This window comes from Phyllobates terribilis, unplaced genomic scaffold, assembly GCF_046119375.1.
Source record: "Phyllobates terribilis strain yellow unplaced genomic scaffold, ASM4611937v1 Scaffold_3__8_contigs__length_932513732, whole genome shotgun sequence".
NCBI classification, from domain to species: domain Eukaryota; kingdom Metazoa; phylum Chordata; class Amphibia; order Anura; family Dendrobatidae; genus Phyllobates; species Phyllobates terribilis.
This window is the reverse complement of record NW_027362763.1, coordinates 12,920,444-13,064,622: the sequence shown is the minus strand read 5'-3', so window position 1 is coordinate 13,064,622 and position 144,179 is coordinate 12,920,444. Positions and strand designations below refer to the sequence as shown.

Below are 144,179 nucleotides of genomic sequence, written 5' to 3'. Positions count from 1 at the left end.
CTCACCTCCTCCTCCTCCTGTACAATGACTGATAACACCTCTATATACAGTACATAACACAGGATTCACCATTCACAATAGGTGATATCACAGCTCACCTCCTCCTCCTCCTGTACAATGACTGATAACACCTCTATATACAGTAGATTACCAGGATCCACCATTCACAATAGGTGAAGTCACAGCTCACCTCCTCCTCCTGTACAATGACTGATAACATCTCTATGTACAGTACATAACACAGGATCCACCATTCACAATAGGTGATGTCACAGCTCACCTCCTTCTACTCCTGTACAATGACTGATAACACCTCTATATACAGTAGATAACACAGAATCTTCCATTCACAATAGGTGATGTCACATCTCACCTCCTCCTCCTCCTGTACAATGACAGATAACACCTCTATATACAGTAGATAACACAGGATCCACTATTCACAATAGGTGATGTCACAGCTCACCTCCCCCTCCTGTACAATGACTGATAAAAACTCTATATACAGTAGATAACAGGATCCACCATTCACAATAGGTGATGTCACAGCTCACCTCCTCCTCCTGTACAATGTCTGATAACACCTCTATATTCAGTAGATAACACAGGATCCACCATTCATAATAGGTGATATCACAGCTCACTTGCTCCCCCTCCTGTACAATGACTGATAACACCTCTATATACAGTAGATCAGGGTTCCCCAACTCCAGTCCTCAAGGCCCACCAACAGGTCATGTTTTCAGGATTTCCTTAGTATTGCACAGGTGATAATTACATCACCTGTGCAATACTAAGGAAATCCTGAAAACATGACCTGTTGGTGGGCCTTGAGGACTGGAGTTGGGGAACCCTGCAGTAGATAACACAGGTTCCACCACTCACAATAGGTGATGTCACAGCTCACCTCCTCCTCCTGTACAATCACTAATAACACCTCTATATACAGTAGATAACACAGGATCCACCATTCACAATAGGTGATATCACAGCTCACCTCCTCTTCCTGTACAATGACTGATAACACCTCTATATACAGTAGATAACACAGGATCCACTGATCACAATAGGTGATGTCACAGCTCACCTCCTCCCCCTCCTGTACAATGACTGAAAAAAACTCTATATACAGTAGATAACACAGGATCCACTATTCACAATAGGTGATGTCACAGCTCACCTCCTCCTGGACAATGACAGATAACACCTCTATATACAGTAGATAACACAGGATACACTATTCACAATAGGTGACGTCACAGCTCACCTCCCCCTCCTACTGTACAATGACTGATAACACCTCTATATACAGTAGATAACAGAGGATCCACCATTCACAAGAGCTGATGTCACAGCTCACCTCCTCCTCCTGTATAATGACTGCTAACACCTCTATATACAGTAGATAACCTAGGATCCACCATTCTCAATAGGTGATGTCACAGCTCACCTCCTCCTGTACAATGACTGATAGCACCTCTATATAGAGTAGATAACACAGGATCCACCATTCACAATAGGTGATGTCACAGCTCACCTCCTGTACAATGACTGATAACACCTCTATATACAGTAGATAACACAGAATCCACTATTCACAATAGGTGATGTCACAGCTCACCTCCTCTTCCTGTACAATGACAGATAACACCTCTATATACAGTAGAAAACACAGGATCCACTATTCACAATAGGTGATGTCACAGCTCACCTCCTCCTCCTGTACAATGACAGATAATACCTCTATATACAGTAGGTAACACAGGATCCACTATTCACAATAGGTGACGTCACAGCTCAACTCCCCCTCCTCCTGTACAATGACTGATAACACCTCTATATACAGTAGATAACAGGATCCACCATTCACAATAGATGATGTCACCGCTCACCTCCTCCTCCTCCTGTACAATGACTGATAACACCTCTATATACAGTAGATAACACAGGATCCACCATTCACAATAGCTGATATCACAGCTCACCTCTTCCTCCTCCTGTATAATGACTGATAACACCTCTATATACAGTACATAACACAGGATCCACCATTCACAATAGCTGATATCACAGCTCACCTCCTCCTCCTCCTGTACAATGACTGATAACACCTCTATATACAGTACATAACACAGAATCTTCCATTCACAATAGGTGATGTCACATCTCACCTCCTCCTCCTCCTGTACAATGACAGATAACACCTCTATATACAGGAGATAACACAGGATCCACTATTCACAATAGGTGATGTCACAGCTCACCTCCTCCTCCTGTACAATGACAGATAATACCTCTATATACAGTAGATAACACAGGATCCACTATTCACAATAGGTGACGTCACAGCTCACCTCCTCCTCCTCCTGTACAATGACTGATAACACCTCTATATACAGTAGATAACAGGATCCACCATTCACAATAGATGATGTCACAGCTCACCTCCTCCTCCTCCAGTACAATGACTGATAACACCTCTATATACAGTAGATAACACAGGATCCACCATTCACAATAGCTGAAATCACAGCTCACCTCTTCCTCCTCCTGTATAATGACTGATAACACCTCTATATACAGTACATAACACAGGATCCACCATTCACAATAGCTGATATCACAGCTCACCTCCTCCTCCTCCAGTACAATGACTGACAACACCTCTATATACAGTACATAACACAGGATCCACCATTCACAATAGGTGATATCACAGCTCACCTCCTCCTCCTCCTGTACAATGACTGATAACACCTCTATATACAGTAGATTACCCAGGATCCACCATTCACAATAGGTGAAGTCACAGCTCACCTCCTCCTCCTGTACAATGACTGATAACATCTCTATGTACAGTACATAACACAGGAACCACCATTCACAATAGGTGATGTCACAGCTCACCTCCTCCTACTCCTGTACAATGACTGATAACACCTCTATATACAGTAGATAACACAGAATCTTCCATTCACAATAGGTGATGTCACATCTCACCTCCTCCTCCTCCTGTACAATGACAGATAACACCTCTATATACAGTAGATAACACAGGATCCACTATTCACAATAGGTGATGTCACAGCTCACCTCCCCTCCTGTACAATGACAGATAACACCTCTATATTAAGTAGATAACACAGGATCCACCATTCATAATAGGTGATATCACAGCTCACTTGCTCCCCCTCCTGTACAATGACTGATAACACCTCTATATACAGTAGATAACACAGGATCCACCATTCACAATAGCTGATATCACAGCTCACCTCTTCCTTCTCCTGTATAATGACTGATAACACCTCTATATACAGTACATAACACAGGATCCACGATTCACAATAGCTGATATCACAGCTCACCTCCTCCTCCTCCTGTACAATGACTGATAACACCTCTATATACAGTACATAACACAGGATTCACCATTCACAATAGGTGATATCACAGCTCACCTCCTCCTCCTCCTGTACAATGACTGATAACACCTCTATATACAGTAGATTACCAGGATCCACCATTCACAATAGGTGAAGTCACAGCTCACCTCCTCCTCCTGTACAATGACTGATAACATCTCTATGTACAGTACATAACACAGGATCCACCATTCACAATAGGTGATGTCACAGCTCACCTCCTCCTACTCCTGTACAATGACTGATAACACCTCTATATACAGTAGATAACACAGAATCTTCCATTCACAATAGGTGATGTCACATCTCACCTCCTCCTCCTCCTGTACAATGACAGATAACACCTCTATATACAGTAGATAACACAGGATCCACTATTCACAATAGGTGATGTCACAGCTCACCTCCCCCTCCTGTACAATGACTGATAAAAACTCTATATACAGTAGATAACAGGATCCACCATTCACAATAGGTGATGTCACAGCTCACCTCCTCCTCCTGTACAATGTCTGATAACACCTCTATATTCAGTAGATAACACAGGATCCACCATTCATAATAGGTGATATCACAGCTCACTTGCTCCCCCTCCTGTACAATGACTGATAACACCTCTATATACAGTAGATAACACAGGATCCACCATTCACAATAGCTGATATCACAGCTCACCTCTTCCTCCTCCTGTATAATGACTGATAACACCTCTATGTACAGTACATAACACAGGATCCACCATTCACAATAGCTGATATCACAGCTCACCTCCTCCTCCTCCTCCTGTACAATGACTGATAACACCTCTATATACAGTACATAACACAGGATCCACCATTCACAATAGGTGATGTCACAGCTCACCTCCTCCTCTTGTACAAAGTCTGATAACACCTCTATATTCAGTAGATAACACAGGATCCACCACTCATAATAGGTGATATCACAGCTCACTTGCTCCCCCTCCTGTACAATGACTGATAACACCTCTATATACAGTAGATAACACAGGTTCCACCACTCACAATAGGTGATGTCACAGCTCACCTCCTCCTCCTGTACAATCACTAATAACACCTCTATATACAGTAGATAACACAGGATCCACCATTCACAATAGGTGATATCACAGCTCACCTCCGCATCCTGTACAATGACTGATAACACCTCTATATACAGTAGATAACACAGGATCAACCATTCACAATAGGTGATGTCACAGCTCACCTCCTCCCCCTCCTGTACAATGACTGATAAAAACTCTATATACAGTAGATAACACAGGATCCACTATGCACAATAGGTGATGTCACAGCTCACCTCCTCCTGGACAATGACAGATAACACCTCTATATACAGTAGATAACACAGGATCCACTATTCACAATAGGTGACGTCACAGCTCACCTCCCCCTCCTCCTGTACAATGACTGATAACACCTCTATATACAGTAGATAACACAGGATCAACCATTCACAATAGCTGATGTCACAGCTCACCTCCTCCTCCTGTATAATGACTGACAACACCTCTATATACAGTAGATAACCTAGGATCCACCATTCACAATAGGTGATGTCACAGCTCACCTCCTCCTGTACAATGACTGATAACACCTCTATATACAGTAGATAACACAGGATCCACCATTCACAATAGGTGATGTCACAGCTCACCTCCTCCTGTAAAATGACTGATAGCACCTCTATATACAGTAGATAACACAGGATCCACCATTCACAATAGGTGATGTCACAGCTCACCTCCTCCTCCTCATGTACAATGACTGATAACACTTCTATATACAGTAGGTAACACAGGATCCACCATTCACAATAGGTGATGTCACAGCTCACCTCCTGTACAATGACTGATAACACCTCTATATACAGTAGATAACACAGAATCCACTGTTCACAATAGGTGATGTCACAGCTCACCTCCTCTTCCTGTACAATGACTGATAACACCTCTATATACAGTAGATAGCACAGGATCCACTATTCACAATAGGTGATGTCACAGCTCACCTCCTCCCCCTCCTGTGCAATGACTGATAACACCTCTATATACAGTAGATAACACAGGATCCACTATTCACAATAGGTGATGTCACAGCTCACCTCCTCCTCCTGTACAATGACAGATAATACCTCTATATAAAGTAGATAACACAGGATCCACTATTCACAATAGGTGACGTCACAGCTCACCTCCCCCTCCTCCTGTACAATGACTGATAACACCTCTATATACAGTAGATGACAGGATCCTCCATTCACAATAGATGATGTCACAGCTCAACTCCTCCTCCTCCAGTACAATGACTGATAACACCTCTATATACAGTATATAACACAGGATCCACCATTCACAATAGCTGATATCACAGCTCACCTCTTCTTCCTCCTGTATAATGACTGATAACACCTCTATATACAGTACACAACACAGGATCCACCATTCACAATAGCTGATGTCACAGCTCACTTCCTCCTTCTGTAAAATGACTGATAACACTTCTATATATAGTAGATAACACAGGATCCACCATTCACAATAGCTGATATCACAGCTCACCTCCTCCTCCTTCTGTACAATGACTGATAACACCTCTATATACAGTAGTTTACCCAGGATCCACCATTCACAATAGGTGATGTCACAGCTCACCTCCTCCTCCTGTACAATGACTGATAACATCTCTATATACAGTAGATAACACAGGATCCACCATTCACAATAGGTGATGTCACAGCTCACCTCCTCCTACTCCTGTACAATGACTGATAACACCTCTATATACAGCAAATAACACAGAATCCACCATTCACAATAGGTGATGTCACATCTCACCTCCTCCTCCTCCTGTACAATGACAGATAACACCTCTATATACAGTAGATAACACAGGATCCACTTTTCACAATAGGTGATGTCACAGCTCACCTCCTCCTCCTGTACAATGACAGATAATACCTCTATATAAAGTAGATAACACAGGATCCACTATTCACAATAGGTGACGTCACAGCTCACCTCCCCCTCCTCCTGTACAATGACTGATAACACCTCTATATACAGTAGATGACAGGATCCACCATTCACAATAGATGATGTCACAGCTCAACTCCTCCTCCTCCAGTACAATGACTGATAACACCTCTATATACAGTATATAACACAGGATCCACCATTCACAATAGCTGATATCACAGCTCACCTCTTCTTCCTCCTGTATAATGACTGATAACACCTCTATATACAGTACACAACACAGGATCCACCATTCACAATAGCTGATATCACAGCTCACCTCCTCCTCCTCCTGTACAATGACTGATAACACCTCTATATACAGTACATAACACAGGATCCACCATTCACAATAGGTGATATCACAGCTCACCTCCTCCTCCTCCTGTACAATGACTGATAACACATCTATATACAGTAGATTACCCAGGATCCACCATTCACAATAGGTGAAGTCACAGCTCACCTCCTCCTCCTGTACAATGACTGATAACATCTCTATGTACAGTACATAACACAGGATCCACCATTCACAATAGGTGATGTCACAGCTCACCTCCTCCTACTCCTGTACAATGACTGATAACACCTCTATATACAGTAGATAACACAGAATATTCCATTCACAATAGGTGATGTCACATCTCACCTCCTCCTCCTCCTGTACAATGACAGATAACACCTCTATATACAGTAGATAACACAGGATCCACTATTCACAATAGGTGATGTCACAGGTCACCTCCCCCTCCTGTACAATGACTGATAAAAACTCTATATACAGTAGATAACAGGATCCACCATTCACAATAGGTGATGTCACAGCTCACCTCCTCCTCCTGTACAATGTCTGATAACACCTCTATATTCAGTAGATAACACAGGATCCACCATTCATAATAGGTGATATCACAGCTCACTTGCTCCCCCTCCTGTACAATGACTGATAACACCTCTATATACAGTAGATAACACAGGTTCCACCACTCACAATAGGTGATGTCACAGCTCACCTCCTCTTCCTGTACAATGACTGATAACACCTATATATACAGTAGATAACACAGGATCCACTGTTCACAATAGGTGATGTCACAGCTCACCTCCTCCCCCTCCTGTACAATGACTGATAAAAACTCTATATACAGTAGATAACACAGGATCCACTATTCACAATAGGTGATCTCACAGCTCACCTCCTCCTGGACACTGACAGATAACACCTCTATATACAGTAGATAACACAGGATCCACTATTCACAATAGGTGACGTCACAGCTCACCTCCCCCTCCTCCTGTACAATGACTGATAACACCTCTATATACAGTAGATAACACAGGATCCACCATTCACAATAGCTGATGTCACAGCTCACCTCCTCCTCCTGTATAATGACTTATAACACCTCTATATACAGTAGATAACCTAGGATCCACCACTCACAATAGGTGATGTCACAGCTCACCTCCTCCTCCTCCTGTACAATGACTGATAACACCTCTATATACAGTAGATAACACAGGATCCACCATTCACAATAGGTGATGTCACAGCTCACCTCCTCCTGTACAATGACTGATAACACCTCTATATACAGTAGATAACACAGGATCCACTATTCACAATAGGTGATGTCACAGCTCACCTCCTCTTCCTGTACAATGACTGATAACACCTCTATATACAGTAGATAACACAGGATCCACTATTCACAATAGGTGATGTCACAGCTCACCTCCTCCCCCTCCTGTACAATGACTGATAACACTTCTATATACAGTAGATAACACAGGATCCACCATTCACAATAGCTGATGTCACAGCTCACTTCCTCCTTCTGTACAATGACTGATAACACCTCTTTATACAGCAGATAACACAGGATCCACCATTCATAATAGGTGATGTCACAGCTTACCTCCTCCTGGACACTGACAGATAACACCTCTATATACAGTAGATAACACAGGATCCACTATTCACAATAGGTGACGTCACAGCTCACCTCCCCCTCCTCCTGTACAATGACTGATAACACCTCTATATACAGTAGATAACACAGGATCCACCATTCACAATAGCTGATGTCACAGCTCACCTCCTCCTCCTGTATAATGACTGATAACACCTCTATATACAGTAGATAACCTAGGATCCACCATTCATAATAGGTGATGTCACAGCTCACCTCCTCCTCCTCCTGTACAATGACTGATAACACCTCTATATACAGTAGATAACACAGGATCCACCATTCACAATAGGTGATGTCACAGCTCACCTCCTCCTGTACAATGACTGATAGCACCTCTATATACAGTAGATAACACAGGATCCACCATTCACAATAGGCGATGTCACAGCTCACCTCCTCCTCCTCCTGTACAATGACTGATAACACTTCTATATACAGTAGATAACACAGGATCCACCATTCACAATAGCTGATGTCACAGCTCACTTCCTCCTCCTGTACAATGACTGATAACACCTCTATATACAGTAGATAACACAGGATCCACCATTCACAATAGCTGATGTCACAGCTCACCTCCTCCTCCTCCTGTACAATGACTAATAACACTTCTATATATAGTAGATAACACAGGATCCACCATTCACAATAGCTGATATCACAGCTCATCTCCTCCTCCTCCTGTACAATGACTGATAACACCTCTATTTACAGTAGATTACCCAGGATCCACCATTCACAATAGGTGATGTCACAGCTCACCTCCTCCTCCTGTACAATGACTGATAACATCTCTATATACAGTAGATAACACAGGATCCACCATTCACAATAGGTGATGTCACAGCTCACCTCCTCCTCCTGTATAATAACTGATAACACCTCTATATACAGTAGATAACCTAGGATCCACCACTCACAATAGGTGATGGCACAGCTCACCTCCTCCTCCTCCTGTACAATGACTGATAACACCTTTATATACAGTAGATAACACAGGATCCACCATTCACAATAGGTGATGTCACAGCTCACCTCCTCCCCCTCCTGTACAATGACTGATAACACTTCTATGTACAGTAGATAACACAGGATCCACCATTCACAATAGCTGATGTCACAGCTCACTTCCACCTTCTGTACAATGACTGATAACACCTCTATATACAGGAGATAACACAGGATCCACCATTCATAATAGGTGATGTCACAGCTTACCTCCTCCTCCTGTACAATGACTGATAACACCTCTATATACAGTAGATAACACAGGATCCACCATTCACAATAGCTGATGTCACAGCTCACCTCCTCCTCCTCCTGTACAATGACTGATAACACCTCTATATACAGTAGATTACCCAGGATCCACCATTCACAATAGGTGATGTCACAGCTCACCTCCTCCTCCTGTACAATGACTGATAACATCTCTATATACAGTAGAAAACACAGGATCCACCATTCACAATAGGTGATGTCACAGCTCACCTCCTCCCCTTCCTGTACAATGACTGATAACACCTCTATATACAGTAGATAACACAGGATCCACCATTCACAATAGGTGATGTCACAGCTCACCTCCTCCTACTCCTGTACAATGACTGATAACACCTCTATATACAGTAGATAACACAGAATCCACCATTCACAATAGGTGATGTCACAGCTCACCTCCTCCTCCTGTACAATGACAGATAATACCTCTATATACAGTAGATAACACAGGATCCACTATTCACAATAGGTGACGTCACAGCTCACCTCCCCCTCCTCCTGTACAATGACTGATAACACCTCTATGTACAGTAGATAACTGTCACGGGTGTGTCACCACGAAGATCGTCACGATTACACAGCCTGACTTCTCGCAGCTGAGTTTTTGGTGCTTTGTGTTTTTCGGCAGTGAGGGAGTTAATTCTCTCTCTCTCTGTGCTAGACGAGGTCCAGCCTCGCCCAGCTGCAATCAATGCTGCTCTAGTGAGACTCCTTCAAATGCCTGCTGGTCTGTTAGGGAAGTGTCGGTGAAAGCATTTCATGCAGACTAACAGAGCGGATCGTGGTATTTGGAGTTTCAGAGATAAGTGTATTCGGAGTGTTTTTTCCCTTCCTCGCTTTATCATTTATCTCCTTTCCCGTTGGTGTTCCCTCTGTTGTAGTTGTGTAGTTTTTGTATGCAAGGTGGTTTTGGTTTTACCCTTGTACTGTCTCGTTCGTCTAAGTACTGTGTGTGGGCATATTATTACTTGTCCCCTTTTGTTGTGATCGGGGTCCTTCTCAGGACTAGATTACTTAGGTGCAGGGATCCTCAGGAGGTAGGGGTTACGCTGGCGGCCTGGACCTCTGTACCTTTAACAGTACCTCCAGGTAGAGGGATTAGTCAGGGCCCCAGCTTAGGGTCAGCTTAGGCCCCCTACCTCCAGTACACAGAGACAGCGTGACAATAACAGGATCCACCATTCACAATAGATGATGTCACAGCTCACCTCCTCCTCCTCCAGTACAATGACTGATAACACCTCTATATACAGTAGATAACACAGGATCCACCATCCACAATAGCTGATATCACAGCTCACCTCTTCCTCCTCCTGTATAATGACTGATAACACCTCTATATACAGTACACAACACAGGATCCACCATTCACAATAGCTGATATCACAGCTCACCTCCTCCTCCTCCTGTACAATGACTGATAACACCTCTATATACAGTACATAACACAGGATCCACCATTCACAATAGGTGATATCACAGCTCACCTCCTCCTCCTCCTGTACAATGACTGATAACACCTCTATATACAGTAGATTACCCAGGATCCACCATTCACAATAGGTGAAGTCACAGCTCACCTCCTCCTCCTGTACAATGACTGATAACATCTCTATGTACAGTACATAACACAGGATCCACCATTCACAATAGGTGATGTCACAGCTCACCTCCTCCTACTCCTGTACAATGACTGATAACACCTCTATATACAGTAGATAACACAGAATCTTCCATTCACAATAGGTGATGTCACATCTCACCTCTTCCTCCTCCTGTACAATGACAGATAACACCTCTATATACAGTAGATAACACAGGATCCACTATTCACAATAGGTGATGTCACAGCTCACCTCCCCCTCCTGTACAAAGACTGATAAAAACTCTATATACAGTAGATAACAGGATCCACCATTCACAATAGGTGATGTCACAGCTCACCTCCTCCTCCTGTACAATGTCTGATAACACCTCTATATTCAGTAGGTAACACAGGATCCACCATTCATAATAGGTGATATCACAGCTCACTTGCTCCCCCTCCTGTACAATGACTGATAACACCTCTATATACAGTAGATAGCACAGGTTCCACCACTCACAATAGGTGATGTCACAGCTCACCTCCTCTTCCTGTACAATGACTGATAACACCTCTATATACAGTAGATAACACAGGATCCACTGTTCACAATAGGTGATGTCACAGCTCACCTCCTCCCCCTCCTGTACAATGACTGATAAAAACTCTATATACAGTAGATAACACAGGATCCACTATTCACAATAGGTGATGTCACAGCTCACCTCCTCCTGGACACTGACAGATAACACCTCTATATACAGTAGATAACACAGGATCCACTATTCACAATAGGTGACTTCACAGCTCACCTCCCCCTCCTCCTGTACAATGACTGATAACACCTCTATATACAGTAGATAACACAGGATCCACCATTCACAATAGGTGATGTCACAGCTCACCTCCTCCTGTACAATGACTGATAGCACCTCTATATACAGTAGATAACACAGGATCCACCATTCACAATAGGCGATGTCACAGCTCACCTCCTCCTCCTCCTCTACAATGACTGATAACACTTCTATATACAGTAGATAACACAGGATCCACCATTCACAATAGCTGATGTCACAGCTCACTTCCTCCTTCTGTACAATGACTGATAACACCTCTATATACAGCAGATAACACAGGATCCACCATTCACAATAGCTGATGTCACAGCTCACCTCCTCCTCCTGTATAATGACTGATAACACCTCTATATACAGTAGATAACACAGGATCCACCATTCACAATAGGTGATGTCACAGCTCACCTCCTCCTACTCCTGTACAATGACTGATAACACCTCTATATACAGTAGATAACACAGGATCCACCATTCACAATAGGTGATGTCACATCTCACCTCCTCCTCCTGTACAATGACAGATAACACCTCTATATATAGTAGATAACACAAGATCCACTATTCACAATAGGTGATGTCACAGCTCACCTCCTCCTCCTGTACAATGAGAGATAACACCTCTATATACAGTAGAAAACACAGGATCCACTATTCACAATAGGTGATGTCACAGCTCACCTCCCCCTCCTGTACAATGACTGATAAAAACTCTATATACAGTAGATAACAGGATCCACCATTCACAATCGGTGATGTCACAGCTCACCTCCTCCTCCTGTACAATGTCTGATAACACCTCTATATTCAGTAGATAACACAGGTTCCACCATTCATAATAGGTGATATCACAGCTCACCTGCTCCCCCTCCTGTACAATGACTGATAGCACCTCTATATACAGTAGATAACACAGGTTCCACCACTCACAATAGGTGATGTCACAGCTCACCTCCTCCTCCTATACAATCACTGATAACACCTCTATATACAGTAGATAACACAGGATCCACCATTCACTATAGGTGATATCACAGCTCACCTCCTCTTCCTGTACAATGACTGATAACACCTCTATATACAGTAGATAACACAGGATCCATTGTTCACAATAGGTGATGTCACAGCTCACCTCCTCCCGCTCCTGTACAATGACTGATAAAAACTCTATATACAGTATATAACACAGGATCCACTATTCACAATAGGTGATGTCACAGCTCACCTCCTCCTGGACAATGACAGATAACACCTCTATATACAGTAGATAACACAGGATCCACTGTTCACAATAGGTGATGTCACAGCTCACCTCCTCCCCCTCCTGTACAATGACTGATAAAAACTCTATATACAGTAGATAACACAGGATCCACTATTCACAATAGGTGATGTCACAGCTCACCTCCCCCTCCTCCTGTACAATGACTGATAACACCTCTATATACAGTAGATTACACAGGATCCACCATTCACAATAGCTGATGTCACAGCTCACCTCCTCCTCCTGTATAATGACTGATAACACCTCTATATACAGTAGATAACCTAGGATCCACCATTCACAATAGGTGATGTCACAGCTCACCTCCTCCTCCTCCTGTACAATGACTGATAACACCTCTATATACAGTAGATTACACAGGATCCACCATTCACAATAGGTGATGTCACAGCTCATCTCCTCCTCCTGTACAATGACTGATAACATCTCTATATACAGTAGATAACACAGGATCCACCATTCACAATAGGTGATGTCACAGCTCACCTCCTCCTACTCCTGTACAATGACTGATAACACCTCTATATACAGTAGATAACACAGAATCCACCATTCACAATAGGTGATGTCACATCTCATCTCCTCCTCCTGTACAATGACAGATAACACCTCTATATACAGTAGATAACACAGGATCCACTATTCACAATAGGTGATGTCACAGCTCACCTCCCCCTCCTGTACAATGACTGATAAAAACTCTATATACAGTAGATAAAAGGATCCACCATTCACAATAGGTGATGTCACAGCTCACCTCCTCCTCCTGTACAATGTCTGATAACACCTCTATATTCAGTAGATAACACAGGTTCCACCATTCATAATAGGTGATATCACAGCTCACCTGCTCCCCCTCCTGTACAATGACTGATAGCACCTCTATATACAGTAGATAACACAGGTTCCACCACTCACAATAGGTGATGTCACAGCTCACCTCCTCCTCCTGTACAATCGCTGATAACACCTCTATATACAGTAGATAACACAGGATCCACTATTCACTATAGGTGATATCACAGCTCACCTCCTCTTCCTGTACAATGACTGATAACACCTCTATATACAGTAGATAACACAGGATCCATTGTTCACAATAGGTGATGTCACAGCTCACCTCCTCCCGCTCCTGTACAATGACTAATAAAAACTCTATATACAGTATATAACACAGGATCCACTATTCACAATAGGTGATGTCACAGCTCATCTCCTCCTGTACAATGACTGATAACACCTCTATATACAGTAGATAACACAGGATCCACTATTCACAATAGGTGATATCACAGCTCACCTCCTCCTCCTGTACAATGACTGATAACACCTCTATATACAGTAGATAACACAGGATCCACCATTCACAATAGGTGATGTCACAGCTCACCTCCTCCTCCTGTACAATGACTGATAACACCTCTATATACAGTAGATAACACAGGATCCATCATTCACAATAGGTGATGTCACAGCTCACCTCCTCCTCCTCCTGGACAATGACAGATAACACCTCTATATACAGTAGATAACACAGGATCCACTATTCACAATAGGTGATGTCACAGCTCACCTCCTCCTGTACAATGACTGATAGCACCTCTATATACAGTAGATAACACAGGATCCACCATTCACAATAGGTGATGTCACATCTCACCTCCTCCTCCTCCTGTACAATGACTGATAACACCTCTATATACAGTAGATAACACAGGATCCACCATTCACAATAGGTGATGTCACAGCTCACCTCCTGTACAATGACTGATAACACCTCTATATACAGTAGATAACACAGGATCCACTATTCACAATAGGTGATGTCACAGCTCACCTCCTCTTCCTGTACAATGACTGATAACACCTCTATATACAGTAGATAACACAGGATCCACAATTCACAATAGGTGATGTCACAGCTCACCTCCTCCTCCTGTACAATGACTGATAACACCTCTATATACAGTAGATAACACAGGATCCACCATTCATAATAGGTGATGTCACAGCTCACCTCCTGTACAATGACTGATAACACCTCTATATACAGTAGATAACACAGGATCCACCATTCACAATAGCTGATGTCACAGCTCACCTCCTCCTTCTGTACAATGACTGATAACACCTGTATATACAGTAGATAACACAGGATCCACCATTCATAATAGGTGATGTCACAGCTCACCTCCTCCTCCTGTACAATGACTGATAACACCTGTATATACAGGAGATAACACAGGATCCACCATTCATAATAGGTGATGTCACAGCTCACCTCCTCTTGTTCCCTGCCAATCACCTTTGTCAGATTGGGGTATGATCAGATAACACTGTAATGTCCATCTGACCATCAGCGAGTCGGTCTCTAGTGGACAATGTGAAAATAGCAAGATTTTTTATAATTATAGATCTGATTTCTAGAGGAGGTAAAGAAATTTGTAAGAGGTCTGAGGAGTCTGGAGGAGGACAGAGGAGTCTGGAGGAGGACAGAGGAGCCTGGAGGAGGACAGAACAGTCTAGAGAGACATAAGAAACTGCAGGAATACAGAGGAACCAGGAGGAGGACAGACAACTCTGGAGGAGATCAGAGGAGTCTGGAGAGGTCAGAGGAGTTTTGAGGAGGACAGAGGAGTCTGGAGGAGCACAAAGAAGTCTGGAAAAGGAGAGAAGAGTCTGGAGAGACATAAGAGACTGCAGGAATACAGAGGAACCAGGAGGAGGACAGACAACTCTGGAGGAGATCAGAGGAGTCTGGAGGAGGACAGAGGAGCCTGGAGGAGGACAGAGGAGCCTTGAGGAGAACAGAGAAGTCTGGAGGAGGACAGAGAAGTCTGGAGGAGGACAGAGGAGCCTGGAGGAGGACAAAGGAACCTGGAGGAGGACAGAGGAGTCTGGAGAGACATAAGAGACTGCAGGAATACAGAGGAGTATGGAGAGGTCAGAGGAGTCTGGAGGAGCACAAAGGAGTCTGAATGTGGATATTGGAGCCTGGAGGAGGACAGAGGAGCCTGGAGGAGGACAGAGGAGCCTGGAGGAGGACAGAGAAGTCTGCAGGAGGACAGAGGAGTCTGGAGAGACATAAGAGACTGCAGGAATACAGAGGAACCAGGAGGAGGACAGACAACTCTGGAGGAGATCAGAGGAGTCTGGAGAAGTCAGAGGAGTTTCGAGGATGACAGAAGAGCCGGGAAGAGGACAGAGGAGCCGGGAGGAGGACAGAGGAGCCGGGAGGAGCACAGAGGAGCCGGGAGAGACATAAGAGACTGTAGGAATACAGAGGAGTCTGGGGAGCTCAGAGGAGTCTGGAAGAGCACAAAGGAGTCTGAATGTGGATAGTGGAGTCTGGAGGAGGACTGAGGAGCCTAGAGGAGGACTGAGGAGCCTGGAGGTGGACAAAGGGGCCTGAAGGAGGACAGAGGAGCCTGGAGGACAGAGGAGCCTGGAGGAGGACAGAGGAGCCTGGAGGAGGACAGAGGAGCCTTGAGGAGGACAGAGGAGCCTTGAGGAGGACAGAGAAGTCTGGAGGAGGACAGAGGAGCCTTGAGGAGGACAGAGAAGTCTTGAGGAGGACAGAGAAGTCTTGAGGAGGACAAAGGAGTCTGGAGAGACATAAGAGACTGTAGGAATACAGAGGAGTCTGGAGAGGTCAGAGGAGTCTGGAGGAGCACAAAGGAGTCTGAATGTGGATAGAGGAGCCTTGAGGAGGACAGAGAAGTCTGGAGGAGGACAGAGGAGCCTGGAGGAGGACAAAGGAGTCTGGAGAGACATAAGAGACTGTAGGAATACAGAGGAGTCTGGAGAGGTCAGAGGAGTCTGGAGGAGCACAAAGGAGTCTGAATGTGGATAGAGGAGCCTGGAGGAGGACAGAGGAGCCTGGAGGAGGACAGAGGAGTCTGGAGGAGCACAGAGGAGACTGGAGGAGGACAGAGGAGCCTGGAGGAGGACAGAGGAGTCTGGAGGAGGTTAAAGGAGCCTGGAGGAGGACAGAGGAGCCTGGAGGAGGACAGAGGAGTCTGGAGGAGGACAGAGGGGTCTAGAGGACCACAGAGGAGTCTGGAGGAGAACAGAGGAGTCTGGAGGAGGACAGAGGAGCCTGGAGGAGGTTAAAGTAGTTTGGAGTATGATAGAGGAGTATCAGGGGACAGAAAAGTCTGGAGGAGGACAGAGGAGTCTGGAGGAGGAGAGAAGAGTCTGGAGAGACATAAGAGACTGCAGGAATACAGAGGAACAAGGAGGAGGACAGATATCTCTCGAGGAGATCAGAGGAGTCTGGAGAGGTCAGAGGAGTTTCGAGGAGGACAGAGGAGTCTGGAGGAGCACAAAGGAGTCTGAATGTGGATAGAGGAGTCTGGAGGAGCACAGAGGAGTCTGGAGGAGCACAGAGGAGTCTGGAGGAGCACAGACGAGCCTGGAGGAGGACAAAGGAGTCTGCAGGAGGATAGAGGAGCCTGGAGGAGGACAGAGAAGCCTGGAGGAGGAAAGAGGAGTCTGGAGGAGGTTAAAGCAGCCTGGAGGAGGACAGAGGAGCCTGGAGGAGGACAGAGGAGCCTGGAGGAGGACAGAGGAGTCTGGAAGAGGACAGAGGAGCCTTGAGGAGGACAGAGGAATCTGGAGGAGGTTAAAGCAGCCTGGAGGAGGACAGAGGAGCCTTGAGGAGGACAGAGGAGTCTGGAGGAGGTTAAAGCAGCCTGGAGGAGGACAGAGGAGCCTGGAGGAGGACAGAGGAGTCTGGAGAAGTCAGAGGAGTTTCGAGGATGACAGAAGAGCCGGGAAGAGGACAGAGGAGCCGGGAGGACATAAGAGACTGCAGGAATACAGAGGAACCAGGAGGAGGACAGACAACTCTGGAGGAGATCAGAGGAGTCTGGAGAAGTCAGAGGAGTTTCGAGGATGACAGAGGAGCCGGAAAGAGGACAGAGGAGCCGGGAGGAGCACAGAGGAGCCGGGAGAGACATAAGAGACTGCAGGAATACAGAGGAGTCTGGGGAGCTCAGAGAAGTCTGGAGGAGCACAAAGGAGTCTGAATGTGGATAGTGGAGTCTGGAGGAGGACTGAGGAGCCTGGAGGAGGACAGAGGAGCCTGGAGGAGGACAGAGGAGCCTGGAGGAGGACAGAGGAGTCTGGAGGAGGTTAAAGGAGCCTGGAGGAGGACAGAGGAGCCTGGAGGAGGACAGAGGAGTCTGGAGGAGGACAGAGGGGTCTGGAGGAGCACAGAGGAGTCTGGAGGAGAACAGAGGAGTCTGGAGGAGGACAGAGGAGCCTGGAGGAGGTTAAAGTAGTTTGGAGTATGATAGAGGAGTATCAGGGGACAGAAAAGTCTGGAGGAGGACAGAGGAGTCTGGAGGAGGAGAGAAGAGTCTGGAGAGACATAAGAGACTGCAGGAATACAGAGGAACAAGGAGGAGGACAGATAACTCTCGAGGAGATCAGAGGAGTCTGGAGAGGTCAGAGGAGTTTCGAGGAGGACAGAGGAGTCTGGAGGAGCACAAAGGAGTCTGAATGTGGATAGAGGAGTCTGGAGGAGGACAGAGGAGTCTGGAGGAGCACAGAGGAGCCTGGAGGAGGACAGAGGAGTCTGCAGGAGGATAGAGGAGCCTGGAGGAGGACAGAGAAGCCTGGAGGAGGACAGAGGAGTCTGGAGGAGGACAGAGGAGTCTGGAGGAGGTTAAAGCAGCCTGGAGGAGGACAGAGGAGCCTGGAGGAGGACAGAGGAGCCTGGAGGAGGACAGAGGAGTCTGGAAGAGGACAGAGGAGCCTTGAGGAGGACAGAGGAATCTGGAGGAGGTTAAAGCAGCCTGGAGGAGGACAGAGGAGTCTGGAGGAGGACAGAGGAGCCTTGAGGAGGACAGAGGAGTCTGGAAGAGGTTAAAGCAGCCTGGAGGAGGACAGAGGAGCCTGGAGGAGGACAGAGGAGCCTGGAGGAGGACAGAGGAGTCTGGAGGAGGACAGAGGGGTCTGGAGGAGGACAGAGGAGCCTGGAGGAGGACAGAGGGGTCTGGAGGAGGACAGAGGAGCCTGGAGGAGGACAGAGGGGTCTGGAGGAGGACAGAGGAGCCTGGAGGAGGACAGAGGGGTCTGGGGGAGGACAGAGGGGTCTGGAGGAGGACAGAGGAGCCTGTAGGAGGTTAAAGTAGTTTGGAGTATGATAGAGGAGTATCAGGGGACAGAGGAGCCTGGAGGAGGACAGAGGAGTCTGCAAGTGACAGAGGAGTCTGGAGGAGGACAGAGGAGTCTTGAGGGGATGGAGTAGTCTACAGAAAGAGAACAGGGGAATCTGGAGGAGAGATGAACCCCTGGAGACTCCTGATTCTTGTGGAGAAGACTTGGTCTGGGGGGACAGATGTCCACAGAGATACAGAGATGTCACCAGCCATTATTCTCTTACCCGCGGATTGTCAGAGCGGTGGAGCTTATCATCCAGAGCGGACATGGAATGAGACTTCAATTTTCTTCTGCCAGACTGGAAGAAGAAAAAATAAAAGTTTCAGATCATCCCTGCGCAGTGTGTGACGTCTTCTGTTATGTGTCACCTTTGTGTTATTATTACTTATTATACATTGTCTCACCTGGTAGATCATTGATCAGTCTCATTACTATCACATATTACACATATAGTTTATTACAGACTGATTATATATCATTATATATTGTCTTCCTATATATTAGATATCACTTATATTCATTATCAGTCTTATATGGGGCCTCCATGTTTGCCTTTCACCCTCTGTCACTCACCTTCCTTAGTTTTTCCCAGGAGTTTTTATGTTGTTCTTCTATGTGATGGAAACTATCCAAACTTTCAGGTGACTCTTCTTTCAGCAGAGCAGACCCCTCTATCCTGGGCTTGTTGTCCCCCATGTTGCTGCTATAGACTGAGAAGCTACAACCAGCAATAAGGAAAGAGGCAATAAGCTAAGTGACTAGAGGAGGAGGAGGAGGAGGATATTGTGAAATATGAAGCTCAGGGAAGTTCTCTTTAAAGGGAAATTCCACTTTACATCTTCAGCCTCCTGGATATAATCATTGCTAGAAAGGTTCAAAGTTTCCGTCCAGGAAAGAAAACTCTGTGGTCGTGTGATGGACACAGAGGAGCCGGTCACAGTCAGTATATGAGTGCTGCTCCGGGGTTCACTAAATTCATGAACGTGTAAAAGTTCCAGCATGTTTAGCATTTTACTCACTAAAATCCCTGATTTTTGTGTGCACCTGAGTCCAGTGGGTGGTCCTACAAGTGACTGACAGCCTTCCCCGTATGACTGTGCATGCAGAGATAGCTGTCAATCACTAGTAGGACCGCCCACTGGACTCATGTGCAGGAAAGCACCAGCGATGTCAGTGAATAAAATGCCAGATTTACTGAATCTTTTCCCATAAACCTATTGATCGTTCTGCTCAGCTTCTCTATTCCATGCAGACCACAGATCGGACGACATGTACAATGTGACTGGTAAGGTTCCCTTTAAGAAGAAATTCCCAGGTAGCTAATATGGACGCTGTAGGGGCGCTGCAGGCGGAGCTGTTAGACAGTATCCACAGCTCGTGGCTGCACCCTGTACTCACCAGTCCAGATATAAGGCGGGATTCCAGGAAAACCCTATTAGGCCCTGGTCATACTGGCCTGACCCTGGTTTCCCATATCTCCCTCCCTAACAAGGGTAGTCCCCATTCACCCTATAAGGTCCCTGTGCGCCTCCCGACGCATTTCTCACGGATGGATTCTTCAGGGGTAAATTGTCACATGCTTTGTAAAGCTGACACTATACATCGTCTTAGCACTATGTCCTGGTGTTGGACCTGGTAATATACTGGTATGACCCCACACCCTCCTCCAATCGCCGGCATCCAGCAATTTTTTTTTCAAATTGCGCCCGTCTCGGGTAGCCAAGAGGTAGCGCCCTAGGCAGGTGCCTACCCTGTATAACCCTTGTCCCGGCCTTGCAGCAGTGACATCAGCAGCATGATTACGTGGCCTCATCACAGTTGGGGCAGGAAGCTGCTCCTCTGCCCCTGCATTGTTGGCGCTCCTCTGCCCCTGCATCATTGGCGCTCTTCTGCCCCTGCATCATTGGCGCTCCTCTGCATCTGCATCATTGGTGCTCCTCTACCCTGCATCATTGGTGTTCCTCTGCCCCTGCATCATTGGCGCTTCTCTGCCCCTGCATCATTGGCGCTTCTCTGCCCCTGCATCATTGGCGCTTCTCTGCCCCTGCATCATTGGCGCTCCTCTGCCCCTGCATCATTGGCGCTTCTCTGCCCCTGCATCATTGGCGCTCCTCTGCATCTGCATCATTGGTGCTCCTCTACCCCGCATCATTGGCGCTCTCTCTGCCCCTGCATCATTGGCGCTCCTCTGCCCCTGAATCGTTGGAGCTCATCTGCCCCTGCATCGTTGGAGCTCCTCTGCCCCTGCATCGTTGGCGCTCCTCTGCCCCTGCGTCATTGACTCTTCTCTGCCCCCTCATCATTGGCATCTTTGGCGCTCCCCTGCCCCCACATCTTTGGTGGTGCTCCTCTGCCCCCGCATCGTTGGCGCTGTACTGCCCCTGCATCGTTGGTGCTGTACTGCCCCTGCATCGTTGGCGCTCCTCTGCCCCTGCATCGTTGGTGCTGTACTGCCCCTGCATCGTTGGCGCTCCTCTGCCCCTGCATCGTTGGAGCTCCTCTGCCCCTGCATCGTTGGAGCTCCTCTGCCCCTGCATCGTTGGCGCTTCTCTGCCCCTGCGTCATTGACTCTTCTCTGCCCCCTCATCATTGGCATCTTTGGTGGTGCTCCTCTGCCCCTGCATCGTTGGTGCTGTACTGCCCCTGCATCGTTGGCGCTGTACTGCCCCTGCATCGTTCGCGCTCTTCTGTCCTTGCATCACTGGTGTTCATGTCCTCCAGTAAAGACACACAGATTTTAGTGCAGGGAACGACGACAGATCAGCAAGCTGTGTTACTGACTCACTGACACCGCTGACCTGTGTGTCTGCGCTCCTGCAATAACTATACCAAATGTAGCTTAATAGATCATTTTCTTCTTCATCTTGGGCCTCGATAGGCCACCACTGGCAGTCACCTACTTCTGCCTACCCTTCATCCTGACCATGCTTCCCATCATAGCTTCAGTGCAAGACGATGGGTGACTGCAGGAGATTCTCTGCACTGAAGCTATGATGAAGGACAATGAAGATGTCAATCACAGAGTTATGAGCACAAGTCTGCTCTGTGGGCACCGAAGACCCCGAAAGTGTCAGACAGAACACTGGAGTAGCGCACAGGAGAGGAAAAAACATCCTGGAAAAGCGTAATTTATTGTAGAAGTTGAAGTAAATTTGATTTGCTCATCTCTACTCTGTGGTCGACCACGACCTCTGCATATTGTGCACACGGCTGGTATAGGGGGAGATAAAAGCTGTTACCAAAAAAATAAAAGTAATTTAGGTGTAAAAAATAAATGATTGGCATTAAAATCTGTGTAGGCCAGGAAAAAGTGCAACTTGTGTTCTGCGCCCCAAAATGTCTTGTAAGGGTCGTGTTTCAGTTGGAACAGTTGTGGGGTGCAGCACTACCCCGCCCAAAATTATTAAATATAAATAGTTGTGAAATAAAAAGAAAAATCCATGCAGCCGATATCAACGTTTCTTAGACATTTTTCATGTTTTATTACAATTCCTCAAGTATATTACTATATGTGTATACAATCAATATATCTTCCATCAAATTTTTATGTCATTGGTTATTTTATGCTCATGAATATGTTAATGAGATGATGTCATGTCTGGGCGCTTAGCGGGCGGTTTAGCTGTTCAGTTTTTTTTTATTTCCTGTATTCCTCTTGAAGAAGCTTCTGAGAGAGGCGAAACGCGTCACATTGAATGCCGCTGACATTGACTGACACTACTAGAATTCATCAGAAGATGAAGCTTAGGTCTTCTTTACCTTGTAGATAAAAGCCTAAAAGGAATAATGCAAAATCCCTGCACGGTTCAACAATGAGTTTTCCTGAAATCACATCCACTTCAGATGAACTGTTCAGTTATTGTCGGACATCCAGGTTAGTATCATGATCTCGCCGGGAGGATTACACTGGAGCTATTGGCGTAGACCGTTAGAGAAATTTACCAATTCATTACCTCTAGACCACCAGGGTTATTACCTCTAGATCACCAGGGTTATTACCTCTAGACCACAAAGGGTTATTACCTCTAGACCACCAGGGTTATTACCTCTAGACCACCAGGGTTATTACCTCTAGACCACTAAGGGTTATTACCTCTAGACCACCAGGGTTATTACCTCTAGACCACTAAGGGTTATTACCTCTAGATCACCAGGGTTATTACCTCTAGATCACCAGGGTTATTACCTCTAGACCACAAAGGGTTATTACCTCTTGACCACCAGGGTTATTACCTCTAGACCACCAGGGTTATTACCTCTAGACCACCAGGGTTATTACCTCTAGACCACCAGGGTTATTACCTCTAGATCACCAGGGTTATTACCTCTAGATCACCAGGGTTATTACCTCTAGACCACAAAGGGTTATTACCTCTTGACCACCAGGGTTATTACCTCTAGACCACCAGGGTTATTACCTCTAGACCACTAAGGGTTATTACCTCTAGATCACCAGGGTTAAATGAGCCCATTTGATACCAGGAAATAAACCATTGTTTAACCCTTGACCATTAGGGAAATCGTCCCACTTAACAGTAGAGAAATTCACAATTTTTTTTGACTCTTGACAACCAGGATAATAATATCCTTTAACCCCATAGACCACCAGGGAAAACAAATCTTCTTTAATACAAGAGAAATTAAACAATTCATCTCCCCTAGACCACCAGGGGAATAATCCCCTTAATTACAGCCAGAGAGAGGAACCCATTCATTACCCTGGAGCACCGAGCGAAGGATTCCCTGAACCATCATAGACCATGATATTAACCCTTCCCTTTCTTTTTAGACTACTGGGAAAACATTTCCTTTTACCGCTATAGACCTCTAGGATACTATGTACGTCCTTAGACCATCAGGGGATTATTAGAGCATCCATCGTCTTTATTTTATTTTCATAAATCAACAGTTCACATGAGAATAAGTAACTTTGTAATATACACAGTGGCGTACCGCCAATGGCGGCAGACCACGCCACTGCTATGGGGCCCGTGGCCGGAGGGGGCCCGTGAGGGTCCCAAGCAGCGTGGGAACGAGGAGGATACGTGAGTAGGAGGTTGCGGCAGTGCAGGAGCGGGGCACACTACCACGTGTGCCCGCTGCTAAAGGGACATGAATATTCCCTCTGAGGCCACTCCCATGGGCGTGGAGAAGACGGAATATTCATTCTCTTTAGCGGCGGCCACGGAGGAGCGCTGAGCCCCGTCTCCTGCTGTCAGTGCAAAGGAGTGAATGTGCCGGCAGCGCTCACCTCGGCTTCTGAGAGCGCACGCTGCTCAGATGCCGACATGAGCTCCTGCAGACAGGACGCAGCGCTGGAGCAGAGGTGAGGAAGGAAGGTGAGTATAAGTGTTCATTGTTTTATGTGTGCAGTGATTGGGGGAATGAGGAGGCCACACATACCAGGATTGGGGGATTGAGGAGGCCACACATACCAGGATTGGGGGATTGAGGAGGCCACACATACCAGGATTGGGGGATTGAGGAGGCCACACATACCAGGAATGGGGGATTGAGGAGGCCACACATACCAGGGATTAGGGGATTTAGGGGGCCACACATACCAGGAATAGGGGATGAGGAAGCCACACATACCAGGGATTAGGGGATTTAGGGGGCCACACATACCAGGAATAGGGGATTGAGGAGGCCACACATACCAGGATTGGGGGATTGAGGAGGCCACACATGCCAGGATTGGGGGATTGAGGAGGCCACACATGCCAGGATTGGGGGATTGAGGGGGCCACACATACCCGGAATGGGGGATTGAGGAGGCCACACATACCAGGAATGGGGGATTGAGGAGGCCACACATACCAGGATTGGGAGATTGAGGGGGCCACACATACCAGGATTGGGGGATTGAGGAGGCCACACATGCCAGGATTGGGGGATTGAGGAGGCCACACATGCCAGGATTGGGGGATTGAGGGGGCCACACATACCCGGAATGGGGGATTGAGGAGGCCACACATACCAGGAATGGGGGATTGAGGAGGCCACACATACCAGGAATGGGGGATTGAGGAGGCCACACATACCAGGAATGGGGGATTGAGGAGGCCACACATACCAGGAATGGGGGATTGAGGAGGCCACACTTACCAGGAATGGGGGATTGAGGAGGCCACACATACCAGGATTGGGGGATTGAGGAGGCCACACATACCAGGAATGGGGGATTGAGGAGGCCACACTTACCAGGATTGGGGGATTGAGGAGGCCACACTTACCAGGAATGGGGGATTGAGGAGGCCACACTTACCAGGAATGGGGGATTGAGGAGGCCACACATACCAGGATTGGGGGATTGAGGAGGCCACACATACCAGGAATGGGGGATTGAGGAGGCCACACTTGCCAGGATTGGGGGATTGAGGAGGCCACACTTACCAGGATTGGGGGATTGAGGAGGCCACACATACCAGGATTGGGGGATCGAGGAGGCTACACATATCAGGGATTGTGGGATTGAGGAGGCCACACATGCCAGGGGTTGTGGGATTGAGGGGGCCACACATGCCAGGGATTGTGGGATTGAGGGGGCCACACATGCCAGGGATTGTGAGATTGAGGGGGCCACACATACCAGGGATTGGGGGATTGAGGAGGCTACACATACCAGGGATTGTGGGGGCCACACATACCAGGGATTGTGGGATTGAGGGGGCCACACATACGAGGATGGGGAAATTTACCAGTAGGTGCTGCATTTCCCACCCTAGGCTTATACTCAAGTCAATAGGTTTTCCCATTTTTATGTGGTAAAATTAGGGGCCTCGGCTTATACTCGGGTCGGCTTATTTAAAATATACAGTATTTTAAAATCAGTGAGTACGTGGTGCCCATAATACTGCAGGACTGTGGCGTGCATTATACTATATGGGGGGTGCATTATACTATATGGCTGCATTTTACCCTATGGGGTGTGTAATATACTGTATGGAGGACTATGGGGAGTGCATTATATTCTATGGAGGACTATGGGGAGTGCATTATATTCTATGGAGGACCATGGGAAGTTCATTATACTATATGGAGGATTAGGGGGGGCGCATTATACTATATGGAGGTTTATGGGGGGAGCATTATACTATATGGAGGATTATGGGGGCGCATTATACTATATGGAAGATTATTGGTGGTGCATTATACTATATGGAAGGCTATGTGGGGCCATTATAATATTTTGAGGGCTATGTGGGGCCCATTATACTGTATGAAAGCAATTATACAGTGTGAAGGTTAGTGTGGGGTCATTATACTGTTTGGAGGGCTGTGTGGGGGTCATTATACTGTTTGGAGGGCTAGTGTGGGCCATTATACTGTATGTAGGCCCATTATACTGTATGGAGGGCTGTGTGGGGGTCACAGTTGGGGGATTATACTGTGTTGGGGTCATCATACTTTGCCTTGGGAGTTGAAGTGGGGTACAATAGGGTCATTATACTGTGCATGTGGAGGCTAATGTGGAGGAATGCACCATGGGGGTATCATACTGTTTGGGGGGCACTTTTGTTGGCATCATACTTTATGGGGACAATGAAGGAGGAATCTACGACTTCAGAAGGAGGTAAATTACTATGTAAAGGCTGGAAAGTTATGAGGTCTGCTCTTCTGTGACACAGACAAATATTTATTTTTTCTAGGGGGGGGGCCCAATTAGAGCTTCTGCTATGGGGCCCCATGACTTCTATGTACGCCCCTGAATATACAGTCATGGCAGAAAGTATTGGCACCCCTGAAATTGTTCCAGAAAATGAAGTATTTCTCCCAGAACATTATCACAATTCCACACGTTTTATTATACAGGTTTATTTCCTTTGTGTGTATTGGAACAGCACAAAAAAAGGGTAAATTGGATATAATTATATAGGGAAAAAAGGGTAAATTGGATATAATTTCAAACACAACCCAAAAAATGGGCCGGATAAAATTGTTAGCACCTTTCTAAAATTGTGATGCTTGTTCACACTCACCTGTGGCAAGTAACAGGACTGAAAATCACACCTGAAACCAGGTAAAAACGGAAGAAGTTGGGGGGCATGGTAAAGGCCAGACGTGGCTGGAGACCTCTGAGGCCAAAAACGTAAATCTCCATAATCCAGATGGGCAGGGTCCCCATCCTTAACCCCACATACCCTCGTTGACTGTATGTCTTCTGGAAGAATAGTTTGAGCCCACTCTTGAGGAACTGTGACACTGCATCGCGTTAGGGTCTACCGGATGTGCTGAAGCTGCGGCCTCTCCTGCGGACCACTGCTGCCCTGGGATCGGGAGTCGAACCCTGCCTTATGATCCTCTCTAACAGCCTGGTCGGTGGCAGTGGACTCCGGTGACTTGGGGCTCCTTGGCGCTCTCATCAGGGAGACTCCGTGGTCCGGTGGAGCGCTAGCGGACTCCGACATCCACGCAGGGGCCCACGCGGTCGGAGCTGGTCGCATACTGTCAGACGGCGACTTCTTTAAGACGTAAAAGGTCAACGTTGGTGAAGTCCATTTCCATAGATCTGATTGTTCTGCTACAACACTGACAAGACCCGGGTAGACTAGCGTTAAATTTGTCTACCTGATCTTAATCTGACAGTACTCTGCTGCCATCTAGTGTCTTGTTACTACAACTACCCCTTCAATAAAATCTGCTGTATTTTGCACTGACAGTCTGGAGAGGACCAACTCCGGGTGGGCACACGTTGCAATACATACGATTCTCACCAATTATAAATATCTACCACCTCCCCATTATATCTTCGGATTAATATCAGACCCATATTGGAGAAAACTGAGTGTAGGACCTTTTAATCTGGTTAACATGTCTTCCCCCCAGCCTTTTCTCTCTTTTCTCCATTGATTTCCATTACGTCTCACTATAATTGTTGTTTAGATTATGGGTTGAATAATGATCCCGATGTTTAATTAATACTCCACATACCTTCTGGAAATCTTTATGACTGTTGTTTTATTATATTTCTTGTTGCCGATGATTGTAGCACACTCAGTGTCTTTGGTCTATGGTATCTTTTATGTGATTAAATAAAAAGAAAAAGAAATAATAATAAAAAAAAAAAGGTTGTGGTAAGAAAAGAGGGAGAGGGAAGCACTGAGCAGAGCCGGGAGAAGATCAGGTCCAGCGTATTCCTGTCTCCACGTGTAGGAGAGTTAGCAGCTGTGAAAGGTTAAGAGAGGAAGATACAGAAAGAAGAAGAATGGCCGATGCAGAGAGCGGATCACCAATGGGGATGGTAACGTCTCCTATGATAACAGTGGGAATGTCACAGGATAGGAAGTGTGGAAGCCAGGTGGCAAAGTGATCGACGAACTGGTTGGTTTTACCTGGAGGGAGATACACAACTGCCATACGGAGGGAGAAGGGAAAAGTCTAATGGTCTGGACCTCAAAGGAAAGAAACATAAGTGAAGATACCAAAGGGATAACCTGGAAAGCACAATGTGACGACACAGACAAATCTAGTAGGTCCAGAGACAGACTATCATTTGAATGTTTGACTATTGAACTGTTGTTTCTAAATTGATGAATGGCTGCTTTGACTCTTATATTAGCTCCTACAGTTTATTGTACTGTTATCTTTGCAAGACAGAGACGCAGGGTCACTGAACAATGATTTTTACTAATATGTTGACTACACATTATACCAGGCCATGCAGCTTGTTGACTTGCATTGTTTGGGTGGTTATAGTTTATCCTTCAATGTTTGCAAGTCAACATTGGGAGATGAACTGTGGATGCTCAAGCAATGCGAATTAGTATCATCACCCCTTCACCTTGACCTGTGGATGATGGCTTGAAGGACAGTTGTGAACTATATAAAGGGGTATCTGCCTCTGTTACAAGTAACTATACAGGATGTCAGCTTAAAGAACCCCGGCCCCTGCTGGAAGAATACAGATCTGCTCCATTGGCCATGGCTGAACCCTCAGAGACGTTTTGAAGAATACCGGCTGGGACAATGAGGTCACCTGGCCACGTATCTCCATGGACTTTCAGCTTCCTAAGCTTGCCGCTACCTCCTATTTGTGGGTTTCCACCTAAAGCGGGGTGCCACTGGTGGGGGTAGTCGGCCCTGGAAGTCCCAAAGTCGCAGCTGCTCTAATCCCGTCGAGTGAGTGGAAGGGCGAGACTCTGTAATTTGCACCATCTTGTGTATTAGCTGGGACTGTTCTATATGTTATTGTCTGTTTGGTGGTTCATTAAAGTATTGCCACACTGTTTTACCCGCACCCTGTGTTGTCTGAGTAGTATTATGCCCATGGGGAAGGAGAGCGGACTTTCAGTGGGATGAGCCCTTGGACCAGAGGATGGGAGCACTCACTGATCCCCTGTGTCTCCACAAACATTGTGATGAAAGGAGCAGACAACACCCCCATCTTGTCTGCTCTGAGGTCTGGGTGTATGTGAAAAAAGTAGCCCCTCATACGAGAGACCAGCAGCGGCAGTGGTGTCTGACTGCTGGATCCAAAGTTCAGTGACAGCTAGAAGGTTAATGAAATTAGAAAGAAGTCATGGATGCCAGGGAGTTTGCTACACGCTGACTGGGAGTTCCAGAGGGCACATTTAAAAGAGACAGGAGAAGGCGAGCACTGAATCTTAAAGAGATTAGCAGGGTTTCTATGTGCAGAAGTAAGAGACTTATATTTACTAGTTGAAGGAGGGCCAGGGTTAGGGGAGATGTAGCCAGCCACAAGGAGAAGTAGAAAAAAAGAAAAAGAGAAGGTGGTTTTGTGATTTGCATGAACGTTTTGTGCGCTGTATGGTGGTAGTGGTTGGTTTTGAGTATTTTAATAAAGTGAGTAGGGCATGAGAGCTGTAAATGGGAGAGGGGAGGAGAGAGGAGCTGATGTGGAGAGAGTGCACAAAGTGTGTAATAGGGCGACAGATGTGAAAGAAAGCAACAGCTAAAGTATAGATGAGGCAAAAGAGTTTTTAACGGAAAATACATTATGCAGCACAATTGAACAATAAACATGTTTTTGTGAATATCTTGCATTACTTCCCCGACTACTGCCCTGTCCAACTGCTTGCACTTTGATGATGTTGCACTTTGATGATGTTGCATTTTGATGATGTTGCACTTTGATGATGTTGCACATGTTCACCCAGCACAGGATTTAGAATAAAATATTTGGGGTAATTTTCCTACTACAGGTTTTACAGAGTACAAACCTGCGCCCGCCTGTAAACTCAATGTCTGGGACTTGTTGGTCCACGTCACTTTACCTCTTTAGGACAAGCAGAAACTTTCCTTGAGGATAAGGAAATTGAATAATTTACAAAGTTTGATAGCGCAGCGGTCATTACATGGTGAGACATGACTGTCCGAAACTCCATGTAGAGAAAACCATGGAGGAGAAATCCCGAAACAAAGGATTATGATCAGAAGATCCTCCTCATAGAAGGAAGATGGATTCATGGGCTTCAAGGCCAAGAGTGACGCCAATCATTACCACTACCGAGGCACCGCTGATCTCCGCCATGTAACCCTGTGTATGCTGTAATTGAGACAATCAAGTATGTGGCCGCCATGTGACGGGCCGCCGCCATGTCTTCTGGTGTCTTTGGTCATACGCAGGGTGATACACCAGTATACACAGCGTCCGCATATAAAAATATTACATAGTAAAAAAAAACACCATGAATGATAAATTAAAAAATAACTTATTACAAATATATGATCATGACATCACAGGCAGATATAGACATGCACCCCATGGAAAACAAAATCATCTGTAAATTATCTGTACCCTTAAAATACACGACGCATCCTGCAAAAACAAACTACAATAAAGTCCCTGCGTCGTCAAAGCCCAAAATGAGCAGCGCCCTTAAATTAAAGGGATTGTCTATGTATTGTACAGGGGGACATGTGGGCGTGGCCAGATGCAGTTCCCCGCTCTGCGGGGGGGGGGGGGGGCAAGGGGGCGCCACTGTGCAGGGTGAGAGCCCGCTCATTCTCAGGAGGTTGGACCCCCGGATTAGGAAGCGAGGCTAACGATATACAAGAAGGGCGTGGCCCTCTAAGATCCTCCAGGAGGCAAAATAATGGGAGGGGAATGAGTAACATGGCAGAAAGAGAGCGCAGGAGTCTCGTGGTGACGACTGCTCCGATGTACACGAATATCACTGTGGAGGAGGACGCAAGAATGATCCGGGCCCCGGGGCCCTCCATAAGATGCATTAAGCATCTGGACCGGGGCCCCCGAGTATTATCTCATCGGATCTCCCCTCACCTGCAAGAGAGAAATTATGGAAATCATCATATACGATCCATCCATCCATCACATACACCGTATACACCTATGTGCACTACAGCGCAGACTTACAGGGAAAATGGTCTCTGCTGTCCGTAGCATCCAATCACAGAGCAGCTTTCATTTTTCAAGAGTGAAACACAAAATGAAAGCTGCACTGTGATTGGTTGCCATGGAAAATAAACAAGGGCAGTTTTTCTTAAATGCAGTTTCATTCATCTCTCCCATTACATATAGAAGTGGGAAAATAAGTAAGTGCACCCCACCATAACCTTATATACAAGTGACTGGAGGCAGCGCGGCTCCGTATCATGTACTGACTATATAACCACACACAGAACCTGTCACTGCTGGTGATGACGGGAGCAGCGAACGTACCGGCCGCCATCATGCGGAGTCCTGCACACAGATCCACTGCCGGGATGATGAGCACGCTAGCGCCACCAGGTGGGAGTTCAGAAAGGCGCATCTCAGGTGTTGGCTGTCCTGGTTGGCAACACTGGGGATATAAATGTATCACTGGTATATAGATATATATGCCTTAACCCCCTCCGGTGTGTGCGCGAATATATAATATATTATATATATATATACACACACACACCCCTGCCCCGTATATCTACTACCTGCTCTCCTATCCCATATGTCTTCCTGCTCCCCCATAAATATTTATGTATATATCCCTCCTCCATATATCTATTCCAGTCCCCTAAATATCTACACCTTCCTCCATATAAATTCCCCTTCCCCATATATATACTGTATCAACCCCCGCCTTATATACCTACCCTCCTCCCCTATACTGTATAGATGTATATACCACTCCCCTATATATCTAGCCCCTCCTTCATATAAATTCTCCTCCCCATGTATATATCTAGCCCCTACCAATATATCCTCCTTGTCCCCCATAAATATATATACCCTTCCCCCATATATCTACCTGCTCCCTCATATATCTACCCACATCCCCTATACAGTTGAAACCAGAAGTTTCCATCCACTATATATAAAGACACATCTGCAGGTTTTTCTCAATATCTGACATGAAATCACAATAAACCTTTCCCGTTTTAGGACAATTAGGATTATACCATAATGTTTAATATTTGCCAAATGCCAGAATAATGAGAGAGAGAGAAGGTTTTAAGGCATTTTTATTACTTACTGCAAAGTCAAAAGTTTCCATACTCTAAGATTACTATGCCTTTAAACAATTCTAGACCGCCCATATGATGATGTCATGTATTTGGCAACATCTGAGACAATTAGAGACACACCTGTGGATGTATTTTAATGCACACCTGAAACACACTGCTTCTTTGTGTAGTATCATGGGAAAGTCTAAAGAAATCAGCCAAGATATCAGGAAGAGAATTGTGGACTTGCACAAGTCTGGCTCATCCTTGGGTACAATTTCAAGATACCTGAAGGTGCCTTGTTCATCTGTACCAACAATTATATGCAAGTACAAACAAGATGGGAATGTCCAGCCATCATACCGCTCAGGAAGGAGACGGCTTCTGTGGCCCAGAGATGAACGTGGTTTGCTCCGACATGTGCATATCAACCCAAGGACAAAAGCAAAAGACCTTGTGAAGATGATGGCGGAAGCTGGTAAGATTGTGTCAATATCCACAGTGAAACGAGTACTGGATCAACATGAGCTGCAAGGTTACTCTGCCAGGAAGAAGATGTTACAGGTGTGTCAGAAGTGACAGACAGTCGCTCTGCAGTTGCTTGCAAGAGATCTCTTCGTTTCGCATTACAGACACCTTCTTAGAAGTTGTCTCTCTAGAACCCAGTGGCTACCTTCTTGTGGCTAATAAACACCCTGGCCTGGTGTATAAACACCTGCTGTTTGCTGAGGGCGTTGCCGGCAATATTTACATGACCCCTTGTGAAGACTCAGAGCAAGTGCTTTACTTCTTCCTCTCTGGTGCTATGAGAATGGGTGTTCATCTCTCTGAAGTCGACTAAAAGCTAAGCTATCTTCCCTTGCTTGTTCCAACTTTGTTGTCCTTAGTAGTCAGTGGGGATCGACTAGCGCTCATCCCCTTCCAATCCTAGCCAGGGCCAAACGCAGGGAAAGACAGGGCAAGGTTCGCGTGCGGCGATTGGTGAAGAACCAATATAGTTAGTGGAGACAGGGTGATATTAGATCAGCCTAGGAGGTCTGCAATCCCCCCTTTCCCTAGAGTCTGGGCTCCCTTTCCCTCTTCCCTTTATGTTGCACTAAGTCTTTCTGTGGCACCCCAGGGGTCTGGTTGCCACAGTAATAGAAATATTACGTCTGAGAGCAAGTGGGAGGTTTCTCTGGTCAGGAGCCCTTAAGCATGCAACACTTCCTGCCCAGACCTGGGAGGGGAGGAATCTGCCCTTATAAACTGGGTCTGGGGCGGGATTAGTGAGTTGAGTCAGAGCCTGGAGACAGTTCCAGACACAGGGAGAGTTACAGCAGGAGCTCTGTAGGAGCAGTAGCTGAAGACCAGGGGCTGGAGCTGAGCAGAGCTCGCCCTGGCAGAAGAATCTTATAACCGGACACCGGAGTCCGAGGCTGTGGGGACTGATATTCACCCAGCAGCAGAAACCAGCCGGCAGGGGATTCCAGGTCCTCTGGCCATAGAAGCCCAGAGGCTCAGTCATAAGGAAGGGACCAGCACCGCCATCCAGGAGCGGAGGCTAACAGAAGGCCCCAAGTCACCAGCCATACGGGTGAGCACCACACGTTATACTCAGGGACGTGGGCTACTTCTACCCGCTTACAGCAAGGTAGCCAGGAAGAGTGCAGACTGACGGGGAGGCCTACAACTCCACCTGGCCACGGGAACTCCTGTTTGCTCTGAGACTGACCAGGCCCCTTATGTTAGCCAGTACTCCCGGGAGGGTCTGCCTTAATATCACCAGTAAAGACCCTGAACTGCACTGCAAAGACTCTGAGTCGTTCCTGCTTCATCGCCGCACCAGCACTACTAGTGCTGGTACTCCCGTGCACTATCACCCTCACCATCAACTACACTGCCCTGGGGCTCCACTCTTCCCGTGGGGAGTCACACTACCTCAGCTGCACACACCATCAGCCCCAGAGGTCTGCCTTGCAGCGGCGGTCCGCGCTGACCGCAAACCACGGGTGGCGTAGTCGGACAATTAACCTAAAACCCCCACAAAATACCGCCATCGGCCTGACCACCCTGAGCCACGGGACCAGGTCACCGCCACGGATTCTACAACCCCCAGAGACCCGGCTCCGGGTATCCCACACACGTCCACACTAGGCCCAGGGGGCGAGTCATTTCCCACACCTTGCGTGACAGAAGCCATTACTCCAAAAGAAACATAAAAAAGCCAGATTAATGTTTGCAAATGCACACAGGCACACAGACCTTAATTTTTGGAGACATGTCCTGTGATCTGATGAAACTAAAATTGAAATTTTTGGGCATAATGAGGAAAGGAGGAAAAAGGGAGAAGCTTGGAAGCCTAAAAACACCATCCCAACTGTGAAACACGAGGGTGGCAGCATCATGTTGTGGGGTTGTTTTGCTGCAGGAGGGACTGGTGCACTTCACAAAATAAATGGCATCATGAGAAAAGAAGATTATGTGGCAATACTGAAGCAACATCTCAAGATATCAGCCAGGAAGTTACAGCTTGGGCAGAAATGGGTCTTCCAAATGGACAATGACCCGCAGCATACTGCCAAAATGGTAACAAAGTGGCTTTAGGATAACAAAGTTAGTAATGTTTTGGCATGGCTATCACAAAGCCCTGATCTCAATCCTATTGAAAATGTATAAGCAAAGCTGAAAAGGCTGCGAGCGCCGAGCAAGGCGACCTACACACCGGGATCAGTTACACCAGTTTTGTCAGGAGGAATCGGCCAAAATTCCGACCAACTACTGTGAGAAGCTTGTGGAAGGAGATCCCAAACGTGTGACCCAAGTCATTCAGTGTAAGGGCAATGGCACCAAATACTAATGAAATGGATGGAAACTTTTGACTTTGCAGTAAGTAATAAAAATGCCTTAAAACATTCTCTCTCTCTCATTATTCTGGCATTTGGCAAATATTAAACATTATGGTAAAATCCTAATTGTCCTAAAACGGGAAAGGTTTATTCTGATTTCATGTCAGATATTGAGAAGAACCTGCAGATGTGTCTTTATATATAGTGGATGGAAACTTCTGGTATCAACTTTATATCCACAACTTCCTCCATATAAATTCCCTTCCCCATATATACATGTACTCCTCCCCATATATCATTGTCAGGACCCCAGGACAGTGGGTGACCGGCTTGCTGTTGGCGGCAGCCATCCCTACCTGCCATTATACAGGGAACCATCAGTCCACATCCACCGCTCTTTCTGGCCCATGCTGAGTCCAATCCAGTAATTCACATTTTCCCTGTATCGCTGAATAGTTTTCTGGAAGAGGAACAAGATGTTATAAATGTCCAGACCCTGAAACATTGTCCACATCTCAATATCCCCCTCTGATGGCTCTGACCGAGGTGCGGTGTCCTCCACCTGACGTTGGTCCTGCAGCACCTCTTCATCTCCATTGCAGTCTTCACCCCTCCCCCCCAATATAGACTACGAGATGAGCGACTACACTGAGCGAGGACCATTCACCCCACAAGAAAAAGTGGCTAAAGATCTGAATGAAACCTCATCTATATTTATTATCTCTCTTATGGAGATATTAGCTTGTACCGAGGTGTCTCTCAAGAGCCGGCATGTTGACTCCCCCGGAAGTGGGATTCGGCCACTCTTTGAACCAGTTGTTAAACCGACATCCAGCTCGGAGAACATGTAAGACACCAGCTCCCTGCTGTGAATTATACTCGAGCCTTTCAGGTGCAAATACAATTGGAGCTCTAACCGCTGACACTTCTAGGGTCAAGGTGATGTCAGCAATTTTATCAGGTCACCTGATCACGCTGCTGACATCACTACTGTGCCACAGAGGAGGAGGTTGGCAATAATATAAGTGCTCCACTGGAGCCATAAAAATAGAGAAGTTTTATTGGGGGGTAGGAGGGAATGGCCTAAAGGGACAGTATGGGGGAGAATAGTGTGAGGGGACAATATGGGGTAAGGTGTGAGGGGACAATTTGGAGGTGGGAGTCTAATGGTGATTCTGCTGCTATACTCATGTATGGATGGTAGTTTGGTGATGTTCTTATATACTGATAATAGTTCCAGTGATGAATATATGTACCCATGATGGTTCTGGAGATGTATGCTGTTATGCACACGCCCGGGCTAGAGCGGCGTGTGCATGTGATTGGTAGTGATTCCACTGGACCGTGCCGGAGAGTGTATGCCTGGAGGGGCGTGACTAAGTATTCACCCGATCCGACCAGGGTCGCACGACGGCATACGACGCCAGTGCACCAAGGAGGAACCGAGCAGAGGGACCAGGTGCTACTCCAGGACAGACCCCGGACACGGCTGTTGACCCACACAGGGGAATACAGGAACAGGCTGGTAGGCTGGCACACAGACTGGTATGCAGGCAGGCGGGTATGCAGGCAGGGGGGTAAAGGCAAGCACAGCTAGAGTGCAGACGGGGAGGCACTAGCAGGTAGGAACACAGGCGGGATAGAACCCAGTACACACCGGGACTCAGGAACAATACAGGCAGGATAGGGCCCAGTACACACTGGGACTCAGGAACAATACAGGCAGGATAGGGCCCAGTACACACTGGGACTCAGGAACAATACAGGCAGGATAGGACCCAGTACACACTGGGACTCAGGAACAATACAGGCAGGATAGGGTACAGGCAGGGCAGGACAGGACTGCCGGAGCAGCGGGCAGAAGCAGGGCAGGACAGGACTCTGTTCACACGGAACAGACAGGAAGGGAAAGACAGAGCCAGACACCCACAGGGTACTTGCAGTGAAGTAGCGAGTGGACCAAAAACTCACAAACGGGAGTACAGAGACAACAAGCAGGAGTTAGGTACGAGTACAGACTCTGCAGGAAAAGGAAGGGAATGGACATAGACAAAACAGGTAAAGGATAGGAGAGAGTTCAGACTGGAACTGAGTGTACGGAGGAGACCGACACTGCAGCGGGATACAGGAGCGGGTCTGGGAATACTGCCCCCAGAGAGGCGGGACGAACAGGCAAGGAGCGTGTTCAGACAGGACAGACAAGATACAGGACACAGTTCAGACACGGGAGCTGACACCGCAAGGCAGGAGAAATACAGGACTTAGTTCAGACACGGGAACTAATACCGTAAAGCAGGAGACAAACAGGACTTAGTTCAGAAACGGGAACTAATACCGTAAAGCAGGAGACATACAGGACACAGTTCAGACACGGGAGCTGACACCGCAAGGCAGGAGACATACAGGACTTAGTTCAGACACGGGAGCTGACACCGCAAGGCAGGAAACATACAGGACTTAGTTCAGACAGGCCTGGAAACAAGCCTCCAGGAAAGGCGGACAGGGAAACAAAGACGGGACCTGGCAACTTCAGAGTGCAAGCACACACTGAAAGAAACACATATGCTCAGGCAGGGATAGAAGGGAGCTGCTGAGCTAAATACCAAGAGACAGACAGCGATAGGCTGAGGACGCACAAGGGGTGTGACCCACAGCAGGTACAAAAGGCAGGAAGTGATCGGGCGCCGCCCTTAAGCAGCAGAAACAGACACAGACACAAACAAGACAGCATGGAGGGAAGCCAGAGAGACATTCTGGACAGGAGATCAAGTGCGCGCTCCTGCACAGTGGGAGATGGACCACTATGCAAGGACGCCGCCAGGTATGTTACATATGCAAGTACTGATGGCGGTTCTGTTGTTGTTTTCATGTACGAATGACTGTTCAGGAGCTGGAATAATGTATTGATAGTGGTTCTATTGATGTTTTCATATACTGATGGTGGTTCTGGTACTCTTTTCATGTACTGTTGATGGTTCTGGTGAAGTATGCATGTACTGATGGTGGTACTGATTTTTCATGTAGTGATGGGGGTTCAGGTGCTGTATTCATTTATGGATGGTGATTCTGGTGATTTATGCAAATACTGATGATGGTTCTAGTGATGTACAGTATGCATGTAGTGATGTGGTTCTGGTGTTGTATTCATGTAATGATGGTGGTTCTGGTGATGTTTTCATGTACTGTTGGTGGTTCTGGTGATTTGTGTATTGAAAGTGGTTATCTTGATGTATTCATGTACTAATTGTGGTTCTCCTAATGTATGCATGTACTTATGATGGTTTTAGTGTTGTATGCATAAAATGATGATGATTCTGGTGTGTATTTATGTAAATAAAATATTGTTCTGTCTGACAAGAATTACTGTATCTGTATTTGTTAGGAACATTAATTATAAATTTAAGCACTGTAGCCAAATCCTAATAGCATGTAATATACTCATCAACAGGATTCATCTCTGCTTGCCGATTCCAGCGGTAATCATATGATCACTCATATGCGATTATCATTATTACTTGATCACGTGACAACTTTCGTCTCTTCCTGCTTCTCTATATGAAGCAGAGTCTATAGTTTATCACTGAACATTAGGTAAATTAGGAAGAGCACCTCGCTGGCACATTACTAAATGTGCAAATCGCAGTTCCGGGTGTCATCACTATTTAGTCTTTGACCTGTTTTTCATCTTTATGGCATATGGTACCTATCTTTTCATTGTTTGTTTCTTTAATGTATGTATCCTTTTTACTGTGTGAAAGTAAGAACAGGGTGAGGGAGGAGGGAGCTGGAGGTGAAGTTACATTTATCTCCTGGTCCATGAGCACGGCCAGTGAGGAGCCATGTCTGGTGCAGAAGTCCCGGCTGTCGTTCCAACTATTCGTGGTATCTGAGAAGTAATAACAGCGATCCCCAACCCAAATCCATGACTTTTCACATGGGGGTCCATTGGAGCTGGAATCCATCACCGCACCCCGGGATAACAAAGCTGCAATCAGAAAAATCTAGTGAATGAAAGGGACATGAGATATAGAGGTATAGATTGGGGCAGCTCAGGGGTCCTTTAAAATCACCAAGGTTTTGGTGTTTCTGCCTAAATTTGTGCTGGCCAAGAATGTCCTAGGGGGTAATGATCATATCCCTGTAAATCTAGGGAGGACTAATGGTTAATACATATTGTTCCTTAAGTCTTGTGGCAATTATGGGCCAGGTATGTCCCATTATCATATCTGGATGAAGACTGATGAGAAAACATTTCCTAGTATTCACTTGGGTGATGCTGCCGTACCACTGTGCATATTGTGCCATATAATGGCACAAAAGTGCTACACAACCACCACAAAGCCATACAGCTCCACACAACCACCACACAGCGATACAGCTCCACACAACCACCACAAAGCCATACAGCTCCACACAACCACCACAGAGCGATACAGCTCCACACAACCACCACACAGCGATACAGCTCCACACAACCACCACAAAGCCATACAGCTCCACACAACCACCACAGAGCGATACAGCTCCACACAACCACCACACAGCGACACAGCTCCACACAACCACCACAAAGCCATACAGCTCCACACAACCACCACAGAGCGATACAGCTCCACACAACCACCACAAAGCCATACAGCTCCACACAACCACCACACGGCGATACAGCTCCACACAACCACCACAAAGCCATACAGCTCCACACAACCACCACACGGCGATACACCTCCACACAACCACCACAGAGCGATACAGCTCCACACAACCACCACACGGCGATACACCTCCACACAACCACCACAGAGCGATACACCTCCACACAACCACCACAGAGCGATACAGCTCCACACAACCACCACAAAGCCATACAGCTCCACACAACCACCACACGGCGATACACCTCCACACAACCACCACAGAGCGATACACCTCCACACAACCACCACAGAGCGATACAGCTCCACACAACCACCACAGAGCGATACAGCTCCACACAACCACCACAAAGCCATACAGCTCCACACAACCACCACACAGCGATACAGCTCCACACAACCACCACAGAGCGATACAGCTCCACACAACCACCACACAGCGATACAGCTCCACACAACCACCACACGGCGATACACCTCCACACAACCACCACAGAGCGATACACCTCCACACAACCACCACAGAGCGATATAGCTCCACACAACCACCACAGAGCGATACAGCTCCACACAACCACCACAAAGCCATACAGCTCCACACAACCACCACACAGCGATACACCTCCACACAACCACCACAGAGCGATACACCTCCACACAACCACCACAGAGCGATACACCTCCACACAACCACCACAGAGCGATACAGCTCCACACAACCACCACAGAGCGATACAGCTCCACACAACCACCACACAGCGATACAGCTCCACACAACCACCACACAGCGATACAGCTCCACACAACCACCACACGGCGATACACCTCCACACAACCACCACAGAGCGATACAGCTCCACACAACCACCACAGAGCGATACAGCTCCACACAACCACCACAGAGCGATACAGCTCCACACAACCACCACAGAGCGATACAGCTTCACACAAACACCACACGGCGATACAGCTCCACACAACCACCACAGAGCGATACACCTCCACACAACCACCACAGAGCGATACAGCTCCACACAACCACCACAGAGCGATACAGCTCCACACAACCACCACAGAGCGATACAGCTTCACACAAACACCACACGGCGATACAGCTCCACACAACCACCACACGGCGATACACCTCCACACAACCACCACAGAGCGATACACCTCCACACAACCACCACATGGCGATACAGCTCCACACAACCATCACACAGCGATACAGCTCCACACAACCACCACAAAGCCATACAGCTCCACACAACCACCACACAGCGATACAGCTCCACACAACCACCACACGGCGATACACCTCCACACAACCACCACAGAGCGATACACCTCCACACAACCACCACAGAGCGATACAGCTCCACACAACCACCACAGAGCGATACAGCTCCACACAACCACCACAGAGCGATACAGCTTCACACAAACACCACACGGCGATACAGCTCCACACAACCACCACAGAGCGATACACCTCCACACAACCACCACAGAGCGATACAGCTCCACACAACCACCACAGAGCGATACAGCTCCACACAACCACCACAGAGCGATACAGCTTCACACAAACACCACACGGCGATACAGCTCCACACAACCACCACAGAGCGATACACCTCCACACAACCACCACAGAGCGATACACCTCCACACAACCACCACATGGCGATACAGCTCCACACAACCACCACACGGCAATACAGCTCCACACAACCACCACACAGACATACAGCTCCACACAACCACCACACAGCGATACAGCTCCACAAAACCACCACACAGCGATACAGCTCCACACAACCACCACACAACGATACAGCTCCACACAACCACCACACGGCGATACAGCTCCACACAACCACCACACGGCGATACAGCTCCACACAACCACCACACGGCGATATAGCTCCACACAACCACCACACGGCGATACAGCTCCACACAACCACCACACAGTGATATAGCTCCACATAACCACCACACGGCAATACAGCTCCACACAACCACCACACGGCGATATAGCTCCACATATCCACCACAAAGAGATACAGCTCCACATAGCCACCACACAGAGATACAGCTCCACACAACCACCACACAGAGATACAGCTCCACACAACCACCACACGGCGATACAGCTCCACATATCCACTACACAGAGATACAGATCCACACAACCAACACACAGCGATACAGCTCCACACAACCACCACATAGAGATACAGCTCCACATAACAGAGATACAGCTCCACGTAACAACACACAGAGATACAGCTCCACACAACCACCGCACAGAGATACAGCTCCACACAACCACCACACAGAGACACAGCTCCACACAACTACCACACGGCGATACAGCTCCAAACAACCACCACATGGCGATACAGCTCCACACAACCACCACACAGCGATAAAGCTCCACACAACCACCACGCGGCGATATAGCTCCACACAACCACCACACGACGATACAGCTCCACACGGCGATACAGCTCCACACGGCGATACAGCTCAAACAACCACCACACGGCGATACAGCTCCACACGGCGATACAGCTCCACACAACCACCACACGGCGATACAACTTCACACAACCACCACACGGTGATACAGCTCCACACAACAACCACACAGAGAAACAGGTCCACACAACCACCACACAGAGAAACAGCTCCACACACCACCACACAGCGATACAGCTCCACATAACTAACACACAGCGATACAGCGCCACATAACCACCACACAGCGATACAGCTCCACATAACCACCACACAGCGACACAGGTCCACATAACCACCACACAACGATACAGCTCCACATAACCACCACACAGAGACACAGGTCCACATAAGCACACACAGAGATACAGCTCCACATAACCACCACACAGACAAACAGCTCCACACAACCACCACACAGAGAAACAGCTCCACACAACCACCACACGGCGATACAGCTCCACACGGCGATACAGCTAGACACAACCACCTCAAGGTGATATAGCTCCACACAACCACCACACGACGATACAGCTCCACACGACGATACAGCTCCACACAACCACCACACGGCGATACAGCTCCACATATCCACAACACAGAGATACAGCTCCACACAACCACCACAGAGCAATACAGCTTCACACAAACACCACACGGCGATACAGCTCCACACAACCATCACAGAGCGATACACCTCCACACAACCACCACAGAGCGATACACCTCCACACAACCACCACATGGCGATACAGCTCCACACAACCACCACACAGCGATACAGCTCTACACAACCACCACAAAGCCATACAGCTCCACACAACCACCACACAGCGATACAGCTCCACACAACCACCACACGGCGATACACCTCCACACAACCACCACAGAGCGATACACCTCCACACAACCACCACAGAGCGATACAGCTCCACACAACCACCACAGAGCGATACAGCTCCACACAACCACCACAGAGCGATACAGCTTCACACAAACACCACACGGCGATACAGCTCCACACAACCACCAAAGAGCGATACACCTCCACACAACCACCACAGAGCGATACAGCTCCACACAACCATCACAGAGCGATACAGCTCCACACAACCACCACAGAGCGATACAGCTTCACACAAACACCACACGGCGATACAGCTCCACACAACCACCACAGAGCGATACACCTCCACACAACCACCACAGAGCGATACACCTCCACACAACCACCACATGGCGATACAGCTCCACACAACCACCACACGGCAATACAGCTCCACACAACCACCACACAGACATACAGCTCCACACAACCACCACACAGCGATACAGCTCCACAAAACCACCACACAGCGATACAGCTCCACACAACCACCACACAACGATACAGCTCCACACAACCACCACACGGCGATACAGCTCCACACAACCACCACACGGCGATACAGCTCCACACAACCACCACACGGCGATACAGCTCCACACAACCACCACACGGCGATATAGCTCCACACAACCACCACACGGCGATACAGCTCCACACAACCACCACACAGTGATATAGCTCCACATAACCACCACACGGCAATACAGCTCCACACAACCACCACACGGCGATATAGCTCCACATATCCACCACAAAGAGATACAGCTCCACATAGCCACCACACAGAGATACAGCTCCACACAACCACCACACAGAGATACAGCTCCACACAACCACCACACGGCGATACAGCTCCACATATCCACCACACAGAGATACAGATCCACACAACCAACACACAGCGATACAGCTCCACACAACCACCACATAGAGATACAGCTCCACATAACAGACATACAGCTCCACGTAACAACACACAGAGATACAGCTCCACACAACCACCGCACAGAGATACAGCTCCACACAACCACCACACAGAGACACAGCTCCACACAACTACCACACGGCGATACAGCTCCAAACAACCACCAAATGGCGATACAGCTCCACACAACCACCACACGGCGATAAAGCTCCACACAACCACCACGCGGCGATATAGCTCCACACAACCACCACACGACGATACAGCTCCACACGGCAATACAGCTCCACACGGCGATACAGCTCAAACAACCACCACACGGCGACACAGCTCCACACGGCAATACAGCTCCACACAACCACCACACGGCGATACAACTTCACACAACCACCACACGGTGATACAGCTCCACACAACAACCACACAGAGAAACAGGTCCACACAACCACCACACAGAGAAACAGCTCCACACAACCACCACACAGAGAAACAGCCCCACACAACCACCACACAGAGATACAGCTCCACATAACCACCACACAGAGACAGCTCCACACAACCACCACAGAGACACAGCTCCACATAAGCAAACACAGAGACACAGCTCCACATAACCACCACACAGACAAACAGCTCCACACAACCACCACACAGAGAAACAGCTCCACACACCACCACACAGCGATACAGCTACACATAACTAACACACAGCGATACAGCGCCACATAACCACCACACAGCGACACAGCTCCACATAACCACCACACAACGATACAGCTCCACATAACCACCACACAGAGACACAGGTCCACATAAGCACACACAGAGATACAGCTCCACATAACCACCACACATAGAAACAGCTCCACACAACCACCACACAGAGAAACAGCTCCACACAACCACCACACGGCGATACAGCTCCACACGGCGATACAGCTAGACACAACCACCACAAGGTGATATAGCTCCACACAACCACCACACGACGATACAGCTCCACACGACGATACAGCTCCACACAACCACCACACGGCGATACAGCTCCACATATCCACCACACAGAGATACAGATCCACACAACCAACACACAGCGATACAGCTCCAAACAACCACCACATAGAGATACAGCTCCACATAACAGAGATACAGCTCCAAGTAACAACACACAGCGATACAGCTCCACACAACCACCGCACAGAGATACAGCTCCACACAACCACCACAAAGAGACACAGCTCCACACAACTTCCACACAGCGATACAGCTTCACACAACCACCGCATGGCGATACAGCTCCACACAACCACCGCATGGCGATACAGCTCCACACAACCACCACACGGCAATATAGCTCCACACAACCATCACACAGCGATACAGCTCCACACAACCACCACACAGAGAAACAGCTCCACACAAACACCACACAGAGATACAGCTCCACACAACCACCACACGGCGATACAGCTCCACACAACCACCACACGGCGATACAGCTCCACACAACCACCACACAGTGATATAGCTCCACACAACCACCACACGGCAATACAGCTCCACACAACCACCACACGGCGATATAGCTCCACATATCCACCACAAAGAGATACAGCTCCACATAGCCACCACACAGAGATACAGCTCCACACAACCACCACACGGTGATACAGCTCCACATATCCACCACACAGAGATACAGATCCACACAACCAACACACAGCGATACAGCTCCACACAACCACAACATAGAGATACAGCTCCACATAACAGAGATGCAGCTCCACGTAACACACAGAGATACAGCTCCACACAACCACCGCACAGAGATACAGCTCCACACAACCACCGCACAGAGATACAGCTCCATATAACCACCACACAGAGACACAACTCCACACAACCACCACACAGAGACACAGCTCCACACAACTGCCACACAGCGATACAGCTCCAAACAACCACCACATGGCGACACAGCTCCACACAACCACCACACGGCGATAAAGCTCCACACAACCACCACACAACCACCACATGACGATAAAGCTCCACACGGCGATACAGCTCCACACAACCACCACACGGCGATACAACTTCACACAACCACCACACGGTGATACAGCTCCACACAACAACCACACAGAGAAACAGGTCCACACAACCACCACACAGAGAAACAGCTCCACACAAACACCACACAGAGAAACAGCTCCACACAACCACCACACAGAGAAACAGCTCCACACAACCACCACACGGCGATACAGCTCCACACGGCGATACAGCTAGACACAACCACCACAAGGTGATATAGCTCCACACAACCACCACACGACGATACAGCTCCACACGACGATACAGCTCCACACAACCACCACACGGCGATACAGCTCCACATATCCACCACACAGAGATACAGATCCACACAACCAACACACAGCGATACAGCTCCAAACAACCACCACATAGAGATACAGCTCCACATAACAGAGATACAGCTCCAAGTAACAACACACAGCGATACAGCTCCACACAACCACCGCACAGAGATACAGCTCCACACAACCACCACAAAGAGACACAGCTCCACACAACTTCCACACAGCGATACAGCTTCACACAACCACCGCATGGCGATACAGCTCCACACAACCACCGCATGGCGATACAGCTCCACACAACCACCACACGGCAATATAGCTCCACACAACCACCACACGATGATACAGATCCACACGGCGATACAGCTCCACACAACCACCACACAGAGAAACAGCTCCACACAAACACCACACAGAGATACAGCTCCACACAACCACCACACGGCGATACAGCTCCACACAACCACCACACGGCGATACAGCTCCACACAACCACCACACAGTGATATAGCTCCACACAACCACCACACGGCAATACAGCTCCACACAACCACCACACGGCGATATAGCTCCACATATCCACCACAAAGAGATACAGCTCCACATAGCCACCACACAGAGATACAGCTCCACACAACCACCACACGGTGATACAGCTCCACATATCCACCACACAGAGATACAGATCCACACAACCAACACACAGCGATACAGCTCCACACAACCACCACATAGAGATACAGCTCCACATAACAGAGATGCAGCTCCACGTAACACACAGAGATACAGCTCCACACAACCACCGCACAGAGATACAGCTCCACACAACCACCGCACAGAGATACAGCTCCATATAACCACCACACAGAGACACAACTCCACACAACCACCACACAGAGACACAGCTCCACACAACTGCCACACAGCGATACAGCTCCAAACAACCACCACATGGCGATACAGCTCCACACAACCACCACACGGCGATAAAGCTCCACACAACCACCACACAACCACCACACGACGATACAGCTCCACACGGCGATACAGCTCCACACAACCACCACACGGCGATACAACTTCACACAACCACCACACGGTGATACAGCTCCACACAACAACCACACAGAGAAACAGGTCCACACAACCACCACACAGAGAAACAGCTCCACACAAACACCACACAGAGAAACAGCTCCACACAACCACCACACAGAGAAACAGCTCCACACAACCACCACACAGAGATACAGCTCCACATAACCACCACACAGAGATACTGCTCCACACAACCACCACACAGAGATACAGCTCCACATAACCACCACACAGAGATACTGCTCCACACAACCACCACACAGAGATACAGCTCCACACAACCACCACAGAGACACAGCTCCACATAAGCAAACAAAGAGACACAGCTCCACATAACCACCACAAAGAGAAACAGTTCCACAAAACCACCACACAGAGAAACAGCTCCACACACCACCACACAGAGAAACAGCTCCACACACCACCACACAGCGATACAGCTCCACATAACCACCACACAGCGACACAGCTCCACATAACCACCACACAGCGATACAGCTCCACATTACCACCACACAGCAATACAGCTCCACACAACCACCACACAGCGATACAGCTCCACATAACCACCACACAGCGATACAGCTCCACATAGCCATCACACAACGATACAGCTCCACATAACCACCACACAGAGACACAGGTCCACATAACCACCACACATAGAAACAGCTCCACACAACCAACACACAGCGATACAGCTCCAAACAACCACCACATAGAGATACAGCTCCACATAACAGAGATACAGCTCCAAGTAACAACACACAGAGATACAGCTCCACACAACCACCACAAATAGACACAGCTCCACACAACTTCCACACAGCGATAAAGCTCCACACAACCACCACACGGTTATAAAGCTCCACACAACCACCACACGGCGATATAGCTCCACACAACCACCACACGACGATACAGATCCACACGGCGATACTGCTCCACACAGCCACCACACAGAGAAATAGCTCCACACAAACACCACACAGAGAAACAGCTCCACACAACCACCACACAGAGATACAGCTCCACATAACCACCACACAGAGATACAGCTCCACTCCACATAAGCACACACAGAGACACAGCTCCACATAACCACCACACAGACAAACAGCTCCACACAACCACCACAAAGAGAAACAGCTCCACAAAACCACCACACAGAGAAACAGCTCCACAAAACCACCACACAGAGAAACAGCTCCACACAACCACCACACAGAGAAACAGCTCCACACAATCACCACACAGAGATACAGCTCCACATAACCAACACAGCGATACAGCTTCACATAACCAACACACAGCGATACAGCTCCACATAACCACCACACAGCGATACAGCTCCACATAACCACCACACAGACATACAGCTCCACACAACCACCACACAGCGATACAGCTCCACACAACCACCACACATAGAAACAGCTCCGCACAACTGCCACACAGAGAAACAGCTCCACACAACCACCACACAGAGAAACAGCTCCACACAACCACCATACAGAGAAACAGCTCCACACAACCACCACACAGAGATACAGCTCCGCATAACCACCACACACGATACAGCTCCACATAACCACCACACACGATACAGCTCCACATAACCACCACACAGCAATACAGTTCCACATAACCACCATACTGAGATATAGCTCCATATAACCACCACATAGAAATACAGCTCCACATAACCACCACATAGAAATACAGCTCCTCACAACCACCACACAACGATACAGCTTCACACAACCACCACACGGCGATAAAGCTCCACACAACCACCACACGGCTATACAGCTCCACACAACCAGCACACGGCGATACAGCTCGACACGGCGATACAGCTCCACACAACCACCACACGGCGATACAACTTCACACAACCACCACACGGTGATACAGCTCCACACAACAACCACACAGAGAAACAGCTCCACACAAACACCACACAGAGAAACAGCTCCACACAACCACCACACAGAGATACAGCTCCACATAACCACCACACAGAGATACTGCTCCACACAACCACCACACAGAGATACAGCTCCACACAACCACCACAGAGACACAGCTCCACATAAGCACCACACAGCGATACAGCTCCACATAACTAACACACAGCGATACAGCTCCACATAACCAACACACACGATACAGCTCCACATAACTAACACACAGCAATACAGTTCCACATAACCACCATACTGAGATATAGCTCCACATAACCACCACATAGAAATACAGCTCCACATAACCACCACACAGTGATATAGCTCCACATAACCACCACATAGAAATACAGCTCCACACAACCACCACACAACGATACAGCTTCACACAACCACCACACGGCGATAAAGCTCCACACAACCACCACACGGCGATATAGCTCCACACAACCACCACACGACGATACAGCTCCACACGGCGATACAGCTCCACACAACCAGCACACAGAGAAACAGCTCCACACACCACCACACAGCGATACAGCTCCACATAACCAACACACAGCGATACAGCTCCACATAACCAACACACAACGATACAGCTCCACATAGCCATCACACAACGATACAGCTCCACATATCCACCACACAGACACAGGTCCACATAAGCACCACACGGCGATACAGCTCCACACGGCGATACAGCTAGACACAACCACCACAAGGTGATATAGCTCCACACAACCACCACACGACGATACAGCTCCACACGACGATACAGCTCCACACAACCACCACACGGCGATACAGCTCCACATATCCACCACACAGAGATACAGATCCACACAACCAACACACAGCGATACAGCTCCAAACAACCACCACATAGAGATACAGCTCCACATAACAGAGATACAGCTCCAAGTAACAACACACAGAGATACAGCTCCACACAACCACTGCAAAGAGATACAGCTCCACACAACCACCACAAAGAGACACAGCTCCACACAACTTTCACACAGCGATACAGCTCCACACAACCACCGCATGGCGATACAGCTCCACACAACCACCACACGGCGATACAGCTCCACACAACCACCACACGGCGACATAGCTCCACACAACCACCACACGACGATACAGATCCACACGGCGATACAGCTCCACACAACCACCACACAGAGAAACAGCTCCACACAAACACCACACAGAGAAACAGCTCCACACAACCACCACACAGAGATACAGCTCCACATAACCACCACACAGAGATACTGCTCCACACAACCACAACAGAGACACAGCTCAACATAAGCACACACAGAGACACAGCTCCACATAACCACCACACAGACAAACAGCTCCACACAACTACCAAACAGAGACACAGCTTCACACAACCACCACAAAGAGAAACAGCTCCACAAAACCACCACACAGAGAAACAGCTCCACACAACCACCACACAGAGAAACAGCTCCACACAACCACCACACAGAGAAACAGCTCCACACAATCACCACACAGAGATACAGCTCCACATAACCACCACACAGCGATACAGCTCCGCACAACCACCACACAGCGATACAGCTCCACATAACGACCACACACGATACAGCTCCACATAACCACCACATAGAATTACAGCTCCACATAACCACCACATAGAAATACAGCTCCACATAACCACCACACAGTGATATAGCTCCACATAACCACCACATAGAAATACAGCTCCACACAACCACCACACAGCGATACAGCTTCACACAACTACCACACGGCGATACAGCTCCACACAACCACCACACAGCGATATAGCTCCACACAACCACCACACGGCAATACAGCTCCGCACAACCACCACACGGCGATATAGCTCCACACAACAACCACACGGCGATACAGCTCCATACAGCGATACAGTTCCACATATCCACCACACAGAGATACAGATCCACACAACCACCACACAGTGATACAGCTCCACACAAACACCACATAGAGATACAGCTCCGCATAATAGAGATACAGCTCCACATAACCACAGCACAGAGACACAGCTCCACACAACCACCACACAGCGAAACAGCTCCACACAACCACCACACGGCGATACAGCTCCACACAACCACCACACGGCGATACAGCTCCACACAACCATCACACGGCGATACAGCTCCACACAACAACCACACGGCGATACAGCTCCATACAGCGATACAGTTCCACATATCCACCACACAGAGATACAGATCCACACAACCACCACACAGTGATACAGCTCCACACAAACACCACATAGAGATACAGCTCCGCATAATAGAGATACAGCTCCACATAACCACACAGAGAGATACAGCTCCACACAACCACAGCACAGAGACACAGCTCCACACAACCACCACACAGCGAAACAGCTCCACACAACCACCACACGGCGATACAGCTCCACACAACCACCACACGGCGATACAGCTCCACACAACCATCACACGGCGATACAGCTCCACACAACCACCACACGGCGATATAGCTCCACACAACCACCACACGACGATACAGCTCCACACGATGATACAGCTCCACACAACCATCACACAGCGATACAGCTCCACACGGCGATACAGCTCCACACAACCATCACACAGCAATACAGCTCCACACGGCGATACAGTTCCACACAACCACCACAAGGCGATACAGCTCCAAACAACCACCACATGGCGATACAGCTCCACATATCCACCACACAGTGTTACAGCTCCACACAACCACCACACAGCAATACAGCTCCACACAACCACCACACAGCAATACAGCTCCAAACAACCACTACACGGCGATACAGCTCCACATATCCAACACACAGAGATACAGCTCCACACAACCATCACACAGCGATATAGCTCCACACAACCACCACACGGCAATTCAGCTCCACGCAACCACCACACGACGATACAGCTCCACACGACGATACAGTTCCACACAACCACCACACAGAGATACAGCTCCACATAACCACCACACAGAGACACAGCTCTACACAACCACCACATGGCGATACAGCTCCACACAACCACCACACGGCGATACAGCTCCACACAACCATCACACGGCGATATAGCTCCACACAACCACCACATGACGATACAGCTCCACACGACGATACAGCTCCACACAACCATCACACGGCGATACAGCTCCACACGGCGATACAGCTCCACACAACCACCACACGGCCATACAGCTCCAAACAACCACCACATGGCGATACAGCTCCACATATCCACGACACAGAGCTACAGCTCCACACAACCACCACACAACCACCACACAGCAATACAGCTCCACACAACCACTACACAGCGATACAGCTCCACACAACCACCACACAGCGATATAGCTCCCCACAACCACCACACTGAGATACAACTCCACACAACCACCACACAGCGATATAGCTCCACACAACCATGACACGGCAATTCAGCTCCACGCAACCACCACACGACGATACAGCTCCTCACGACGATACAGCTCCACATAACCACCACACAGAGATACAGCTCCACACAACCACCACACAGCGATATAGCTCCACACAAACATCACACGGCGATACAGCTCCATACAGCGATAAAGCTCCACATATCCACCACACAGAGATACAGATCCACATAACCACCACAGAGATACAGATCCACACAAACACCACATAGAGATACAGCTCCACATAACCACACACAGAGATACAGCTTCACACAACCACCACACAGCGATACAGCTCCACACAACCTCCATATACAGCTCCACATAACAGAGATACAGATCCACACAACCACCACACAGAGATACAGCTCCACATAACAACCACACAGAGACACAGCTCCACACAACCACCACACAGCGATACAGCTCCACACAACCACCACATGGCGATACAGCGCCACACAACCACCACACGGCGATACAGCTCCACACAACCACCACACGACGATACAGCTCCAAACAACCACCACACGGCAATACAGCTCCATATGGCGATACAGCTCCACACAACCACCACACAGCGATAAAGCTCCACAAAACCACCACACGACAATACAGCTCCAAACAACCACCACATGGTGATACAGCTCCACATATCCACCACACAGAGATACAGCTCCACATAACCCCCACACAACCACCGCACGACGATACAGTTCCACACAACCACCACACAGAGATACAGCTCCACATAACCACCACACGGCGATACAGCTCCACACAACCACCACACGGCGATACAGCTCGACACAACCATCACACGGCGATACAGCTCCACACAACCACCACACGGCGATATAGCTTCAAACGACGATACAGCTCCACACAACCATCACACGGCGATACAGCTCCACACGGCGATACAGCTCCACACAACCACCACACGGCGATACAGCTCCAAACAGCCACCACATGGCGATACAGCTCCACATATCCACCACACAGTGCTACAGCTCCACACAACCACCACACAACCACCACACAGCAATACAGCTCCACACAACCACTACACGGTGATACAGCTCCACATATCCAACACACAGAGATACAGCTCCACACAACCACCACACAGCGATATAGCTCCACACAACCACCACACGACGACACAGCTCCACACGACGATACAATTCCACACAACCACCACACAGAGATACAGCTCCACATAACCACCACACAGAGACACAGCTCCACACAACCACCACACAGCGATACAGCTCCACACAACCACCACACGGCGATACAGCTCCACACAACCACCACACGGCGATACAGCTCCACACAACCATCACACGGCGATACAGCTCCACACAACCACCACACGGCGATATTGCTCCACACTACCACCACACGACAATACAGCTCCACACGACGATACAGCTCCACACGACGATACAGCTCCACACAACCACCACACGGCGATACAGCTCCAAACAACCACCACATGGCGATACAGCTCCACATATCCACGACACAGAGCTACAGCTCCACACAACCACCACACAGCAATACAGCTCCACACAACCACTACACAGCGATACAGCTCCACACAACCACCACACAGCGATATAGCTCCACACAACCACCACACGGCGATACAGCTCCACATATCCACCACACAGAGATACAGCTCCACACAACCACCACACAGAGATATAGCTCCAAACAACCACCACACGACAATTCAGCTCCACGCAACCACCACACGACGATACAGCTCCACACGACGATACAGTTCCACACAACCACCACACAACCACCACACAGCAATACAGCTCCACACAACCACTACACAGAGATATAGCTCCACACAACCACCACACGGCAATTCAGCTCCACGCAACCACCACACGTCGATACAGCTCCACATGACGATACAGTTGAACACAACCACCACACAGAAATACAGGTCCACATAACCACCACACAGAGACACAGCTCCACACAACCACCACACAGCGAAACAGCTCCACACAACCACCACACGGCGATACAGCTCCACACAACCACCACACGGCGATACAGCTCCACACAACCATCACACGGCGATACAGCTCCACACAACCACCACACGGCGATATAGCTCCACACAACCACCACACGACGATACAGCTCCACACGACGATCACACGGCGTTACAGCTCCACACGGCGATACAACTCCACACAACCACCACACGGCGATACAGCTCCAAACAACCACCACATGGCGATACAGCTCCACATATCCACGACACAGAGCTACAGCTCCACACAACCACCACACAGCGATACAGCTCCACACAACCACTACACGGTGATACAGCTCCACACAACCACCACACGGCGATATAGCTCCACACAACCACCACACGGCGATACAGCTCCACACAACCACCACACGGCGATACAGCTCCACACAACCATCACACGGCGATACAGCTCCACACAACCACCACACGGCGATATAGCTCCACACAACCACCACACGACGATACAGCTCCACACGACGATCACACGGCGTTACAGCTCCACACGGCGATACAACTCCACACAACCACCACACGGCGATACAGCTCCAAACAACCACCACACGGCGATACAGCTCCACATATCCACGACACAGAGCTACAGCTCCACACAACCACCACACGGCGATACAGCTCCACACAACCACCACACGACGATACAGATCCACACGGCGATACTGCTCCACACAGCCACCACACAGAGAAATAGCTCCACACAAACACCACACAGAGAAACAGCTCCACACAACCACCACACAGAGATACAGCTCCACATAACCACCACACAGAGATACAGCTCCACTCCACATAAGCACACACAGAGACACAGCTCCACATAACCACCACACAGACAAACAGCTCCACACAACCACCACAAAGAGAAACAGCTCCACAAAACCACCACACAGAGAAACAGCTCCACAAAACCACCACACAGAGAAACAGCTCCACACAACCACCACACAGAGAAACAGCTCCACACAATCACCACACAGAGATACAGCTCCACATAACCAACACAGCGATACAGCTTCACATAACCAACACACAGCGATACAGCTCCACATAACCACCACACAGCGATACAGCTCCACATAACCACCACACAGACATACAGCTCCACACAACCACCACACAGCGATACAGCTCCACACAACCACCACACATAGAAACAGCTCCGCACAACTGCCACACAGAGAAACAGCTCCACACAACCACCACACAGAGAAACAGCTCCACACAACCACCATACAGAGAAACAGCTCCACACAACCACCACACAGAGATACAGCTCCGCATAACCACCACACACGATACAGCTCCACATAACCACCACACACGATACAGCTCCACATAACCACCACACAGCAATACAGTTCCACATAACCACCATACTGAGATATAGCTCCATATAACCACCACATAGAAATACAGCTCCACATAACCACCACATAGAAATACAGCTCCTCACAACCACCACACAACGATACAGCTTCACACAACCACCACACGGCGATAAAGCTCCACACAACCACCACACGGCTATACAGCTCCACACAACCAGCACACGGCGATACAGCTCGACACGGCGATACAGCTCCACACAACCACCACACGGCGATACAACTTCACACAACCACCACACGGTGATACAGCTCCACACAACAACCACACAGAGAAACAGCTCCACACAAACACCACACAGAGAAACAGCTCCACACAACCACCACACAGAGATACAGCTCCACATAACCACCACACAGAGATACTGCTCCACACAACCACCACACAGAGATACAGCTCCACACAACCACCACAGAGACACAGCTCCACATAAGCACCACACAGCGATACAGCTCCACATAACTAACACACAGCGATACAGCTCCACATAACCAACACACACGATACAGCTCCACATAACTAACACACAGCAATACAGTTCCACATAACCACCATACTGAGATATAGCTCCACATAACCACCACATAGAAATACAGCTCCACATAACCACCACACAGTGATATAGCTCCACATAACCACCACATAGAAATACAGCTCCACACAACCACCACACAACGATACAGCTTCACACAACCACCACACGGCGATAAAGCTCCACACAACCACCACACGGCGATATAGCTCCACACAACCACCACACGACGATACAGCTCCACACGGCGATACAGCTCCACACAACCAGCACACAGAGAAACAGCTCCACACACCACCACACAGCGATACAGCTCCACATAACCAACACACAGCGATACAGCTCCACATAACCAACACACAACGATACAGCTCCACATAGCCATCACACAACGATACAGCTCCACATATCCACCACACAGACACAGGTCCACATAAGCACCACACGGCGATACAGCTCCACACGGCGATACAGCTAGACACAACCACCACAAGGTGATATAGCTCCACACAACCACCACACGACGATACAGCTCCACACGACGATACAGCTCCACACAACCACCACACGGCGATACAGCTCCACATATCCACCACACAGAGATACAGATCCACACAACCAACACACAGCGATACAGCTCCAAACAACCACCACATAGAGATACAGCTCCACATAACAGAGATACAGCTCCAAGTAACAACACACAGAGATACAGCTCCACACAACCACTGCAAAGAGATACAGCTCCACACAACCACCACAAAGAGACACAGCTCCACACAACTTTCACACAGCGATACAGCTCCACACAACCACCGCATGGCGATACAGCTCCACACAACCACCACACGGCGATACAGCTCCACACAACCACCACACGGCGACATAGCTCCACACAACCACCACACGACGATACAGATCCACACGGCGATACAGCTCCACACAACCACCACACAGAGAAACAGCTCCACACAAACACCACACAGAGAAACAGCTCCACACAACCACCACACAGAGATACAGCTCCACATAACCACCACACAGAGATACTGCTCCACACAACCACAACAGAGACACAGCTCAACATAAGCACACACAGAGACACAGCTCCACATAACCACCACACAGACAAACAGCTCCACACAACTACCAAACAGAGACACAGCTTCACACAACCACCACAAAGAGAAACAGCTCCACAAAACCACCACACAGAGAAACAGCTCCACACAACCACCACACAGAGAAACAGCTCCACACAACCACCACACAGAGAAACAGCTCCACACAATCACCACACAGAGATACAGCTCCACATAACCACCACACAGCGATACAGCTCCGCACAACCACCACACAGCGATACAGCTCCACATAACGACCACACACGATACAGCTCCACATAACCACCACATAGAATTACAGCTCCACATAACCACCACATAGAAATACAGCTCCACATAACCACCACACAGTGATATAGCTCCACATAACCACCACATAGAAATACAGCTCCACACAACCACCACACAGCGATACAGCTTCACACAACTACCACACGGCGATACAGCTCCACACAACCACCACACAGCGATATAGCTCCACACAACCACCACACGGCAATACAGCTCCGCACAACCACCACACGGCGATATAGCTCCACACAACAACCACACGGCGATACAGCTCCATACAGCGATACAGTTCCACATATCCACCACACAGAGATACAGATCCACACAACCACCACACAGTGATACAGCTCCACACAAACACCACATAGAGATACAGCTCCGCATAATAGAGATACAGCTCCACATAACCACAGCACAGAGACACAGCTCCACACAACCACCACACAGCGAAACAGCTCCACACAACCACCACACGGCGATACAGCTCCACACAACCACCACACGGCGATACAGCTCCACACAACCATCACACGGCGATACAGCTCCACACAACAACCACACGGCGATACAGCTCCATACAGCGATACAGTTCCACATATCCACCACACAGAGATACAGATCCACACAACCACCACACAGTGATACAGCTCCACACAAACACCACATAGAGATACAGCTCCGCATAATAGAGATACAGCTCCACATAACCACACAGAGAGATACAGCTCCACACAACCACAGCACAGAGACACAGCTCCACACAACCACCACACAGCGAAACAGCTCCACACAACCACCACACGGCGATACAGCTCCACACAACCACCACACGGCGATACAGCTCCACACAACCATCACACGGCGATACAGCTCCACACAACCACCACACGGCGATATAGCTCCACACAACCACCACACGACGATACAGCTCCACACGATGATACAGCTCCACACAACCATCACACAGCGATACAGCTCCACACGGCGATACAGCTCCACACAACCATCACACAGCAATACAGCTCCACACGGCGATACAGTTCCACACAACCACCACAAGGCGATACAGCTCCAAACAACCACCACATGGCGATACAGCTCCACATATCCACCACACAGTGTTACAGCTCCACACAACCACCACACAGCAATACAGCTCCACACAACCACCACACAGCAATACAGCTCCAAACAACCACTACACGGCGATACAGCTCCACATATCCAACACACAGAGATACAGCTCCACACAACCATCACACAGCGATATAGCTCCACACAACCACCACACGGCAATTCAGCTCCACGCAACCACCACACGACGATACAGCTCCACACGACGATACAGTTCCACACAACCACCACACAGAGATACAGCTCCACATAACCACCACACAGAGACACAGCTCTACACAACCACCACATGGCGATACAGCTCCACACAACCACCACACGGCGATACAGCTCCACACAACCATCACACGGCGATATAGCTCCACACAACCACCACATGACGATACAGCTCCACACGACGATACAGCTCCACACAACCATCACACGGCGATACAGCTCCACACGGCGATACAGCTCCACACAACCACCACACGGCCATACAGCTCCAAACAACCACCACATGGCGATACAGCTCCACATATCCACGACACAGAGCTACAGCTCCACACAACCACCACACAACCACCACACAGCAATACAGCTCCACACAACCACTACACAGCGATACAGCTCCACACAACCACCACACAGCGATATAGCTCCCCACAACCACCACACTGAGATACAACTCCACACAACCACCACACAGCGATATAGCTCCACACAACCATGACACGGCAATTCAGCTCCACGCAACCACCACACGACGATACAGCTCCTCACGACGATACAGCTCCACATAACCACCACACAGAGATACAGCTCCACACAACCACCACACAGCGATATAGCTCCACACAAACATCACACGGCGATACAGCTCCATACAGCGATAAAGCTCCACATATCCACCACACAGAGATACAGATCCACATAACCACCACAGAGATACAGATCCACACAAACACCACATAGAGATACAGCTCCACATAACCACACACAGAGATACAGCTTCACACAACCACCACACAGCGATACAGCTCCACACAACCTCCATATACAGCTCCACATAACAGAGATACAGATCCACACAACCACCACACAGAGATACAGCTCCACATAACAACCACACAGAGACACAGCTCCACACAACCACCACACAGCGATACAGCTCCACACAACCACCACATGGCGATACAGCGCCACACAACCACCACACGGCGATACAGCTCCACACAACCACCACACGACGATACAGCTCCAAACAACCACCACACGGCAATACAGCTCCATATGGCGATACAGCTCCACACAACCACCACACAGCGATAAAGCTCCACAAAACCACCACACGACAATACAGCTCCAAACAACCACCACATGGTGATACAGCTCCACATATCCACCACACAGAGATACAGCTCCACATAACCCCCACACAACCACCGCACGACGATACAGTTCCACACAACCACCACACAGAGATACAGCTCCACATAACCACCACACGGCGATACAGCTCCACACAACCACCACACGGCGATACAGCTCGACACAACCATCACACGGCGATACAGCTCCACACAACCACCACACGGCGATATAGCTTCAAACGACGATACAGCTCCACACAACCATCACACGGCGATACAGCTCCACACGGCGATACAGCTCCACACAACCACCACACGGCGATACAGCTCCAAACAGCCACCACATGGCGATACAGCTCCACATATCCACCACACAGTGCTACAGCTCCACACAACCACCACACAACCACCACACAGCAATACAGCTCCACACAACCACTACACGGTGATACAGCTCCACATATCCAACACACAGAGATACAGCTCCACACAACCACCACACAGCGATATAGCTCCACACAACCACCACACGACGACACAGCTCCACACGACGATACAATTCCACACAACCACCACACAGAGATACAGCTCCACATAACCACCACACAGAGACACAGCTCCACACAACCACCACACAGCGATACAGCTCCACACAACCACCACACGGCGATACAGCTCCACACAACCACCACACGGCGATACAGCTCCACACAACCATCACACGGCGATACAGCTCCACACAACCACCACACGGCGATATTGCTCCACACTACCACCACACGACAATACAGCTCCACACGACGATACAGCTCCACACGACGATACAGCTCCACACAACCACCACACGGCGATACAGCTCCAAACAACCACCACATGGCGATACAGCTCCACATATCCACGACACAGAGCTACAGCTCCACACAACCACCACACAGCAATACAGCTCCACACAACCACTACACAGCGATACAGCTCCACACAACCACCACACAGCGATATAGCTCCACACAACCACCACACGGCGATACAGCTCCACATATCCACCACACAGAGATACAGCTCCACACAACCACCACACAGAGATATAGCTCCAAACAACCACCACACGACAATTCAGCTCCACGCAACCACCACACGACGATACAGCTCCACACGACGATACAGTTCCACACAACCACCACACAACCACCACACAGCAATACAGCTCCACACAACCACTACACAGAGATATAGCTCCACACAACCACCACACGGCAATTCAGCTCCACGCAACCACCACACGTCGATACAGCTCCACATGACGATACAGTTGAACACAACCACCACACAGAAATACAGGTCCACATAACCACCACACAGAGACACAGCTCCACACAACCACCACACAGCGAAACAGCTCCACACAACCACCACACGGCGATACAGCTCCACACAACCACCACACGGCGATACAGCTCCACACAACCATCACACGGCGATACAGCTCCACACAACCACCACACGGCGATATAGCTCCACACAACCACCACACGACGATACAGCTCCACACGACGATCACACGGCGTTACAGCTCCACACGGCGATACAACTCCACACAACCACCACACGGCGATACAGCTCCAAACAACCACCACATGGCGATACAGCTCCACATATCCACGACACAGAGCTACAGCTCCACACAACCACCACACAGCGATACAGCTCCACACAACCACTACACGGTGATACAGCTCCACACAACCACCACACGGCGATATAGCTCCACACAACCACCACACGGCGATACAGCTCCACACAACCACCACACGGCGATACAGCTCCACACAACCATCACACGGCGATACAGCTCCACACAACCACCACACGGCGATATAGCTCCACACAACCACCACACGACGATACAGCTCCACACGACGATCACACGGCGTTACAGCTCCACACGGCGATACAACTCCACACAACCACCACACGGCGATACAGCTCCAAACAACCACCACACGGCGATACAGCTCCACATATCCACGACACAGAGCTACAGCTCCACACAACCACCACACGGCGATACAGCTCCACACAACCACTACACGGTGATACAGCTCCACACAACCACCACACGGCGATATAGCTCCACACAACCACCACACGGCGATACCACTCCAAATATCCACCACACAGAGATACAGCTCCACACAACCACCACACGGCAATTCAGCTCCACGCAACCACCACAAGACGGTACAGCTCCACACGACGATACAGTTCCACACAACCACCACACAGAAATACAGCTCCACATAACCACCACACAGAGACACAGCTCCACGCAACCAGCACACGGCGATACAGCTGCAAACAACCACCACATGGCGATACAGCTCCACATATCCACGACACAGAGCTACAGCTCCACACAACCACCACACAGTGATACAGCTCCACACAACCACTACACGGCGATACAGCTCCACACAAGCACCACACGGCAATTCAGCTCCACCCAACCACCACACAGAGATACAGCTCCACGCAACCACCACACGATGATACAGCTCCACACGACGATACAGCTCCACACGACGATACAGCTCCACACGACGATACAGCTCCACACGACGATACAGCTCCACACGACGATACAGCTCCACATAACCACCACACAGAGATACAGCTCCACACAACCACCACACAGCGATACAGCTCCACACAACCACCACAAGGCGATACAGCTCCATACAGCGATAAAGCTCCACATATCCACCACACAGAGATACAGATCCACATATCCACCACACAGAGATACAGATCCACACAACCACCACATAGAGATACAGCTCCACATAACAGAGATACAGCTCCACACAACCACCGCACAGAGATACAGCTCCACACACCCACCATATACAGCTCCACATAACAGAGATACAGATCCACACAACCACCACACAGAGATACAGCTCCACATAACAGAGATACAGCTCCACACAACCACCACACAGAGACACAGCTCCACACAACCACGACACAGCGATACAGCTCCACACAACCACCACATGGCGATACAGCTCCACACAACCACCACACGGCGATACAGCTCCACACAACCACCACACGGCGATACAGCTCCACACAACCACCACACAGCGATACCGCTCCACGCAACCACCATGCGGCGATATAGCTCCACACATCCACCATACGACGATACAGCTCCACACGACGATACAGCTCCACACAACCATTACACGGCGATACAGCTCCACACGGCAATACAGCTCCACACAACCAGCACACGGCGATACAGCTCCAAACAACCACCACATGGCGATACAGCTCCACATATCCACGACACAGAGCTACAGCTCCACACAACCACTACACGGCGACACAGCTCCACACAACCACCACACAATGATACAGCTCCAAACAACCACCACATGGTGATACAGCTCCACATATCCACCACACAGATACAGCTCCACATATCCACCACACAACCACCACACAGGGATACAGCTCCACACAACCACTACACGGTGATACAGCTCCACACAACCACCACACGGCAATACAGCTCCACACAACCACCACAGGGCGATATAGCTCCACACAATCACTACACGACTATACAGCTCCACACGACGATGCAGCTCCACACAACCACCACACGGCAATACATCTCCAAACAGCGATACAGCTCCACACAAGCACCACACGGCGATAAAGCTCCACACAAGCACCACACGGCGATATAGCTCCACACAAGCACCACACGGCGATATAGCTCCACACAACCACCACACGGCGATACAGCTCCACACAACAACCACATGGAGTTACAGCTCCACATAACCACCACATGGAGTTACAGCTCCACATAACCACCACATGGAGTTACAGCTCCACATAACCACCACATGGAGTTACAGCTCCACATAACCACCACATGGAGTTACAGCTCCACATAACCACCACATGGAGTTACAGCTCCACATAACCACCACATGGAGTTACACCTCCACACAACCACCACACGGCGATACAGCTCCACACAACCACCACATGGCGATACAGCTCCACACAACCACCACATGGCGATACAGCTCCACACAACCACCACACAGTGATACAGCTCCACATAACCACTATACTGAGATACAGCTCCACACAACTACCACACAGAGATACAGCTCCACACAACCACCACACAGAGATACAGCTCCACACAACCACCACACAGAGATACAGCTCCACACAACCACCACACAGAGATACAGCTCCACACAACCACCACACAGAGATACAGCTCCACACAACCACCACACAGAGATACAGCTCCACATAACCACTATACTGAGATACAGCTCCACATAACCGCCACATGGAGTTACAGCTCCACATAACCGCCACATGGAGTTACAGCTCCACATAACCACCACATGGAGTTACAGCTCCACATAACCACCACATGGAGTTACAGCTCCACATAACCACCACATGGAGTTACAGCTCCACATAACCACTACATGGAGTTACAGCTCCACATAACCACCACATGGAGTTACAGCTCCACATAACCACCACATGGAGTTACAGCTCCACATAACCACCACATGGAGTTACAGCTCCACATAACCACCACATGGAGTTACAGCTCCACATAACCACCACATGGAGTTACAGCTCCACATAACCACCACATGGAGATACAGCTCCACATAACCACCACATGGAGATACAGCTCCACATAACCACCACATGGAGATACAGCTCCACATAACCACCACATGGAGATACAGCTCCACATAACCACCACATGGAGATACAGCTCCACATAACCACCACATGGAGATACAGCTCCACTTAACCACCACATGGAGATACAGCTCCACATAACCACCACATGGAGATACAGCTCCACATAACCACCACATGGAGATACAGCTCCACATAACCACCACATGGAGATTCAGCACATGGACTGGATTGGCTGATGGAGAAAGTTATCATATTTCCCTGTTCTCTAATTTGGCCCGGAGATAATTTTGTGGCCCCGTCTGCACAGATTTATGACGACACTCACCCAATAATACAGCTGTGATGGCACAGAAAATCACAAGGAAACCAATAATCAGCCACAGTGGCATCCTCGCCGATCTCCGACAGCAAGAGCGCTGAAAGAGAAACACGTCCATGACACATCAGGCGTAGAAATGTCCAAAATAAGAGGGCTAGCGTGGTCACATATGGTGTAATGTCTGGAGGTTATATCAGTACTGGAGCGTTATAAGAGATATATGATATAAAGAAGGATCATATAGAGGCTTCCTGCATGTTTCTACAATTCCTGTCACTTATCCTCTGAAGAACATTACCATCAGTCTCTCCTCTGACCTGGCTGATACCAGAGGACAGTAGGATGCTCTGCACACAGATCTCCTGCTCTGCCAGTGCTGGTGTTTGTGTATTTTTTTATTTTCCAAGTGTTCGGACTCTAAGGCTATGTTCACACACGTTGTGTTTTGCTGCGTATTTTGCAGTAGATTTTTATGCAAATTTTCAGCTGCGTTTTGCAAAGTCTATGAGAAACCAGAATTCTCTGTTCACACATCTTGTGTTTTTTTTTTTTTACGGTGTATTTTCTGCTTTGATTGGGTTTTTGGAAAATAAAGCATGTCACTTCTTTCAGCATTTTTTCAGTGTTTTTTCAGTGTTTTTCCCCTTAGGAAGTAATGGGTGGTGAAAAAAACGCCGAAACAAGCACCAAAAACACAGGTAAATTTTTTCAGCGTTTTTGACGGCAAAATAGAATGGGGGTCTATTTTTTGATTAACCATCTTTTCTTGGTCACTGAGATGGTAGTTTGTATAAGGAGTGTTTAATTAAATTAGTGATGTGTATATTGTAAACATTGGCTGAGCTACGTGTGAGATTGAACAATACCTGTGGCCCAGGGAGGTGTGAAATTGAACAATGCCTGTGGCCCAGGGAGGTGTGAAATTGAACAATGCCTGTGCATTGGCAGACCCCACAGTGTGAAAATAAATAAGAAAGAATATACACAGATGTACAGATCCAAATTCCAAAGGAAACAGTCCATATAAAAAAGGCAGTTGATCCAGAACTTCCGATAAAACTTACATTTTTATTTAGGAACCTAGGTTATGAATAAGAAGTATCACTTCGAAACGCGTCAACCAACATTATGATTGCATCTCCCTTGGGACTATTTCCTAAGATGATATACTTTTCCATACATTTATGTGGATTTTTTATGGAACTATATATTTTTATGGATGAATTTTCCTAAATAAAATTATACGTTTTATCGGAAATGCTGGATCAACTGCCTTTGTTATATGGACTGTGAAAGTAAATAGTGTCATACAAAATCAATGCATGGCCAATGTCTAAACTATTCCTGAACAATTCACCTCCCCCACTATGCCAATGAGATTTTTTTTTTCACAGGACTTCATGTACATGCATAAATAGAGACAGAAGGACAGCGAAAAAAACGCTGAAAAAAACGCATCAAAAACGCATCAAATCCTGAGTTTTTGACGCAGCTGAGATCAGTTTTGCTGCAGATTTCTGACTGAAAAAAAAAACACAACATGTGGGAATATAGCCTTAGATGTTACAGATGTATCATCTCATCATAGTGGAGGAGGATGGGGGTAATCATGGACGTTGCGTCACTTACTGATTTCTTCCTCTGCTTCTTCTCTTCTTCCACGTCTGAGTCTCCGCATCTGTCCAGAAGTGACTTTTCCTCTCGTGGAGTCTAAAGAAATAATCACATTTTGGAGTTTAAGGTGCACAGTAAAGAGAACAGAAAATAGAGTGCGGCAGTCTAGAGTGCCAGTAATGTGGAGTATGAAGTGCTGAGCATGTAAGGGTGTGACAGGGACGTTTGTAAAATGTGCTATGACGTGGTTTTATTGCATTTTTATGTCTGTTGTAAAATGTGAAACTCCTTGGAATCTTATAGGTACTAATTAATTCAGTTATTATAATGTAACTATTGTACAATTTGAGTAATGTGTAGTACATAGGGAAAGTATAGAGTTAGGTTTAGGACATAAGGATTAGAATAGGGAAATATGCAGTGGTGGGAATACTAGTGGCAGGATATAGTGGACAGGTTAATATACAGTTAATATGTTTGGGACCAGCCCAGCATGGGAGGGGAAAAAGGTCATACAAAAAGGGGAACACTTCCTGATTAGAATAGAGAGTTCAAGGCCAGAGGGCTGGAGGAACAAGAAGTACATAGTGTTCTGGCAGTGTGAGAACGTCGGCAATTTTCAGTGGACATTCCTGTAAAGTCCAGGGCCTACGGCCCAAACTAGGTGCTGGGAAGAGTGCCTTATTCCCTTCCAACAAGTGGAAGCCGGACGGGGAAACGCGTGAGAGAGACGGGGCGTGTGTCGGAAATACTGCAGAGTTAAACACAGGATCCCAGGGGCTTAAGGAGTGAGTAAGCGGAGGGATAGTTCAGGCTGAACGAAAGGAGAACATGAAAACATACTGTGCTTTGTCACCAATTGAACTTGGACTGCTGAATAAAGTTGAACTGGTTGAAAAGAAGTGAGTGTCTCCTGTTATATGAGTGTCCCGCTGTTCCTGGAACCTGAATCATGGGGACAGCAGAGGCCTGTGGCAGAAACATGAGTGTTCTGCACCACACACACAGCACATATAGACTGGGACATTTTTTATTTGTAAGGAGCCAGGGTGACGTGAGGCAGCCCCTCGAACATGACTACCACCCTGCACCCCTTACATACAGAATGCAGTGTATAAAGTGGTTAGTACAGGGTGCCATTTATAGAGTGCGGGGTATAGGATAAAGAGTAGACAGTGAAAGATATGGAGTGAGGAATATAGCGTGCTATATACAGAGTGCCAAGTATAGAGTGCTCCATGTATAGTCTCAAGTATGGAGTGCAGGATGAGGAGTGCCAGGTATGTAATGTGGAGTACGGAGCGCAGAGTATAGAAAACCCCATATAGTGTGGATAGGGAGGCAAGGATCACCGACACTACTATCAGGCAGCATTCAGGCGATCACCCGATCACAGACAGGCAGCAGGTGAGTTACACCTGTGAAGTGGTGCTCAGCAAAACAGGAATATTAGAGTGATACCAAAAACACTGGTGATGAGCGCCATAGATTGTACTTGTCCACTCCATTGTCCACTCCAATGTCTTTCTTACTTAGAAATAGCAGGTATACGGAGGAGAAGCACTCCAAGATGAATGATCAGGTTTTTAGAACCACATATACCATGAAAGGTACAGAGTGACACTTATGGAGTGCCGGGCATAGAGGGCTGACAATAAAGTGTCAGGAATAGAGTGCCGGGAATAGGGTTAGGAGAGCAGAGTTCAGAGCAGAGAATGTAAAGTATAGAGTGCCGGGCATAGAGTGCCAGGTATAGAGTGCCGGGTGTAGAGTGCCGGGTATAGAGTGCCGGGAATAGAGTGCCGGGAATAGAGTGCCGGGCATAGAGTGCCAGGCATAGAGGGCTGACAATAAAGTGTCAGGAATAGAGTGCCGGGAATAGGGTTAGGAGAGCAGAGTCCAGAGCAGAGAATGTAAAGTACAGAGTGCCGGGTATAGAGTGCCGGGTATAGAGTGCCGGGAATAGGGTTAGGAGAGCAGAGTTCAGAGCAGAGAATGTAAAGTATAGAGTGCCAGGCATAGAGTGCCGGGTATAGAGTGCCAGGTATAGAGTGCCAGGTATAGAGTGCCGGGCATAGAGTGCCGGGCATAGAGTGCCAGGCATAGAGTGCCAGGCACAGAGGGCTGACAATAAAGTGTCAGGAATAGAGTGCCGGGAATAGGGTTAGGAGAGCAGAGTCCAGAGCAGAGAATGTAAAGTACAGAGTGCCGGGTATAGAGTGTCGGGTATAGAGTGCCGGGTATAGAGTGCCGGGAATAGAGTTAGGAGAGCAGAGTTCAGAGCAGAGAATGTAAAGTATAGAGTGCCGGGCATAGAGTGCCGGGTATAGAGTGCCGAGTATAGAGTGCCGAGTATAGAGTGCCGGGTATAGAGTGCCAGGTATAGAGTGCCGGGTATAGAGTGCCGGGTATAGAGTGCCAGGTATAGAGTTAGGAGAGCAGAGTTCAGAGCAGAGAATGTAAAGTATAGAGTGCCGGGCATAGAGTGTCGGGTATAGAGTGCCGAGTATAGAGTGCCGGGTATAGAGTGCCGGGTATAGAGTGCCAGGCATAGAGTGTCGGGCATAGAGTGCCGGGTATAGAGTGTCAGGTATAGAGTGTCAGGTATAGAGTGCGGTGTGCAGCGTTCAGAGCAGAAAGTGCAAGGTATACAGTGCCAGGTATACAGTGCCAGGTATAGAGTGCCAGTTATGGAGTGAGGGGAGCAAAGGGTATAGAGTGAGGAGTGCAGATCAGAGAGTGGGGAGTATAGAGTGCTGAGTGGTGTATGCAGTGTATAGAGGGATGAGTATAGTGTGTGGGGTGTGAAGCGCCGATTATAGAGTGCATGGTATTAAATTAGGACTATACAGTGACATTTAAAAGTTTGTGCACCTCTGGTCAAAATTACTGTTTTTGACGAAAACAGTTAAGCAAGTTGAAGCCTAAAGTTAAAGACGACACATTTTCTTTGTATTTTAGGCAAAACACACACACACATATATACAGTACAGACCAAAAGTTTGGACACACCTTCTCATTTAAAGATTTTCCTGTATTTTCATGACTATGAACATTGTACATTCACACTGAAGGCATCAAAACTATGAATTACCACATGTGGAATTATATACTTAACAAAAAAGTGTGAAACAACTGAAAATATGTCTTATATTCTAGGTTCTTCACAGTAGCCACCTTTTGCTTTGATGACTGCTTTGCACACTCTTGGCATTCTCTTGATGAGCTTCAAGAGGTAGTCACCGGAAATGGTCTTCCAACAATCTTGAAGGAGTTCCCAGAGATGCTTAGCACTTGTTGGCCCTTTTGCCGTCACTCTGCGGTCCAGCTCACCCCAAACCATCTCGATTGGGTTCAGGTCTGGTGACTGTGGGGGCCAGGTCATCTGGCGTAGCCCCCCATCACTCTCCTTCTTGGTCAGATAGCCCTTACAGAGCCAGGAGGTGTGTTTGGGGTCATTGTCCTGTTGAAAAATAAATGATGGTCCAACTAAACGCAAACCGGATGGAATAGCATGAAGCTGCAAGATGCTGTGGTAGCCATGCTGGGTCAGTATGCCTTCAATTTTGAATAAATCCCCAAAAGTGTCACCAGCAAAGCCCCCCCACACCATCACACCTCCTCCTCCATGCTTCACGGTGGGAACCAGGCATGTAGAGTCCATCCGTTCACCTTTTCTGTGTCGCACAAAGACACGGTGGTTGGAACCAAAGATCTCAAATTTGGACTCATCAGAGCAAAGCACAGATTTCCACTGGTCTAATGTCCATTCCTTGTGTTCTTTAGCCCAAACAAGTCTCTTCTGCTTGTTGCCTGTCCTTAGCAGTGGTTTCCTAGCAGCTATTTTACCATGAAGGCCTGCTGCACAAAGTCTCCTCTTAACAGTTGTTGTAGAGATGTGTCTGCCGCTAGAACTCTGTGTGGCATTGACCTGGTCTCTAATCTGAGCTGCTGTTAACCTGCGATTTCTGAGGCTGGTGACTCGGATAAACTTATCCTCAGAAGCAGAGGTGACTCTTGGTCTTCCTTTCCTGGGGCGGTCCTCATGTGAGCCAGTTTCTTTGTAGCACTTGATGGTTTTTGCAACTGTACTTGGGGACACTTTCAAAGTTTTTCCAATTTTCCGCACTGACTGACCTTGATTTCTTAAAGTAATAATGGCCACTCATTTTTCTTTACTTAGCTGCTTTTTTCTTGCCATAATACAAATTCTAACAGTCTATTCAGTAGGACTATCAGCTGTGCATCCACTAGACTTCTGCACAACACAACTGATGGTCCCAACCCCATTTATAAGGCAAGAAATCCCACTTATTAAACCTGACAGGGCACACCTGTGAAGTGAAGACCATCCGGTTTGCGTTTAGTTGGACCATCATTTATTTTTCAACAGGACAATGACCCCAAACACACCTCCTGGCTCTGTAAGGGCTATCTGACCAAGAAGGAGAGTGATGGGGGGCTACGCCAGATGACCTGGCCCCCACAGTCACCAGACCTGAACCCAATCGAGATGGTTTGGGATGAGCTGGACCGCAGAGTGAAGGCAAAAGGGCCAACAAGTGCTAAGCATCTCTGGGAACTCCTTCAAGATTGTTGGAAGACCATTTCCGGTGACTACTTCTTGAAGCTCATGAAGAGAATGCCAAGAGTGTGCAAAGCAGTCATCAAAGCAAAAGGTGGCTACTGTGAAGAACCTAGAATATTAGACATATTTTCAGTTGTTTCACACTTTTTTGTTAAGTATATAATTCCACATGTGGTAATTCATAGTTTTGATGCCTTCAGTGTGAATGTACAATTTTCATAGTCATGAAAATACAGAAAAATCTTTAAATAAGAAGGTGTGTCCAAACTTTTGGTCTGTACTGTATATATATATATATACAGGTGCTTCTCACTAAATTAGAATATCATCAAAAAGTTAATTTATTTCAGTTCTTCATTTCACCTTCAAATTACTTAACTGTTCACAATAACAGTCATTTTGGTCAGGGGTGCCCAAACTTTTACATGCCACTGTATATACTAGGATGGGGAACATATATAAAAGAATGAAGGGACATTTATACCAGGATGGAGGACATATATACCAAGATGGGGGGCATATACGCCAAGATAGGCTCAGGATGGGGGACATATACAGTGGTATGAAAGTGTTTGCCCCCTTCCTGATTTCTTATTCTTTTGCATGTCTGTCATTTAAATGTTTCAGGTCACAAAACAAATGTAAATATTAGACAAAGATAACACAAGTAATCACAAAATGCAGTTTTTAAATGAAAGCCATTATTATTAAGGGAAAAAAGAAATCCAAACCTACAGGGTCCTGTGTGAAAAAGTGATTGCCTCCACACACACCCTCCCCCACCCTTATTAAAACATAAATTAACTGTGGTTTATCACATCTTTGGGAATCTGATTTCAATTTCCCTAGCTACACACAGGCCTGATTCCTACCACACCTGTTCTCAATCAAGAAATCACTTAAATAGGACCTGCCTGACAAAGTGAAGTAGACCAAAAGATCCTCAAAAGCTAGACATTATGGTGCGAGCCAATTCAGGAGCAAATGAGAAACAAAGTAATTGAGATCCATCAGTTTGGAAAAGGTTCTAAAGCCATTTCAAAGCTTTGGAACTCCAGAAAACCGTGGTGAGAGCCTTTATCCACAAAAGGCGAAAACATGGAACAGTGGTGAACCTTCCCAGGAGTGGCCGGCTGATCAAAATTACCCCAGGAGTGCAGCAATGACTCATGCAAGAGGTCACAAAAGCCAGAAAACATCTTGATGATCTCCAAGACTTCTGGAAGAATACTCTGTGGACTGACGAGACAAAAGTTGAACTTTTTGGAAGGTGTATTTCCCATTACATGTGGCATAGAACTAACGCAGCAATTCAAAAAAGGAACAGCATACCAACAGTAAAATATGGTGGTGGTAGTGTGATCATCTGGGGCAGTTTTCCTGGTCCGGGCCCTGGAAGACTTGCTGTGGTAAATGGAACCATGAATTCTGCTGTCTACCAAAAAATCCTGAAGGAGAATGTCCGGCCATATGTTCTTGACCTCAAGCTGCAGCGCAATTGGGTTATGCAGCAGGACAATGATCCAAAACACACCAGCAAGTCCACCTCTGAATGGCTTAAGAAAAAACAAATTAAGATTTTGGAGTGGCCTAATCACAATCCTGACCTTAATCCGATTGAGACACTGTGGCATGACATTAAAAAGGCGGTTCATGCTTGGAAACCCTCCAATGTGCCTGAATTACAACAATTCTGCAAAGATGAGCGGCCAAAATTCCTCCAGAGCGTTGTAAAGACTCATTACCAGTTATTGCAAGTTTGCAGTTGTTGCTGCTAAGGGCGGCCCAACCAGTTATTAGGTTTAGGGGGCAATTACTGTTTCACACAGGTTTGGATTTCTTTTTTTTTTAATAATAATAAAGACCTTCATTTAAAAACTGCATTTTGTGATTACTTGTGTTATTTCTGTGTAATATTTACATTTATTTTGTGATCAGAAACGTTTAAGAGCGAGAAACATGCAAAAGAATAAGAAATCAGGAAGGGGCAAACACTTTTTCACACCACTGTATACTTGGAAGGGTCCCAGGATGGGAGACACATATACCAGGAAGGGGGACATATATACCAGGATGGGGAACATATATACCAGGATGGGGAACATATATACCAGGATGGGGAACATATATACCAGGATGGGGGACATATATACTGTTACGCTCGCGCCCGGACTGACTGCCGTGATTAGTGATCCCACTGTACCATGAACCGAGGAGTGCCTGGAGGGGCGTAACTAAGTATCAACCCGATCCGACCAAGGTCGCACGGCGGCTTAGTCGACTCCGTGGACCAAGGAGGACCCGTGCAGAGGGACCAGGTGCGACTCCAGGTCAGACCCCGGTCACAGTTGTTGACCCACACCGGGGAATGCAGGAACAGGCAGGTTAGACTGGCATACGGACAGGTGTGTATTGGCAAGTACGGCTGGTATGCAGACAGGTGGGCATTGGCAAGCATGGCTGGTATGCAGACAGGTGGGCACTGGCAAGCATGGCTGGTATGCAGACAGGGAGATACTAGCAGGTTGGAGCGCAGGCTGGATAGGGTCCAGTACAGACTGGGAGACAGGTACAGAGCCGCAGATGCGGTAGACAAGCAGAGTAAAGTGAAACCGCCGGAGAGGAGGACAAGGCAGAGCAGAGAGGAACTGCTGGTGCGGTGAGCAAGCAGAGCGGAGCAAAAACCGTTGGAGCGGTGGGCAAGGCAGAGCAGAGAGGAACCGCCGGAGCGGTGGGCAAGGCAGAGCAGAGAGAAACCGCAGGTGAGGTGGACAAGGCAGAGCAGAGCGGAACCGCCGGAGCGGTGGACAAGGCAGAGCAGAGAGAAGCCGCCGGAGCGGTGGGCAAGGCAGAGCAGAGAGAAGCCGGCGGAGCGGTGGGCAAGGCAGAGCAGAGAGAAACCGCTGGTGCGGTGAGCAAGGCAGAGCAGAGAGAAACCGCCAGAGCGGTGGGCAAGGCAGAGCAGAGAGAGGTCGCCGGAGCGGTGGGCAAGTCAGAGCAGAGAGAAACCGCTGGTGCGGTGAGCAAGGCAGAGCAGAGTGAAACCGCCGGAGCGGTGGGTAAGGCAGAGCAGAGGTAAGCCGCCGGAGCAGTGGGCAAGTCAGAGCAGAGAGGAGCCGCCGGAGCGGTGGGTAAGGCAGAGCAGAGGAAAGCTGCCGGAGCGGTGGGCAAGTCAGAGCAGAGAGAAACTGCTGGAGCGGTGGGTAAGGCAGAGCAGAGGGAAGCCGCCGGAGCGGTGGGCAAGTCAGAGCGGAGAGAAACCGCCGGAGCGGTGGTCAAGACAGAGCGGAGCGAAACCGCAGGTGCGGTGGACAAGGCAGAGAGGACAGGGCTCTGTTCACATGGAACAGACAGGAAAATGCAGGAAGATGGCTAGAACACAGGAGGAAGATATGGAGGAAGGGAAAAGGGACAAGCAGAACCAGATACACACAAGGTACTTCACATGAAATAACGAGTGGACACGAAACTCACAAACAGAAGTACAGAGACAACGAGTTGGAGTTAGGTGCAGGTTCAGATACTGCAGGAAAAGGGAAGGTACGGACATAGAGACAAACAGGTAACAGGCTAGGATACAGTTCAGACAGGAACTGCTACTGCAATGAGATACAAGAACGAGCCTGGGTATACAGCCCCCAGAGTGGCGGAAACAGACTAGAAACAGGACAGGACCTGGCAATTCAGCAGCAAAGACTAACTGAGTGAAGGTGTTGCTCAGGCACCTCCTACTGGGTGGAGGGGGTTTAAATATCCAGTGACTCACAGCAATAGGCTGGAGACGCATTAGGGATGCGCCCACAGCAGCCCTAAACAGTCAGTCAAGAGACATGCACACAGTATGAACTGGAGCAAGGTTTGTAGGCTGGACTGACAGGTCAGATTGCGGTCTTGCATCGTGGGAGGTGGTGCACTATGCAAGCACGCCGCCAGGGATGTTACATATACCAGGATGGAGGATATATATATACCAGAATGGGGGACATATATACTAGGATGGGGGGGACATACTGTATATACCAGGATGGGGGATATATATACCAGGATGGGGGACATTAGTTTAGGGTGATTGGCAGCTTTCTACCCTGTAAAAAGAAATCTGCCAAACAGTGAAGGAAGCAGAGTTATACAGAAGTGATGAAAATGCTTGACTATCTGTCAGTAGGTTTACTAGTCCTCTAATGATAATCTCCTGCTGATAAAACAGCGATTTTATCAAAATTACAACAAGCAGCCCAGTAAGTGACATATCGCTGGAATCAGAGTCTCTGTCTCTATATTATGCTGCTCTCAGATTAGGTGGCAAAAACCTGGTGACAGATTCCCTTTAAAATGTTTGAGAATAGCCGACCTGTTGCAGATCTCAATAAAATGATAATTTTTTCACTTATTGTTAAGACTCCATTATTATTTGGCTTGAAAAATAGCTCGCACCTTTTTAGCAAGGAACAAGGTGTAACGGGTCCGGGAGGCGGACTGTAACGGGTCCGGGAGGCGGAACCTCTGAGCTACTATACAAGGGGGCGGCCCTTGTAAGGGAGCGGGTGGCAGTCTCTGGGTGAACGGACAGGGAGTTACGGCAAGTGATCAGGGCAGTCTCTGGGTAAGGGGTAGGTACGACCTGTGATGGCAGAGCCTCCGGGTAGGCTAGCAGGCAGGTGGTAGATGTGTGCTCCCAGGTGAGCAAGCGAGAGTCTCTGGAATAGCAGGTGGTCACGGCACGTGACGGCGGAACCTCCGGGCTGGCAGGCAGGTAGGTAACGGAGAAGTGCTCCCAGGTGAGCGGGCAAGAGTCTCTGGAATAGCTGATGGTCACCGCACGTGACAACGGGACCTCCGGGCTGGCAAGCAGGCAGGTAACGGAGATGCGCTCCCAGGTGAGCGGGCAAGAGTCTCTGGAATAGCTGGTGGTCACAGCACGTGACAACGGAGCCTCCGGGCTGGCAAGCAGGCAGATAACGGAGAAGCGCTCCCAGGTGAGCGGGCAAGCTGGTCCATAGACAGACTGACCGGAGTAGTAAGGCAGACCGTCGGACCTCAGGCAAGCAGGCAGGTAGCTGATATGCGCTCCCAGGTAAGCGGGCAGGCTGGTCCTTTAGACAGACTGACAGGAGTAGTAAGGCAGACCGTCGGACCTCAGACTGGCAGACAGGTAACAAGTATTCAGGCAGGAATCAGGCAGGTAACTGGCAGGTACTGGCAGGTAACTAGCAGGAAACTGGCAGGAAACTGGCAACGGGACCTGAGGGCTGAAGCACAGGTGAGACACAGGTGCAAACAACATTGCTCGGGCACCTCCATTTTGGAGGAGGTGCCTTATATATGATGAAGTCCTCCGGCCATTGGCCGGGGACTCTTTAGGGCGGCGCGCGCGGCCCCTTTAAGAGGAGGGGAGCGCGCGCGCGCGCGCCCTAAGCACAGGGGCCGGGAAGGAGCGCGCGCTGAGAGCAGAGCAGGAGGAGGACGCCGGGACGGAGCGCGCGCTGACAGCAGAGCGGGGGGAGGAAGCCGGGCACGGAGCAGAGCGGTGAGAGGAGCAGCGTCCCTGCCTAGCAGAGGGCAGGGACGCCGGCACTACAGTACCCCCCCCTTTAGGCCCCCCCTTTTTTAGGCCAGACAGAAATTTAGCTAGGATGAGAGGGGCATGGATGTTCTCCCGGGGCTCCCACGTTCTCTCCTCAGGACCAAACCCCTTCCAATCTACCAGGAAAAAGGTCTTTCCTCTTACCCTTTTGGTGGCAAGAATGTTCTCTACCTCAAACTCGTCCTCAGCAGAAACCGGAGCAGGAGGCGTACCTGTAGACTTGGAAAAAGAGTTAAGTACCACAGGTTTGAGGAGAGACACATGGAAGGAGTTAGGGATCCGTAAGTTGGCCGGGAGTTTCAATTTATAGGCCACCGGGTTGATCTGACTGATGACCTCCAGTGGGCCGATGAACCGAGGCCCTAACTTATAGGAAGGGATCTTGAGCCGGACATATTTGGACGAGAGCCAGACTTTATCCCCAGGGCGGAATTGAGGAGGGTCCAGACGTTTTTTGTCAGCGTGTCTTTTCATACGCTCGGATGACAGAAGGAGTGCGGACCGGGTACTCTCCCATATGGAGGAAAATTTGTTAACAAGAGATTCCGCAGCCGGATTGTCCGCCGAGGTGGAGACGGGAAACGGGATCCGAGGATGCTGACCGTAGACTACAAAAAACGGGGATTTGGAGGAAGACTCGCTCTCGTGATTGTTGTACGAGAATTCGGCCCATGGCAGGAGATCCACCCAGTCAGAATGGTGGGCATTAACGAAGTGCCGAAGGTAACTGGTCAGGTTCTGATTGATCCGCTCCACTTGACCATTAGACTGTGGGTGGTAAGCGGAGGAGAAGTCCAGGGTGACGTCCAGCAATTTACAAGTGGCTCTCCAGAAACGGGAAGTGAACTGTACCCCACGATCCGACACGATGTGACGGGGCAGGCCATGAAGACGGAAGATGTGGCGGATAAAGTCTTTAGCCAGCTCGGGTGCAGACGGAAGACCTGGCAGTGGAATGAAGTGAGCCATCTTGGAGAAGCGGTCAGCGACCACCCAAATGACCGTACAACCGGCAGAGACGGGCAGATCAGTAATGAAGTCCATCGCTATATGCTGCCAGGGGGCAGCAGGTACTGGCAGAGGTAGGAGGCGGCCGGCCGGCAGGTGTCTCGGAACTTTGTTGCGGGCGCAGGACACACAGGCAGAAACAAAGTCTATTACATCCTTGTGCAGGTTAGGCCACCAGTAGTGCCGGGTAATAAGCTGGAGGGTCTTTTTCTGACCGGCGTGGCCAGCTAGTTTAGACGAATGACCCCAGTGTAGAATCTTCTCCCGATCAGGTACTGGTACGAACGTCTTACCAGGAGGAAGACGATTTAGACTCACGGGAGCCACCTGCATTACTCTGGCGGGGTCGATGATATGTTTCGGATCCTCCTTGAGATCAGACACCAGAAAGGATCGAGACAAGGCATCCGCCTTGACGTTTTTGTCAGCCGGGCGAAAATGAAGGACAAAATCAAAACGAGCAAAAAACAAGGACCACCGGGCTTGGCGCGGGTTAAGTCTCTGGGCATGCTGGAGGTAAGCCAAGTTCTTGTGGTCAGTGTAAATTATTACCGGGTGAAGAGCCCCCTCGAGCAGGTAACGCCACTCCTCCAATGCCAGTTTGATGGCCAATAACTCTCGGTCTCCTATGGAATAGTTGCGCTCAGAGGAGGAGAAGAGTTTAGAGAAGAAGCCACAAGTTACCATCCTCCCGGAAGATGATTTTTGAGTAAGTACCGCTCCGGCTCCAGAGGAGGAGGCGTCAACTTCCAGGAAGAACTGCTTGTTGCCATCTGGGCGATGCAGCACCGGGGCGGAAGAGAAGGCCTGTTTAAGGGAAAGAAAGGCCTCCTCTGCTTCGGGTGGCCACTCTTTGGGATTAGTACCTTTACGGGTGAGCGCAGAAATTGGGGCCGTCCGGGAAGAGAAGTGTGGTATGAAGAGGCGGTAGTAGTTGGCGAAGCCCAGGAAACGCTGAATGGCCTTCAACCCCTCCGGTCGGGGCCATTTCTTGATGGCAGACAGTTTCTCAGGATCCATTTGAAGGCCGGTCTGAGAGATAATGTAGCCCAGAAACGGAAGCGAGGTCTGCTCAAAGAGGCACTTCTCAAATTTAGCGTAGAGATGGTTCTGCCTTAGCCTGAGCAGGACCTGACGAACGTCCCTCCGGTGAGTCTGGAGATCCGGAGAGAAGACCAAGATGTCGTCCAGGTACACCACTACGCAGGAGTAGAGAAGGTCCCGGAAGATGTCATTGACCAACTCTTGAAAGACGGCAGGAGCGTTACAGAGACCAAAGGGCATTACCAGGTATTCATAGTGGCCGTCCCGGGTGTTGAATGCCGTCTTCCATTCATCCCCCTGACGAATACGAACCAGGTTGTACGCCCCACGAAGGTCCAGTTTGGTGAAGATCCTAGCCCCCCTCAGACGATCAAATAATTCTGGAATGAGCGGAAGGGGGTACTTATTCTTCACCGTGATCAGGTTTAGGCCTCTATAGTCTATACAGGGACGGAGAGAGCCGTCCTTCTTTTTGACGAAAAAGAAGCCTGCTCCCGCCGGGGAGGTAGATTTCCGGATGAATCCTCTGGCCAGATTTTCCTCAATATATTCGGACATTGACCGGGTCTCAGCAGCGGATAAAGGATAGATACGCCCACGGGGAGGAGTAGTACCGGGTAGCAGATCGATGGGACAGTCGTATGGTCTATGTGGTGGTAATGTCTCTGCCTCCTTTTTATTAAAGACATCTGCATAAGACCAATAAGGAATCGGAAGTCCAGGTAGATTAGCTGGGGTAGGAGAGGGACGGACGGGATGGACGGGAACCAGGCAGGTTTTATGACAGTCTTGTCCCCAGCGAAGGACCTCTCCGGTTTGCCAGTCTAGCACGGGTGCATGTCTCTGGAGCCAGGGCAGACCTAGCAAGAGGGCGTGAGAGAGTCCAGGCAGAACATGAAAGGAGATACTTTCAGAATGCAGCATTCCCACCTGCAGGGTAATGGATTCGGTGATGAGTTGAATGGGGCGAGGTAAGAGGCCCCCATCCACGGCAGCGACAGACAAGGGTACAGCCAGAGGTTTGGTGGGGATGCGGTATTTCTCAACCAGGGACTGTGAAATAAGGTTCCCGGCTGCTCCAGAGTCAAGTTGGGCTAGTTCGAAATAACGGTTCTCCCCGTAGATGATCGAAACTGACAACAGCAGGTATGGAGAGGATTTATTCTTGTCTAGGTGGACCTCTCTGAGCGAACCTAGACACAGGCGTTTCCCGACCTCTCCGGGCAGGCACGGATCCGGTGCTCCTTACTGCCACAGTAGAAGCAGCTCCCCTCGGCACGGCGTGAGTCCTGACGGGTTTTGACCATCTTGGTCTGGTCGACCTGCATAGGCTCAGGAGAGTGTACCTGGGGAGAGATGGAGGGAATGACGGGTTTCTGGAAAGTAGGAGCTAAACGTGGAATCCTTCTCTCACGGGTGACCTCTTTGGCACGCTCCTGAAACCGTAGGTCAATTCGGGTGGCAAGAGTTATTAAGTCATCGAGAGTGGTAGGAATGTCCCGACCGGCAAGTTCATCTTTAATACGGCCGGACAGACCCTCCCAGAAGACGGAAACCAGAGCGTCGTTATCCCAGGCCAGCTCCGAGGCAAGGGTACGGAACCGTATGGCATATTGGCCCACGGTGAGACTCCCCTGACGGAGTCGATGATGCAGATGAGGTCTTCCGTCCGGGTTCGTCGAAGACTTTCCGGAAAGCCGTGAGAAAAGCAGGCAAGTTGGACACCAGGGGGTCTCCTCTCTCCCATAGAGGATTCAGCCAGGCCAGGGCCTCCCCGGTGAGATGGGACATGATGAAGGCAATTTTGGCCCGGTCGGAGTTAAACTGGTAGGACAAAAGTTCAAAATGCAGGGTGCACTGATTCAAGAAGCCCCGAGCCTGGACGGGGTCGCCTCCGAAGCGAGGAGGTGCAGAAAGCCGGGGTCCGGGGTAGGATACCATAGTATTAGTGAGCAGCGGAGCCGCCGGATTGCAAGATATGGCACTGGCGGAGGTTGTTGGTGGATCAGACAGAGTGTTCAGGCGAGTATTAACATTCCGCAGGTGACCCAGGATGGCCTCCTGTTGGGACCTCTGACGGGACAGTTCAAGAGCGAGGTCCGAGAGCGAGGGAGCTTGGGTGCCACCGGGTTCCATGGCCCGAGCAAACTGTAACGGGTCCGGGAGGCGGACTGTAACGGGTCCGGGAGGCGGAACCTCTGAGCTACTATACAAGGGGGCGGCCCTTGTAAGGGAGCGGGTGGCAGTCTCTGGGTGAACGGACAGGGAGTTACGGCAAGTGATCAGGGCAGTCTCTGGGTAAGGGGTAGGTACGACCTGTGATGGCAGAGCCTCCGGGTAGGCTAGCAGGCAGGTGGTAGATGTGTGCTCCCAGGTGAGCAAGCGAGAGTCTCTGGAATAGCAGGTGGTCACGGCACGTGACGGCGGAACCTCCGGGCTGGCAGGCAGGTAGGCAACGGAGAAGCGCTCCCAGGTGAGCGGGCAAGAGTCTCTGGAATAGCTGATGGTCACCGCACGTGACAACGGGACCTCCGGGCTGGCAAGCAGGCAGGTAACGGAGATGCGCTCCCAGGTGAGCGGGCAAGAGTCTCTGGAATAGCTGATGGTCACCGCACGTGACAACGGGACCTCCGGGCTGGCAAGCAGGCAGGTAACGGAGATGCGCTCCCAGGTGAGCGGGCAAGAGTCTGGAGTAGCTGGTGGTCACAGCACGTGACAACGGAGCCTCCGGGCTGGCAAGCAGGCAGATAACGGAGAAGCGCTCCCAGGTGAGCGGGCAAGCTGGTCCATAGACAGACTGACCGGAGTAGTAAGGCAGACCGTCGGACCTCAGGCAAGCAGGCAGGTAGCTGATATGCGCTCCCAGGTGAGCGGGCAGGCTGGTCCTTTAGACAGACTGACAGGAGTAGTAAGGCAGACCGTCGGACCTCAGACTGGCAGACAGGTAACAAGTATTCAGGCAGGAATCAGGCAGGTAACTGGCAGGTACTGGCAGGTAACTGGCAGGAAACTGGCAGGAAACTGGCAGGAAACTGGCAGGAAACTGGCAACGGGACCTGAGGGCTGAAGCACAGGTGAGACACAGGTGCAAACAACATTGCTCGGGCACCTCCATTTTGGAGGAGGTGCCTTATATATGATGAAGTCCTCCGGCCATTGGCCGGGGACTCTTTAGGGCGGCGCGCGCGGCCCCTTTAAGAGGAGGGGAGCGCGCGCGCGCGCGCGCCCTAAGCACAGGGGCCGGGAAGGAGCGCGCGCTGAGAGCAGAGCAGGAGGAGGACGCCGGGACGGAGCGCGCGCTGACAGCAGAGCGGGGGGAGGAAGCCGGGCACGGAGCAGAGCGGTGAGAGGAGCAGCGTCCCTGCCTAGCAGAGGGCAGGGACGCCGGCACTACACAAGGCTCTTGATTCTCCCCAAACAGGAATAATTTTTGCACCACCCCATGTGAAAAAAACATGGCTACTTCCATTTGCACTGTCTGTGCATAAACAGCAGCAAGGCAGACATCTGCCCCCCAAAAAAGGGACACATTTTTGACCGTTTTTACAATTTATTTCACCTAAAAAGTCTGATATTGCAGTATGTTTTTATATAGCCTGTTATCCCCCCTTCCTGCTTACCATCAGTTTTCACCTAGGCCAGGTAGGTTGAGGTCACTCGGATATTAGGGTTTCTTTGCATTTCAGAGCTCAAAAGGGGTTTATAATAGTCCTAGGAACCTCTGAGTGTAATACATATATTTTCCGAGCAGTACGAGTCTTTAAGCATTGCTATTCGCGGTAAATGCAAATCAATTTTTTTTTAGGAATATAAGGCAAAGCCTGCAAATTTGACTTTTAAACTATGTGGCCAACATAAGAAAACAGCATTTAACACCACCGATGGTCACCAAGGGGATCTTGCAATGCGTTTGGGCGGCGTAATGCTCCGACTGTTTTTCAGAATTTCATTAATGACATATTCAGAGATATGTCGTCAGTATGTGGTTTTCTATCCGGGTGACTTCTTGGTTTATTCACCTGATATTAAGTCACACATCCGACATGTATATACTGTGCTACAAAGACTCGAAAGTTGAAAAAGTTGTTTTTCTGGTTCAAGAAGTAAATGTCTTGGGGTAAATCTTCTCTGCCAAAGGTTTCAGAACAAATCTCTCTAAGGTTTAAGGTATTAAAGAATGAGTCCAACCCAAATCTGTGAAAGCTATAGAGCGCTTTCTTGGGTTCAATAATTACTATCACAGGTTTATTAGAAATAAACGCTACCAGTTGACCAGCTACCAGTTCAGCTTGACCTGGTTAACATTCCTGCTCTCTGCTCCTATGGTGTTATTTTGAGTATTCTGTTTTCTGACCTCGTCATGGGGTCTGGTGTACGTCAGAGGTCAGAGGCACACATCTGAGGATGCCAGAAGCAGCCATAAAGACTAGGAGCTTAAGTGTTAACTTCTATCTCTGGTTGTGTTAGCTCCCTGCTGTTAGCTATTTAAGCTCCTGAATCCCTATTCCACGCTACCAGTTGTAAGGTTCAGTTTGACCTGGTTCACATTCCTGCTCTCTGCTCCTATGGTGTTATTTTGAGTATTTTGTTTTCTGACCTCGTCATGGGGTCTGGTGTATGTCAAAGGTCAGAGGCACACATCTGAGGATGTCAGAAGCAGCCATAAAGACTAGGAGCTTAAGTGTTAACTTCTATCTCTGGTTGTGTTAGCTCCCTGCTGTTAGCTATTTAAGCTCCTGAATCCCTATTCCACGCTACTAGTTGTAAGGTTCAGTTTGACCTGGTTCACATTCCTGCTCTCTGCTCCTATGGTGTTATTTTGAGTATTTTGTTTTCTGACCTCGTCATGGGGTCTGGTGTATGTCAAAGGTCAGAGGCACACATCTGAGGATGTCAGAAGCAGCCATAAAGACTAGAAGCTTAAGTGTTAACTTCTATCTCTGGTTGTGTTAGCTCCCTGCTGTTAGCTATTTAAGCTCCTGAATCCCTATTCCACGCTACCAGTTGTAAGGTTCAGTTTGACCTGGTTCACATTCCTGCTCTCTGCTCCTATGGTGTTATTTTGAGTATTTTGTTTTCTGACCTCGTCATGGGGTCTGGTGTATGTCAGAGGTCAGAGGCACACATCTGAGGATGCCAGAAGCAGCCATAAAGACGGTCCTGGTCCTGCTGCCCTGATGCTGCTGCCACTGAGCACTGTCCCGGAGGCCCGACCAGGGTAGTCTGAATTTTTTTCCTCAATTTTTTGAAGATAGATCTCGTAGCTGTAAGGCCGGATCAGCTGCCATGGGATATTGTGAAATTTCCAGCAGATCATGATGAGACATTTCTCCAGTTGCTAACCGAACCACATTCCGACTGCTGCTGCGGTACAACAGATCACGTGAGACATTGTGACCTTCAATCAGCCTTTCTATCATGGTGACATTGTAGAGGAATTGTACATATCTGAATCTGAAGGTCATACCTAAAAGGGGGAAGGGCACACTGCTTGTTACCTGCAAAAATCTCTTAGTGGCCTAAAGCAACTAACAAAAGTATGGCACCCCCAGGTGAACGAAGTTTTGTTGAAAGAAGGATTTAAAGGGGTCGTCCAGCCCTATCATATTCACGACCTATTCTTAGACTATGAGCTATACCAGATTGGTGGGGGTCCCACACCTAGCGCCCCTGTCGATCAGCGCAAGAACAGTGAATGAAGCCAGAAGAGCACAGCACCACACACTGTGCAGTGGCCATTCTCTAGTACTGCAGATCAGCTCCTATTCCAGCCGCCTGAGGAAGCGCCGAAGAGGAAACATTGAGGGGAACTGTTTCCACTGATGTCTATTGGCCATGTAACAGATCTCAACCCTGACCCCCCCCCACAGTCAGACTATATTTTGGAGTCTATACTGGCGTCTTAATTAAAGGGTCTGAGGTCTGAAATATTTTGAGTTCTGAGATTTGATCCCTTTCTACAATTTCTACTTTTGTGCCCCATCTGTATGTGGCCTGATTCTCCCAGACTGCTCTGATCATTATCAGAAAAGGCCAAGAGTTTTCACACAAGTTGGTTTATTTTGGGTCTCGGCCATAACTTTCCCAGAGAGCTAGTGGGGGATATCAAAAGTGTGGCATGAGGTCCAGCAATTGCTAGTTAGACCCCAAATAATACATGATGACAAGTTTCCTGTTCTTCCCTAAGTTTCAGCAAAAGGGGGCGCTGCTTGTCCCATCTCATAAAGTCTCATTATCACATATGGGAATGGGATACATACACAGTACATTTATAGGGATATCTTGTATTTTTTGGTCCTGGGCAGTAGGCTGAAAGACTTAGCTGCTCTCGTCACTTAGTGGCTGGACGGCCTAGGATTTATTTTGCACTCTTGATATAATTGCTTTGCAGCGTATGGGAAAATAAAGAAGGCTGCAGGCAGTCAGAAGGAAAAGCCCACTGTGTGGGTGTGAGATTCTATAGATGGTGGTCCCAGGAGTCGTAGTGACAATATATCGGTACAGTCAGTGGTTCTCTCCCTTTATTCTCTCTACGTTATGTTCTCAGTATTATCTGGATTTCACCCTCTGTCACTCACCTTACTTGGACTATCAGAGTTATTGTTGTGTTCTTCTATGTTACACATAGTGTCAGGGTGGGTTGCTTTGCTTGAACCTCCTGTAACAAAGCCGGACTTCGTTAGACTGGACCATGTGTCCCCCGTGTAGCTTCTATCGAGATGGCGACGGGGAAGAGAATTCTGCAAGAAAAGTGTAGAGAAGACTGAGGAGACTGCAACCTGCAATGAGGACAGGGACGCAATGGTGGACGATGTAAGGGTGTGTTAACACCTGCATATACCCTGCTTAGTCCCCTGGTAAAACAGGTACATGTATAATTAGAAAGAAGGAGGAAGAGTTCAGGGCCCTGGGGGCTGAAGGTCAGTGGAAATACAGCTAAAGGAAGAAAAGAGAGGCAGCATGGGGAATGAGAGAGCGGACAACTTTGAGGAAACTTCCCGAAACGTCCGGGGCCTACGGCCTGCAGGAGGACTGATGAAGCCAGCCTTCACTACTCCCAAGGACATGAGAATGGATGGGGACATACCTGAGGAGAGTAGAACCGTGTTCCCAGAAGCTGCGGTACCGGGGAAACTAACTCTGAGGATGGATGAGAGGATAGAACAAGAAGGGACAGAAGAGAGAACTGAACCTGTAACGGTGATGTCCCAAAATACTGTATCTGTGACCAAAACTCAACAGCTACAAGAGTTAAATAAAGTTGTTTTTTTATGAAAAAGAAACTGAGTGTGAAAGTGATTGTTTGCTACAACTTCTGGACTCCTGAAGAAGATGGAGACCTCCTGGAAAACTGTGAGTGTTGTGCACTACAGGCAGACCACTAGGCAAACGGTACATTAATTATCTTTTATTTGTGGGCAGTCAGGGTGGGGAAACACCGCAACAACAGCCCCTCGCCACTACTACCACCCTGTACCCCTCACAGTCGATGCAGAACACGACAGGTGACAATAAGTAGCGATACTGACAAAGGGGCTAAACCTCTGCAGATCCGCAGCAGATCTCACCACAAATCTGCGGCAAGAATCACTGGATTTCTGCCATGAAAACACATTATGTTTTTATTTTCTTTTTTTTTTTCCGATGTGTAAATGTATCGGGCTGATATAATAAAACTAATTCCTTGGGCCACAGTGTGTAACATAATTCACTTCCGGGCCCAGGGAGCATTTAGATTAATTTCCAGCGGCACTCACCGTCCATGGGTTTTCACAGATCCTGCTCTGTTGTGAGTTATAAAAAGTTTGAAAACTTTCACTGGGGGTCGGCCAGCATGAACCTTCTGCCACAAAGCCGGACTCCGTTAGACTGGGCTCGGTGCCCCCCATGTTGATTCTGTAGACAGGATAATTCTGCAAGAAAAGTGTAGAGAAGACTCAGGAGGTTGCAAACTGCATGACTGTTGGGTATGGGATGGAGTGGACCCTCTACAATGCAGGACCCTCCTTGCTAAAAACTACACCGCCATGGAAAACAAAACTGCAGGCATGCGTTGCAGCAAAAAAACACACATTGAGCTGGAGTTTGAGTTGGTATACATGCAACATATAAACGCATGTTCACATTGGCAATTAAACAGACAAAACCTATAAGAAACAAAATGAGCATACACTCGGCTGTAACTAAATAAGTAAAAAAGCAAAAGTGCATTTAAATTACGTAGGGTTCTTAGTAACACTGTTTTTGATCAAAAATAGAATAAAAGGCATCCAACCACGGCAAGGTGACCCTATTCGGGACGGTCCTACACTGTCTAATATTAAAAACATTACCATGTGTCAGAAGTGATCTGTGTGAATAACGGCAGACAAAGGCCAGGTCCCAAACTGTCGACACCAGCCAAGGGAAGCCTTTTAAATGTAATGTCCAGCTCAAGGAGGGGAGGCCATACCCTCAGTTGCACAAAATGCAAAAATCCAAGAAAAAAAAGCACACATTGAGCTGGGGTTTGAGCAGGTATACATGCACCCCCCCGTTGTGTTCCCCCCTGCGCTTAGGGCTCCGGGGGAGTCTATAACCAGCGAAATGCCGTGGGGCAGAATATAACAGGAGCAGGAGATGGGGTGCAGCTAAAAGGTCACAGTCCTCGAAATAAGACAATGGGGCTAAACCTGGTGAAGATCCGCAGCCGCACTCACCGCAAATCTGCAGCAGAAATCACTGGATTTGTGCTACTAATACACATCTTCAGGTTTATTTTCGAAGTGCAAACATTACCTTAATTATTGGGCTGGTATATTAATGTGACTTCCTGGGGTCACAGTGTTTCTTCTCATTTGTTTCTGGGGGCTGACTATAGCTTTATAAATACGGTTATGGCCTCTGTGTATACTATAATGCAGTTCAGGGGAAAAAGGAACGTGTCATCTGATAATGATTCCTTGTATAAATCAGGTTTTTATGTAAAAACTTTTTTTAACTTTTTTTTAAACTTTTCAAATCACTATCTATATTAAAAATATCAGAAATCATGCAATTTCCACACTGGTCGCTAGGCTTAAAAGTAGAATTATACTTCCTGTTGTATACAGAAAACTTTTCAGCAGTCTCACTATCATCACAGACAGGATTACAGTAGTGGATGTCACAGGTCACCTCCTCCTCCTGTACAATTAGTGATAACACCTCTATATACAGTAGATAACACAGGATCCACCATTCACAATAGGTGATGTCACAGCTCACCTCCTCCTCCTGTACAATGACTGATAACACCTCTATATACAGTAGATAACACAGGATCCACCATTCACAATAGGTGATGTCACAGCTCACCTCCTCTTCCTGTACAATGACTGATAACACCTCTATATACAGTAGATAACATAGGATCCACATTCACAATAGGTGATGACACAGCTCACCACCTCCTCCTCCTGTACAATGACTGATAACACCTCTATATACAGTAGATAACACAGGATCCATATTCACAATAGGTGATGTCACAGCTCACCTCCTCCTCCTGTACAAAGACTGATAACACCTCTATATACAGTAGATAACACAGGATCCACCATTCACAATAGGTGATGTCACAGCTCACCTCCTCCTCCTGTACAATGACTGATAACACCTCTATATACAGTAGATAACACAGGATCCACCATTCATAATAGGTGATGTCACAGCTCACCTCCTCCTCCTGTACAATGACTGATAACACCTCTATATACAGTAGATAACACGATCCACCATTCACAATAGGTGATGTCACAGCTCACCTCCTCCTCCTGTACAATGACTGATAACACCTCTATATACAGTAGATAACATAGGATCCACATTCACAATAGGTGATGACACAGCTCACAGCCTCCTCCTCTACAATTACTGGGAACATTTTTAGAAAGCACAGGATTAACGATACGTAATGTCACAGCTCACCTTCTCTTGCTCCTTGCAGAATGACTTTGCCAGATTAGAGCATGCTCAGATAACACTTTTATACAAATAAACAGGGTTTAAATCAGTCAATTGGTAGTAATGTCCAACAGGGATTCTGGAGGAGGAAGACAGAGGAGTCTGGAGACAGAGGAGTGTCTGAGGAGGACAGAGGAGTCTCTAGGAGGACAGAGGAGTCTCTAGGAGGACAGTGGAGTCTCTAGGAGGACAGAGGAGTCTCTAGGAGGACAGAGGAGTCTCTAGGAGGACAGTGGAGTCTCTAGGGGAACAGAGGTGTCTGGAGAGGACCGAGGAGTCTCTAGGGGTCTGAGATGCCTGCAGATGATCAAGGAGTCTCTAGGAGGACAGAGGAGTCTCTAGGAGGACACAGTAGTCTCTAGGAGGACACAGTAGTCTCTAGGAGGACAGAGGTCACATGCTCCTCTGTTCTTTAAAACAAAGTAACACAATGGCAATAACAGCAGAGATCTCATCAGTAGTTAGTTCCCGTCACCTGCATGTTGTCACCATCCTGTGGCTTATCCTTCAGATCAGACGCAGATGTAGACTTCTTGTTTCTGCTCTCCTGGAAGGAAAAACAGAAGTGTCATTATATAATCTCATGTATAAATGATCATAGCTGTATTATTATTACTCGTCTTATTACTTATATATCTCCTCTTCATCCGTTATCACAGTTTTATCAATACATATTATAAAAGAGTATCAGTGATTTTACATTTTTTTTCATAAATCAATAGTGTGAAGACTCGGGGTCTTCCGTGGGTTTTATACCACTCAGACAACACAGGATGAGGGTTAAACAGCCTGGCAATACTTTATTGAACCACCAAACAGACAATAACATATAGAACAGTCCCAGCAAATACCCAAGATGGTACAACATTACACAGTCGCACCCTGTCGCTGGCCCACCGGAAATAGAGCAACTGCGACTTTGGGACTTCCAGGGCCAACTATCTCAACCAGTGGCGCCCCGCTTTGGGTGGACACCCACATAGAAGAGGTAGCGACAAACTTAGGAAGCTGACAGCCCATTGAGGTACAAAGCCAGGAGACCCGAGGGTCCCACCATGGCTTCTCCCAACATATTCATGGGACCAGGTGACCCGATGGTCCCAACCTGGATTTCTCCAAGTCTATCCATGGGTTCCAGGTCCCAACCTGGATAACCCAAATATATCCATGGGACCAGGTGAATCGAATGTCACAATCCTGGCTTTCCCCAACCGTCTCCATGGGACCAGGCGATCAGATGGTCCCAACCTGGCATCCAGACGACCGGAGGGTCACAATCCTGGTTTCCCCAAACATCTCCATAGGGTCAGTGATGGTCAATGGAGCAGATCTGTATCCTTCCAGCCAGGTCTGTGTTCCCTTGGGCTGGCATCCTGTAGAATCCAAATCTGTGTCCCTCTGGATGGAGCCATGCTACCAAGCTCCTGTCCTGAAGAGTCTCTCTGATTCTATTTTTGTAAAGTCCCTCTGCTGCAGAGGCATATGTCCCTTAAATAGTTCACAATTGTCCTTTCAAGCACACATCCACAGGTCAAGGAGGGAAGGTGCAGGGCTCATGTCTCATTGTTTGAGCATTTATGCATTTATTCAATTTGCGTCATTTGTCCTCCTGTTTTGTGAGTCAACAAGCCACAGGGTCCACACAATGGTTAATCAACATATTTAGCAAACATTAATTGTTCACAGACCAAGAGAATTCAACATTCAGACTAATGACAAAGGTCCATGTTTCTTGTTCCACCCGAAGAAAGAAAAACAAATAAAAGTCAACATAAACATAATAGTGTATTTCTCTTGGCCTAAAAAATTAAGACGTCTGGCTAATTAAGATTAGAAGCTGAGTCCTCACAAACAGTATGGAAACTTTGTAATATATTTTACCAGAGAAATCCGCTTCTTTCTCCTCCTGGACTGATTTCTTATTCTCGAAATTCTCAATCCACAGTTAATATCTGTATTTGGTGAACACAGATTCTCCCATTACTGACAGAGATGACAGTTGGTGCTCATAAAGTTCTATGGAGAAATGTTGAACTGGGGAGTCTGGGGGCCACAGGTAGAATTGACTCTATGGGCCACACTACAGCTACATGCAGATATATCCTAGGCGTTATTCCCATGATAGTGGGGCATTGATTGTAAATCACAGGCGGCTCCTGCACATTTACTGTGCGCACACCATAACTGTGATGTACAATGACGGTGGCTTGCATTAAATGGGCTCTTCGGTTAAAATAAGTTATAACCTATCCGCAGGATCCAGAGAATAGGTAATAACTTATTGATTGTTGGGGTCTAACAATGGGGACCGACACCAATCAGCAGAATGGGGAATTTTTATCCCTGTGTCAACATAAGGATCAGATGTCTGACCACCGCTCCATTCATCTTCCACGGAGTTGCTAGATAAAGCTTAGCGCAGAGCTCCATAGTAAAGATAACAATTGAATAAAGCGGTGGTCGAACACGACAATCCATCCTAATGGAGACAAAAGTGCCCCATTCTGTTGATCAGTGTGAGTCCAGCAGTCAGAACCCCAAAAATCCTATGAATAGATGATATCTTGTTTTCACCCCAAAAAAAACCCCTTCAAGTGCTTCTCTGCCACTGAGGAACAATCACAGGGCAGGGAGGAGTTAAACCTTTAAGTCTTTATTTTTTAATAGAAATCTTTTTATTGATAGCAGAGAGAACAAGTGATCTTCATACAAAACACAATCCAAAAATACCAGATGCCGCCACACCGTGACCAGGCCTCATACAATGCCGTGAAAAAGTCTTCGTACCGGTGACCTTTTTCACATTTTTTTCATGTTTCTACTCAGTATAACTACAGCTGTTCTGTGAAGGCCTCGGAGGTTAGTGTGAGAACATTAGGGATCAAACAGCATAAAAAGAAAACAAAGGAGCCCACCAGACAGGTCAGGGATAAAGTTGTGGGAAGAGTAAAGCTGGGTTAGGTTATAAAAAAAAATAGCCCAAGCTTTCACGGAGCACTGTTCAATCCATCATCCACCATACAAAAATGGGAGGTGTATGACACAACTGCAAACCTGCCAAGACATGGCTGTCCAAATAAGCTGACATCCCAAGCAAAGAGAGAACTAATGAGAGAAGCAGCCAAGAGGTCCATGGTCACTCTGAAGGACCAGCAGAGATCCACAGCTCAGGGCGGAGAATCTGTCCACAGGACAACTATTAGTTTTAGCCATTTTTGAAAGCCATAAGGAGTCCCATTTGCAGTTTGCAAAAAGACATGTAGGGGACACAACGAGCATGTGGGAGAAGGAGCTCTGGGCAGATGAGACCAAAGGAAAACTATGTGTGGCGGAAAACTAACACTGCACATCACACTGAAAAACACCATCCCCACCATCACACATGGTGGTGGCAGCATCATGCTGTGGGGAATGTTTTCTTCAGCAGGGTCAGTGAAGCTGGTCAGAGTTGATGGGAAGATGGTTGGAGCTAAATACAGGACAATCCTGCAGGAAAACCTGTTAATGGCTGCAAAAGACTTGAGACTGGTGAGTAGGTTCACCTTCCAGCAGGACAATGACCCTAAACCTCCTGCCAGAGCCACAATGGAGGGCTCAGATCAGAATCAGAGCATATTCCAATGTGTGAACGGCGCAGTCACAGTCCAGACTCAAATCATTGAGAATTCGAGCCAAGACTTGAACATTGCTGTTCGCAGATGTCTCCATCCGAGCTCACTGAGCGAGAGCGAGTGTACAAAGAAGAAGGGGCAAAAATGTCACCTCTAGAAGTGCAAAGCTGGTAGAGACAGACCTCAAAAGACTGCAGGGAAAGCTGGAAGAGACAGACCCCAAAAGACTGCAGGGAAAGCTGGAAGAGACAGACCCCAAAAGACTGCAGGGAAAGCTGGAAGAGACTGACACCAAAAGACTGCAGGGAAAGCTGGAAGAGACTGACCCCAAAAGAATTACAGGAGTAATTGCAGTGAAAGGTGGTTCTACAAAGTATTGACTCAGGGGGGCACAAATGCACATCACAATTTTCAGATTTAAACTTTTTGAATATTTAGAAAACCTTGTCTCATTTTCTTTACACATCACAAATACTTACTACATAAAATCCCAATAAAACACATTTAAGATTGTGTGTGTGTAACGTGAAAAATGTGGAAAAGTTCATGGGATTTGAATACTTTTTCAAGGCCGATTACAATATACACAGGAGCTCTGTATATGGTGTACAGGTAATACAGTGATCACCAGTGACATTATACACAGGAGCTCTATATATAGTGTCAGTGTACAGGTAATATAATGATCACCAGTGACATTATACACAGGAGCTCTGTATATAGTGTATAGTGTACAGGTAATACAGTGATCACCAGTGACATTATACACAGGAGCTCTGTATATAGTGTCAGTGTACAGGTAATACAGGGATCACCAGTGACATTATACACAGGAGCTCTGTATATAGTGTATAGTGTACAGGTAATAGAGGGATCACCAGTGACATCATACACAGGAGCTCTGTATATAGTGTCAGTGTACAGGTAATACAGGGATCACCAGCTACATTATACACAGGAGCCCTGTATATAGTGTCATTGTACAGGTAATACAGTGATCACCAGTGACATTATACACAGGAGCTCTGTATATAGTCAGTGTACAGGTAATACAGTGATCACCAGTGACATTATACACAGGAGCTCTGTATATAGTGTCAGTGTACAGGTAATACAGGGATCGCTAGTGACATTATACACAGGAGCTCTGTATATAGTGTCACTGTACAGGTAATACAGGGATCGCTAGTGACATTATACACAGGAGCTCTGCATATAGTGTATAGTGTACAGGTAATACAGGGATCATCAGTGACATTATGCACAGGAGCTCTTTATATAGTGTCAGTGTACAGGTAATACAGGGATCACCAGTGACATTATACACAGGAGCTCTGTATATAGTGTACAGGTAATACAGGGATCATCAGTGACATTATACACAGGAGCTCTGTATATAGTATATATTGTACAGGTAATACAGTGATCACCAGTGACATTATACACAGGGGCTCTGTATATAGTGTATAGTGTACAGGTAATACAGTGATCCCAAGTGACATTATACACAGGAGCTCTGTATATAGTGTATAGTGTACAGGTAATACAGTGATCACCAGTGACATTATGCACAGGAGCTCTGTATATAGTGTATAGTGTACAGGTAATACAGTGATCACCAGTGACATTATACACAGGAGCTCTGTATATAGTGTCACTGTACAGGTAATACAGGAATCGCTAGTGACATTATACACAGAAGCTCTGTATATAGTGTCACTGTACAGGTAATACAGGGATCGCTAGTTATATTATACACAGGAGCTCTGTATATAGTGTATAGTGTACAGGTAGTACAGGGATCATCAGTGACATTATACACAGGAGCTCTGTATATGGTGTCAGTGTACAGGTAATACAGGGATCATCAGTGACATTATACACAGGAGCTCTGTATATAGTGTATAGTGTACAGGTAATACAGGGATCACCAGTGACATTATACACAGGAGCTCTGTATATAGTGTATAGTGTACAAGTAATACAGGGATCATCAATGACATCATACACAGGTGCTCTGTATGTAGTGTCAGTGTAGAGGTAATACAGGGATCATCAATGACATTATACACAGGAGCTCTGTATATAGTGTCATTGTACAGGTAATAGAGGGATCGCTAGTGACATTATACACAGGAGCTCTGTATATAGTGTATAGTGTACAGGTAATACAGGGATCACCAGTGACATTATACACAGGAGCTCTGTATATAGTGTATAGTGTACAGGTAATACAGTGATCACCAGTGACATTACACACAGGAGCTCTGTATATAGTGTACAGTGTACAGGTAATACAGGAATCATCAGTGACATTATACACAGGAGCTCTGTATATAGTGTTAGTGTACAGGTAATACAGGGATCACCAGTGACATTATACACAGGAGCTCTGTATATAGTGTATAGTGTACAAGTAATACAGGGATCACTAGTGACATTATACACAGGAGCTCTGTATATAGTGTCAGTGTACAGGTAATACAGGGATCACTAGTGACATTATACACAGGAGCTCTGTATATAGTGTCAGTGTACAGGTAAAAAGGGGCAAAAATGTCACCTCTAGAAGTGCAAAGCTGGTAGAGACAGACCTCAAAAGACTGCAGGGAAAGCTGGAAGAGACAGACCCCAAAAGACTGCAGGGAAAGCTGGAAGAGACAGACCCCAAAAGACTGCAGGGAAAGCTGGAAGAGACTGACACCAAAAGACTGCAGGGAAAGCTGGAAGAGACTGACCCCAAAAGAATTACAGGAGTAATTGCAGTGAAAGGTGGTTCTACAAAGTATTGACTCAGGGGGGCACAAATGCACATCACAATTTTCAGATTTAAACTTTTTGAATATTTAGAAAACCTTGTCTCATTTTCTTTACACATCACAAATACTTACTACATAAAATCCCAATAAAACACATTTAAGATTGTGTGTGTGTAACGTGAAAAATGTGGAAAAGTTCATGGGATTTGAATACTTTTTCAAGGCCGATTACAATATACACAGGAGCTCTGTATATGGTGTACAGGTAATACAGTGATCACCAGTGACATTATACACAGGAGCTCTATATATAGTGTCAGTGTACAGGTAATATAATGATCACCAGTGACATTATACACAGGAGCTCTGTATATAGTGTATAGTGTACAGGTAATACAGTGATCACCAGTGACATTATACACAGGAGCTCTGTATATAGTGTCAGTGTACAGGTAATACAGGGATCACCAGTGACATTATACACAGGAGCTCTGTATATAGTGTATAGTGTACAGGTAATAGAGGGATCACCAGTGACATCATACACAGGAGCTCTGTATATAGTGTCAGTGTACAGGTAATACAGGGATCACCAGCTACATTATACACAGGAGCCCTGTATATAGTGTCATTGTACAGGTAATACAGTGATCACCAGTGACATTATACACAGGAGCTCTGTATATAGTCAGTGTACAGGTAATACAGTGATCACCAGTGACATTATACACAGGAGCTCTGTATATAGTGTCAGTGTACAGGTAATACAGGGATCGCTAGTGACATTATACACAGGAGCTCTGTATATAGTGTCACTGTACAGGTAATACAGGGATCGCTAGTGACATTATACACAGGAGCTCTGCATATAGTGTATAGTGTACAGGTAATACAGGGATCATCAGTGACATTATACACAGGAGCTCTTTATATAGTGTCAGTGTACAGGTAATACAGGGATCACCAGTGACATTATACACAGGAGCTCTGTATATAGTGTACAGGTAATACAGGGATCATCAGTGACATTATACACAGGAGCTCTGTATATAGTATATATTGTACAGGTAATACAGTGATCACCAGTGACATTATACACAGGGGCTCTGTATATAGTGTATAGTGTACAGGTAATACAGTGATCCCAAGTGACATTATACACAGGAGCTCTGTATATAGTGTATAGTGTACAGGTAATACAGTGATCACCAGTGACATTATGCACAGGAGCTCTGTATATAGTGTATAGTGTACAGGTAATACAGTGATCACCAGTGACATTATACACAGGAGCTCTGTATATAGTGTCACTGTACAGGTAATACAGGGATCGCTAGTGACATTATACACAGGAGCTCTGTATATAGTGTCACTGTACAGGTAATACAGGGATCGCTAGTTACATTATACACAGGAGCTCTGTATATAGTGTATAGTGTACAGGTAGTACAGGGATCATCAGTGACATTATACACAGGAGCTCTGTATATGGTGTCAGTGTACAGGTAATACAGGGATCATCAGTGACATTATACACAGGAGCTCTGTATATAGTGTATAGTGTACAGGTAATACAGGGATCACCAGTGACATTATACACAGGAGCTCTGTATATAGTGTATAGTGTACAGGTAATACAGGGATCATCAATGACATCATACACAGGTGCTCTGTATGTAGTGTCAGTGTAGAGGTAATACAGGGATCATCAATGACATTATACACAGGAGCTCTGTATATAGTGTCATTGTACAGGTAATAGAGGGATCGCTAGTGACATTATACACAGGAGCTCTGTATATAGTGTATAGTGTACAGGTAATACAGGGATCACCAGTGACATTATACACAGGAGCTCTGTATATAGTGTATAGTGTACAGGTAGTACAGTGATCACCAGTGACATTACACACAGGAGCTCTGTATATAGTGTATAGTGTACAGGTAATACAGGAATCATCAGTGACATTATACACAGGAGCTCTGTATATAGTGTTAGTGTACAGGTAATACAGGGATCACCAGTGACATTATACACAGGAGCTCTGTATATAGTGTATAGTGTACAAGTAATACAGGGATCACTAGTGACATTATACACAGGAGCTCTGTATATAGTGTCAGTGTACAGGTAATACAGGGATCACTAGTGACATTATACACAGGAGCTCTGTATATAGTGTTAGTGTACAGGTAATACAGTGATCACCAGTGACATTATACACAGGAGCTCTGTATATAGTGTATAGTATACAGGTAATATAGTGATCACCAGTGACATTACACACATGAGCTCTGTATATAGTGTATAGTATACAGGTAATACAGGGATCACTAGTGACATTATACACAGGAGCTCTGTATGTAGTGTACAGATAATACAGTGATCACCAGTGACATTATACACAGGAACTCTGTATGTAGTGTCAGTGTACAGGTAATACAGGGATCACCAGTGACATTATACACAGGAACTCTGTATGTAGTGTCAGTGTACAGGTAATACAGGGATCACCAGTGACATTATACACAGGAGCTCTGTATATAGTGTATAGTGTACAGATAATACAGGGATCACCAGTGACATTCTACACAGGAGCTCTGTATAAAGTGTATAGTGTACAAGTAATGCAGGGATCATCAATGACATTATACACAGGAGCTCTGTATAATGTGTATAGTGTACAGGTAATACAGGGATCACCAGTGACATTATACACAGGAGCTCTGTATATAGTGTATAGTGTACAGGTAATATAGGGATCACCAGTGACATTATACACAGGAGCTCTGTATATAATGTATAGTGTACAAGTAATGCAGGGATCATCAATGACATTATACACAGGGGCTCTGTATATAGTGTCAGTGTACAGGTAATACAGTGATCACCAGTGACATTATACACAGGAGCTCTGTATATAGCGTCAGTGTACAGGTAATACAGTGATCACCAGTGACATACACAGGAGCTCTGCATATAGTGTATAGTGTACAGGTAATACAGGGATCACCAGTGACATTATACACAGGAGCTCTGTATATAATGTATAGTGTACAAGTAATGCAGGGATCATTAATGACATTATACACAGGGGCTCTGTATATAGTGTCAGTGTACAGGTAATACAGTGATCACCAGTGACATTATACACAGGAGCTCTGTATATAGTGTCAGTGTACAGGTAATACAGTGATCACCAGTGACATACACAGGAGCTCTGTATATAGTATCAGTGTACAGGTAATACAGTGTTCATCAGTGACATTATACACAGGACCTCTGTATAAAGTGTATAGTGTACAGGTAATACAGGGATCACCAGTGACATTATACACAGGAGCTCTGTATATAGTGTCAGTGTACAGGTAATACAGTGATCACTAGTGACATTATACACAGGAGCTCTGTATATAATGTATAGTGTAAAGGTAATACAGTGATCACCAGTGACATTATACACAGGAGCTTTGTGTAACGGGTCTGGGAGGCGGAACCTCTGAGCAACTCTACAAGGGGGCGGTCCTTCTGAGGAAGCGGGTGGCTCCCAGGGAAGACGGGCAGGTACTCAGGGCAAGTGACAGGGACAGTCTCTGGGTAGACTAGCAGGCAGATAGCAGGTGAGCACTCCCAGGTGAGCGGGCTAGAGTCTCTGGACAGGCAGGTGGTCACGGCAAGTGACGGCAGAGCCTCCAGGTAGGCTAGCATGCAGTAAGCAGGTGAGCGCTCCCAGGTGAGTGGGCAAGAGTCTCTGGACTGGCAGGTGGTCACGGCAAGTGACGGCAGAGCCTCCAGGAAGTCTAGCAGGCAGGTAGCAGGTGAGCGCTCCCAGGTGAGCGGGCAAGAGTCTCTGGACTGGCAGGTGGTCACGGCAAGTGACGGCAGAGCCTCCAGGTAGGCTAGCAGGCAGGTAGCAGGTGAGCGCTCCCAGGTGAGCGGGCAAGAGTCTCTGGACTGGCAGGTGGGCACGGCAAGTGACGGCAGAGCCTCCAGGTAGGCTAGCAGGCAGGTAGCAGGTGAGCGCTCCCAGGTGAGCGGGCAGGCTGGTCCATAGACAGACTGACAGGTGTCGGAAGGCAGACCGTCGGACCGCAGGCTTGCAAGCAGGTAAGCGGATATCAGGCAGGTATCAAGCAGCAATCTAGCAGGTGACTGGCAACGGGACCTGAGGGCTGAAGCAGAGTGAAGGCTTTGCAACAACATTGCTCGGGCACCTCCATTTTGGAGGAGGTGCCTTATATATGGTGAGGTCCTCCGGCCATTGGCCGGGGACTCCTTAGGACGGCGCGCGCGGCCCCTCTAAGAGAGGGGGAGCGCGCGCGCGCCCTAAGCACAGTGGCCGGGAAGCAGCGCGCGCTGCCAGCAGAGCGGGAGGAGGACGCCGGGCACAGAGTGGAGAGGTGAGGGGAACAGCGTCCCTGCCTAGCAGGAGGCAGGGACGCCGACGCTACACTTTGCATATAGTGTCAGTGTACAGGTAATACAGGGATCACCAGTGACATTATACACAGGAGCTCTGTATTTATTGTATAGTGTACAGGTAATACAGTGATCACCAGTGACATTAAACACAGGAGCTCTATATATAGTGTCAGTGTAAAGGTAATTCAGGGATCACCAGTGATATTATACACAGGAGCTCTGTATATAGTGTATAGTGTACAGGTAATACAGGGATCACCAGTGACATTATACACAGGAGCTTTGTATATAGTGTATAGTGTACAGGTAATACAGGGATCACCAGTGATATTATACACAGGAGCTCTGTATATAGTGTATAGTGTACAGGTAATACAGTGATCACCAGTGACATTATACACAGGAGCTCTGTATATAGTGTATAGTGTACAGGTAATACGGTGGTCACCAGTGATATTATACACAGGAGCTCTGTATATAGTATCAGTGTACAGGTAATACAGTGATCACCAGTGACATTATACACAGGAGCTCTGTGTATGGTGTCAGTGTACAGGTAATATAGGGATCACCAGTGATATTATACACAGGAGCTCTGTATATAGTGTATAGTGTACAGGTAATACAGTGATCACCAGTGACATCATACACAGGAGCTCTGTATATAGTGTCAGTGTACAGGTAATAAAGTGATCACCAGTGACATTATACACAGGAGCTCTGTATATAGTCAGTGTACAGGTAATACAGTGATCACCAGTGACATTATACACAGGAGCTCTGTATATAGTGTATAGTGTACAGGTAATACAGGGATCACCATTGACATTATACACAGGAGCTCTGTATATAGTGTCAGTGTACAGGTAATACAGGGATCACTAGTGATGTTATACACAGGAGCTCTGTGTATAGTGTCAGTGTACAGGTAATACAGGGATCACCAGTGACATTATACACAGGAGCTCTGTATATAGTGTCAGTGTACAGGTAATACAGGGATCACTAGTGATATTATACACAGGAGATCTGTATATAGTGTATAGTGTTCAGGTAATACAGTGATCACCAGTGACATTATACACAGGAGCTCTGTATATAGTGTCAGTGTACAGGTAATACAGGGATCACCAGTGACATTATACACAGGAGCTCTGTATATAGTGTATAGTGTACAGGTAATACAGGGATCACCAGGAACATTATACACAGGAGCTCTGTATATAGTGTATAGTGTACAGGTAATACAGGGATCACCAGTGACATTATACCCAGGATCTCTGTATATAGGTAACAGGTAATAAAGTGATCGCCATTGACATTATACACAGGACCGCTGTAGATAGTATACAGTGTAAATTGTTACGCAAAAAAAAGAAAAAAAATGTCTCGCATACCTTTAGTATTAGATTAATGTACAGGTGCACAAATACGCTACGTGGCCAATCAACAAATATATATATACACTGCGCATCAGGCCACAGTGATTGATGAATTAATGAACTCTGCTATTGCTGTAAATTTTAAAAACATGAGTTACTTAGTTAGCGTTTTTGATTAAAAAGCGTAAAAGCCATCCAAGATATACCTAAATATGGACGGTCCCTATCACTAATGACCTAACTCTCCATGTGCCAAGCTTTCTTCTTCACCTCTAAAATTCTTCTTTGTGCCATCACACATAAATAATGTCCATATTTGTGCTCAAACACAGCTGTACTATCCCCTATGGTACCCATACAATAGTAACGTACACCTTTTATGTCTTGATACAGTTGGAATGTTGAAAATTGTGATTGTGGCCCCATAAATTAGTAATTAATAATGTATCATGGGGGGGGGGATTTTTAATTATTTGGGCCACAAAAAGGGCATTGTTAATGTCCCCCATTATTACCTCATACATCAATAATGTATTCCCATATAGCACAATGTTCCCCATTGTGGCCTCTAATATAGTAATAATGTCCCCTTCTATTAACATGATATAGTATGACTCCCCCATTGAGGCCCACATACAGTATTATTTCTCCCTCTGTGGACCCCATACAGTATGTCTTCCTCTGTGGCCACCATACTTTATAAGATCTCCCTCTCTGTCCCTCATAAGTATAATGAGGACAACGTGTTTAGAGTGGACAGAGGAGTCTGGAAAGAATTCAAGGTTCTGGAGGAGAAATTACATCTAGACCACCCAGAAGGTTTTGAAGATGAAAGTTGTCTGGAGGATACAGATAACCCTATAGGGGGGACAGAGGAGTGTGTTGGAGACAAAGGGTTCTAGAGGGTCAGAGAGGTCTGGTGAAGGTAGAGGGGTCTGGAAGGGTCAGAGAGGTCTGGTGAAGGTAGAGGGGTCTGGAAGGGTCAGAGAGGTCTGGTGAAGGTAGAGGGGTCTGGAAGGGTCAGAGAGGTCTGGTGAAGGTAGAGGGGTCTGGAAGGGTCAGAGAGGTCTGGTGAAGGTAGAGGGGTCTGGAAGGGTCAGAGAGGTCTGGTGAAGGTAGAGGGGTCTGGAAGGGTCAGAGAGGTCTGGTGAAGGTAGAGGGGTCTGGAAGGGTCAGAGAGGTCTGGTGAAGGTAGAGGGGTCTGAAAGGGTCAGAGAGGTCTGGTGAAGGTAGAGGGGTCTGGAAGGGTCAGAGAGGTCTGGTGAAGGTAGAGGGGTCTGGAAGGGTCAGAGAGGTCTGGTGAAGGTAGAGGGGTCTGGAAGGGTCAGGGAGGTCTGGTGAAGGTAGAGGGGTCTGGAAGGGTCAGAGAGGTCTGGTGAAGGTAGAGGGGTCTGGAAGGGTCAGAGAGATCTGGTGAAGGTAGAGGGGTCTGGAAGGGTCAGAAATCTCTTGCTTGTGGGAAGGACAGTCATGGTATAGTACAGAGGTCCACAATGATAGTAACAGATAAGATCTCATCAGTATTGCTCAGTACCTGCATATTGTCAGATGGGTGGTGTTCGATATCCAGATCTGACATGGATATAGACTTTAACCTTCTTCTGCCCGACTGGAACAAACAAAAAAAGAAGTTTTGTAAAAGTATCATTACTATTAATATTACATTTCAACACAGTCTTGTTATTACTTAATATACATTATCTCTAATATTATCGCAGTCTTATTGTTGCTTATGACTTTCACCTTGTATATAATTTATCAGTCTGATTATTATAACATGCTATCAGTGAGATCATTAATAGTCATCTGACGAAGGTTCTGCGGTTGAATGCACTTGGGCAAATTATCAAGATTTGCTGCTGGCAGCTCCTGTGTAATCACCAGCCAATGATGGCCCATGTGCTTTATGTAGACAGGTCAAGAGACACTACCAGCAGCTACTGTGTAATCACCGACCAATGATGGCCCATGTGCTTTATGGAGACACTACCAGCAGCTACTGTGTAATCACCGACCAATGACGTCCCTGATGTGCTCGAAGGAGACAAGTACAGAGAGGCTGCCGGCAGCTCCTGTGTAACATCGACCAATCACGTCCCTGATGTGCCCGATGGAGACAAGTCCAGAGAGGCTGCCGGCAGCTCCTGTGTAATCACTGATCAATAACATCCCCGATGTGCTCGATGGAGACAAGTCCAGAGACGCTGCTGGCAGCTCCTGTGTAACATCGGCCAATCATGTCCCTGATGTGCCCGATGGAGACAAGTCCCGAGAGGCTGCCGGCAGCTCCTGTTTAATCACTGACCAATGACGTCCCCGATGTGCTCGATGGAGACAAGTCCGGAGACGCTGCCAGCAGCTCCTGTGTAATCACCGACCAATGATGTCCCAGCTTCTGTGTAATTACTGACTAATGACGTCCCTGACATGCTCGATGGAGACAAGTCTGGAGACTGTCAGCAGCTCCCGTGTAATCACCAACCAATGACGTCCCTGACGTGCTCGATCGAGACAAGTACGAAGACTGCCAGCATCTCCCATGTAATCACCAACCAATGACGTCCCTGATGTGCTCGATGGAGACAAGTCCGGAGACTGACGGCATCCCCCGTGTAATCACTGACCAATGACGTCCCTGATGTGCTCGATGGAGACAAGTCCGGAGACTGACGGCATCCCCCGTGTAATCACTGACCAATGACGTCCCTGACGTGCTCGATGGAGACAAGTCTGAAGACGCTGTTGGCAGCTCCTGTGTAATCACCAACCAATGTATCATAGAAAATATTAAAAATGTCTGAAGTCGCTCACCCACCTCCCTCCTTTTCCCTCTGTCATTTGCAATCTGAGCTGACACTTAGATGTAGGATTGTACAATAGATTGGTACAGGTAGGAAATTATTTAACCAGGTTAATTAACATGCAAGAGCTTCTTGTAGGAGAAAGAGCTATAGAATTGACAGGTAATTGAGACTTCAGAGAGTTGGACAACCATAGAAACGTGTGTTGACACACAGTTTAACATATGGGCCAGGTGATTGAATGTGTATTGAGTATAGATAAAGACTATACATTGAATAGATAGAAAACCACTTGTTAAGGATCAAAATGAATGTCTCCTACTCTTTAGCACAGCTATTGTCCTCCCCAGGTGCACATTCCTTTCATCCCCAGGTATCTGCTGGACGCTGATACACCAAAAGCAAATATAGAATAGGGGAATTTCTATACGTACAATTGTGATGAGACATATATTTTTAACGGCAGGGCTAATTGGAGAACAATATGCATATTTTTTCATATCTGTGACACCTGCCGATAAGCCGTAAATCAACAGTGAAAAGATAATTGACAACAGCTATGCCATGTTTGGTCTATAAGTAAAGATAAAATCTCGATGAATGTCAGGTATTCCACAGGGACGACACCGGGGAGATCACACGTCACTGTGTCGTCACTCTGTCAGGATTTCGTCAGAGATCCGCGAGCACACGGTCCCCACTACTCACTCGGAGGTATTGGCAAGCGACCAGTGAGCGTTTAGCGTCACACCTCCTGACTCCAACACATAGAATATGGGTACACGCCCCCCGTACGGTCACTGTCAGCTTCATAATAGCCCAATTATTATAACGCTCTGCCACCACCGGCCAGATTTGGAATATATACAGGCCTGGTCGGACGCCTGCGTTCTGGTAGCGTATATGGCTTTGGGGGAGGGAACGATTACAGAGCAAAAGAAACAGAACTATTAAATTTTATATTTAATCCAAAACGGGGGCAGTGTTAAGAAAAATATACAAGGATTTTACAAAGGGGACATTTACAGTTCAGAACAGACAGTTGCAGAAAACAAACAGGATTACAGAAGAAACTTAATATAGAGTTCGCGGAGATGAATCAGTATAGCTGGAGGAGGGGCACCCCGATTTGATTTGAGCGTTATCGAACACGATCCGTTGCTTATAGTATCTATACCCCCCTGGCAATGAATACTGATCGATCTTCCATCGGTTCTCTTATGCCGAATGGGAAGATCGATCCACACACCCCTGTGATGACATCATGTGGGCTTGGGTTCCACACTTCATGTTTGTATTAAAAACCTGTTTTTTGGGATAACTTATCGCTCGTTGATTGCAGAAGCCTGCAAATGACGCCATCTTTTTCGTTATGATTTTACCTTCATTTAGTGACCACGCATGGCGCAGATTTGATCCGTTATTCTAGTCTGGTGCTTTTGCGCTACAGCTCCACGGAGGGGTTTACGGCTATGAAAAAATGAGCCTCTTGTTCCTTGGCTGACCCTGCCACTAAAAATATGGGTCCCATTATTATCAGCATTATGGAACTTTAGTTATTCTATATTTAGTTTCAGCTCCGAAGAGCCTGGAGACTTATGTTAAACTTTCTTTGAAGTTCTGGGAATTAAATTTCAACAGTTATCTGTAAATTGTCACAAGCCTGCGTCCAATTACCTCCTGCTTCTGCCAGGGAGAAAGCTGCTCGCATTTTAATTGGCTTTGGAGTAACACCTCTTGGCTGCCAGCGTTTGTGCTGAGATTTACATGGAGACAGCTCTTGTACTGACAAATGGTCGATTGCTAGCTCCTGTCTTGTGACAAAAGGGGGATAAGGGAGGGGTGAGAGGCCAGATTCTAAATATCTTCTTAATATCTATGACAGGGGAGAAGAAAAGTTTCTCAATTTTTCTATGACAATGAAAAATATGTCATCAATCTCTATCTTCCGCGATCATCCGGCGAGGAGTTATCGCATAAGTTGGGGATTTCATAACATTATGAAGGGCTGAGACCAGCCCACAAGCCTGTCCACGTAAGGTCATCACGGGGGAGTGCGTGGGTGGGATTCAGGGGCTGATAAAAGATGAAGCCGAGTTATGATCTGGGTTTGTGCTGAGAGACACATTTTTTCATGTATGAGGGGACCCCGATCACGAAGTGGCCTATTGAAGTGCTCTCCTTCGGCTAAACTGAATCGTCTCTGCGATCGGTATAGTAAGTTCTTCTGTTGATCCCTTTTATTTTCTGTGACTGTATATGCTGTATTGTTTTGTCCCCTTTGTAAAATCTTTTGGATATTTTTTCATAAATTCTGCCTCCATTTGGATTAAATATAAAATGTAATAGTTTGTGTTTCTTTTGTTCTGTAATCGTGCCTCGCCCAACGCCACACGCTATCAGGTTCCAGGCGTCCAATCATCCTGTATTGGAAAACTGATTGGTGGTGGCAGCTAATAATAGCAGTGATCGTACGAGGGTATATACATATATTCTATGTGTTTCAATCCGGAGGTGTATATACCATATGCTCACTGTTAGTTTTCCGATAACCAATTAGTGAGAACAGCCGGTGGCCTCCTCGGTGGATTGTCGGCCAATTGCGTAATTTTCTGGACGATAGGGGGCAGCAGAGAGCTGTTCGTTCCAAAGATCACAGCTGTCGGTTCTGTGTGACCTTCCCGGGCTTCCGATATTCTTTACAGATACTGTTTGAAAAAGTGCTAAAAAAAGAAAAAAAAATAATAATCTAGAAAAACATTGAATGTTGAGATGCTGGTGCTATCCCAAAAAAACTGAAGAGAACTATGACGCAAAATAAAAAATACCAAATAAAGAGATTAAAATATGAAGAAAATAATAGTGAGAATCTCAACAAGAAGGACGCTGAATACCTGAGCTAGGATTTACATAAGCAAGAGACACAGATCGTAGCTAAATAGGACAGGGGAATGATACAATGCAAGTGCCTAAGGCAAAACATGCGTCGGGGTCGGGGTGTAGGGACACAGATCTACAGATCTCACTGCACGGGATACATCTGATGAAGAGACCTCAGCAGTCTGTAGCGCCTCTTTGGCACATGAATTATTTTATTATTGTAGCCATTAAAAGGTCTCATAACTACAAGATTATTATTTTGTTTCTTGCACTGAGAACAATCAATCTTTCTATACAGGATACAACACAAAGTAGCAGCGACCTGTGTGCACCGTGACGCCCACACCCTGCCACATAGTGGGTGTGCAGAGGGGAAGAAGGCTCCAACGTTTTTTGGTTTTCACATGGAGCCCACAGACTCCCTCCTGCATGATACATGACTTCATAATCCCTGCTGTTCCCCAAGTGACCATATAATAACAGTCTCCATGAGGTCTCCAGGTCTGGATTTCACCCTCCAGCTCTGGATTTCACCCTCTGTCACTCACCTTGCTTGGATCTTCCCCGACGTTTTCCCACTGTTCGTCTCTGTTGGGCAAAGATTCCAAACTTTCAGATGAATCGTCGACCCGCAGACCGGACCCCTTTGTCCTGGAATCATCGTCCCCCATTTTGCTGCTAGAGAATGAGGAGATTGAGAAGCTGCAGCCTGCAAGAAGTAAAGAGGCAAAAAGCAATTGTGCAATATGTGATTATGTGATCAGCGAAGAAGGAGGAGGAGGAGGAGGGGGTGAAATATGAAGCTTTGAGGAGTTTTTTTTAAAGGGAAATTCCACTTGCAGCTAATGCGTGTGAGTTTGATACAACTTTCCAATATGTTTTCTTTATAAGCACCCCAGGTCTTTTCAGATCTCTGCTTGTTGTCCATTACGAGGAACCTTTAATGTTTACATCCACTCACCTATATGGTGACAATGAGCTGAGGGCACCCCGCAGCCTGGTCACATGTCCACACCGCACCACCTGCTGCCACCACTCACCTACAGGCTGACAATGAGCTGAGGGCACCCCACAGTCCAGTCACATGTCCACACCGCACCACCTGCTGCCACCACTGACCTATAGGCTGACAATGAGCTGAGGGCACCCCACAGTCCGGTCACACGTCCACACCGCACCACCTGCTGCCACCACTCACCTATATGGTGACAATGAGCTGAGGACACCTCACAGCCCAGTCACATGTCCACACCACATTCCCTGCTGCCACCACTCACCTATATGGTGACAATGAGCTGAGGGCACCCCGCAGCCTGGTCACATGTCCACACCGCACCACCTGCTGCCACCACTCACCTACAGGCTGACGATGAGCTGAGGGCACCCCACAGCCCAGTCACATGTCCACACCGCACCACGTGCTGCCACCACTTACCTATTGGCTGACAATGAGCTGAGGGCACCCCACAGCCCAGTCACATGTCCACACCGCACCACCTGCTGCCACCACTCTCTTATAGGCTGACAATGAGCTGAGGGCACCCCACAGCCCAGTCACATGTCCACTCTGCACCACCTGCTGCCACCACTCACTTATAGGCTGACAACGAGCTGAGGGCTTCCCACAGCCAAGTCACACATCCACACCACATTCCCTACTGCCACCACTCACTTATAGGCTGACAATGAGCTGAGGGCACCCCACAGTCTGGTCACACATCCACACCGCACCACCTGCTACCACTCACCTATAGGCTGACAATGAGCTGAGGGCACCCCACAGTCTGGTCACACATCCACACCGCACCACCTGCTACCACTCACCTATAGGCTGACAATGAGCTGAGGCACCCTACAGTCAGGTCACATGTCAACACTGCACCACCTGCTGCCACCACTCACCTACAGGCTGACAATGAGCTGAGGGCACCCCACAGCCCAGTCACATGTCCACACCGCACCACGTGCTGCCACCACTCACTTATAGGCTGACAATGAGCTGAGGCACCCTACAGTCAGGTCACATGTCCACACCGCACCACGTGCTGCCACCACTCACTTATAGGCTGACAAAGAGCTGAGGGCACCCCACAGCCCAGTCACATGTCCACACCGCACCACCTGCTGCCACCACTCACTTATAGGCTGACAATGAGCTGAGGGCACCGCCACAGTCCGGTCACACGTCCACACCGCACCACGTGCTGCCACCACTCACCTATAGGCTGACAATGAGCTGAGGGCACCCCACAGCCCAGTCACATATCCACACTGCACCACCTGCTGCCACCACTCACCTACAGGCTGACAATGAGCTGAGGGCACCCCACAGCCCAGTCACATGTCCACACCGCACCACCTGCTGCCACCACTCACTTATAGGCTGACAATGAGCTGAGGGCACCCCACAGTCCGGTCACACGTCCACACCACACCACGTGCTGCCACCACTCTCTTATAGGCTGACAATGAGCTGAGGGCACCCCACAGTCCGGTCACACGTCCACACCACACCACGTGCTGCCACCACTCTCTTATAGGCTGACAATGAGCTGAGGGCACCCCACAGCCCAGTCACATGTCCACACCGCACCACCTGCTGCCACCACTCACTTATAGGCTGACAATGAGCTGAGGGCACCGCCACAGTCCGGTCACACGTCCACACCGCACCACGTGCTGCCACCACTCACCTATAGGCTGACAATGAGCTGAGGGCACCCCACAGCCCAGTCACATGTCCACACCGCACCACCTGCTGCCACCACTCACCTATAGGCTGACAATGAGCTGAGGGCACCCCACAGTCCGGTCACACGTCCACACCGCACCACGTGCTGCCACCACTCACCTATAGGCTGACAATGAGCTGAGGGCACCCCACAGCCCAGTCACATATCCACACTGCACCACCTGCTGCCACCACTCACCTACAGGCTGACAAAGAGCTGAGGGCACCCCACAGCCCAGTCACATGTCCACACCGCACCACCTGCTGCCACCACTCACTTATAGGCTGACAATGAGCTGAGGGCACCGCCACAGTCCGGTCACACGTCCACACCGCACCACGTGCTGCCACCACTCACCTATAGGCTGACAATGAGCTGAGGGCACCCCACAGCCCAGTCACATATCCACACTGCACCACCTGCTGCCACCACTCACCTACAGGCTGACAATGAGCTGAGGGCACCCCACAGCCCAGTCACATGTCCACACCGCACCACCTGCTGCCACCACTCACTTATAGGCTGACAATGAGCTGAGGGCACCCCACAGTCCGGTCACACGTCCACACCACACCACGTGCTGCCACCACTCTCTTATAGGCTGACAATGAGCTGAGGGCACCCCACAGTCCGGTCACACGTCCACACCACACCACGTGCTGCCACCACTCTCTTATAGGCTGACAATGAGCTGAGGGCACCCCACAGCCCAGTCACATGTCCACACCGCACCACCTGCTGCCACCACTCACTTATAGGCTGACAATGAGCTGAGGGCACCGCCACAGTCCGGTCACACGTCCACACCGCACCACGTGCTGCCACCACTCACCTATAGGCTGACAATGAGCTGAGGGCACCCCACAGCCCAGTCACATGTCCACACCGCACCACCTGCTGCCACCACTCACCTATAGGCTGACAATGAGCTGAGGGCACCCCACAGTCCGGTCACACGTCCACACCGCACCACGTGCTGCCACCACTCACCTATAGGCTGACAATGAGCTGAGGGCACCCCACAGCCCAGTCACATATCCACACTGCACCACCTGCTGCCACCACTCACCTACAGGCTGACAATGAGCTGAGGGCACCCCACAGCCCAGTCACATGTCCACACCGCACCACGTGCTGCCACCACTCACCTACAGGCTGACAATGAGCTGAGGGCACCCCACAGTCCGGTCACACGTCCACACCGCACCACCTGCTGCCACCACTCTCTTATAGGCTGACAATGAGCTGAGGGCACCCCACAGTCCGGTCACACGTCCACACCGCACCACCTGCTGCCACCACTCACCTACAGGCTGACAATGAGCTGAGGCTGGAGAAAATGACAGGTAGAGTAGTGGAAATATATAAATTCATTTTATTAGGAAATATCGCTAGAAATTGTATAAAGTCAGCATACAAAGTGGATACAAGGGATGTACATAAATATAACCCTATGTGAGGAATAACAAAGGGAGCAAAGCATGATGGAATGCAGACAAAGCAACATGAAAGCAGAGAACACCGTATCAGATAAATAAATTCACTGTATCCAAACGACTATTGCACTTTGCCCTATGGCCAAATAAACCTCACATGTTCGTGGGTGACTCCTATAGATACGGTATTGGCCATTTTTTTTAAAAGCACAGTGGCCCAATTTTTGAGTAAAGGGGCACAGCGCAAGAGCAGTGGGGTCAGTGGCTGAGCCGATATGAAGATAATAACAAAAGGCATATAGAAACGCTGAGCTATATATACACAATGAGGCCCCAATTAATATAGCAGTACAAACCGAGTTGCTTACCAGGGATGGAGGAAGGGTGGTGAGGGTAAAACAGCTCCCGACGTGCGTTTCGCGGTACAAAAATCCGCTTTGTTAAGGGCATGAGGTGTGGAGAGTGAAGCCCATAAGATATATGCCACAGATGGTCACGTGTACAGGAGAGCACCGGAAGCGCAGCCGCGGCGACCGGAAGTGCGTCACCCTCATCACCCGGCCATATGGATATGTGTTTGTGACGCATGCGTGCCGCCGGGATCCAAACTCCAGGCGCGCTCCCGGGTCATCAAGCCACCCGTGCACACACAGTGGTGAAGCACAAGGCTTTCTTCTATGTAATGTTAGCTGTACAGTGAGGCTATTAATGTATACCTTGGATTGTTATTAATCACCATATAATATATATATATATATATATACACAGTACAGACCAAAAGTTTGGACACACCTTCTCATTTAAAGATTTTTCTGTATTTTCATGACTATGAAAATTGTACATTCACACTGAAGGCATCAAAACTATGAATTAACACATGTGGAATTATATACTTAACAAAAAAGTGTGAAACAACTGAAAATATGTCTTATATTCTAGGTTCTTCAAAGTAGCCACCTTTTGCTTTGATGACTGCTTTGCACACTCTTGGCATTCTCTTGATGAGCTTCAAGAGGTAGTCACCAGAAATGGTCTTCACTTCACAGGTGTGCCCTGTCAGGTTTAATAAGTGGGATTTCTTGCCTTATAAATGGGGTTGCGACCATCAGTTGTGTTGTGCAGAAGTCTGGTGGATACACAGCTGATAGTCCTACTGAATAGACTGTTAGAATTTGTATTATGGCAAGAAAAAAGCAGCTAAGTAAAGAAAAACGAGTGGCCATCATTACTTTAAGAAATGAAGGTCAGTCAGTCCGAAAAATTGGGAAAACTTTGAAAGTGTCCCCAAGTGCAGTTGCAAAAACCATCAAGCGTTAAAAGAAACTGGCTCACATGAGGACCGCCCCAGGAAAGGAAGACCAAGAGTCACCTCTGCTTCTGAGGATAAGTTTATCTGAGTCACCAGCCTCAGAAGTCGCAGGTTAACAGCAGCTCAGATTAGAGACCAGGTCAATGCCACACAGAGTTCTAGCAGCAGACACATCTCTACAACAACTGTTAAGAGGAGACTTTGTGCAGCAGGCCTTCATGGTAAAATAGCTGCTAGGAAACCGCTGCTAAGGACAGGCAACAAGCAGAAGAGACTTGTTTGGGCTAAAGAACACAAGGAATGGACATCAGACCAGTGGAAATCTGTGCTTTGGTCTGATGAGTCCAAATTTGAGATCTTTGGTTCCAACCACCGTGTCTTTGTGCGACGCAGAAAAGGTGAACGGATGGACTCTACATGCCTGGTTCTCACCGTGAAGCATGGAGGAGGAGGTGTGATGCTTTGCTGGTGACACTGTTGGGGATTTATTCCAAATTGAAGGCATACTGACCCAGCATGGCTACCACAGCATCTTGCAGCGGCATGCTATTCCATCCAGTTTGCGTTTAGTTGGACCATCATTTATTTTTCAACAGGACAATGACCCCAAACACACCTCCAGGCTGTGTAAGGGCTATTTGACCAAGAAGGAGAGTGTTGGGGTGCTACGCCAGATGACCTGGCCTCCACAGTCACCAGACCTGAACCCAATCGAGATGGTTTGGGGTGAGCTGGACCGCAGAGTGAAGGCAAAAGGGCCAACAAGTGCTAAGCATCTCTGGGAACTCCTTCAAGATTGTAGGAAGACCATTTCCGGTGACTACCTCTTGAAGCTCATCAAGAGAATGCCAAGAGTGTGCAAAGCAGTCATCAAAGCAAAAGGTGGCTACTGTGAAGAACCTAGAATATAAGACATATTTTCAGTTGTTTCACACTTTTTTGTTAAGTATATAATTCCACATGTGGTAATTCATAGTTTTGATGCCTTCAGTGTGAATGTACAATTTTGAAAGTCATGAAAATACAGAAAAATCTTTAAATAAGAAGGTGTGTCCAAACTTTTGGTCTGTACTGTATATATACTGCATACTGGAGCATCATCTTGTCATTTTCTTATTGTGTTTCTATCTACCTCCGGCTGTGTTGTGGCGCCATCTACTGGTTTCCCACTTTTTAATGGTTTTGATGTACTGTCATTTTGTATTGTCTGTTAGAAGTTTTTTATAGGATTGTATAGATTTTTGTACTGAACCCTGTTATAGGATCCATGTATATATTTCTGGACTGCACTTTCCCTCTAAATACCTGTATATGTGCTGTGACTGTTCATGTATTTTTATTTTACACCAGTAAAACTTAAAGATTAACCGTGGTTCTAATTTTTCTTTCAGAAATCAGTAATATTCATGAACAGAAAAAACTTTGTAATAAATCTTATCAGAGAAATCCGCTTCTTTCTCCTCCTGGACTGATGCTTCATTCTTAAAATTCTTCATTCACAGGTACAGGGAAAATATATATTCTTGTACCGTGTTAGCCAGTAGATAGAAAAAAAATTAGATTTGAGAGTCCTCAGTGGTTGATACCTTTTAATGGCTAACTGAAAAGATGGTGTAAGGCGGCGGTGTTCACACCATGCAGTAGCTGAGGCAGTGACCCAAGCAAGTCCAACATAAACAGCTTTTATTCAGCAACTCACGGGTAACAGCAAAGTCCTCCGGTTCGCAGCCGGGTTAACATGAGTCCATAAATAACGGTTGCCGGGGACAACGGCCGCGCCGGGCCGCTCAGAGCCTGACGGGTGCAGAGGGTTCCCAGGCGGTGGTTCAGCCACCCTCCATCCTGCTGAGCTTTCCTGCTCTGCTCCTAGCAGGTCCCAACATAGAACCACACTAATCCTTAATGCAGGGTTTGTAAAGGACCTGTGGCAAGAGCCACTGGAAAACCCGGGTTGGAGGGAGGAGGCCACCCCACTGCCTTCCTGTAGCCTCCTCCAAGAAATGAAGGCCCTGCCGGGTTTTACTAATCTACCTTAGCCAGATAGCCTGAGCAGGTCATTGCTCACCTTCATTCCTGCATTGCAGCCGCAGCTGTGTCTGTGACTACAGTGCACGCCAATGGATTTAATAGGTCTCTATACACATTCTGGGGGATATATAACGTCCCTCGTATATGATCCCGGTCACTGCCTCACATATCCCCCCCCTCTGTTCAAACTTGTGGGGTTGAACATTTGGCACCATACAGGGTGCCCGGGACAGGGCGTCCGCGTTTGCCTGTGACTTCCCAGGGCGATGTTCTACAGAGAAACTGAAATTTTGCAGTGACAGGAACCACCTGGTGACTCGCGCATTCCTCTCCTTGGACCACTCACCCTTGGTATGAATGAGGAACGCCATCACCAAGCGGATCTGATGCCCGAGTAAATAATAACGTAGTGATTCCAAGGCCCACTTACTAGCCAAACACTCCTTCTCTACCACGCTATAGTTTTTCTCTGCCGGGACAAGTTTTCTACTCAAGTAGGTGACCGGGTGCTCTTCACCATTCACTTTTTGTGACAATACCGCCCCTAGGCCTACCTCCGAGGCATCTGTCTGTACAATGAAGGTTTCCTTGAAGTTGGGGCTGATGAGGACCGACTGTCCACACAGGGCCAACTTCATGGACTGAAAGGCTTCTTCTGCCTGAGGGTTCCACCGATCCATTACCGATTTTTTTCCCTTCAAGAGATCGGTCAGGGCTGCCGTTCTCCCAGCAAAATTAGGTATAAACCGGCAGTAATACCCAAGGATGCCAAGGAACGCCCTTGCCTGTTTTGTACTTGATGGTTTAGGCCAGTTTTTTATAGCCTCAACTTTATTGATTTGGGGCTTGATAGCTCCTCGGCCAATCACATACCCCAAATATCGGGCTTCCTCTAGCCCTATCGCACATTTTTTGGGGTTTACCATTAACCCCGCGGCTCTGAGAGAATCCAGCACTGCTTGTACCTGGGATAGGTGCGTATGCCAGTTGGTGCTAAAGATGATAATATCATCTAGATACGCGGACGCGTACTCCTGATGAGGCTTGAGCACTATTTCCATCAACCTCTGGAATGTAGCCGGGGCCCCCTGAAACCCAAAAGGTAAGACCACATAGTGGTATAGACCCTCCGGAGTTATGAAGGCGGTCTTTTCCTTCGCCGAATCTGTGAGAGGTACCTGCCAGTAACCCTTGGTGAGATCGAGCGTGGTAAAGTACTGGGCCTGCCCCAGTCTCTCAATCAGCTCATCCACCTTAGGCATTGGATAAAGGTCGAACTTTGACACTTCATTCAATTTCCGAAAATCGTTACAGAAGCGTAACGATCCGTCTGGTTTTGGAATCAGTACGATGGGGCTAGCCCACTCACTCCGTGCTTCCTCGATGACACCTAACTGAAGCATTTGTTTTACCGCAGCCGTGATGGCTTGCCTCCGGCTTTGGGTACCCGGTATGGTCTCATTCGTATTCTTACCCCAGGTTCGGTGACAATGTCATGTTGGATCACCGTAGTCCTACCCGGTAGCTCTGAGAACACCTCGGTATTGTGCTGCACCAGCGAGCGAGCCTCCCGTCGCTGCTGTTTATCATAGAATCATAGAATCATAGAATGGTAGAGTTGGAAGGGACCTCCTGGGTCATCTGGTCCAACCCCCTGCTCAAAACAGGATTCACTAGATCATCTCAGACAGATGTCTGTCCAGCCTCTGTTTGAAGACGTCCATTGAAGGGGAACTCACCACCTCTCGTGGCAGCCTGTTCCACTCATTAATCACCCTAACTGTCAAAAAGTTTTTTCTAATATCTAATCTGTGTCTCCTCCCATTTAGTTTCATCCCATTGCTTCTAGTCTTTCCTTGTGCAAATGAGAATAAAGATGATCCTTCTACAATGTGACAGCCCTTGACATATTTGTAGACAGCTATTAAGTCTCCTCTCAGTCTTCTTTTTTGCAAGCTAAACATTCCCAAATCCTGCAACCGTTCCTCATAGGACATGGTTTGCAGACCAGTCACCATTCTGGTCGCTCTTCTCTGAACTTGCTCCAGTTTGTCTATGTCTTTTTTAAAATGTGGTGCCCAAAACTGTACACAGTATTCCAGATGAGGTCTGACCAAAGAGGAGTAAAGACCGATAATGACTTCACGTGATCTAGACTGTATGCTTCTGTTAATACATCCCAGAATTGTATTTGCCTTTTTTGCTGCTGCATCACACTGTTGACTCATGTTCAGTCTATGATCTATTAGTATACCTAAGTCTTTTTCACATGTACTGTTGCTTAGCTCTATTCCTCCCATTCTGTATATGCTTTTTTCATTTTTATTGCCCAGATGTAGTACTTTGCATTTTTCCCTGTTAAAAACCATTCTGTTGTTTGCTGCCCACTGCTCCAGTTTATTTAGGTCTTTTTGAATCCTCTCTCTCTCGTCTCTAGTATTAGCTATCCCTCCTAGCTTTGTGTCATCAGCAAATTTAATCAGTTTACCCTCAATTCCTTCATCTAAATCATTGATAAAGATGTTGAACAATACAGGTCCCAGGACGGAGCCCTGTGGTACCCCACTTGAGACATTCATCCAGCTGGATGTGAAGCCATTTACAACCACCCTTTGAGTCCGATCACTAAGCCAGTTATGAATCCACCTAACAGTTGCCTGGTCCATTGCATACTTGGTCATTTTTTCAATAAGGATGATGTGAGATACTTTGTCAAATGCTTTGCTGAAGTCAAGATATACTATATCTACAGCATTTCCCTGATCCACCCAGTCAGTGATTCTGTCATAGAAGGAAATTAAGTTAGTCTGACATGACTTGTTAGTTACAAACCCATGCTGACTCTGGTTAATCACTTCATTCTTATCCATGTACTTACATACATGTTGTTTAATAATTTGTTCAAAGATCTTTCCTGGTATAGAAGTCAGACTCACCGGCCTATAGTTCCCTGGGTCCACCTTCTTCCCCTTTTTGAAGATAGGAACAACATTTGCTCTTCTCCAGTCTTCTGGGACTTCTCCTGTTCTCCAAGAATTTTCAAAGATTATGGAGAGTGGTTCTAAAATTTCTTCTACGATCTCCTTCAGTACTCTGGGGTGTAATTCATCTGGACCTGGTGACTTGAACTCATTTATGTTAGCTAAATATTCCCTCACAATCTTTCTGTTTACAGATAACTTGGATTCCTCTATTCCTTTAAAAGGACAGTGAAGATCAGTTGATGTTACATTTTCTTTCTGAGAGAAAACAGATGCAAAATAGGAATTAAAAAGTTCGGCCTTCTCAACATCCTCTCTTACCATTTCTCCATTTTCATCCTGTAAAAATCCTATAGCATCTTTGACTTTTCTTTTACTTTTGACATACCCCCAAAATCCTTTTTTATTGCTTTTGACATCTCTTGCAAGCCTTAATTCATTGTCAGCTTTAGCTAACCTGATACGTGCCCTGCAGGATCTGCAGACTGCATTATAATCTTCTTTAGATATGCCTCCCTCTTTCCATTTAATAAACATTTCTTTCTTTCTTTTTAGCATGTGTTTAAGTTCTGTGTTCATCCATCCTGGTTTCCTTAAATGCTTCCCATTCTTCCTACTTTTCGGGATTGTTAACGATTGTGCTTTGAGAATCTCATTTTTAAAAATTTCCCATCCTTCTTGGACATTTTTGTCCTTAAGGACATCCAGCCATTGGATCCCTCCTATTCTCTTTCTGAGTCTCTTAAAATCTGCCTTTCTAAAATCTAACCTTGAAGTTTGAGTCTTCACATGTCTTCCTCCTCTAGTTATCCAAAATTCTATAATAGCATGATCGCTGCCTCCTAGGGTCCCAGCCACCTTTACCTCCTCAACCATTTCCTCCCTGTTTATAAGGATTAGATCCAAAGTAGCAGATCCCCTTGTTTTCTCCCCTACCTTTTGGAAGATAAAGTTGTCAGCAAGAGAGGATAAGAATTTGCTTGACCTGTTAGTTTTACTTGAGAGAGATTCCCAACAAATGTCTGGATAGTTGAAATCTCCCATGACCACTACGTCATATTTTTTGGAGAACTTGGTCATTTGATACATAAAGAGTTCATCCATATCTTCAGCTTGCCCAGGTGGCCTGTAGTAAATGCCTACAATGGTGTCCTTTCCGTTGTTCTCTCCTTGTATTCTTACCCAAACAGTTTCCACAGAACTCCCAGTCTCTGAAGCTTCAATCTCTGTGCAGATATTCGCTTTTCTAACATACAATGCGACACCTCCTCCTCGTTTATCAAGTCTGTTTCTTGCAAATAAGTTGTATCCTTTTAGCCTTTTATTCCAATCATGTGTATCGTCCCACCAAGTTTCAGTGATTCCAATGACATCATATTCCTTTTCCTGCATTAGTAGTTCCAATTCTCCTTGTTTGTTGCCCATGCTTTGTGCATTTGTATAAAAACATTTTAGTTTGTGATTGGTTTCTCTTCCTCCCATATTTTTATTATTTAAATTGTTTTGTCTTTGTTCTTCCTTTCCACTTCCAGTAGCAGAGATCTCAATAGTATTTGTCAGCTGTATGGCTTTTTCTGGCCTTTTGCTTCCCTTCCCACATTGTTCTGGTATAAAGCTCTTCTGATGAGTGTAGCAAGGCGACTTCCAAATACATGTTTTCCAGTCTTCGTAAGGTGCACCCCATCTCTAGCAAGTAGTCCATCGTATAGGTAATTCATTCCGTGATCCAGAAATCCAAATCCTTGTTGACGGCACCATCGACGTAGCCAGTTGTTCACCTGTAGAATCTTATTCCACCTCATTGTTCCATGGCCATCCACTGGGAGGATGGATGAGAAGACCACCTGCGCTCCCAATTCTTTCACTTTCTTGCCTAAGTCTTCAAAGTCACTGCAGATGGTTTCCAGGTCCTTTCTTGCGGTGTCATTTGTCCCCACATGTATTAGCAGGAATGGGTAGTGATCTGTAGGTCTGAAGAGTCTTGATATCCTGTCAGACACATCTGTAATTTTTGCTCCTGGAAGACAGCACATTTCTCTTGAGGTTATGTCTGGTCTGCAGATAGCGGCCTCTGTTCCTCTTAACAGGGAATCCCCCATGACCACCACTCTCCGTTTTTTCTTCACAACATTCTTCTTTCTCCATCCAGGAGGATTCTGAGGGCTTACAAGGTTATTCATTGCTGGCAAAGTCTTATCTTGCTGTATTTCTTCATGGTTCTCCTGCGTGAGAGCCTGGTACTGGTTCCTGAGCAGTATGGGTGCTGACTGCCTCTCGATCCTCCTGCTTCTGTGGGTCACAGGCTTCCATTCCTCTGTTTCCTCAGGTGTAGTTCGAATTTCTTCTCTTTCTGAATCATGAAGAGATAATTCTGCTCTGTCTAAGAACTCTTCACCTTCCTTAATGATTTTCAAGGTAGTTAACCTCTCTTCTAGATTTCGCAACTTTTCCTCCAACAGGGACACAAGCTTGCATTTCTGGCATGTGAAGTCTGGCTTTTCCACTGGCAAGTCTGTGAACATGTAGCAGGATATGCAGCTCAGCAAATGGCTCCTGGACTCTTCCATGTTCTTATTGTTAATGTTCTGAAAACAGTGAAAAAAGCTTAAAAAAAAAGCTTCAAAATGCGCGCGGTTTACCGATGTCCTCTTTTCAGCTCCAACAGCCAAAATCCAGTGTTCTTTGAGCTCACGGAGACTCTTCACTTACCCCAAAATGCAGTGGGAATATGCAAATTATCTCCTCAGGACTCCTCCCCTGGTTTACCGATGTCCTCTTTTCAGCTCCAACAGCCAAAATCCAGTGTTCTTTGAGCTCGCGGAGACTCTTCACTTACCCCAAAATGCAGTGGGAATATGCAAATTATCTCCTCAGGACTCCTCCCCTGGTTTACCGATGTCCTCTTTTCAGCTCCAACAGCCAAAATCCAGTGTTCTTTGAGCTCGCGGAGACTCTTCACTTACCCCAAAATGCAGTGGGAATATGCAAATTATCTCCTCAGGACTCCTCCCCTGGTTTAGTGAGAGCATCACTTATCCTGACCTCCCCCTCGGATGCTTCCCTGGCTGAAGGTAGAGAACTCTCTGGTGATATGCCCGGAGTGACGTCTGTAACTAAACACTCTCGATCTTTCCAAGGCTTTAGCAGGTTTACATGGTAAAGCTGCTCAGGTTTCCTTCTTCCGGGCTGATACACCCGGTAATTTACCTCCCCCACTTTTTCTCGAATCTCATATGGTCCTTGCCACTTGGCCATGAACTTACTCTCGGCTGTGTGTACCAGTACTAACACCCGATCGCCCTTGTTAAAAGTTCTGACTCTGGCTCTTTTATTATATGTGCGCCTCTGAGCTGCCTAGGCATCTAACAGATGTTCTTTCACAATGGGCATGACCGCCGCGATCCGGTCCTGCATACTAGCCACTTGTTCAATTATACTCCTATGTGGAGTCGGCTCTTGTTCCCATGTCTCTTTGGCTACGTCCAACAGACCCCTAGGGTGTCTGCCGCACAATAACTCAAAGGGAGAGAACCCTGTGGAAGCCTGGGGTACCTCACGGACGGCGAACATCAAATAGGGTAACAACATGTCCCAATCCCTTCCATCCTTAGAAACCACCTTTTTTAACATGGACTTGAGGGTTTTATTGAACCATTCTACTAGCCCGTCGGTTTGAGGGTGGTACACCGAGGTGCGCAATTGTTTAATTTTTAGCAATTTGCATAGTTCCCTTGTCACTTTGGACATGAAGGGGGTCCCCTGATCCGTCAGGATCTCCTTGGGGAGTCCAAGGCGACAGAACATGGCAAACAGCTCCCGTCAATCAGTTTTGCCGAGGTGTGGCGTAGTGGTATAGCTTCCGGATACCGAGTGGCATAGTCGACGACTACCAGTATATGTTGGTGTCCACGGGCGGATTTTACAATGGGTCCAACCAAATCCATTGCAATCCGTTCAAAAGGCACCTCTATCACTGGCAGAGGTACCAATGGGCTACGGAAGCTTGCAGTGGGTGAGGTCAACTGACATTCGGGGCAGGATTCGCAATACCTTTTGACTTCCGCGTAAACCCCAGGCCAAAAGAACCGCTGTAAGATATGGTCTAGCGTCTTTTTCACCCCTAAGTGTCCACCCAGCAGGTGTGAGTGTGCCATCTCCAGAATCTCTCGACGGTACGACTGAGGTGCCACTAACTGTTCTACAACCTCGTCACTGATCTTATCTGTCCTGTAGAGTAACTCACCATTGATTACCATGCGTGGAAATACAGTATCTGCACCGGGTTGTTGAGCTACGCCATTTATCTCTAACACCCTTTCCCGCGCCTGAGTCAGGGTGGGATCCCGTAGCTGAGCTGTCCCAAACGTGCCCCGGGACACTTTCAGCTCGGGGATCGATGGGGTCTCCTCGACCTCTCCTGCCAACACCTCTAAGGGAAACCTATAGGGGTCACACTCTGTTCCTAGGTTGGACACCCCTACGGCAGGTTCATCGGGCACAGCGTCTGAAATACATTTTACCGGGGGAGAGTGGATTTTGTTTTTCCACAGAGTCCAGAACAGGGGCAAGTCTCTTCCCAACACAGTCCCATAGGGAACAGTTTTTACCACTCCCACCACATGTTTTATGTCTCCACATGGCGTGGATAAAACTATCTCTGCAGTTGGGTACTCTCGGAGGTCCCCATGGATACACACAACCCCGACTGGCCGTCCACTGGGGTTGTCTCCTGCCACCAGCGACCCATGTACCAGAGTCACGAGGCTCCCTGAGTCAAGGAGGGCCTCCGTGGGGTACCCATTAACCAGTACCTGGCATAGTTGGAGTTCACTGTCCCGGGATTCGGCGCTCGCTGTGCAGACGGTCTGGGCGTACATTGAGACATGGCGGCTATATCCGCAGTCCATGGGTTCTGTAGACAGGGGACAATTAGCAATCACATGTTCCGGCCCCTGACACCGCCAGCACCTAAGGGTGGTGGTACTGTTAGGTCTTATGACAGTTTGGGAGGGCACCGGCCTCCTGCCACTCTCACTGCGGGGCTCCCCTTCAGCACGGATCCGGTGCTGACTGTCCCCAGCAGAGTGACGCGACCCCTTTCCCGATTCCTGGGTTGGCAGGGATTGACGTGACAGCCGAGAGGGGGCGGAGTCTCGAATGAAGTCCTGAGTGGCTGAGTAGCGCTCGACCAAACTGACCACCTGGTCGAGGGTGCCGGGGTCCCCTTGCCCCACCCAACGTTGGAGAGCGACTGGCAGAGTCCTCACCAGCCGGTCAATCACCACCCTCTCCACTGTCTGGGCTCGGGACAAAGTCTCAGGTTGGAGCCACCTCTTTACCAGCTGCAGGAGGTCATAAGCCTGAGACCGGGCAGGTCGGGTCTCCACATAGGCCCACGAAAACACATGCTGAGCCCTCACGTATGTATTGACCCCCAGCCGGGCAAGGATCTCACCTTTGAGCCTCTGGTAGTCCCGGGCGTCCTCCTGACTGAGGTCGAAACAGGCCTTCTGGGCATCGCCAACCAAAAACGGAGCCACCACTTCCGCCCACTGGCCGGCCGGTAGGTTTTCCTGCTCTGCTGTACGTTCGTAGATGGTAAGGAAGGCTTCCACGTCGTCCTCCGGTCCCATCTTCCTCAACGCTGATCGAACCTTGTCCCGGGCGTCTCGACGTTCCGGGGCTGATGCGGTCGCTGTCTCCCGCAGGGCAGAAATCTGTTGCATCATCAGTTCATTTGTTTTTTGCTGCTGCTGGTAGAGTAGCTGCTGCTGCTGATTGTGCTGCTGTTCCCGCTCCTGCTGTTGCTGTTGGAGACTCAGGTGCTGCTGGGCGAGTGCGAGCTGCTTTAATAGCTCCTCCATTTTGTCCATGGGGTGGAACTGAAAGGTGGCAGGACGGATTGTGGTCATGCAGCGGCCGGTGGGGTATGCCTCAGTCACTATGCCCGCATTCTCCACCAAGCTGTAAGGTGGCGGTGTTCACATCGTGCAGTAACTGAGGCAGTGACCCAAGCAAGTCCAACATAAACAGCTTTATTCAGCAACTCACGGTTAAACAGAAAGTCCTCCGGTTCGCAGCCGGGTTAACATGAGTCCATAAACAACGGTTGCCGGGGACAGCGGCCACGCCGGGGCCGCTCAGAGCCTGACAGGTGCAGAGCCTTCCCAGGCTTGGGTTCAGCCACACTCAGTCCTGCTGAGCTTTCCTGCTCTGCTCCTACCAGGTTCCAACATAGAACCACACTAATCCTTAGTGCAGGGTTTTAAAGGACCTGTGGCAAGAGCCACTGGAAAACCCGGGTTGGAGGGAGGAGGCCGCCCCACTGCCTCCTGTGACCTCCTCCAAGAAATGAAGGCCCTGCCGGGTTTTACTTAATCTGCCTTAGCCAGGTAGCCTGACCAGGTCATTGCTCACCTTCATTCCTGCATTGCAGCCGCAGCTGTGTCTGTGACTGCAATGCACTCCAATTGATTTAATAGGTCTCTGTACACATTCTGGGGGATATATAACGTCCCTCGTATATGATCCCGGTCACTGTCTCACAATGGTAACAAGTTGCAAGCTTTCGAGACTACTCAGGTCTCTTCTACTAGCCTGATGAAAAGACCTGCGTAGTCTCGAAAGCTTGCAACTTGTTACCTTTTAATGGCTAACTGAAAAGATGGTAACAACCACTGAGGACTCTCAAATCTAAATATTTTTCATTCACAGGTAAAATCTGTATTCAGTGGAGATGACAGATCTCTGATAACATGTATTCCATGTCTACTATTCATGGCCTTTTCACCTAGTTATTTTCTGCTCTTTGCTAAAATCCGACCATTTCACCAATGTATTAGAATATAAATTCCCACCACGCAGCTCATATGTAGTCCAGCGCTTCCCACGACGTTCCCCGAATCCTCCGTACAAAGCCTTTAGCTTTTAGCAGCAGCCGCTCTCGGGTCCTACTGTGCAGCGCGAGACCCGGCGCCTCTGCAGAGCGGTGACGTCAGTAACGATACCACCCACCAGAGCGCAGCGTGACCCAGCGACTCTCGTGAGCGGTAACGTTACTGACGTCACCGCTGTTCACAGCCGCCAGGTCTCGCCAACCCAGCAGTGGCTGATTGCAAACACTATGGAGAGCGAGGCTTTATAGGCTTTGCATGGAGGATTCGATGGACTATGTCGGATTTGGTGTGAGAACTTTTCTTTCTAATAAATTGGTGAACAGGGGACAGTGCCTTGTTTTTATTTCTCTCTGTTTTTCAGGTTTCCATTTGTGGACTATGTTGGACCTGCGTGATATATATATTTTTTTAATAAAGTGGTGAACCAGGGAACACGTCGGGGAGTGTTAATTTACATATTTTATTGTGTCTGTGGGGTTTTTTTTTGGTTACTGGACTTGACTTGATGGCAGCTGTGATTTATAACAATTCGCAGCTGACATCAACCGCAACACCTATTACCCCGACGCACCAGGGCAATCGGGAAGAGCAAAGGTGAAGCGCCAGAATTGCCTCATCTAATGGATGCTCCACTTCTGGGGTGGCTTTAGGCTGGTCTTTTAAGGCTAGGAAGGGCTCAGTAACCAGGGATCTTTCCAGCCTGATAATATCAGCTCTCAACTGTCTGCTTTACCTTTGCTGGTTATCAAAAATATATATATATTTTTTTTGCTTTTATTTAATCATTAAATCTGTTCAATAAACTCCACAGGGTGCAATTTCATAATATGTCGGGGGTAGGTGCAATTATATGCCTGTCACTCTGTCTATCTGTTTTTTTTGTCTGTTTATCTATATCTATCATCTTCGCTATAGATCTGACATTAAAACCATTTAAAATGTGAAACTAGGGGAATGTGTAAGATGCAAAAACAGATCCAGGGCACAATATAAAATCACCACATTGGTTGTAAAAATAAGATGGAAAGGTATACACACATAGAATATAAATGACATGCAGATAATGGATTGTAGTATATGGCCAAATAGATGATAATAACCTATCTCTATCTCTATAACATTCACTGCTGTCTAAAAACATATGCAAAAAAACACTACAAAAAAAGCAGCAATGTGCTGCAAATCAGCAATCATTTCTAGACCTGAGTTTTTTTTGCTGACTTCATTGAAGTCAATGTATGAAAAAACACCGAAGGAATGGACATGCTGCCACGCGAGCAGGTCCGGGCCATGCAGGCCGCTCACAGTAACACGAGTAACATGCGATTTGGCATTATCGTGTTGGAAAGCGGCTCCTTGGATAAATGTCGGCACCACTGGTTCTACCACCAAATCCATGCAACACCGAGCTGTTAGTGACCCGGAGACTAGAGGGGTCCGGATTCTGGACATTAGGCCACTTGCCGCCATAAGCCCAGGAGTTGAACCAGTGTGATGTTCCTTGTTGAGGGCCTCTTCATGGTGTTGTCCACATGGCCTCCAGAGCAATCTTCAGGTATCATTGAGTCCAAGAGTACGATCCCTCCTTTGCCATTCTGTAAGCGCAGACAATCGTGGTGGACGGTGTGACGAGCCGCGAGAGGAGATACAGCAGCATTGCTGGTAGCGAATGAGTATACAACCACAGATACAGAGGGTGCGTAGAAAAGGAATTCTTAAAGAAAACCTATTAAGATTTCAGAGTCCTCAGTGGTTGATACCTTTTAATGGCTAACTTATATAAATAATCAATATACAGTAAGTATACATATTTTGTTACCTATATTGTATATTCTATATATGGCCGTCCATTGGATAATGATCCTAAACACACGTCAAAATCCACAATAGACGACCTCAAAAGGCGCTCGCTGAAGGGTTTACAATGGTCCTCACAGTCCCCTGATCTGAACATCATTGAAAATCTGTGGCTAGACCTCAAAATAGCAGAACATGGAAGACGCCCCAAGAATCTCACAGCACTGGAAGAATTCTCCAAGGAAGAACGGAAGAAAATCCCTCAAACAAGAACTGAAAGACTCTTGTCTGGCTACAAAAAGCGTTTACAAGCTGTGATACTTTCCAAAGGGGGCGCTAATGGGTACTAACCATCCAGGGTGCCCAAACTTATGCATTTTCCTTTTTGTAATGTAGAAAAAAAATTTTTGCCTAAAATACAAAGGAAATGTGTCCTCTTTAACTTCAGGCCTTTCAGAGATCATTTCTTCTTCGACTTGGCTATGTTCACACATCATGTTTTTTTCAGTGTTTTTTCATGCAAATTTTCAGCTGCATTTTTTTCCAGTACCAGCAAAGCCTATGAGATTCCGGAAATCTCATAGCATACATCTTGTTTTATTTTTGTTCAGGATTTTATGCTTTGCATGTTTTTTTTTGCAAAATAGAGCATGTCACTTCTTTCAGCGGTTTTTCACCCATTGGAAGTAATGGATGGTGAAAAAACGGCTAGTGTGAAGATACCTATCAGGTTTTGCTGCGTTTTTAGTGAAAATAATCAAGTACAGCAGTATGGGAAACACATTTATCTTTGTAATTTTACCATCATTTCTTGGTCACTGAGATGGTAGTTTGTATAAGGAGTGTTTAATTAAATTAGTGGTATACATTGAAACATTGGCTGAGCTACGCGTGAGATTGAACAATACTTGTGGCCCAGGGAGGTGTGAAATTGAACAATGTCTGTGCAAACTGAATGGCAGGCCATAGTGTGAAAGTAAATAGTGTCATACAAACTCAATCCACTGCTAGTGTTTTAGTTAAACTATTAGTGAACAATTCACCTCCCTCACTGTTAAATTTGAAATTCTGGTTAATATGGTTTCACATATGTCTTGCACTCGTGACCTGTGTTCATGCTTCTGCGGTGGAAGCAAAGCTGAACTTTGGGATCCTGAAAAACGCACCAAAAATGCATCAAAAACGCACCAAAACCTGCGTTTTTGATGCAGCTTCTTTCCTGCCAAGAGATCAGGTTTTGCTGCAGAAAAAAAACGCAGAAAATACGCAATGTGTGAACATAGCCTTACTGTTCACAATGACAGTAATTTTGACCAAGAGTGCCCAAACTTTTACATGCCACTGTATATTTATCTATTCCAATTGCTTTTCTCCAAGAAAAACTAATGAAACTCAGACCAGACTCTGACGACATTCTGCTGAAACTCAACTGATATGCTGATCAAATTCACTAATAAAACTCATACATTACCGTGGAGCTACAGGCACTACGGTAGGGACAGGCTGCATCTCAATAGGGAGGGTGCAGCTGTGCTGGGGGAAAAATGGTCAGATGGATGGAGGAGCTTTTAAACTAGGATCTGGGGGGAGGGAGGGTATTGGTGCTAATAAGGGGATAGAGTAGACAGACAGTGGGACATTATGGGTTATTGAGGATCTAGGGGAGGCTGAGATATGCAAGGAAAGTAGGGAGCCGAGTAGGAGAAACAAATGGGCTAATGGTATTAAATGTCTGCTGGAAAATGCAAGAAGTCTCGCAAATGTAGCACCCTGAGGATTCGGCTGCTACAGGGGTATTGCACCTCAACCCAGAGGTGTGATATTCCACTCCCGGGTAAGGAAGGAGTGTGGAACTGAGCTCAGATAGACTGCATGCACTGCATACATCCCATTCCAGAGGAGCAGGCCGACGGTACTCCCACTTAGAAATGTGCAGGTACAACCGAGCCTGTTCCTGGCTGGAGTGGGAGGGGGGTGGTACATCCCATGTAGTGTAGGGGCAGATAGGGGGAGCAGTCTGGGTAGTGATAGGAGCTCATTGGGTGCTGGTCACCTGAGCTCACACATAGAGGGATATATAAGGAGGGCACCAACTTAGATCAGGGTCAGACGCTGAGAACAAGTCAGTTGGAGAGGAGAGAGAAGGAAACAGCAGCCCTGGAGAGAGAGAGAGTGGAGCAGAGAAAGACCCAGAGGGGGAAGACTGAAGGGACCCAAGAACCCAAATTAGAGCACCGGGTGAGGAGTCAGCACAAGGGTACCGGAACCCAAGCTGGTGGGGGCAAAAACATCCCTAGCCAGAGACCGGAGGCTGTGGGCAGCATCTGCCACGGCCACCCACTACATCCACCCTGAAGGCATACCACATGGAGGGTCAGGGAACCTAAGGCCAAGGGTTGCCCAACAGAAGGCCCGAGGGAGCTGGACCTAGGTGGATCACTGGTGGGGACGGCTGAAGAAAGGACAGAGGGAGAGCTCAGGGCCACGCTCCGGACTTGTTTGGGGGTTGGCCGGATCCAGGACCTGGTGGACGCAGCACGGCTCGGGTGGTCACTAACAGCTGGAGTGACCGAAACATCCGCAGTAAGTAAACTCCCTTAACTGCACAACCCGAGTCTGTCTTCATTGCCGGCTGCACCGCACCACCACAACCCCCATCCTCTGCGCCTGTCCCCTCTGAGGCTATACCCCTCCCGTTGGGGGTTATCCCACCAAGCTGCACATCCACCATCAGCCTCAGCGGACCCTGCTGCAGCGGCGGCCACAGTGACCGCATTACAACGGGTGGCGTAGTCGACACAAAAGAACTCTTATAACATCAGTAAGGACTGCCACATAACACTTAGCTTGACGCCCTGGGCACGGGACCGGGTCACAGCCGCTCGGAGACTACAACCCCCCATCTGATCCGGTGCCGGGTATTCCCCTCAAAAAGGAATATGTCCCAGGGGGCGCGTCAACTTTGGCGTAGTCGGCAGGATTACGTGCCCGCAACACCCGGGTACTGCGTGCCTGAAGAAAAGTGCAAGTTTACCTCAGAAAGAAGACTCCTGCCGGTTCCGGAGGGTCCACGCCATCGGACTCCATCACCAGTCGTTTCCCGCCGATTGTCCGCCATTTCCAGCTTGTTCCCGCCATCTGCAGAGTTTCCCGCCACTGGGAAGCGATTCCCGCCAAAACCGCAGATTTCCCGCCTTGGAAGAGCAGCGGACGCCATTATGGGCGTGCCAAAGGAGGGCAGGAGGTCACCTCCCATCGTGGGCCAGGACAGAAAATGGCGCCAAAAGTGGAAACCGCCCCCACCAACAGAGACTGTGATGCTGGAGGTGTCTGTCAGCGTGAAAGAACTCCCCCTGGAGCTGACAGTCACCGAGTTGCCCCGGGACCGCCCTCGAAGTGGGAGGAGACGAAAGAAAAGAGAAAAGATGGGTGTCGCTTGGAGCAGTCTAGAACGAGCGCACCCGGAGGCAAGGTGTCCAGAGCGAGAGCACCCGGAGTCGAGGAGAGGAAGAGTAGACCCGGGAATGGAGCGGCAGCAGCGCAGCACCGGCCCGCTGGCCAGGAGCCTGCAAAAAGAAGAAAGAGGAGAGCAGAGCAGCACCGACCCGATGGTCAGGAGCCTGCTGGAGTCAACAACCCCGCTAGGCTTAGCGGAGATCCTGGCGCAGCTTCCCCGAGATCGGGAGTGCGCGCGGAGTGCCCTGGAGGGCCTCGCGGGAAGGATGGCCCGAGTGCAGAGGGAGATCCTGGCGGAGTGGGGCCGGGAGATGGCCCAGCAAGCTGGAACCCGTCCACGGAACCCGCTCCCTTGGAAGAAGACACCGACTGCCTCTGCGGATGACGCGGGAGGACCCAAGGCCGGAGACGGCGCAGAAGAGGGAGCGAGACGCATGGCAGCAGGTAAGGGGGACGCCTATACCCCATACCGGAAGACCGCCTATCTGCCCCAGCTCCCCGTCGCAGAGCCCGAAGGTCCCCCGGCCGTACCCGAGACCGCCATGACACCGCCACCGACTAGGCCCCGACCGGAAGCCGCCGTCGCGACCCCGGTGACGTCACGCGTCGTGACCCGGAGCGTGGCGAAGGAAGAGGAGCCTCCGGCCTGGTCGCAGGGCCTAGCGTTTCCGGGCGCCGCATCCCCAGCAGAGCCATCTACCTCCGCGGAGCCTCCGGCCTGGTCGCAAGGCCAGGTAGCCCAGGGCGCCGCCGTGTTAACAGTTCCATTTACCTTCCAGATGCCCCCGGCCTGGCCGCAAGGCCTGGGTAACCTGGGCGCCCCCACCATCACGCCCGCACCCGAAACACCAAGGGTGCCATATCTGGGAGAGGACCCCTTCAGCCAGCTGGCGTGGCCGGACGGGCGGCCTTTCATCTGGCCCGAAGAATTCTTGGAACTGGAGCGACAAAAGAAGTTAGGTCCCCTGTGTGAGCCCCTGATCCCGGCTCCAAAGCCCGTGACTCGGGTCTCGCCTCCACTAGAAGAAGCCCAATTCGTGTGGGACCCCACGGGAGAAGATTTGATGGGGTTCACCGGAGAGACTCGGGCAGCTGCAGCTGAACGCACAGAGTGTTGCCGTCAACAGCTGGCAGAGTTTCAGAGAGAACGGGAGGAGAGGCGGGTCAGAGAGCAATGGGCCCAGACCCGCAGCGCGGAGCAAAAGAGTCGGACCAGAAGGGACCCCTGTGCAGCAAATCGTCCCCGTACCATCGGGACGGTAATAAAGTTTAATGCGCAGCATGGGTGGGGCTTCATAAAGGACCGGAACACCATGGGTGACGTCTTCGTTACCCGACGGGACGTCGAGTCCCACCTGCCAGAGGGTCACAAAGGCCGTGACCTCTACGTCGGTGACGAGGTAACGTTCACCCGGCACAAGTGTGCCAAGGGACCTTACGCCCTCCACGTGCATCGCCTGACAGAGGAGGAGTTGCGGTGTAGGGAGGAGGAGCCAGAAGACCCGGACGGGTTCAAGGCTAGAAGGTACTATGACTGAGATAGTACAAAGGACTGTATATAGTTACCTGTCGGGGTACCCAAGTAACCATGGCTGCTTTAAAGTTTAGTCCCCGTTGGGACCAGTGAACAGTTTAACCCGTGTGTCCCCTACCCAAACCAGGCTGAGGACTGTGAGCAGCCATCCCTTTCCCTTTACTTGGCCGGGGACTGAGAACGGCCAAATTCCCCTGTATATAGTTGCGCTTCCTAAAGCGCCCCCTACCGGTTTTATAGGAGAAACCATTTTTCTAAGAGACTGTCGCACTTTTCCCGGACACACGTTGCACAGTGTCCGGAGGAGGAACCTGAAACCAGAGACGACGAGAATGTTTATATGAAAAAGTTTTATATATATATAATGTTTATATGTTTTATATGTTCATATAAAAATTTTGTATGTTTTGGTGTTTTGTCTTGCAGCCCGAGGACGTGCTGTGATTTACCAGGGGGGAATGTAGCACCCTGAGGATTCGGCTGCTACAGGGGTATTGCACCTCAACCCAGAGGTGTGATATTCCACTCCCGGGTAAGGAAGGAGTGTGGAACTGAGCTCAGATAGACTGCATGCACTGCATACATCCCATTCCAGAGGAGCAGGCCGACGGTACTCCCACTTAGAAATGTGCAGGTACAACCGAGCCTGTTCCTGGCTGGAGTGGGAGGGGGGTGGTACATCCCATGTAGTGTAGGGGCAGATAGGGGGAGCAGTCTGGGTAGTGATAGGAGCTCATTGGGTGCTGGTCACCTGAGCTCACACATAGAGGGATATATAAGGAGGGCACCAACTTAGATCAGGGTCAGACGCTGAGAACAAGTCAGCTGCAGAGAAGGAAACAGCAGCCCTGGAGAGAGAGAGAGGAGAAAGAAAGAGAAAGACCCAGAGGGGGAAGACTGAAGGGACCCAAGAACCCAAATTAGAGCACCGGGTGAGGAGTCAGCACAAGGGTACCGGAACCCAAGCTGGTGGGGGCAAAAACATCCCTAGCCAGAGACCGGAGGCTGTGGGCAGCATCTGCCACGGCCACCCACTACATCCACCCTGAAGGCATACCACATGGAGGGTCAGGGAACCTAAGGCCAAGGGTTGCCCAACAGAAGGCCCGAGGGAGCTGGACCTAGGTGGATCACTGGTGGGGACGGCTGAAGAAAGGACAGAGGGAGAGCTCAGGGCCACGCTCCGGACTTGTTTGGGGGTTGGCCGGATCCAGGACCTGGTGGACGCAGCACGGCTCGGGTGGTCACTAACAGCTGGAGTGACCGAAACATCCGCAGTAAGTAAACTCCCTTAACTGCACAACCCGAGTCTGTCTTCATTGCCGGCTGCACCGCACCACCACAACCCCCATCCTCTGCGCCTGTCCCCTCTGAGGCTATACCCCTCCCGTTGGGGGTTATCCCACCAAGCTGCACATCCACCATCAGCCTCAGCGGACCCTGCTGCAGCGGCGGCCACAGTGACCGCATTACAACGGGTGGCGTAGTCGACACAAAAGAACTCTTATAACATCAGTAAGGACTGCCACATAACACTTAGCTTGACGCCCTGGGCACGGGACCGGGTCACAGCCGCTCGGAGACTACAACCCCCCATCTGATCCGGTGCCGGGTATTCCCCTCAAAAAGGAATATGTCCCAGGGGGCGCGTCAACTTTGGCGTAGTCGGCAGGATTACGTGCCCGCAACACCCGGGTACTGCGTGCCTGAAGAAAAGTGCAAGTTTACCTCAGAAAGAAGACTCCTGCCGGTTCCGGAGGGTCCACGCCATCGGACTCCATCACCAGTCGTTTCCCGCCGATTGTCCGCCATTTCCAGCTTGTTCCCGCCATCTGCAGAGTTTCCCGCCACTGGGAAGCGATTCCCGCCAAAACCGCAGATTTCCCGCCTTGGAAGAGCAGCGGACGCCATTATGGGCGTGCCAAAGGAGGGCAGGAGGTCACCTCCCATCGTGGGCCAGGACAGAAAATGGCGCCAAAAGTGGAAACCGCCCCCACCAACAGAGACTGTGATGCTGGAGGTGTCTGTCAGCGTGAAAGAACTCCCCCTGGAGCTGACAGTCACCGAGTTGCCCCGGGACCGCCCTCGAAGTGGGAGGAGACGAAAGAAAAGAGAAAAGATGGGTGTCGCTTGGAGCAGTCTAGAACGAGCGCACCCGGAGGCAAGGTGTCCAGAGCGAGAGCACCCGGAGTCGAGGAGAGGAAGAGTAGACCCGGGAATGGAGCGGCAGCAGCGCAGCACCGGCCCGCTGGCCAGGAGCCTGCAAAAAGAAGAAAGAGGAGAGCAGAGCAGCACCGACCCGATGGTCAGGAGCCTGCTGGAGTCAACAACCCCGCTAGGCTTAGCGGAGATCCTGGCGCAGCTTCCCCGAGATCGGGAGTGCGCGCGGAGTGCCCTGGAGGGCCTCGCGGGAAGGATGGCCCGAGTGCAGAGGGAGATCCTGGCGGAGTGGGGCCGGGAGATGGCCCAGCAAGCTGGAACCCGTCCACGGAACCCGCTCCCTTGGAAGAAGACACCGACTGCCTCTGCGGATGACGCGGGAGGACCCAAGGCCGGAGACGGCGCAGAAGAGGGAGCGAGACGCATGGCAGCAGGTAAGGGGGACGCCTATACCCCATACCGGAAGACCGCCTATCTGCCCCAGCTCCCCGTCGCAGAGCCCGAAGGTCCCCCGGCCGTACCCGAGACCGCCATGACACCGCCACCGACTAGGCCCCGACCGGAAGCCGCCGTCGCGACCCCGGTGACGTCACGCGTCGTGACCCGGAGCGTGGCGAAGGAAGAGGAGCCTCCGGCCTGGTCGCAGGGCCTAGCGTTTCCGGGCGCCGCATCCCCAGCAGAGCCATCTACCTCCGCGGAGCCTCCGGCCTGGTCGCAAGGCCAGGTAGCCCAGGGCGCCGCCGTGTTAACAGTTCCATTTACCTTCCAGATGCCCCCGGCCTGGCCGCAAGGCCTGGGTAACCTGGGCGCCCCCACCATCACGCCCGCACCCGAAACACCAAGGGTGCCATATCTGGGAGAGGACCCCTTCAGCCAGCTGGCGTGGCCGGACGGGCGGCCTTTCATCTGGCCCGAAGAATTCTTGGAACTGGAGCGACAAAAGAAGTTAGGTCCCCTGTGTGAGCCCCTGATCCCGGCTCCAAAGCCCGTGACTCGGGTCTCGCCTCCACTAGAAGAAGCCCAATTCGTGTGGGACCCCACGGGAGAAGATTTGATGGGGTTCACCGGAGAGACTCGGGCAGCTGCAGCTGAACGCACAGAGTGTTGCCGTCAACAGCTGGCAGAGTTTCAGAGAGAACGGGAGGAGAGGCGGGTCAGAGAGCAATGGGCCCAGACCCGCAGCGCGGAGCAAAAGAGTCGGACCAGAAGGGACCCCTGTGCAGCAAATCGTCCCCGTACCATCGGGACGGTAATAAAGTTTAATGCGCAGCATGGGTGGGGCTTCATAAAGGACCGGAACACCATGGGTGACGTCTTCGTTACCCGACGGGACGTCGAGTCCCACCTGCCAGAGGGTCACAAAGGCCGTGACCTCTACGTCGGTGACGAGGTAACGTTCACCCGGCACAAGTGTGCCAAGGGACCTTACGCCCTCCACGTGCATCGCCTGACAGAGGAGGAGTTGCGGTGTAGGGAGGAGGAGCCAGAAGACCCGGACGGGTTCAAGGCTAGAAGGTACTATGACTGAGATAGTACAAAGGACTGTATATAGTTACCTGTCGGGGTACCCAAGTAACCATGGCTGCTTTAAAGTTTAGTCCCCGTTGGGACCAGTGAACAGTTTAACCCGTGTGTCCCCTACCCAAACCAGGCTGAGGACTGTGAGCAGCCATCCCTTTCCCTTTACTTGGCCGGGGACTGAGAACGGCCAAATTCCCCTGTATATAGTTGCGCTTCCTAAAGCGCCCCCTACCGGTTTTATAGGAGAAACCATTTTTCTAAGAGACTGTCGCACTTTTCCCGGACACACGTTGCACAGTGTCCGGAGGAGGAACCTGAAACCAGAGACGACGAGAATGTTTATATGAAAAAGTTTTATATATATATAATGTTTATATGTTTTATATGTTCATATAAAAATTTTGTATGTTTTGGTGTTTTGTCTTGCAGCCCGAGGACGTGCTGTGATTTACCAGGGGGGAATGTAGCACCCTGAGGATTCGGCTGCTACAGGGGTATTGCACCTCAACCCAGAGGTGTGATATTCCACTCCCGGGTAAGGAAGGAGTGTGGAACTGAGCTCAGATAGACTGCATGCACTGCATACATCCCATTCCAGAGGAGCAGGCCGACGGTACTCCCACTTAGAAATGTGCAGGTACAACCGAGCCTGTTCCTGGCTGGAGTGGGAGGGGGGTGGTACATCCCATGTAGTGTAGGGGCAGATAGGGGGAGCAGTCTGGGTAGTGATAGGAGCTCATTGGGTGCTGGTCACCTGAGCTCACACATAGAGGGATATATAAGGAGGGCACCAACTTAGATCAGGGTCAGACGCTGAGAACAAGTCAGCTGCAGAGAAGGAAACAGCAGCCCTGGAGAGAGAGAGAGGAGAAAGAAAGAGAAAGACCCAGAGGGGGAAGACTGAAGGGACCCAAGAACCCAAATTAGAGCACCGGGTGAGGAGTCAGCACAAGGGTACCGGAACCCAAGCTGGTGGGGGCAAAAACATCCCTAGCCAGAGACCGGAGGCTGTGGGCAGCATCTGCCACGGCCACCCACTACATCCACCCTGAAGGCATACCACATGGAGGGTCAGGGAACCTAAGGCCAAGGGTTGCCCAACAGAAGGCCCGAGGGAGCTGGACCTAGGTGGATCACTGGTGGGGACGGCTGAAGAAAGGACAGAGGGAGAGCTCAGGGCCACGCTCCGGACTTGTTTGGGGGTTGGCCGGATCCAGGACCTGGTGGACGCAGCACGGCTCGGGTGGTCACTAACAGCTGGAGTGACCGAAACATCCGCAGTAAGTAAACTCCCTTAACTGCACAACCCGAGTCTGTCTTCATTGCCGGCTGCACCGCACCACCACAACCCCCATCCTCTGCGCCTGTCCCCTCTGAGGCTATACCCCTCCCGTTGGGGGTTATCCCACCAAGCTGCACATCCACCATCAGCCTCAGCGGACCCTGCTGCAGCGGCGGCCACAGTGACCGCATTACAACGGGTGGCGTAGTCGACACAAAAGAACTCTTATAACATCAGTAAGGACTGCCACATAACACTTAGCTTGACGCCCTGGGCACGGGACCGGGTCACAGCCGCTCGGAGACTACAACCCCCCATCTGATCCGGTGCCGGGTATTCCCCTCAAAAAGGAATATGTCCCAGGGGGCGCGTCAACTTTGGCGTAGTCGGCAGGATTACGTGCCCGCAACACCCGGGTACTGCGTGCCTGAAGAAAAGTGCAAGTTTACCTCAGAAAGAAGACTCCTGCCGGTTCCGGAGGGTCCACGCCATCGGACTCCATCACCAGTCGTTTCCCGCCGATTGTCCGCCATTTCCAGCTTGTTCCCGCCATCTGCAGAGTTTCCCGCCACTGGGAAGCGATTCCCGCCAAAACCGCAGATTTCCCGCCTTGGAAGAGCAGCGGACGCCATTATGGGCGTGCCAAAGGAGGGCAGGAGGTCACCTCCCATCGTGGGCCAGGACAGAAAATGGCGCCAAAAGTGGAAACCGCCCCCACCAACAGAGACTGTGATGCTGGAGGTGTCTGTCAGCGTGAAAGAACTCCCCCTGGAGCTGACAGTCACCGAGTTGCCCCGGGACCGCCCTCGAAGTGGGAGGAGACGAAAGAAAAGAGAAAAGATGGGTGTCGCTTGGAGCAGTCTAGAACGAGCGCACCCGGAGGCAAGGTGTCCAGAGCGAGAGCACCCGGAGTCGAGGAGAGGAAGAGTAGACCCGGGAATGGAGCGGCAGCAGCGCAGCACCGGCCCGCTGGCCAGGAGCCTGCAAAAAGAAGAAAGAGGAGAGCAGAGCAGCACCGACCCGATGGTCAGGAGCCTGCTGGAGTCAACAACCCCGCTAGGCTTAGCGGAGATCCTGGCGCAGCTTCCCCGAGATCGGGAGTGCGCGCGGAGTGCCCTGGAGGGCCTCGCGGGAAGGATGGCCCGAGTGCAGAGGGAGATCCTGGCGGAGTGGGGCCGGGAGATGGCCCAGCAAGCTGGAACCCGTCCACGGAACCCGCTCCCTTGGAAGAAGACACCGACTGCCTCTGCGGATGACGCGGGAGGACCCAAGGCCGGAGACGGCGCAGAAGAGGGAGCGAGACGCATGGCAGCAGGTAAGGGGGACGCCTATACCCCATACCGGAAGACCGCCTATCTGCCCCAGCTCCCCGTCGCAGAGCCCGAAGGTCCCCCGGCCGTACCCGAGACCGCCATGACACCGCCACCGACTAGGCCCCGACCGGAAGCCGCCGTCGCGACCCCGGTGACGTCACGCGTCGTGACCCGGAGCGTGGCGAAGGAAGAGGAGCCTCCGGCCTGGTCGCAGGGCCTAGCGTTTCCGGGCGCCGCATCCCCAGCAGAGCCATCTACCTCCGCGGAGCCTCCGGCCTGGTCGCAAGGCCAGGTAGCCCAGGGCGCCGCCGTGTTAACAGTTCCATTTACCTTCCAGATGCCCCCGGCCTGGCCGCAAGGCCTGGGTAACCTGGGCGCCCCCACCATCACGCCCGCACCCGAAACACCAAGGGTGCCATATCTGGGAGAGGACCCCTTCAGCCAGCTGGCGTGGCCGGACGGGCGGCCTTTCATCTGGCCCGAAGAATTCTTGGAACTGGAGCGACAAAAGAAGTTAGGTCCCCTGTGTGAGCCCCTGATCCCGGCTCCAAAGCCCGTGACTCGGGTCTCGCCTCCACTAGAAGAAGCCCAATTCGTGTGGGACCCCACGGGAGAAGATTTGATGGGGTTCACCGGAGAGACTCGGGCAGCTGCAGCTGAACGCACAGAGTGTTGCCGTCAACAGCTGGCAGAGTTTCAGAGAGAACGGGAGGAGAGGCGGGTCAGAGAGCAATGGGCCCAGACCCGCAGCGCGGAGCAAAAGAGTCGGACCAGAAGGGACCCCTGTGCAGCAAATCGTCCCCGTACCATCGGGACGGTAATAAAGTTTAATGCGCAGCATGGGTGGGGCTTCATAAAGGACCGGAACACCATGGGTGACGTCTTCGTTACCCGACGGGACGTCGAGTCCCACCTGCCAGAGGGTCACAAAGGCCGTGACCTCTACGTCGGTGACGAGGTAACGTTCACCCGGCACAAGTGTGCCAAGGGACCTTACGCCCTCCACGTGCATCGCCTGACAGAGGAGGAGTTGCGGTGTAGGGAGGAGGAGCCAGAAGACCCGGACGGGTTCAAGGCTAGAAGGTACTATGACTGAGATAGTACAAAGGACTGTATATAGTTACCTGTCGGGGTACCCAAGTAACCATGGCTGCTTTAAAGTTTAGTCCCCGTTGGGACCAGTGAACAGTTTAACCCGTGTGTCCCCTACCCAAACCAGGCTGAGGACTGTGAGCAGCCATCCCTTTCCCTTTACTTGGCCGGGGACTGAGAACGGCCAAATTCCCCTGTATATAGTTGCGCTTCCTAAAGCGCCCCCTACCGGTTTTATAGGAGAAACCATTTTTCTAAGAGACTGTCGCACTTTTCCCGGACACACGTTGCACAGTGTCCGGAGGAGGAACCTGAAACCAGAGACGACGAGAATGTTTATATGAAAAAGTTTTATATATATATAATGTTTATATGTTTTATATGTTCATATAAAAATTTTGTATGTTTTGGTGTTTTGTCTTGCAGCCCGAGGACGTGCTGTGATTTACCAGGGGGGAATGTAGCACCCTGAGGATTCGGCTGCTACAGGGGTATTGCACCTCAACCCAGAGGTGTGATATTCCACTCCCGGGTAAGGAAGGAGTGTGGAACTGAGCTCAGATAGACTGCATGCACTGCATACATCCCATTCCAGAGGAGCAGGCCGACGGTACTCCCACTTAGAAATGTGCAGGTACAACCGAGCCTGTTCCTGGCTGGAGTGGGAGGGGGGTGGTACATCCCATGTAGTGTAGGGGCAGATAGGGGGAGCAGTCTGGGTAGTGATAGGAGCTCATTGGGTGCTGGTCACCTGAGCTCACACATAGAGGGATATATAAGGAGGGCACCAACTTAGATCAGGGTCAGACGCTGAGAACAAGTCAGCTGCAGAGAAGGAAACAGCAGCCCTGGAGAGAGAGAGAGGAGAAAGAAAGAGAAAGACCCAGAGGGGGAAGACTGAAGGGACCCAAGAACCCAAATTAGAGCACCGGGTGAGGAGTCAGCACAAGGGTACCGGAACCCAAGCTGGTGGGGGCAAAAACATCCCTAGCCAGAGACCGGAGGCTGTGGGCAGCATCTGCCACGGCCACCCACTACATCCACCCTGAAGGCATACCACATGGAGGGTCAGGGAACCTAAGGCCAAGGGTTGCCCAACAGAAGGCCCGAGGGAGCTGGACCTAGGTGGATCACTGGTGGGGACGGCTGAAGAAAGGACAGAGGGAGAGCTCAGGGCCACGCTCCGGACTTGTTTGGGGGTTGGCCGGATCCAGGACCTGGTGGACGCAGCACGGCTCGGGTGGTCACTAACAGCTGGAGTGACCGAAACATCCGCAGTAAGTAAACTCCCTTAACTGCACAACCCGAGTCTGTCTTCATTGCCGGCTGCACCGCACCACCACAACCCCCATCCTCTGCGCCTGTCCCCTCTGAGGCTATACCCCTCCCGTTGGGGGTTATCCCACCAAGCTGCACATCCACCATCAGCCTCAGCGGACCCTGCTGCAGCGGCGGCCACAGTGACCGCATTACAACGGGTGGCGTAGTCGACACAAAAGAACTCTTATAACATCAGTAAGGACTGCCACATAACACTTAGCTTGACGCCCTGGGCACGGGACCGGGTCACAGCCGCTCGGAGACTACAACCCCCCATCTGATCCGGTGCCGGGTATTCCCCTCAAAAAGGAATATGTCCCAGGGGGCGCGTCACAAACAAAATGAATGAACTGGAGACTCTTATGTCGGTCACGGAATATAATGTGGTGGGTATTACGGAAACCTGGCTGGATGAAAGCTGTGACTGAGTGACAAACGTAGAGTGATGCACTACATTTACAAAGGACAGGAAAGACTAAAAAGGTGGAGGGGTGTGCATTATCGTTAAATCCAACTTAATACCTGTGCTCAATGATGACATCGGGGGCGCTGTGACAATGTAGAGTTAGTCTGGGTTAATGTACAGAGGGATGGCAATAATGGAAAGCTGCTAATTGGAGTTTATTACAAGCCTCCTAATATGGAGGATCAGGTGGAGGACGAAATGCTGCAACAAATTAAAAATGCAGCAAAAAATAATAGGGTCCTTATTATGGGGGATGGTAAGTATCCAGATATTCATAGAATCTTCCAGTTGTGCTAAAAGCTGCAAGTTCTTATCCACAGTTCAGGACAATGACCTCTCTCAGCTGGTAGATGAACCAACCAGGAGAGGTAATCTGCTGGATCTGGTAATCTGCTGGATCTGGTGCTGTCAAATAGACCAGATACTGTTTCAGATCTACAGGTCCAGGAGCATTTGGGAAACAGAGACCATAATATGGTAAGTTTCAATGTAATCTTCAATAAAACATTTCAAAAGGGGAAATTCAAAAACATGGAACTTTAGGAAAGCTGATTTCAACAAATGAGGGGCAAAGCTTAATCGTGTAGACTGGGACCAAGTCATGGTAACTGGGGGTACCGAACGTAAATGGGGCATGTTTAAGGAAATACTACTAGAATCCTATAGAAAATTTATACTATCTAGCAATAAAATGTCCAGGAATAAAAAGAAACCATTATGGATAAATAAGACAGTACAAAGTTTAATAAGACAAAAACAAAGGGCTTTCGAAAACTAGAAGGCCGAGAAGAGAATACAGAAATAGCATTTCATCAGTATAAAGATCTAAATAAGAAATGTAAAAAAATAAATCAAGCTGCAAAGCTATTTACAGAGAAACAAATCGCCAGCAACGTTAAAAAAAATCCCAAAAAATGTTATACATACAGTACATCAATGCCAAAAAGAAAAAAACAGATGGTATCGGCCCCTTAAAAGACGATAAGATAATTGTAGAGGACAAAGAAAAGGCTGAGATATTAAAATGCACTTTTCATCCATGTTCACCAACAAACCGTCTGTTCAAGGGATTTTTCAACAAAGCAGAAATCAAAGTTCATCACCTAATATACAGTTGTGCTCAAAAGTTTACATACCCCGGCAGAATTTTTGCTTTCTTGGCCTTGTCTCAGAGAATATGAATGATAACAAAAAACCTTTTCCTCCAATCATTGTTATTGGTTGGGTGAAGCCATTTATTGTCAAACTACTATTTTCTTTTTTAAATCTTAATGACAAACAAAATCATCCAAATGACCCTGATCAAAAGTTCCCATACCCCAGTTCTTAATACCGTGTATTGCCCCCTCTAACATCAATGACAGCTTGAAGTCTTTTGTGGTAGTCGTGGATGAGGTTCTTTATTTTCTCAGATGGTAAAGCTGCCCATTCTTTTTGGCAAAAAAACTCCAGTTCCTGTAAATTCCTGGGCTGTCTAGCATGAACCGCGCGCTTGAGATCTCCCCAGAGTGAGATACTGATCAGTATTGATCCATTAAAATTTCCTGAAAAAAACGTTTGCCGTAAAATCTTACACAATGGTCACTCTCCAACAGTTGAAGAATCGCCTTTCTTCCCCCCGTAATGAGTGACCCCTGGTCCTTAGTATGGTCATTGGAAGGAATAAGTCATGTTCCGTCCTTTGTACTGACCACACATACAGTGGGTACGGAAAGTATTCAGACCCCTTTACATTTTTCACTCTTTGTTTCATTGCAGCCATTTAGTAAATTCTAAAAAGTTCATTTTTTTCTCATTAAAGTTCACTCCGCACCCCATCTGGACTGAAGAAAACAGAAATGTAGAAATTTTTGCAAATTTATTAAAAAAAAAAACCCTGAAATATCACATGGTCATAAGTATTCAGACCCTTTGCTCAGACACTCATATTTAAGTCACATGCTGTCCATTTCCTTGTGATCCTCCTTGAGATGGTTCTACTCCTTCATTGGAGTCCAGCTGTGTTTAATTAAACTGATAGGACTTGATTTGGAAAGGCGCACACCTGTCTATATAAGACCTCACAGCTCACAGTGCATGTCAGACCAAATGAGAATCATGAGCTCAAAGGAACTGCCCAAGGAGCTCAGAGACAGAATTGTGGCAAGGCACAGATCTGGCCAAGGTTACAAAAGAATTCCTGCATTACTCAAGGTTCCTAAGAGCACAGTGGCCTCCATAATCCTTAAATGGAAGAAGTTTGGCTTTTGCAGCTGCTGCTTGACATTGAGCACTGCTGCTCAGCTTACTTGTAACCAGAATCACCCGTCCTTCTCCTGTTCTGTAGTCCCGAGTATACTCCCATCTAATGTACAGTACAGACCAAAAGTTGGGACACACCTTCTCATTTAAAGATTTTTCTG

At 48.5% G+C, this 144,179-nt stretch overlaps 1 protein-coding gene across 2 annotated transcripts; it reads right to left on the bottom strand.

Annotated features, from left to right (window-relative positions):
• Nucleotides 1-28,560: 28,560 nt before the first annotated feature.
• On the bottom strand, nucleotides 28,561-109,229 carry LOC141258678 (uncharacterized). Of its 2 annotated transcripts, XM_073673668.1 has the most exons (11): nucleotides 109,003-109,229; nucleotides 104,308-104,382; nucleotides 91,074-91,145; nucleotides 88,372-88,527; nucleotides 87,193-87,354; nucleotides 68,406-68,486; nucleotides 66,783-66,873; nucleotides 39,650-39,834; nucleotides 36,206-36,309; nucleotides 32,261-32,381; nucleotides 28,561-31,861 (listed from the first exon to the last, which is right to left on the bottom strand). In XM_073673668.1, the coding sequence occupies exons 1-10, from the start codon at nucleotides 109,123-109,125 to the stop codon at nucleotides 32,270-32,272; spliced, it is 1,161 nt and encodes a 386-aa protein (XP_073529769.1). In that variant the 5' UTR covers nucleotides 109,126-109,229; the 3' UTR covers nucleotides 28,561-31,861; nucleotides 32,261-32,269. The 2 variants fall into 2 exon arrangements, with proteins under 2 accessions (XP_073529769.1, XP_073529770.1); XM_073673669.1 differs by lacking the exons at nucleotides 28,561-31,861; nucleotides 39,650-39,834.
• Between the last annotated feature and the right edge of the window lie 34,950 nt (nucleotides 109,230-144,179).

What these genes read in the sequence shown, in the direction of transcription:
- LOC141258678 (XM_073673668.1), bottom strand. Translation starts at nt 109,125, where the DNA reads ATGGGGGACGATGATTCCAGGACAAAGGGGTCCGGTCTGCGGGTCGAC. An exon ending in ACCCATCTGACAATATGCAG is followed by an intron (nt 91,146 to 104,307) that starts GTACTGAGCAAT and finishes TTTTCCTTCCAG; the next exon opens with GAGAGCAGAAACAAGAAGTC. An exon ending in TCTGTGAAAACCCATGGACG is followed by an intron (nt 87,355 to 88,371) that starts GTGAGTGCCGCT and finishes CTTTTCTTGCAG; the next exon opens with AATTCTCTTCCCCGTCGCCA.